Raw genomic sequence first — 111,083 nt, forward strand, 5'->3', positions numbered from 1 at the left:
ATGCCTTGCAACTTGCTGTTATTTGTGTATAATATAAACCGCTAAAGATTTAAAGCGCCGTATTAAGTTAAATTAACGTTTAACTAGATATAATTTCTAAGTCATAATGACTCCTGTTTTAAATACAAAAAATACCTTTATTTATATTTTTAATGAAGGCTGTACGCAGCGAACGATGCTGGCTGTATGTCGGTTTGGCTTGGTACGCGAAATGAAACCGACGCGCTATATTTCGCTAATATTTTCGGTTTGTGGTTGATTATTAACAATTTAAAATGATCAGTTTAACTTTGAAAGCAGAGCAATACTTTATTTATATCCTTGATAAAATAGCCTTTTGCCACCAAATCTAGAAAGCGGCCTTCGAAACTTTCATACAGTTGATTAACAGCAAGAATGGTCAGTTATTTCTGAGACCGTATTCAACAGCCTGTTTTTTTTCCTTGCAAGTTTGATGAAAGTCGTTGTATGCAACGCTTATGGTTCGCGTTACATAGGTAGGTACAACGATTCGTATTTTGATGGAGCAACAGCTTCATTATTGCGCTCTCTTACAGCTTGCGCGCCTAATACCGCCTCGACTGTAAAATACCGAACTCGTTACATAATATACTATTATTTGGGGAATGTCTACAAATTTCATAAAAGCGCAAGTGTACCTACCTAACAAATTATTGATTCGACATTCTTTCACACTGCAAGTTATTAATTTAATAATAATTTCATTATGATCAAAGTTCTAATTAAACATGCAGGGCCTAACGTTGGAATTGATAAGCAGTGCTTAAGTTTTGTCTCATTCTAACTGACAGCATCTATCAAATGTGAGATCGTGAAAAAACACTGCTAACGTACTGCCACGGTTATAAGGTTTAAAGAAAAGATCTAACAAATAAATCATGTAACACTTGTTTGGGACCTGTCTATGGGGCCTGAATTATATTAATAACATTAGTAGGGAACAAGCAGCAAATTAAAAAAAAGAGTAACATCACACGCGAATAGTTCACGTGAGCTTCGGATCAATAATGTAGCTGCAATATTTTCGGTAGCGTCACCTGAGAGCGGCGACAATTCAAATGTATTGGGCGAATTCAACTTCACCAACTTAATTTTAGATACGAAGTAGAAGCCTCGTTAAAATTTATTTACGAACTTAAGAACTATAATAAATCTTCGAAATCTAATTATTACAAAATTCTTAATGCCAAAAAAATCGGGGCCTTGTTTTTTCAGAGAGTTGGAATGGCATTGGTCTTACCACAAAATCCATTTCGTTACGTAAATTTCGACGTATTGTAACCTTATATGGCATATACAAGTGATAGGTACTATTAGTATTTAATCAACAATGTGGGCGGGCAGTGGGTAAACAATTAAATAACAAAACAAGACAGGCTCCCGGGCTAAACGCACTCGTGCCTTACCCATCCCCTCATCGAATAACACGATTCATGGTGTTTCCAATACCCATACCACACAGGGGACGGATGAATGGCACGGGAAACACGTGTAGACGGGTCGAAACCCCGGGCCCACTCCGTCCTACCCCTAGTCCAGTCGCCATCGCGCATGCTTCAACCCCCCGCGCAAGATGTCCGCGCAGCCCACCATACATCCAAAACTGTATTTCAGACGCGACCAAGTAATAAAACGTAATGAAAACCCTCTATCATAACGATAAACAGGTAATATTCCTCATATTATTCAATACTAACTTGTTTAAAACCAGTTCTGTGGTCTAAAAGTGTGATTTTCGTTCGATGGTGTGAGAGCCCGGTTAAAAATAAGTTAAGAAATGTGATATTGGGGTATGGGTTAGGCAGAATGGCGGGGGTTGAGTGAAGCGCCCGGCCCTACGGGGCCGCACCCTTTTGATCGCGTTACCTAGTAGCGGCGATCGCGGAATCCCGCCATGGAATAAGGGACTTTGCAAGTCTGCAATCCAATCTTTGTCGTTCGAACCAGTATTCCGTCGTGGTATTAAATGCATAGCATGGCCGGCCGTGTCGAGGTTTTTGTGCGAGAGCTTTGTAACAAGGAGATAAAAGATATCGACACACGTTCGTAACGATAACATCCGCGGTAGACTCAGTCCTTGACCTTTGTGATGTGTTAAAGTAGTGATCATATTACGTCTAGCACGAACCTTGACATCGCCTTTGGTAGAGCTAATTCACGCGTTGGTTCAAGACTGTTATTATCACGAACACAACCGTATTATCAAGAAATCATTGAAGCTAGAAATAGATAACTTTAAAATAAGAGGGAGATAAAGCGGAACTGCGTAGTGCCTACGATGAAAACGTTTAAAATGTTTCCAGAATTGAGTCACGATGAACTTCACACCTTTCACGGGGCATATCCCGACAGCAACGGCGATCCCAACAATCCACCAGTTCGCCGCAAAATTCGGATACGAAGGCTCCGGTACAGGCAGCGTTGTTCAAGAGACGAGATACCAGGCTTCGGGCAGTGGCGTGCAGTTTGCGGTAGCGCCAGCTACTGGGCTGACGGTGGATGGAGTGAAGTTCCGACAGGCTGAGAGTGTGGTTGTTGTTAGCAATGCTCAACCGGGGACGGTTACGCTAACTGGACTTGCTCCTATTCATACAGGTGAGGGTACATTCGTAGGACACCATGTTTATTTACTTCTGCCGCTAAGCAGCATTGTTGAAAATACAGTTTTCGGGTATGCAGAGTATAGTTTCATTTATATTCTTGCTTGGCGCAGGCCTCTTCTTTTATAGGAAAGAGAAACTACATAAGTCGGACTTATCTGCTTCTATTCTGGTCTAACGTGGGCTTAGGAAACACTTCGGTTCTTATATCATCGGGATAAGTTTATTAATATTCCATGCTTGGCGCAGGCCTCTTCTTTTATAGGAAAGAGGAATATCAGAAGTCGGACTTACCTGCTTCTATTCTGGTCTAAGGTGGGCTTAGGAAACAGTACGGTTCTTATATCTTCAGAATAAGTTTATTATTATTCCATGCTTGGCGCAGGCCTCTTCTCTTGTAGAAAAGGGGGATATCAGAGGTTGGACTTACCTGCTTCTATTCTGGTCTTTTGTGGGTGGTTATGTAATCTACATGAGATTACATAGAATATAAGAATCTCAAGTACGAGTTATTATATAACTTAAGGGCAGGCATTGTAAGAGCTATAAAAAGCCTACCTAAGTTTTTACAACACATACTGGATTAATATAACTCATTTTATATCATCTGCCTACCTTCTATGCACGCTCCTGCTTATATCCCTATGACAAGAACCGAAGCTTTCCTAAGCCCACCTAAGACCAAAATAGAAGTAGGTAAGTCCAACCTCTGATATCCCTCTTTTCTATATACCCTCTATGCACGCCACTGGATATAAATATATCACTGCTTGTAGAAAATAGTTATATCAGTCTGACTTACCACCTTCAATTCAGGCCTTAGGTATAAGGTGGGCTTAGGAAACACTCCGGTTCTTAAATAACGATTATTATTAGGTGTTGTGGTCAACGCAGGTCATAGCGTATCTACTCTACGAAGCATGAAGGAATGGTAGAGGCCAAATTTGGTAACTAATTACGTTAATCAACGTATAAGGAAAGAAGGAAATAGCAATGCCTAAAATAAGTAGCGCCTAATCTAAGGAGATAAAGCGTTCACCAATAGTTGAGGGTTTTTTTTCGTTCAATAGACATCGCGAAAATCATTAGGCATTCAATTTAGGTGATACCTAGGTTTAGTGAAAACGGTCATAAGCTAATAATGTTAGGCTTGTATAACCCGAGTTGTTATTTCCAGTGAACGCAGGTGTGAAATACCAAAGCATTACAGCTACATCATCGACGGTGAATGTTGGTAACATCGCGTATGGGGGCACGGGGCAAGTTGGATATGTGCAGGAAACTGTCCTTAAAGGAGAGCAGAGAGATAAGCGCGAGTATCGGGAGGAGTTGCACCATGACCTGATGGCTTCTATGATGCAGCAGCATCAAGGTAAGTTCGTTAACCATTTTAGGATGGGGTAGAGCTTTAACATTGAAGTTGTTGAAAAATTGTTAATTAAATTTGTAATTATTGAAATAATAAGTTAAATTCAAATGATGATAATAATAGAAGAAAAAAACAAAGAATTACAGGTCATTAAGTAAATCCTAAAAATGGGTACGAAATTTTCATCTTACCTAATCAGGTACTTCTGAATAGGTGTAGAAAATCTCGATAGATCTTTTTTTGAGCGTGATAATAACTTCTTCGATAAGAATAAGTAGGTAATTTCCATTTAAAACTCTACTCCTAGTTCTCCCAGGTAAAATGTCTTCATGCATGAGTGAGATTATTATTGGTTGATCGTTCGCAGCTGTTCGAAAAATTGTTTACACGGCCCTCTATAATCGATTCTGCTTTTTTTTCTCGTTGCATTTTTTTACCATACATTTTTCAAGAGAGTTCATACATTATCTGCGAGATTTCCACGGGCGGGCAGCTGCCCTCCTTTGCACCCCATGGTTGCGCAAATGCCACCGGCTAAAGTTGCAGGGATTTTAATGAAATATCACTTCAACAGTAACCCAAGCACCACTGCAGCAAGGCACCCAGCAATTGCTGGTAGTACTACACGAACCAAAAGAGGGAGCGACCCTGGCGAGGGCTATCAAGCAGGAAGGCCGTATTCATAGGGATGGCACCAGCGTGCCAGCAGAATTTATTAGTGAGTAGAAATCTTATTAGGATTTCACCCTGATGCCCTAATTGATTTGACGGCCGACTGGCGCAGTGGGCACCGACCCTGCTTTCTGAGTCCAAGGCCGTGGGTTCGATTCCCACAACTGGAAAATGTTTGTGTGATGAACACAAATATTTTTCAGTGTCTTGGTGTATATCTGTATATGATAAGTATATATGTATATTATTCATAATATTCATTAGTCATCTTAGTACCCATAACACAAGCTACGCTTACTTTAAGGCTAGATGGCGATGTGTGTATTGTCGGAAATTTATTTATTTATTTAATTGATCTGACTTCTACAACGTGTAATTGAAAACCGAAATAATACTTCACAGGATTTGGAGGTACATTACGTACTCTCTCTGAGACTTATCTGTGAAACCGAATACCTGATAGTTTTTCAGTAAACCACGCAGAAACAGAAACCACCAAAACCAGACAGAAATTAGATACAGCCCAAAAAATTAAAATTATGTGTCTCCTGCCACTTTATTATGTACGCGTCGCGTAGCGTAGGTAGGTACTATGCATGTGTCGGTCTTTTGCTCTTCAACAAGGGTATAATAAGTAAACTTTTACGAATGTTTTGAATCCGTTTGTACTTATGCATCCTTCAACATTATTTCATAATTCGGTTACACGTTGTAGATTCGGAGACATATAATTCTCCATGTTACTTTTTTGAAATTTGTATATTTTTTTATTGCAACCACAAGTTAACCCTTGATTGCAATCTCACCTGGTGGTAAATTATGACACAGTCACAAATGGTAGCGGGCTTATATGTTAGGGATTATGGCAGCTATAATAAACCCATACTCCTAATCGGTTTCTACACAACATCGTATCGGAACGCTAAATCGCATGGCGGCACGTTTGTCGGTAGGGTGGTAGCTGCCACGGCGTCATAAATTATAAATTGCCAAATAGACCCTGCCGGGAATCGAACCCGGGACCTCAAATTTGAAACCGAAGCGCTCACCACTGCGCCAGGGTGGACGTAAATATACCTACTAACTATACCTAATAGGTACTAAATAAATGAACTGTCACAAGACAACCAATGGCGTGCATAGAGGGTATGCACGGGGTATGCAGATGATACAAAATTAAGAAAATCTCCAGTACGAGTTATAAAAAACTTATGGATAGGCTTTGTAAGAGTTATAAAAAGTCTACCCTGCAGTATTTATATGTATTTTCTTCATTTTATATCATCTGCATACCCTGTGCATACCCTCTATGCACGCCACTGAAGACAACTAATTTTGACTTAAATTTTGCTCTAAGGTATCGGCGACGTCACAGACAGCACAACATGGCAGACCCTGGGCGGCGGCGTGGCCGACTACCTGTCAGCATTACCCCTTCCCTTACATCATCTCCTGAAGTACTCCACTTCAGCTGTGGACAGCAAACGAGAGGAACCTACCATACTTACCGTAGCGACGAACGCTTTGCCACCTATGTCTACTTTGACTCCGGTAAGGCTTCGGCTAGCGAAGACCCACCAAGCGTCAAGAAATATATACTTTCAAAGCTGTTTTATCAAACTTATTTCAGATCCTTCAAAAATAAGTTTAATAAAACCGCTTAGAACTCGATCGCTATTCTTGTATTCGATATTCAGTTATCTAGTCTTCATAGTACACCTGTAGTTGGCGCTACGGCCGGTTGGCGCAGTTTGCAGCGACCCTGCTTTCTGAGTCCAAGGCCGTGGGTTCGATTCCCACTACTAGAAAATGTTTATGTGATGAGCATGAATGTTTTTCAGTGCCTGGGTGTTTATAGGTATATTCTAAGTATTTCTTTATATTATTCATAAAAATATTCTTCAGTCATCTTAGTACTCATATCACAAGCTACGCTGACTTTGGGGCTAGATGGCGATGTGTGCATTGTCGTAGTAGGTATATATATCATCATCATCACATCAACCGATAGACGTCCACTGCTGGACATAGGTCTTTTGTAGGGAGTTCCAAGTTCCACGATTCTGAGCCGCTTGGATCCAACGGCTACCTGCGACGCGCTTAATGTCGTCTGTCCACCTCGTTGGGGGTCGACCAACGCTGCGCTTACCAGTACGGGGCTGCCATTCCAGCACCTTGGGACCCCAACGTCCATCCTTTCTCCGAACTATGTGCCCGGCCCATTGCCACTTAAGCTTCGCGACTCGTTGAGCTATGTCGGTAACTTTGGTTCTTCTACGAATCTCCACATTTCTGATTCGATCGCGTAGAGATACTCCGAGCATAGCTCTCTCCATCGCCCGCTGAGTGACTCTAAGCCTTCTTATGAGGCCCATAGTTAACGACCATGTTTCAGAGCCATAGGTCATCACTGGCAACACGCACTGTTCGAAGACTTTCGTCTTCAGGCACTGAGGGATTTCTGACGAAAAGATGGCACGGAGTTTCCCGAACGCTGCCCATCCGAGTTGGATTCGGCGGTTCACCTCCTTCTCGAAATTGGACCTACCTAACTGGATCGTGTGTCCTAGGTATACGTATTCGTCAACAATTTCGAGTGCAGTGTTCTCAACGATTACTGGTTGAAGCGGAACATGAGCATTAGACATAATCTTCGTCTTGCTCATGTTCATTCGTAGGCCAACCTGTTGAGAAGCTCTGCTGAGGCCATCGAGCATCGTATTTAGGTCTCCCAGAGTCTCTGCCATTATGACTACATCGTCGGCAAACCGAAGTTGAGTGATGTACTCGCCGTTAATGTTGATGCCAAGTCCGTTCCATTCCAGAAGCTTAAAGACGTCCTCCAACGCAGCGGTAAATAGTTTCGGGGAGATAACATCTCCCTGTCGCACGCCTCGCTGCAATTGGATTGGTCTCGTAGTCTGATCCTGTATACGAACTGACATAGTGGCGTTTTTGTACAAACACTGCAACACTTGGATATACCGGTAGTCAATTCGGCATCTCTGCAGTGACCTAAACACAGCCCAAGTTTCCACCGAATCAAAGGCTTTTTCATAGTCCACAAACGCTAAGCAAAGTGGCCGGTTATACTCTTCAGTCTTCTGTATAACCTGCCGCAGCGTATGAATGTGGTCTATGGTACTAAAGCCCTTACGGAAACCGGCTTGTTCGGGAGGCTGGAAGTCATCAAACCTACGAGCGAGACGATTCGTAATGACTCTCGAAAACAGCTTGTAGATATGACTCAGCAGCGAGATGGGTCTGTAATTCTTCAACAAGGTATTAACACCTTTTTTGAAGAACAGAACCACCACACTCCTGTGCCATGCCTCTGGCGTTGTGCCTTGGTGAATAACGGAATCAAACAATCGCTGAAGGACTTTCAGTATCGGTTTTCCACCTGCCTTCAGGAGTTCTGCCGTTATTCCGTCATCACCCGGCGCCTTTCCATTTTTAAGCTGCTTGAGAGCCACACTAATCTCGTATAGGCTGACGTCTGGGATATCTTCGGTATAATGTCGAGTTAATTTGGCTCTAGGATCCTTAGCCAAATCTTCAACAGGCGTCTGTACTGTGGTGTACAACTGTCCATAAAAGTTCTCAACCTCACCCAAGATCTCAGGTTTGGAAGAGACAAGACTACCATTATTGGTCTTCAGTCGCATCAACTGGCTCTGACCGATAGACAGATCTCTAGCGAACACTTTAGAGCCTCTGTTTTGCTCGATGGCATTTTTAATACGCTCTGTATTGAAGTGCCGCATATCACGAGTCTGTGATTTAGAGATCTGCCTATGAATCCGCCGGTAAGCGGACGCGTCTGCTATAGACTGTAGTCTCATCTCTTGCCTCTCCGTCATAAGCTTGAGTGTATTGGTTGAGAACCTATTGGCCTTGTTTCTACGGTGGGCCTTGTAGAATTTGGACCCGACTGTTTGGACAGTTTCCACCAGCCTGTTGTTCAAATCGTCCACAGTGTCGCAATCTGCTAGGCAACCGAACCGGTTCTGTAGTTCTAGTTGAAAGCTCTCGGGGTTTTGAATATGGGCACGAGTAGGCCGGAGTGTAGACTTCACCAGTCTGACTCTTTCAAGTTGAACGTTTATACTCAATGTGCCTCTTACCATACGGTGATCACTTCCGGTTTTAACCCTGTTGATCACAGAGACATCATTGAATACATGCCGTTTGGTCGACATGATGAAGTCGATCTCGTTTCTCGTGGAACCATCGGGGCTTATCCAGGTCCATTTCCTGTGTGGCCGCTTCTTGAAGAAGGAGTTCATCATATAAAGGCCCTCCTTCTCCATGAAGTCAGCCAACATTTGACCCCTGTGGTTCCGTTGCCCATACCCAAATTGCCCCACCCTCAACTCTGAACCAGTTCGCTCGCCAAGCTTCGCGTTGAAATCCCCCATCACAATATTGTAGTAGGTGTTCGAGGCATGTATGGCTTTTGAAATGTCCTCATACAAAACCTCTACATCCTCGTCTGGGTGTGCCGAAGTCGGCGCGTATACCTGTATGACCTTCAACGAATACCGTTTGGTAATTCTGAGTATAAGGTATGCTACCCTGCTCGACACACTTTCGACTTTTACAACATTGTTGACGAGAGACTTGTGGACGATAAACCCGACACCACCCTGTGACTGTTGGTCACCCTCCCGGTAGTAAAACAAGTTGCCGGATTCCAAGATTATCGAGTCCTCCCCCTCTCGCCGGACTTCAGACAATCCTATAATATCCCAGCGCAACTTGCTCACCACTTCTTCCAGCTCAATCACCTTTCCATCGGTCCTCAACGTGCGTGCGTTGTATGTTGCCAGGTCAAGTCGTCGGGGTTGGCAGCGGAATCTCTGCCGGAGATTCTTAACACCCCTTGCCCCGCCGTTACCATAACCGCTGCCAGAGCCAGGAATAGCGGGGCCGCCGGGAACTAGGGGCTGTGGTTTTTTTCTCCTTCCCATTAAAGATATGCCCGATAATGACCACGCTGGGCAGGCGGGTTGGTCATCGCAGGGCTAGACTGATCGCCCCGGCGTCGCTGCTGCCCGACACCGGTCTGTGCCATTTGTTCAGCCTAGCCAATTCGAAGTGGTTATACCGCCACTTGTCGGTCGCCAGAGCCTCGTCGGTTAAACGGCAGGGTGCACCACGTGCAGGTGAGGTTGGCAATTTGGGAGGCTGACTGGTACTAGCCACACCCACTTACACCCCCAATATATATATATATATATTTATATATTTATTTATTTATAGGTATATATATATATTTATTTATTTATTTATTTAATGCTTTACGATATCAGGTATTGAATAGAATTACATTAGGACTGCATAACAACCATGCAGCTTGTTTGTTTGCAGTTTATGGAACTGCATACCAACTGCAAGCGGACTGCGGATTCGGTTTGCAGTTTTGATGCAGTTATGCATCGAAAACTACATCGAAACCTCAGTTTTGCAGCTGGCGTAGAGTTTTAATACAGTCTGTTGTGTAGAGTGTTACAGATTGGCTGGATGTAACGCTTCTTTGGCATTTAGAATAATAAAACAAAACTAAAATGCGGGTTACGATTCTATCAGCAGGCGCCAGCGAATGTTGTCAACAGCGTGGTGGTACAAACAGCAACAATAGTGAACCCGGTCTCGAACAACGTAATAAATACGAATGCAAACGTAAACTCCATTGCCATTGTCAAGAAGAAAAAGAAAAAGAAAGCACTTAAAGAGAAGAAACCAAGACCAAAACCTGGGGAGATTAGACTCACGACTGCATTAGGTGAGAATACATTTTAGCCTTTGTACAGTTCTGTATTTTGGGGTGCACATATCAAGACACATCTCACACGATAGTATGTCAGCCAAGATCCAGCCAAGAATAAGGATTAATATTCAGCAAAACGATTTTAAGGGATTGTGAATGGAGCCTAAAAAGCTAGGATAAGCACATAATATATTCGATCAAAATTATGTAATTGTAGATTTAATTGACATATTGAAATTTTAATTACCCAAATTTTTAGATTTATTTTAAAATAATAAATTTACTAAAAGCCATTTAGCTATCTATGTCTTCCTTCAAGAATAAATCTAAGAAGATAATTAAGAAAAATGTCTGCCCAAACTGAACATTTTCCAAATATGTTACGGAGACAATCAAAGATTTCAACCCGTATCAAAGAAAGAGGAGTTAAGAAAACTTTTGATTGCAGATGGAAGCACACTCTACTGTTGTCCTGAGTGTCACATGGCGTATCCGGAGCGTGGTCTATTGGATCAACATCTCGTAGGACATACTATGGAAAGAAGGTAAGCTAAGAATACAAGTATATATTTCGGAGGAGTCTTACTAGAATATAGCTTTATTTTTCTGTTTACTTGAAAGTCCGTCTTCCGAAACTTCTTTATTTCTTTTCTACTATGTCGGGATCTTCTCAACATTGTTTCGCCGTAGCTATGATAATGAACATCTTGAGAAAGTTACTGGTAGCAAGAATTTATTAATTTAGAATTCCAGGTTTTTACTTAAATTCTCTACTACTTTATCCATTAAGAGAAATTATACTTAGTAATAGATTTTTTCTATCTTATCATAGGCTCGTCTAAATAAACCAACATTAAGCTTAGTACAGCTCATCAAGTATCTAAAGTTCAATCTAGAACCATTTGAAATACTTAATCAACAAGATAGCAGGAGGTGGTGGTGTTGACAACTGTATTTTGATCTGAACTCAAAAAACGGAACTTTTATTTTAAAATAAGAACTTTTATACGGTTCTAGATTTTTTACAACAAAATGACATTATTTGCATGATGCTTAAATTTTGCACGCCATGTATGGCTATACACTGTAACCTAAAACCTTCTTTAATATGTAACAGCTTTAAAACGTGCATTTTGCATAAATAAAGATACAAGATACTATCCTTATTCTTGCTAATATTATAAATGCGAAATTGATTGTTTGCCTTTCCTTTACGCCCAAACTAAGCAACCAATCAACTTTATTTATGGTTTGGAGTTATTTAAAAGGATGAAACCGTTCGTTTTCCTGGAATAAAAAGTGGCCTATGGGCTACGGTTCTTTCATTGCGGATGCTCTAGAAAACCGTTATTAACTCGCGCGAAAAACGCGGGCAACAGGAACCTATAATGTTTGAACTCTTTAAAACACTTCCAGGTTTATTTGCGACATCTGCAACGCGGCACTTAAGCGCAAAGACCATCTAACACGCCACAAGCAGTCGCACAACCCGGAGCGGCCGCACGTTTGCTCTGTGTGTCTTAAGGCCTTCAAGCGCAAGGAACAGCTCACCCTGCACTTCATTATACACTCGGGTGAAAAGCGGCACGTGTGCAACGAGTGTGGGAAAGGTTGGTTTGGGGTCCATACTATCCATACTTCCATACATATATGATAAATGCGTAAATGAGTTTTTTTGCCCTTCCATAACGCCCTGTCACAACAACCAATCGACTTGATTTTGGGCATAAAGCAAGTTGAAAGGACGGAGAGTAGCATACTTTTGATCCTAACTAACTAACTAACAAATATATTCACAAGCTCGAAAACACACACATAACACATAAAACACACTGAATTCAGTGGAACATTTGCATAATTATTGTACTATGACACGGATGTGGGTGGTGGTACGAGATGCAGCACATATTTTACTGTTACAGTAAAGATTTTTATAATTATTATAATAATAAAACATTGAAAATCAAGCTACCTAGTATGTCTGAATCTGGAAATCAGAATCCTACGAATCACGAACACCAATGTACACTGCAGATACACCATATTAAATATTAAATGTACATCATATTAAATATTTGAACGGACGAACTACATAAAAAAATTTCCTATTTCTGATGGTGAATTAAAACAAACAATTAAAGAAAAATAACAATTACTACTTTTGTTTAATCAGTAAACGAAGTAGAAGAAATAATAGGCCACCGAGGTAGCGCACATCACATATTATCTGATGTCAATAATTTTAAACGAGTTTATTTAAGAAACTTCTTCTTGCAGGCTTCTACCGCAAGGATCATTTGCGGAAGCACACGCGATCGCACATCGCGCGGCGAGTCAAAGCTGAAATGTCTCAACAGTCTAACACCCCACCTTTGTCACAGGTATTTTTCTTCTCTTTAAATTAAGAGCTAAGCTGTTGTCAGTGTAGCTCTCTCCAACCTTCTCTATCCATGGCCCTCTCCTTCACTACCTCATAAGTCGCCACGCGAAGCTTTCGTTTTATTTCTACTAATACTAATACTCTTTCTTTCTTCTTCTCTTCCCTCAATTGTATTCATGAAAAATTTATCATGTTAGAAAAGGGGACCAATCATTTCCCTCTTCCGATTTCTATAGTATAGCTTTATTATCTTGGAGGTTTTCCTTTTGGCATATTTTCTTAGGTTTACCTAAAATCTCAACCGACGAAAGTTATTCATAGTGTGTTAAATTTATTTTTGTAGCAGTCTGTACCGGCCCCACAGCTAGAGCCATCTTGACCGGACGAAAAGAACGACTTGCTGACCCTCATCGCCGCATCCAAAGACGCTTTTTGACAATAGGCCTTCCTTTAAAGGATTGGACGGTTCATTTTGTTACACAGCCGTAGACTACCATTGAGTTATATATATATAGAAGCGCTTTTCTAAACAAATTTTTGTATCGAGTAAAATAGTGAGTCCACTCGGCCGGGCCACCTGACAGGGCACAGCTATACCTTCTTACGTGTCGATACTCTCAATGAGTACCGTTAATAAGAAGTTGACTCACTATAATAGAAGTTATGAGTGGCGTCTTCTCTTTTAATAGAACTCAATGTTTGCTACATACATTAATTTATAGAAAGATGGTTTAAATATAAATTTTGCAAACAAGTTTAATTTTCCAGAATATGCCAAATACATTTACATGGATTGTTCAGAAGTGAGATGCAAAATTTTTATTCAAAACATTATCAATATTGTTTATTTAAATGTTTCACGCACACAAATAAATATAAATAGTGCGCAGACTACAAATCACACGCACATTTCTGTAAATAACTATTTTTTGTAGCGTTTGCTCCAAATATATCTTTTAGACAAGTATAGTGAGAATGGAAAATGATCTTTTAAAAATTTCGGAATATTTATTTTTAAGACAATTCTTAATTCGTTAGATCGTGTTTTATACTTTCCAGTTTTTATTATTAGGAAAGTACTTTTTATCATATTTGACATAAGTATGTAGTGCTGGTTAAAATCTATTTAATTACCTGCTGGTAGATAATCTTGAAAAACTTTTTAGTAGAAATATTAAATCGCTTACTTAGTGTTAAAAGGTTTTTTATGGACGATATTTTCACTAGAATACATAAAGAGAATATTTCAGACTAATTTCAACCATAGCCCGGCTTTCGCTTTGCATTCCTATAAGACCCAGAATGCCTCTATCCTACATTGGCTAAAGTGCCAACATGGCTAATAAAAAAGGTTAATTCAATTAAGATTAAGCGTGGCAGAAATTCAATACTATAAATATAATTGCAAAACAGTCTTTTTGTTTTTTGGGCTACATTTCAAGACTATACTTACCTTACAGATGTTTTGTTTTGTATATCGTCAGTTAGCTAACAATATCGCGTAAGTGAAATTACCTAAGTTTTCAGAACACAAAACATATTTAACAAAAATAAAATACTTAGGTAATAACCATCGGCGTTTCTAACAAAAATGTTTATTTTAATCATTATGTACGGATTTCTCGCGCATTTATTGTATTGAATGATAAGAGAACTTTTTATAACTATTTCTCTTTAAAATTATGCTAATTTTACTTGCGCTGGATTTTTTGCGACGATATTATATCTGACTTTGCTGGCAACACTATTACAGGCATATTTTCAGTGGAAATAAGGCCCGTAGAAATTTAAAAAAAAACGCTTTTGTAAATATTCTGCCATCGTTGGCAAAAGTATAAATTTATTAAAACTTTAAATTGTGATAATGTTAAAGTACTTTAATAAAAAGTTTTTATTGTTTTTGACATTCAGTATTTTCTGTGATGGATTTCTTCTAAGATATTACTGTAAAAATTTAATTAGAGTTTTACTCACATGTTGACGTTTGTTATAAAGTGTTTTTAGAAAATATTTTCATTTTTTTTTTTTATTGTTTCTTAAGTAATATTTAGCGATCAATAATTAGTTTGTTTTTTTATAGTTAAAAATATATTACGAAAAAGTACAAATGTTTAGAGTACTTTGTTTATACACAAAATTATTTTTAAGGAAAACTTAAACCACAATTCAATTGTGTAAAATGTTATTAAATATGAATGGTAGGTACTTACATAAGTAGTTTGTTTTTCGTATAAGGTGTTAAGAATATTTCTAGATTAAACTGTTATGAAAATAATCTTATAAACAGCCTATATTGGTGCTTATTCAGGTTTACACATAAATTCTAAACTTTGTCAGCGATAAAAAAACAAAATTCATTTATTTCGAACAGGCCTTCTGCACTTTTGAATCAAGAATAAGGTAGTAAGGTAAGAGTCTATTACGAATAAATATAAATATAAAATTTGATGTGGAAACCGGTAGCAATATTTCAAGAGTTGTCGATTGGGCTTAGAGATGTGTTAATCGAATAAGCAAAAATATTTACGGAGGTTTTACAATCATGTGACGGTTTCAAAAGTATATTTTATTCTAAGCTAAGATCTGTATTTAAACCCATATTCACATTAATAAAATTGAATTGAGTTGATTAAAAGACATAAAAGTATCATGTCTAAGCAAAAACTAACATTTTCTTTATTTTAACTACTAATACTTTTTTTTTTGTTGCATTCTAACAAAATATATTAGTAAAATATGATCATCAAATTTATTTCGACAGTTAGGTAGTTATTATATTTTCCAATATCTAAAGTTTTGTTATGGTAGAATAAAAATATATTTTTATTACAATTCTAATATATTTCTATGCAAAAAAGTACTTATATTTCATCTCATATAAAATGCTTTTTTACATACTTAGTAATTTTTATTATAATAAAAATGTAGTCCATAGAAACACATCTGATATCTTATTAGTAACATTCGGTTATAATTTCAGATTAAGATGGTGTTTTACTTTGGTGATCAATCACTCTTTTTGCGTGTAAAGTTATATTTTGACATTATATTTCACTGTATCCGTTGATCTGTTAAACATAAGCCATTTTTTTTTATCATAAACATTGAAACCTGGACCTCGCAATTTTGAAAGATGACACGTATTATGACGGCCGACTGGTGCACTGGGCAGGGACCCTGCTTTCTGAGTCCAAGGCCGTGGGTTCGATTCCGAAAACTGGAAAATGTTTGTGTGATGAACATAAATGTTTTTAAGTGTCTGTGTGTTTATCTGTACATAAGTATTTATGTAAATTATTCATAAAAATATTCATCAGCTATCTAATATCTCAGTACCCATAACACAAGCCACGCTTACTTTGGGGCTAGATGGCGAATGTGTCTATTGCCGTAATATTTTTATATATTTATTTTATTATGCATATTATAATATTTATAGTTCGAGAACTGCTGGTATTTTTTTCTTAATAATTGGGTCGTTATAACATAAAGTTAAAAGTTGTTGTAGTAAATCGCTTATTAAATTCATTAACATTATAGTCGGAGAACTGGTGGTAGTTTTTTGGCAAGTATTTATTATGCGATGTTTTAAAAAACCGCTCAACTCATTTAGTAACGTTCCATTATTATAGCTGCGTCTATCATAGGGTTGCAGTATTTTTATTTATTGATTTGATGATTACATAGCTCAAGTCAATGATATTTAATGCAAATTAAGCCTAATTCATTATAATCCATGATGCAATCCAAATACTAAGCATTCTTAAGAAATGTTGCGTAAAATGGCACTTGGAATAGTGCGTTCTAAAAAAAAGATTCCGACGAATTGATAATCTCCTTTCTTTTTGAACACACGCCTGAGAAATTCGCAAATTATAGCAAACTTATCTAACTTTATTATGTGAACGTCAGATCATATCATGTCAGATTTCAAGAAATATTTAATTATAAATAATTTCATTTAATATATAATTAACACAGAATATCAACACAACAGTTAAAAAAAAATAGGATACAACACAAAAAGCAAATTAATTTCAAATTAATTGATATTTGCCTCTTATTGATATTCTGTGGATCCCACACTAGGCAACCTGTATCGTGGTCTGTATATATATTTGGTTTGTTTATTATTAACCACGGTTATTGGGCTAATGTTTTTATTTTTTAATATAACGCGGATGAAACCGCATGAATGTTTAGCAGTGGATGTTTGGAATGTTATTGATGTAGCTAACCTAACAAGGCAAAATTTTTAAGAAAATAATCTGTCAGGGTTTATGTAAAAATTGCGTGGTCCAATTAATACACCGTTTTCAATACTTTTGTATGACACAATTTTGTATCCAATAGAAAAACTAGGTGCTTCCTTACTTTAAGCTTCCGTATTTAAGAGATTTGAGATAAATAAAACATTTCAGAAAATTGGTGCAAAATATTTTTATTTTGTACTTTATGTTACACTTTTGAACTTACAAATAAAATCACAAGATATTTCGCGTGGAGACAAGAGGAACTTCGAAGGTAAAACAGATAAAATTTTTGGTACAATTGCATGGCACCGTAAGGGTCAGTTCAGACATAGCAGGGTCAGAATTATTTCAGAATTCGGTCCGCCGAGTGCCAAAAACTTTAAAAAGGTTTTACAGAGTCTTGAGACGGGTTTTTTGATCGCTTTACCAATACAGGTTTGTGATTCTGTTAGTATTGTAAGGAATACATGCTCATAGCATAGCAGGCAAATCTGACATTAATGTCCAGTGCATTCGTTACGTATTTATTTCGGTATTACTGAATGTTGACAATATACATGTTTGCATACACCACTGAAAATCGTATAAGAAAAAAGGTTTTGCTAAGTAACAATATGTCAACGTACTGTGTGAGACAACTGTCAGAACATGAAACGGACAAGAATGAAATGCAAGAAAATGCTCTCTGACCCTGATATGTTTGGAAAGACCATAATAGATAAAATTACTTACAAAGAGATTTGAGGCAGTGTTTCACGATTTCTTCTATTTATTATGATTGTCATACTCATATAACCTTATGTACAATTCCAGTTTCCATTTGATATAATTTTGACAGTGGCGTGCACAATGTTTTTGACTGGAGTAGGCATAAAGTATGAAGACAGCATCAAATGGGTAAATCCTCCACCTATACAAGCTATCTAAATATTTGTGAAAAGATAATTAATTTCGGGACTAAAAAATGGCAAGACAAAGATTTTCAATATCTTAAAAATAATTGTGAATAATAAATAATAAATAATTGAGAAATAGTGAAACACGCCTCACCAAATTTAATTAACTACGATAAAATCGTTGACATTATTATATAAAGTAATGAGATATATTTTAGTGATAACCGTAGAATCTTATATGTTAAAACCTTAACGCCTTCGTCCTAAGATATGTACAATTTGGAAATTTATTTATTAATTCAAAAAACCTAGGAGATCGTATTAAATGTAACTATTCATTTGATTTGGCCCCAGAAATTGGCCCCATTGCGGACTGTTGACAAGTCGCCGTGAACTATTATGGCACGTGCATATATATGATACATGTATGATAAATCAAAATCATTTATTTCAAGTAGGCCTAATATAAGCACTTTTGAAACGTCAAGTCTGTCTGTGCGTAGTGACTCTACCACCGGTTCGGAAGGCAGATTCTACAGAGAAGAAACCGGCAAGAAACTCAGCAGGTTCTCTTTTCTAACATCAACAATTTACATTTTAAAGTTTAACATTAACTTTTCTCTATCTATCTAGTGAGAGATGCAATCGGAGCTGGATGCATCCAAGCAACCTTGTCATTGACATACTATGTAATAGTAGGGAAAATTTACATAAAATAAAACCGCTACATACAATAAAACCGCTCTACCGCTTACTAATATTATCAATGCGACTTTTTGTTTGTCCTTCCTTCACGCCCTAACTAAACAAGAAAACGTCTTTATTTGTTGGTATAAAGTTATTTCAAAAGACGGAAAAGTAACATTGGCTACTTTTTATTCCGGGAAAACGAATGGCTACTTTTTATTCCGGGAAAATAAATTGTTCACACGGGATTTTTCAAAATCCGTAATAAACTGGGAATTCTGGGAAGGAGACATGGTCAGATCAAGAAACAGGTTATGATCGCTGCACACGCAACGGAATTAGGATGTTGACTGTACAAAGTGTAATAAAAACACTGGATGGGTTACGTACGGGATGTATAAATTGCAATACATATATAACGCAACAGTAATGTCAAATTAACCAAAACTTTCAGCAGCTTGTTGGTCTCTGCTAAATTGTATGTTTTCTGTTAATCGGTCTGTTGCGTATATAAGCGGCTAAATTCAAAGAAAAATTGAATGGGTGTTGTATTTTACTACTGAATTTGGTAATTACCGAAGCATATGCAGCAAAAACACGGATGTAAGTCTTAAGTACAGGGCGTGCTTAAAATCGGCACCAATGATATTTTTCCCATCTCGTGCCTAAAACGTGTTCGGTTTGTCTCGCGCATCAATGTCGCCACTTTTGTAAATACTATATTTCAACGATGGAATAAAAAAAACAATCCGAGCCGGATGGACCGATTTGAATGAATTTTTTGGTATGCGTTTGGGTGGCACCCTGGATGGTTAAGATTCACAAATCAGCCCGACAGATGGCGCTGGGGTCCGCTAGTATAGCATAAATAAACCAAGAAAACGATCGCGTCATAAGCATGCAAGAAATGCATTTTGTGACATGAATTTTAAACATCTCGGCATACACGTCTTTTTACGAAATCATGAGAAACATTTAGAGGCAGATTGGCTGTATTTTATGTCAAGGATAAAACCCATCTTAAGTCAGGTTATCTGAGAAGTGGGACAAGAACCCAACCTAAAAAACCACATGTCATGGTGATTATAATTTAAATTAACATATATATTTGAACAGTTCATATAAAAGTTATCTTAAAAGTGATAGAACCTAAAATTATTTAGTAAAATTGTGTTTGCGTAAGTTAGTATCTAGGGCCTTCATCTTTTATGTTTCACCGTATCAATAGTTATCCGTAAATCCATTTGACCTTGAATGTGAGCACAGCTGATGTTATGGTTGTCACTGCGTAATTTTTATAAAATCTTTGTACAGTTAATTCTCTCGGTGGAAAGAGTTGTGGAATAAAAGTTCTTTATCATCTTCATCATCATCATCAGTACTATAATACCCCATCGGCCTTTATCCCCTTTCCAAGAGCCCTTGTGATGAGAAGTCAACGTATTTGCCTAGTAGTAGTAGATACACCTAATTACTGTATGGTTTCCTGTTGATGGCCAGTTTGCGGGTCGATTGTGACGGTTTTCTCGCCGCTGTCCATTGACATCACCATCTGGTAAGGTACCTTTATCTGCAGCGGGACACGTAACTTCGCGTTGGACGGTGCCTGGACATAAACAATTGAAAGGTAAGATTCTATAACGTCACTTGAAGCCTTTTATATAATTGCCTCTAAGAACCAAAAAAATGGTTGTGGTAAAAATTCATAAGCAAATTCTGGTGACGTAGTTAGAGAAGAAATGAATTTGTTTTAGAAGTCTGAATTCATAATAGGCAACGAATTACCAAAACTTTGCTAAAACTAGGGTAAAAGTAGCGTATTTTTGAGAGAAGAAAATTTCTTATTCTTTAGGTAAGAGAGTAGAATTACAAAATTATCAAAACCATTTTAAAATTTATTACTTTTCAAATAAAAATTAATGAAGAACAAGGATGCCTTTGGCATATCACTAAGGTTCTGTCAGATTTACGAGAAACTAAGATCCTTTATTTAAGTTATAAAATAAAATAACTAGTCAATTACAATTTTGGACGTTTTGCTGAGAATAAATATTCGACCACTGGATAACATCGGTAGTTTAGTAGAGAAATTAAAACAGGTTTTTAATCGAAGATCAGTGCAATGAAAATCACCACAGTATCGGCAGGAACAAATAATTGTACATATTTAAAGGCGACGAATAATGTAAACTTCTTGTTTATTTTATAATTCAATCGATTTTTGTAACATATTTACTGGGTGCAACATTGTACCTACGCTTTGAAAAATACATAATCTATGAGCTACATATTTTTTAAGTAAATAAACTTATTCTGATTCGAGAGTTAACTTACTCGTATTGTGATCTCCGGCTTAACCTCTTTCCTGGCCATCATATTAATCGGGAAGAGGTCTGGTATCTCCTTTCGTGGTCGTGGCCGCGTCTTGAACTTCGCGTGCACTATCATGTGCTTTTGTAGATGGTCTTTGCGGTAGAAACCTAGAAACAGAATGGTTAGCGTGGTTTTTTTAAACCAATGATTAAAAATTATTAAAACTTTAAACGTTTTTTGTTTTAAATCTTTTAATTAGGCTCACTGTTATGGGTGCTGACCACTCTATTATATAGACGCGAGATATCAGTTTCAAATACACCAACCTTCTTTGTTTCTTCGCTTTCTCTTGGTACGCGAGTAAAATATGTAATCAGGATTAGATCAGACCATACAGATCTCATATAATCCAGCTTAAGTATTCCAAAAAGCTGAGTTACAGTCTACTTATAAACAAAATTATACCAATATAAGAAATGGGGTTGCGCAAGGAGTATTTGTTTCCCTCGTTTTATTCCTGCTCTACATTAATGAGTTTCCGAATGATCTGCATTATAACAAAGCACTAACCTTTCCCGCAATCGGGACAGAAGCAGGACTTGATGCCAGTGTGTACATGTAGATGTATCTTGTAGTGGTCTTTCCGCTTGAAGGGCTTGGAACAGAACTTGCAGACGAATACACGCCGCGGTGTCGGCAAGTGAGCTTCGGATTCCACTGATATGTCTGATGATGGTTCATCCACTACCACCTTAAAAAGAGAAACTAACCTCAAAAAGGCGATTTGCATTAACAATATGTATAAAAACTAGAGGCCAGTAACATTGATTTTAATCAAAATACAGGGAACGATGATAATTTGATTACACTCTACGCTCGTTGGAATTGTTTAGCACTCATTTTGCAGTTACATTAATTGTTTGATGCTGTTGGTAGTACTTGTTAAATGTGTTTTGTAAGATTCTTTAAGAATGTCATTACAGGATCTAAAGATTGAAGATGGATTTATTTATGTAATAAGGGAGGGACTATTCATGATACACGAAAAGAACAAACGTGGCCTTATTGCTAAAGCAATATCTTTAAAACGAGTGAAATTGCAATTATTATATGTAGATAATTTGAATATATATGTTATTAATAAACAAATATGCTTACCTCAACTAATTCCATGGGATTATTTTCTTTCTTAGCTTCCAGAGGTAGACTCTCTTGCGCCGATTCGAATTCTCCGTTTTCACCGTTCTCACTGAGATCATAGTTTAACCATTGGCAATTATGTATCCCAAATTGCTCATTAGTAGTAAAACCTGGAAAGAAATATATAACGTACTGTCATTGATAGTACTTTAGCGAGTAACATTGTTTAATAAATACTGTTAATAATCCATTCACGAGCCCCTTAAATATTTATTGTTTTTCAGTATTTGTTGTTATGATGTCGAGAGAAATACATCTATTGTGAAAATTTCATCCGTCTAACCTGGTAACAGATGATCACACAGACAGACAGGCAGACAAACGGACGGACAGTGGAGTGTTCGTAATAGGGTCCCGTTTGGGAACAGAAGTCACTGATTTGTCGCCGCTTAACCGAATTCACACTGACTCCGGGATACACTGAAGGTATGATTTCGTACTCATCAACTAGGGCCACAGAAGACCAAGTGCAGTACGTACCTTCATTACATCTGGAGCACCAGATAGCATGCGGCTGTTTAAGGTGGACGTTGGCGTGCACTTTAAGATGCTGTTTCCTCTTGAACTTGCGGTGGCATATCGGACATTCGTGAGGTCTGTACTCGTCTGAATCACTCCTTCTCTGCACTAATAGTTGGGACGGTTTCTGTGGATTTTAATCTCTGCTTTAAAACCTCATCAAAACATAATAATGTATACAATGTAATAAGTACGTTTTGACGACCTCGACCCCGGTCCAGTGGCGAGGTCTTACGAAGGAGGTCCCAAGATCACAATGCCTGGCATATATTGGAATTTATGATTTATGCCTGTGGGAGTCTTCCAACATCGCCATCTAACGAAAGTAAGCGTAGCTTGTGTTATGGGTACTAAGATGACTGATGAATATTTTAATGAATAATATACATAAACACTTATAATTTACACCCAGACACTGAAAAACATAAATGTGCATCACACAAACATTTTCCAGTTGTGAGAATCGAACCCACGATTTTCGACTCTGAAAGTAGGGTCGCTGCTTACTGCGCCAAACGGACGTCATACCTATGGGTTAAATATACCCCTGACAAGAGCACGCTGCCGTCTTAGACTGCATCTGCACTAACTGCCAGAAAACGATAACTTACAATAACTTCAACGTCGATCTGGTCGCCCAACATAGCTTTGAGCTGCGATATGCCACCGCCACCCTCGTGCGATCGGATGTGGACCAAATTCACGTGCACCATCATTTGGTCCTCCGTGTGAAATGCTGAAAAAAAGACAACTTAAAAAATGCCTACTAGACGGACAAAAAATGAGAAAAAAATAATTAATAAATTCACTTTGTCAACAAGACCTTTTTACTCTAATAGGCCTGGTGCGGCATATTGCAAAGGCTTTTATACCATCTTAAAACCTGTGTAATACAAACATCGCAAAACATACCTATTTTTTTTTATTTCACTACAAGTCAGTCAGCATTTTAATGCAATCTTACCTGCCGGTAAGCGATGATGGATGGATATGGTAACAGGCTAACATGTGTCAGTTGATACTAGCACCATGCCCCTATACGGCTTATACCCGACACCGTACCGGAACGCTACATCGCTTAGCGACACGTCTTTGTCGGTAGGGTGGTAACAAGCCACGGCCGAACCTCCCACAAGACAGAAAATAATAAATAAAAATTACAACTTTATTACACTTTTGTAATTTAAAAAAAAACCTTTCCAATAGCTAAAAAAACCAGCCACAAAGTTATACGTCTCCCACAATGAGAAGGGATTACGGCCGTAGTCCACCACGCTAGCCTAGTGCGGATTGGTGGACTTGTACTTTACTCTAATACGTAATAAATAATACGCATACCAATCGGTAGGTTCGCTTAGTAGGTTGAGCTTTATCGAAAAATAAATATACTAAATATACTACAACAATACACACATCGCCATCTAGCCCCAAAATAAGCGTAGCTTGTGTTATGGGTACTAAGATGACTGATCAATATTTTTATGAATAATGTACATAAATACTTATAATTTACATATAAACATCCAGACACTGATAAACATTTATGTTCATCACACAAACATTTTCAAGCTGTGGGAATCGAACCCGTGGTGGGATCGATTTAGACCTAGAAAGCAGGGTCGCTGCCCACTGCGCCAATCGGCCGTCGATGATGGCACAGTTACACGGACATATATATGTATATATATCTGGAGTTTTTGTGAGCACATGTATTTAAATGTTATCATGAAATATAGTTACTCTATTCTCTTCCCATATACTACTTGAAACGTGGAACTAATTGCCTAAATAAGGGTGCCTTTCCACCAGAGCGGTTCTATGTAGCTAAGCTAACTGAGTGTTAAACGCTACAAAAGTATGCGATCGTAGACACAAAGCTAGCTTATTGCTTAATGCTGTGACGTTTCCACATCCGCGTAAAAAAACATAGCTTTGCTATACTCCTCTCTACAAGAGCTAAGCTATAAATTTCAAGAGATCCTATTGGTAGCTTTTGGTAACATCCATAGAGCAACTAGCATAATATAGGAGACAGAAATTATATCCCCTGAAAAGGGATAAAATTAACGCGTCCACCTGCCAAAGCACGGCAACAGGGAATAGGAGAAGTTTACGGGAAACGGGGAAAAACTTCTCGGTGTAATAACACCGCCGCAGTGGCAAGCATAGAGGGTATGCACAGGGTATGCAGATGATATAAAATGAAGGAAATCTCCAGTACCAGTTATGAAAACTTATGGGTAGGCTTTTTTTAACTCTTACAATGCCTAATCCTTAACTTTTTTATGAGTCATACTGGATTATTTATGCACGCCACTGATAACGCGTATACTATTTCGATATAATTTACACACGAGCGAAAATGCTCGGAGAGTGTATAAAACTGTGAGAGAAAATTGGCTCATGCCGATCCTAGCCGTGCAAATTAGCACCGTAACTCATCCATATGGAAAATCAGCTTAAGACGTTTACAGATATCTAGGGTGGATATGAAGGAAGGGGGGCGCGTACATAAGCCATAGGGGTCGCAGTGCATCCGGTTATTCGGGCCACTAAACATGGTTGGTATCCCAACTACGTATAATTTGAGTACCTTCAAGGCTAGAGTGAATAGGCAAGCGTGCTCCAACCTTGATCTCATCATTGCTTTCGTCGAGCCCTAACCTATCGTTATTAAAAAAAAAAAAAAGTATTTTTTTACAGTAATAGCTACTAGCGAGCTAGCTGTAACCCGCGTATATCTTCGTCTACGTCTAAAATTTAACAAATCCCGTGGAAACCGTTTGTTTTCCTAATATAAAAAGTAGTCGATGTTACTCTCCGTCCATTCAACTAACTCTATGTCAAAAATCAAGTTGAATGGTTGATTAGTTAGGGCGAAAAGGACGGACAGACAACCAAACACACTTTCGCATTTACTTGTTATTGCCCGCGTTCTTCGTCCGTGTTTATCAATCAATCAATCAATCAATCATGCAAAAATACTTTGTTGCGCACAAGAACAAAACAGAAATTAATAAAAAACAAAGGCTGCTTTATCTCTACACATAGTGATTTCTTCCAGGCAGCCATTATGAGGAATTGACTCACATATGTTAGCAAATCTGCCTCTGTATTATTTTGTTTAAAAATAATAACGTAATTCGTTCAGACTGGTCAAAATTATGCATAATCTGTGGTCTGTATAAGTTGGAGTAGAAAATCAAAATGACAGGAGCCCAGATCAAAAAGGAAGGTCATATAAAATGGCGGGAAAAATAGAGGTACAGAAGGAGAGACAGAAGTGTCATGGGAAGATTGAAGAAGTTATCTCTTTGTAGTTAATTAACAGTGGGATACAAGTTCAGATAGATGGATGTTTGAGTTTATAATGTGCCATGGTGTAATTAGATACTTAAACGATTAAACGTTGTAAGATATGAATATGGGGTTTCTTTTACATATGAATCCTTATAGCGGTGCGCAAAGCTCTAAAAGTATACATACATATTAATAATTACAAAAACAGTACTTATATAAAATAAATAACGGTTTTTTACAAAATCCGAAGGGAGCAATTTTGTTATGCTGGGATAAAAAGTAGCCAAGGTTACTTTACGACAATCAAGTCGATTTGTTGCTTAGTTACGGCGAAAAGTGAGGACGAACAAACAAACACACTAGCAAAATTATGGTACTAGTTAGGATAATTTAGGATTGGCGGACCCAGCACCACCTGGCTGGGTCCACCTACGTGATGGTAATCGGAAAACCATTGCCTATCAGCAGAGCAATGGCCATGCCAGCTGAATTCGTCCATCAAAATGAGGCGTAGGTGTTGGTCCAACGACAACGCACACACCTAATGACATCGGAATCCACGCCCTTCAAACCGGAACACCGCAATGCTGCTTAGCGGCAGAAATAAAAAAAACACAAGGAGAACAGTAATAGTACGTAGTACTAGGGTGCAAAGGCGGCCTTATCACTAAAAGTGATCTTTTAAAGGCAACCTGAGCGTATGAACTTATGAAGCCGATAAAAAAGTGGAAAGCATGGCAATGGCTTCCCCAGACGAGCTCTGTGACAAGAAGCTCTTCTTCTACTAAGTCACTCGTTGTTCAGGGGATAGTGGAACGCCAACGGTCACGCGGTCGATCACCCGTTGGACAGATATGATAAAAGCTGCAACACAAACCTCCATAGTCCAATGTTCCCGAAACGCGGCTTCATTGGCGTCAGTGGCGTGCACTTCATACATGCAAAAAAGCACTGCCTACCATTGAATTGATATATAATAGCTCGGATATGCGGGGGATTTCTGCCATTTTATGCAATTTTCCTGCTGTATGCATACCCTGGTAAGAAACTCAGTGCACGCCACTGTCTGTTGTCAACGAATATGTATCATCGTCAACCACGACCTGAGTGGTCAAAGAGTGAACGACTAAGGAGGAGGACCTCTAAGTTTTTAAAGAAAGAGACGGCAATAATGCAAGCGGGCATCGATGCGAAAAACACAAACTATGATTTTTTTAATAATAAACTAAACCTATAATGTAGACTACGGCCTTAACCCCTTCTCATTGTTGGAGGAGACCCGTGCCCTGTGGTGGGCCGGTAATGGGTTGATCTGATAAGTAAAAAAATAAATAAGGTAATAGAATCGAACCTAGGAACACTATTACTTTAACAATGCCCATCACAAGTCATCTGCGCCAATGAGATCGTATTAAGAACCTCTTCTTTAGGAGTCATTTAAAACTTACGAATAGACAAGTAATGGAATAAGCCCTGTCTTAAGTAAACAGTCATTCCCAAAGATGTAATTCATAAAAAATCAAGTGCGTTAGATAGTTAAACGCGGGAACACGACGACTACTCTGGCTCAGTGGTGAGCGCTTTGGTATTATGAGTAGAAGGTTCCGGGATCGATCCGAAGCAGACACAATTTATGAATTTATAATTTCAGATTTTTTTTTTCTGTTCTAGTTTTAAGCTGCGGCTTTAGTAATGGGATTATATTAATTATATTTACTACTTACTACTTTGTACTAGGGTGCAAAGGCGGCCTTATCACTAAAAGTGATCTTTTAAAGGCAACCTGAGCGTATGAAGCCGATAAAAAAGTGGAAAGCATGGCAATGGCTTCCCCAGACGAGCTCTGTGACAAGAAGCTCTTCTTCTACTAAGTCACTCGTTGTTCAGGGGATAGTGGAACGCCAACGGTCACGCGGTCGATCACCCGTTGGACAGATATGATAAAAGCTGCAACACAAACCTCCATAGTCCAATGTTCCCGAAACGCGGCTTCATTGGCGTCAGTGGCGTGCACTTCATACATGCAAAAAAGCACTGCCTACCATTGAATTGATATATAATAGCTCGGATATGCGGGGGATTTCTGCCATTTTATGCAATTTTCCTGCTGTATGCATACCCTGGTAAGAAACTCAGTGCACGCCACTGTCTGTTGTCAACGAATATGTATCATCGTCAACCACGACCTGAGTGGTCAAAGAGTGAACGACTAAGGAGGAGGACCTCTAAGTTTTTAAAGAAAGAGACGGCAATAATGCAAGCGGGCATCGATGCGAAAAACACAAACTATGATTTTTTTAATAATAAACTAAACCTATAATGTAGACTACGGCCTTAACCCCTTCTCATTGTTGGAGGAGACGCGTGCCCTGTGGTGGGCCGGTAATGGGTTGATCTGATAAGTAAAAAAATAAATAAGGTAATAGAATCGAACCTAGGAACACTATTACTTTAACAATGCCCATCACAAGTCATCTGCGCCAATGAGATCGTATTAAGAACCTCTTCTTTAGGAGTCATTTAAAACTTACGAATAGACAAGTAATGGAATAAGCCCTGTCTTAAGTAAACAGTCATTCCCAAAGATGTAATTCATAAAAAATCAAGTGCGTTAGATAGTTAAACGCGGGAACACGACGACTACTCTGGCTCAGTGGTGAGCGCTTTGTTATTATGAGTAGAAGGTTCCGGGATCGATCCGAAGCAGACACAATTTATGAATTTATAATTTCAGATTTTTTTTTTCTGTTCTAGTTTTAAGCTGCGGCTTTAGTAATGGGATTATATTAATTATATTAATCCCATACTTCTAAGAGGTTAGCCAGCTACCATATTTGACTGCATATCACTTAATTTGGGTGAAACTGCCTCACTTTGATTGGAATTAACAAAATACTATTTTTTTCACCCATTGATGAATTTCCACCTACGAACATTTTTCAACAATTTTAGGTTCGTTTCTAGACTTTAGACTGCCCACAGTAAATATTATTGACAATATAATTCTTTTTATCCATACCTTCTTCCTCTTTCAGGCACACACAAGCACTAATATTGCCAATATGCAGAATATTGTCAATGATATTGACGTGTGTGCGAGCAGCCTTAGTAAAAATGTGACATTAAAAAACATGGTTCACACCTACGGAACATAAATCCTTACGTAATGAAAGTGTTTGTTTTTTTTATTTGTCCTTCACGCCCTAACTAAGCAAGTTTATTTTTGGCATAGGCTACTTTTTATCCCACGAAAATAAACGGTACCGCGAACGAAGAACGCGGTCAACAGCTAGTGTTTAAATAATTTGCCACGTGTTCGCCAAAACTTTGAGAGCCGCTGCTTTAAACCAACTCCACTAAAGGCTGGAATATAATTCACGTAGCGACAAAGCTACCCTAAGCTCACATTCGTGTACCAGGGGGGGCGTACAATGGGGGGTGGATAATATGCCAAGACCCTTTCGACCGTGGTTCGACCCTTTTACGGTTTAGCTATTGTAGAACATGTGTAGAACTTGCGAGCGTTCAATTATCGACTACCAAGAAGGGCTCTTGTAAGTAATACAAATTATTTTTAAAATACCAACTTCAAGTCTCAAGTCAATATTATTTTTTTTTTTTTTTTGGTGTTCGAGCATTTTGAAGTCGAACGATCGTTAATTCCGCTGTTTCTCATGCCTGCCCAACTTCTAAATAATTTTTAAAATTAATGTCTCTCATTTTTGTAGTAGTATTTTATCACGCAGGTAATACATAAATATACTAAAACATACTTCCCAAAAAACTATCACCGGTTCTCTTAATAAAATCTTAATGAATTTAATAAGCGATTTACTACATCAACATATTGTGTTAAATGACCCAATTATGACGAAAAAAAAACCAGAAGTTCTTGAACTATTATTATTAAAATATGTATAATAAAATAAATAAATAAAAATATTACGGCAATACACACATCGCCATCTAGCTCCAAAGTAGGCGTAGCTTGTTTTATGGGTAGATGACTGATGAATATTTTTTTGAATAATATAATTAAATACTGAGAATAAGCATATAAACACCCAGACACTGATAACATTCATGCTCATCACACAAACATTTTCCAGTGTGGGAATCGAACCCACGGCCTTGGATTCAGAAAGAAGGGTCCCACTACCCACTGCGCCAGTCGAACGTCAAATATAAATAATTTTCAAAATACCGACTCTCTTACCGACCGTACTATACGTATTTCATTTCGTATTGGAAACCCATGTAAAGAACACCTATAGTAACAGCCTACTTAAAGAAGTATTATTTTATTTTTGTTATAAAAATTATGTTGTGTGTGTGTGTGTGTGTGTGTGTGTGTGTGTGTGTGTGTGTGTGTGAGTGTGTGTGGTAAATGTAAAATATCTAAAGAAGTTCGTGTGACTCGGCAGTCTGCTCTGAGAGCAAAGTGAGGGCCTAAAAGTTTTTTTATTCCACTGCAAAAGAGGTCTTGACTGCAATATCACCTGATTATGTAGTCTAGGATGGAAACGGGTTAGGTTAGGGGCTATGGCAGTTATATTAAACCCATACCATTAGTCGGTTTCCACGCGATATCGTACCAGAACCCAAAATTGCTTTGCGACACGTCTTTGTAGAAAGGTAACTAGTCGGTAGCCACGGCCAAAGCAGAGGAAACTCAGAAATTTTTAATTGACGAATTGCCCCAACCGGGAATCGAATCTGGGTACTCCCGCCTCACCGCTGCGCTCAGGAGGAGAACTACGATTGACCTGCGATGATTAGTAACGTGTTTTGGATATTAGCACTGAAGAGCTGATAGTAAGACTAATCTCACTAGTCGTGTTTTAATTCTAAATCCTCGAACCCCAGCCTGTAGCAATAATAATTACAAAATGAAAAAAGAAGTACTCTCCATCGATATAGGGGACGTGGGAACTTTAAACGGATTCTGGCGAAGACCCCAACGGCGTTTTTTATGTCGAGCGGCAAAAGGGGGGAACAATCGGAAAGGTCGCAAGCAACTCTTACCCCTTGGGCTATTGTCGTAGGTACACATCTGTAGCGAATGTTCACAACGACTAATATAGGCACTAGTGCAGGCGATGAGGCTGGGGCATAAAAGGATTTAAAAAAAAACAACTACCGTATTATACGGTTTCAAAGCGGGATGCTAGCATGCATCTGTCATCATCCGCATCCTATTAATGTCACAATTTCAAGTACGGGGGGCTTTCTGGCATCGCTTAAAGCAGCGTTATTTAAAAGGAGATTTTTTTGACATACCTTGACGTCATTGAAATAAAGATTATAATTCGAAAACGAAACATCAGTAATGTTTATAATAATGCTGCTTTAAGCGATTTGATGGCCGACTGGCGCAGGGTACGATTTCCACAACTGTAAATATTTGTGTGTTAAACATGATTGTTTATCACTGATAAACAATCATGTTTAACACACAAATATGTCTGGGTGGTGTTTATCTGTATAATATAAGTATTTATGTGTATTATATTCTTTGTTACCACAAGCGTGTGTATGTGTTAGCACAAGCTATGCTTTCTTTGGGGCTAGATGGCTATGTGTGTATTGTCGTAGTATATTCATTTATTAATTTTATTTAATAGTAACATAACCATTTTTGGTCCATCATCATTATCAGCCCTGTACCTCGGGATCTTAAGTACACCACACAAAAGAGACAGTTCCCAAAGGTCCCAATGCTGGGCTTAGGCCATCTCTTACATGGGATGGTTGTTTACAGATAGGAGTTGCCATACGACCCGTATATACGGGATTGTCACAGTATTTGAACATCCCGTCCAGTTTTTACTATATGTCCCGTTTTTGTCCCGTATTTCGACAAAATACAACTTTAAAAAATGACTGGGCGAAATACTGAATTAATAATAAATAAATAAAAAAAAAACTTTAGATTCAATAATTTTTATTTTTTTATTTTTATACTTATACTTTTGTTACGGTTAAGATCACTAATGCATGCAATGGATATATGGTGTAGTTGAAAAGCCGCAGGTCGGGTTTTGGGAACCGGAAGAGAAAACATCCCGTATTGGCCTCAAAGTTATGGCAACCTTACTTATAGAGCATAGACCTACCACGCTAACTAAATGCGAGTTGGTGGGATTTAACGATATTATCATTAGCGGCAATAACTGGGACATATTTTCTTTCAAGGTACGGTACTTACGGCGAGTGCATTTCCAGTTACAGTTTAAAATGATTATTCATCACTGTACTAAGTATACCTTGATTACCTAGTGTCCATACTACTAATTTTAATACAATTTATTTGTTTCTGATTTTTTTTTTGTAAAGAATTAATTCAAATCCGTTCATAATTTGGCCTTTCTTGCCCACTCTTTCCCATTTTCGATTCGAAAGCGTCGTTTCTGGGAACTTCGATTTAAGAACCACTCCACTTTTTTTTCCGTAACCGCCACCTCAGATCAGGTAATTTTTTTTTCGTTACATTTTAAATTGTACTTACGGATTGGAGGGTGGGTTTTGTATCCCTTTCGTATGTGGCCATAAAGCAAATTTTTAACCGACTTTAAAAAGAGAGGGAGGTGTTTAAAGTTACTGCGTATGTTTTGACCTCTTACGCATGAGGGTGTTTAATTATGCCATCGTAGCAGTTAAACTAAATTTGATAGATATGGATTGGTTCTTTCCTTCAGTAGATTGCTGTCTTAAATTAATGAACTAAAATGCAGTTATTAGACCAAGGGCAGTTACTATACCAATATGCAGTAACTTACCCAAGGTGGAGTAGCTAGAACCAAAAGCAGTTACTGGACTAAAATGCAGCTACTAGACTTACTAAGATACAGTTAGTAGACCAAGGGCAGTTATTATACCAATATTTAGTTACTAAGACCAATATGCAGTAACCAAGGTGCAGTAGCTAGACCAAAAAGCATTTACTGGACTAAAATGCAGCTACTACACTTACTAAGATACACTTAGTAGACCAAGGGCAGTTACTATACCAATATGTAGTTACTAAGACCAATATGCAGTAACCAAGGTGCAGAAGCTAGACCAACAAGCATTTACTAAACTAAAATGCAGCTACTAGACTTACTAAGATACACTTAGTAGACCAAGGGCAGTTACTATACCAATATGTAGTTACTAAGACCAAGATGCAGTAACTCAACCAAGGTGCAGTAGCTAGACCAACAAGCATTTCCTGGACTAAAACGCAGCTACTAGACTTACTAAGATACAGTTAGTAGACCAATATGTAGTAACTAAGACGAATATGCAGTAACTTACCCAAGGTGCAGTAGCTAGACCAAAAATCAGTTACTAGACTAAAATTCAACTTTTAGACTTACTAAGATTCAAAATGCATTTTATGTCGATTAGGACGTATTAAAAGGGCTTATAAGTTTATAAGTCAAGTCTGTTTGTAGTGACTCTTAACTCCGGTTCGAAAGGCAGATTATACCGATAAGAGCCGGCAAGAAACTCAGAAGCTATCATAGAATATCATTTTATTGTTTACAATCTTTAGGATTTCTTATAATCTTGTGAGATGAGAGCGGAGCGGCCTGCTTCGAAGCAGTCTTGTCAGTTTGAGACATGTTTAACCGCCGATAAAATAACCCAAACTTTTTAATACAAACATTTATATACCCCGATTATATCCTATAACAAGGGATACAATTTAATTGTCCACCTGCCAAAGAACGGCAACGGAGCAAAGGTGTTCAGTACGCCACATCAAAACTGTGGGAGAACATTTTTTTTTACTCTCCGTGCGGAGAAAATTCCTCATGTCCATACTATACGTGCTGATGAGTAGTCAAGGGCTAACTTCCAGTGGAATAATAAAAAACTACGGGTAATGGCCAGCACACAACGGGGAGGCAATTGTATCGACACTCAACAGAAATTCATACGTAACTGGTCGTAATAAGATACAAATTCCAGCGTTAAGAGATCTGACTCAAAGCATCAAAGGGTATATATCCCGGGTCGATCTCTAAATATTGGAATATGTATCTTGTTACGACTGGTTATGTATCAATTTACATTGGGTTAAAATAAAAATGCTCTGCCGCGTAGACCGGTATGCAGTAAAGTTGAAACTAATTGAATGTTACTCTCACCGGCAGATAGAAATATACGCAGGAAGATCTAGGTTACTCTAATATCATTACCCCTATCGGAATACAGAAATTAAAGCAAGTCGAGGACCGAGTCTTGCAAAAACTAAAAACTGTAACAATTAATAAGCACGGTCTGCAGTGAAGTTAAAACGTATTTTAAGTCATTAAATAAGTATATTACTTTACAATTAAAAAAAAACAGAGGCAGTCACAAAGACTATCCTGTCGACAGAAGAGAATACTCAAAACAATGTAATGACAATAATAGAACCAGTCGGTGTCGCGAAATCATAAGTCACCCATCCAAAAAGTCAAACACGCATAATACGATACCTACAGTCGAATATACACAATGTATTAGTGTGTTAAAAAAATACCAGAACAGACGAAAACGCGGGCAGCAGCTAGTTCTCCAATAAATCTCTCATAAACATAATCGACATAAAATATCATACCCGTATTTTGCTCGTCAGCTCGAATATCTAGCGAGTTGCGACCTTCGTAAGCCCTCCCCTACTTCGTGGCGATCCCCATGGGTCAAAGCGAGGGGGGAAATGGAGGGGGCTTGGGATCGAATTTATTTTTATATAAGGGGGATTTCAAGTAGACGGTTACTAGGTAGGCGAGTTTTTTGGGGACGATGTATGGGAAGCTTCTTCTTTTTAATTTTTTTCGTGGCCTGTTATTACTGTGCAAAAGTTTGGTTTTGTTTCTAGCTCAATATGTATATCAATATATATATATACATAATGAGGAATATATATTCTTCTTCATGTCCTTAGGTGGGTTGCCTGGTAGAGAAAGCATTTAAGGAACAAGGCCCAATATTGTACCATTTGTCGAAATACCAAAATTAAAGCGGACGAAGTCGCGGGCACCAGCTAGGTAAGCATATAAATGGTGAATTTCAAAATGACAAGGTGCTTAGACGCATTCCTCATCACTCTGACATAATAGAGCTACGTTGCAAAAGATCGTAAATCTTTAGCTCGATATCTTGATACAAATAATTAATTAGCTCTAGGCTAGTCAACAAGTTCAAAAACGTATTAATTCTTGATAAAGCTCCCTTAAATATGAGCGACAGCTCATTAGCTTCGGAATGTCTTCTAAAAAAATGTATGGAAGGTATACAAAAAATAGCTATTTGTTAAAAACTATTGAAGGAATTTTGAAAAAAGATCCTTAAAGAGAAGGAAATTTCTAGTAAACAAATCCCGGCTTTCGGTATTATATCTCTTTATTATTTTTATAATTTTTATTCAGCGCCCAAAATACGACTCGGCGCGCGTGGTCTTTACGGTATGACGGCAACGCCGCTTGAAACAGTAGTATAGGTATACCAAAAAAAAACATTTGTTCATAGTATTAAATATTAATTTAAACATTTGAAAAAAATATCAGAACACTTGAACGAATGAAGCTGCGTTGGAAAATAAATGTACATTTTCAAAAGTTATACGTTTTCTTCTAATCTCTGTTGTTAGTCGATATAAAAGTTTAAATAAATAATTGATCTTGGCTACGTGGAGCTCTTCTTATTCATAAACATAACAAGATAACGTGATAAGGGTTTATTAAAGTTTTATATTTAGTTTGCAAGGCATCCAGGTTTCCTCACGATGTTTTTGCTTCACCTTTAATAGTGATACATAAATTGCTAAATTTAAGAACGCAAATAATTCCGAAAAGTTAGAAGTGCGTGCCGGGAATATATCTTGATCCCACCGAAGGGGAGGCCGAAGCCGTAACCACTAGGCTATCATAGCTTCGAGTATATAATATACCAAGCTTATATACCCGGGAGGTCTAGCTAGTTATAAACAGCCGGCGTAGGTGTGCAGGTCGATATCTAGGCCGGAGCGAGGGGATGGGCCCGGCCTTATAGCCTTAGTGCCCTTTCATAAATGCTATATTTTTAAATCACCCGGTAACGTTAACCTCGTGTTGTTTGGGATAAAAAAATGTCCATCTTTACATAGCAATCTGCTATCATCATCATCATATCAACCCATTACAGGGCACGAGTCTCCTCCCAGAATGAGAAGGGATTAAGGCCGTAGTCCACCACGCTGGCCCAGTGCGGATTGGTGGACTCCACAAACCTTTGAGAACATTATGTAGAACTCTCAGGCATTCAGGTTTGCTCACGATGTTTTCCTTCACCGTTAAAGCAAGTGATATTTTAAATTACTTAAAACGCACATAACTTAGAAAAGTTAGATGGGCGTGCTGTAATTCAAACTCGGCTCCCCGAAAGTGAAGTCGAGCTCCTACCCACTGGGCTATCACAGCTCCAGTTGCAAGCTATATACCTGTATGTGTCAAATTTTGTTGACATTGGTGGAGTAGTTGAGCGCAAAGATACCTTCATTAAGAAAGAAACAAACAAATACGAAAAGTAATTTTTACGCACTTATAATAATTAGTACGAGTTTTAAAATATGTTTTTTTTAGTAGTCTAAAAGTTGGTTCTTTTAATTTCATACAATATAGTTTTGTACAACGTCCAACCTTTGAATGTGAAAGGATGCTACATACCTTTAGAAACCTCCGCACGGCCGGTAAGTAAAGGTATTCTGAAATGTCATCCCTCGGGAGATCAAAGGATAAGGGGGGGGTAAGGGGAGGCCTTGGAATTTGTGTAAGTAGGTCTTCTTCACCCAAGCGTTACACTACGCCTGTATTTATCGAGGGTCCTCAAGGACTAAACCAGATAATGTTTAATAACTGAAATCTCAGCATTGTCGTCTAGTAATCATTAATTGTACCTATATAATGATCATAAAAATAATCAAACTTGACGTCTCAAAAGTGCTTATAAATTAATTAGGGCTACTTGAAATAAATGAATTTTGAATTTGAATGCGAAGGGTTCAGGCAGAAGTTCACCAAGCTGGCTAAGTCCGCTATGGTAGTTCCTTTTTATTCAACTACAAATTTGTCCTTTATCGTAAGCTTGCTTGGTGTTAATTGATGATGCAGTCAAAAAAGACCAACCTGTTAGGAACGCTTAATCCCCTGGCCGTACGTCTTTGTCGTTAGTGCTATCCTTATCTGTAGGGAAGACTAGGAGAAGGACAGAACTACCACACCAGCAGGGCTAGCACAGGCAATAGACAAAAGTTACGAGGCGACTAAGGAAATATAACGGGCAGCAGTTTCCTCTGTGTGATTACTACCTATATATTTTTGTTTCAAAGGTGAATTAGTCGAGTGTGTTCTTAACTATGTAATGTCTATGTGTAAAATCGGTCCAAGATGGCTGCCATCACAAAATGGAGACAAACATTTTCTTTTTACAAATCCGTCAATATGGGTATCTAACGAAAGACCTTGAACAGTAGAAGACTATACACTATGCCAAATTTCAAATCTAAGATGGCCTCCACCACAAAATTGCGAGTTACATTTTTCTTTCACAACTCCCTCAATATGGCTATCAAATGAAAGGTCTTGGACTAAGTAAAATATTTATTAAAACATGGCGAATTATATTGTTTCAATTTATTCAGCACAATACATAATGTTACATTTATAATACGATATTTAAAATAAATTTAGTTATATAATGTAACGTATGTACACCAAGTTTGTGCGCAGCGATCTTTTAAAATTAAATAATTCTATGAATTTAAAAAAAAAAAAGTAAGACCGATGTCTTACTTATGTTTTATAGTAGGGAAACCGATTTAATTGCGATTGCTCAAAATCAAAGAAATCATTTATGGCATGGCTCTATGAGGTATTTTTTTATATTTTATTAAATTCATTTTCATTTTCAGTGTTCCTAATAAAATCTGGCAGATGGTTAAATATTTTTATGGTTACCATTGCGTATGAACTTTGCTTGTGGACCGTGCTTGCTATTTCATTACGTCTCGGTTATCATTATTAATTTATTTGTAGTTATCTGTGATATTATTTTTCCGTGGTGTACAATGAAATTATATTCATTCATTAATTAAATACACAAGTGACATTTCGCCGTTACCCAAAGTTACTCAACTGATCCCAGTTGCGCAACGCGACTCGGCCTTGCTTATATGTCGCTTATTCGAATACTGGTTAGTAATGCAACCTTTAAGCAATAATGTATACTAAGTACTGGAGATGATACCGCTAGCTTTTGCACTATGATTTATGTTACACTATATTACGTATACTATATTATATATTACTATATATACGTATGTAGGAGACAAAAAATATATTCTCTGGCAAGGGAAAAAATTAACGTGTCGACCTGCCAAAGCGAAGAAACAGGGAGTAGGAGAAGTTAACCCCCGTTTATTTACTACTTATTACACGTATATTATTTGGACAAAATGTCCACTCTAAAGTCTAAAAATTTTCAGTTCAAAATTCATTTATTTCAAGTACGCCTCGTTTTATAAGCACTTTGGAAACGTCAAGTCAGTCTGTTTGTAGTGACTCTACTACCGGTTCGGGGGATTCCACCGAGAAGAGCTGGCAAGAGACATCATTAAAATTTTCTTTCTTGTAAGAGATGAGAGCAGAGCCTGCTTCCAAGTAGCCTTGTCGTTAATAAATTAATCAATTGTACGAGTACAGTAAATGTGTTTTAACTCCTTGTTTAAACTTATGCATTGGCAGGTCCGAAACTATTTTGGGAATCATATTATAAAAGCATATACTTTCGCAGACGATGTGCAGCTGTCACTAGCTGATGTCCATTATACTTTGCGTTTATAAAAAGAATGGTTTGTCTTACAAATTCTATATCGTCATAAATATGTTATAAAGCTACAATAAGTATACCTATATCTTTACATTTTTCACGCAGGGATTCGCGTGATTAAAGTTTATATACGGATCTTGCGCCGACATTCTTGTGCGCCAATGCTCGATGAGTTAATTGAATAAAGCTTTGGGAGAAGATCAAGACATTTTATCCTTTCCCCTGGTAGAAAAAGGTCTCTTGCCCATGCTAGCCGGCCTGGGCTACAAAGTGAAGTACGTGAGTTGAAAAGTCTCCCTGGTGCGGCGGTGTGTGTTATGGTTTTATGTGGGAGGCTCCGTGTTTGATCCCCGGCAGGGTAAATTTGGGACTTTGAAATTCTGAATTTTCTCTGGCCTGGTGTGATGGGAGGCATCGGGCTTAGCTAGTTACCACCTTACCAAAAGATTAAGCGTTCCGGTAGAAACCGTAAAATTGTAACAGGTTAACACGTTGCACCTTAACTGTATTATAACTTTTCAATAGGCGAGATTGCAGTCAAGGACTAAATTTCACAAAGCACAACACAAATAAATAATAATAATAATAATTAATATACTACGACAATACACACATCGCCATCTAGCCCCAAAGTAAGCGTAGCTTGTGTTATGGTTACTAAGACGACTGATGAATATTTTTATGAATAATATACATAAATCTATCTATCTTGTAATGAGGCCCGATGTTCAGCGGATGCACTTCGACCCTCCAGGATCTTTTGTGCTCAATAAATTCAATCACATGGATCAAAATATACATAAATACTTAGAGTATATATATAAACACCCAGACACTGAAAAACATTCATGCTCATGACACAAACATTTTCCACTAGTGGGAATCGAACCCTTGGACCTTGGACTCAGAAAGCAAACTGCGCCATTCGGCCAAATGAATGAATGAATACACTTTTAATGTACACCAAAGAATATAAACATAGAGCATAGGGCCTTATCGCTACATAGCGTGCGATGATAGTAGTAGCACGGGGGACGCTGCTGTCCGTTCTCCGATATTAACCAACGTAATCATTTTGAATAAGCATGGCATAGCATCTGTTACATAGAGATAAGATACCCGAGTCTTGCTCAGAGCTAAGCTTATCGTTTCCCGTTATACCTACCCGCCCTTACGTAGTTCGTCCTTCACTTTACTCGTGGATATCACAAAAAAATCTCCCTTCCCCAACAAAGGGGCAGGATCCCGCCTCAAGACATTTCTGGGAGAGGCCGACAAAAAAGTTTGTCTCAGAAATTCCCGACAAAAAAGGTTGCTTACAAAAAATAAACTCGCACCAGAATTAGATTTTCATTTATAACTCAGCATATATGCGACATTGCTCGAAAAATACTATGATTTGTGAGTATCTAAAATAATAGTCAGAAGATTGAGTTTAGTTGACCTTTTTGTTTCAGTGAAAAGACTAGCGCTGGGCTGTTATTAACCTGATTGTACTGGAGTACCATCTAATATGATTTTTGTTTTTTTTTCTTCGGCTACAAGTTAGCCCTTACCAATCGCACATGGTGTCTAAGACGGTAGCAGGCTAACCTGTTAGTGAGTAGGTATGGTAGGTAAGGTATATATTAAACCTTTACCCCTAATCAGTTTTCACGCGACATATCGAAACGCTAAATCGCTCAGCGGCACGTCTTTGTCGGTTGGATGGTAACTAGCCCCGGCCGAAGCCCCTCACCAGACGGTGGGAGGCTTTCTCTTGATGGAGGCTTGACGAAGATGCAACCTTCACTCATCCAATTAAAATAAAAAGTATTTTTTAGGAATGCCTTCTGCAAGTACCTATATCATATCTGTTTAAAGCTAAATACAAAAATACTATAGGATAAACAAAATTTAATACCATAGGTATGTTAGTTCGGAGGAGCCATAAACGTTAGTCTTTGCCATTCCTGCCTTATGTCAAGCCGCTTTGCAGCAGCGTGGTGGGTCTTTGCGCCAAAGCCCTATCTTATATGAAAGAGCCTGTGCCCAGCAGTGGGACCAAAATATGCTGTGGACGGTAATAAAAAATTGAGTCACATTGGCCTATTTAAAAATTAATAGCAAAACGTTTGCGACCTTGTTCGCAAGCCTTACATAGCGAGTCTGAATACCGGTTTGCGCAACGCTGCCTCTCGCCGTAATGGGGGGGAAGGGTCAGCCAGGCCGGCGAGGTGAGCTTACATACGTACGACCGTAATATCGCGAATAAACGTATTACTTTGAGACAACTACATTTCCACTGCAAAGCAGTATAACCAAATGTTACCCCACTAAGGTAAAGTCACATAAACAAAAATAATTTGATTGAGATTAAAATAAGTAATTTTCGCATATGAAAAGTATCATAATAAATAGTATAGAATAATTTATTTATTTCTTTATTTCTTTATTAATTAGCTTTTCAAGTGAAACAAACAGTACTATTACACGTTAGAGTAAATATAAACATATACTAAATATATGTACTACATTACACATCGCCATCTAGCCCCAAAGTAAGCGTAGCTTGTGTTATGGGTACTAAGATGACGGATGAATATTTTTATGAATAATATACATAAATACATATAATATACAAATAAACACGACTCAGAAACTGAAAAATATTCATGTTCATCACACAAATATTTTCCAGTTTTGGGAATCGAACCCACGGCCTTGACTCAGAAGGCAGGGTCACTGCCCACTGGTGCAGTGGGCAGTGACGAAGCCGTTGCCCATCAGTTGGATGGGCAACGGGTCTCTCATATGAGTGGCTTAGTGGTGAATGGTTTCAAAGTTGCTCGAATCCGGTATGATGGGCTCATATGTTATTGATAATAGCCGACAGCTTAACGTGATCTCCGAGAAACGTGGGTGGAGAGCTCCAACTCTGGACCTACCAAGATCTTTGAATAGAAAAGTTCAATCAAAGAAAAGTTCAAATTCTTTGCCCGACCTGACAATCGCACAAAAGACCTCGCGATCCATAGTTCTACATGCTACTCGTAAACACTAGACCATCGAGGCAGTGAGTAGTATGAAATGATTAGAAAAAAAATTATAAAATTAAAGCCTACATTTTATGTTACTTTTATAAAAAAAAAAATCCAGCTTTATGCCTACCCTGGTCAATAATCTTGTGCACGCCACTGCTTATGTCCAGCAGTGAGCGTAAAGAAGTCGCGTAAAGCTATTGCTACAATAAATATCGGACAAATACAAAATAGTATAGATGAACGCTAAAAAGAGTTTCTGATAGGCATATTTGAATAAAGAAATGTTGTTTTTTAATGCTAGTTGCCAAACTAATTATGGTAATTTTATTTTTTATATTGGTAGTTAAATATTGTATTTGGTTACAAGTATTATAATATATTTATTTAAGCAATTAATAAATTGCTTAAATAAATACCACCTACCTATTTTCTGTATTTGTTTTTTTTCACCATTGTTTGCCTTGATATCGCTATAAAGCAATAAGGCCGACATATTGTATATCTTGTTTTGTTAACTTATCTTTTTATATGTACTTGTAGTCTATATATATATAATGAAAATGGTCTTCGTTTGAGGCTCAATCACGCCTAAACCACTGATCGTATCGACATGAAACTACCACCATTCGATGCGAAATTTTTCCTAGATGGTTTATGGCTATCTATTTTTTGAATTCCAACATTCCTTCATTTTTTTATTGCTGTTTTACTTTTATGAACATTTATCCCGCTAATAAAAACAAAAGATAAGCATTTTCTCTTGATTCTTTTGTTTTCATGGATTTCAACAGAGTGTATTAAACGGATTATGGTTTTTTACATTCAGCTAAGAATCTACTCACGGTAGTGGAGAACGGCTGGACCAATTGGGCTTTTTTTTATCTTTAGAATTGTCAGGAGAAAGTTTTGTATGTAAGAAAATTTTAGAAAAGCCCCATAAAAAGTTAAAAATTTCGATGATAATCGAAGAATTCCCATCTATATAGTCACTCACCACGAAATCTCGGGAACCATAAGACTTAGAAACGTGAAACTTGGTAGGAATATTACTTTTGCTATGTAGAGGTCAGCTATGAATAGATTTTAAGAAATTCATTCCCCAAAGGGGATTGCGGGGGCGTTAATAATGAACAATTCCCGTTTTTAAACTATAGCTCCTATAGACTTAAAATTTGGTAGGAATCTTCTGTAAGAGGTGTAGAAATAGGCTATGAACGAATTTTACGATAGCTCACCCCACAGGGGGTTGCGGGGGTGGGTATTAACAATTAATATTTTTAATTTTCCAGCTAAAGCTCCTACAAGCTCCAAATTTTGTAGGAATTTTCTATAAGTGATGTAAAAATGATTTATGAACAAATTTTACGATATCCCACCCCAAAGAAGATTGCGGGGGCGTTAACAATGAAAATTTTCAATTTCCAAGCGATAGCTCCTATAGACTCCAAATTTAGTGAGAGTGTTCTATATGTAATATAAAAATGATCGAGCGGATGTTACAATGAATCACCTCCAATAAGGTTCGCGGGGGTGGGTGTTAACAATAAAAAATTTCAATTTCGAAATTTAGCTTCTAAAAATTCTAAATATGGTAGGAATCTTTTATTATTCACATAAAGAACATCTCAAAATGGATTTCAATAAAGTCTACTTCCGACAGGAATTGCGGGGGTGGGTGTTAAAATCTAAAATTTTTATTTCTAACCTGTAACTTCTACAGACTCCAAATTTGGTAGGGATCTTTGTGTATGTAGGGATATTCGTGTATTTCCTTACAACAATCGTCTTTTTGGCAGCGGAGAAAAAGTCATTGAGAGGTTTCAAAAACTTAACTTTACATGTAGCTATCCAATCAACGGACTAAGAATTTTACATTCATTTTACTTTTGCAGACTACATAACCGACGAATTCTTTTATTGCGGGATCGCGGAAATGTAACAGATTAAAATGAATGCATTTTCCAAGCACATGAGATGTGGAAAAGAAATTTAGTTACTTATTCCAATAGAATTCATAAAAAACATGCACAATTAATTTTCTATAAAAAATTGATGTCACGGAGAAAATTTTAGTTAACAGAAAATTCGTCGCACTTGAACCTTTTCAAAGATTTCAACTTCACATATGAGACTTGCAATGACTTTAACTTAAACTTTCAATGCTCATTTCAAATTTTTTTCTTCATGTCAATTATTATTAATTTTTGGAAGAAAGGCACGGAAATGTTATAATGATTGCACATTGAAAGTTACAATAAATATTAGTGAGAAAAATCACCTGGATGAAAGATACAGGCTAAATCGATGGAATTTGGAATTTGAGTAAGTCTAAACAATATCGATGCTTACAGTTCTATCCGCGGGGCCTATTTATGTTCATACAAAAATTAAAAAAAAGGAGAATAATAAAAATATGAAAAAAATAAATAAAAATGAAACATAAAATGTAATTTATTTCCTTTTTCAATTCGCCCAGCGAAGCGGGCTGGAAACGGCTAGTGTGCAATAAAAGTGTTTTCATTCATACATTCATTCTTTATTTCGCCAGATTACATACAAGCATCAATAGCCTAGCCTATAACGGTCCACTGCTGGAGTATCGGGCTCTCCTAAAAAAATAGGACGTTTACCCATCATCACCACGCTGGGCAAGACGGGATGGTGATCGCAGAAGACGTTAGTAGTAGCACAAGTAGTAACTGACTTTATTCAAATTCAAAATTCTTATTTCAAGTAGGCCTAGTTTATAATCACTTTTGAAACGTCCAGTCAGTCTGTTTGTAGTGTCTCTACCACCGGTTCGGGAGGCAGATTCCACTGAGAAGAGCCGGCAAGAATCTTAGCAGATTGCTCTTTTCCAACGCTTTTTAAGTTGAAGTCTATTTTGTCCGCAACGTCCAGTTAGCGCACGCACACGCACCAAAACTGCATAGATTATACCTGCTCAGCGCCAGGTTGAATGACTTGCCTGTCGGGGATAAAAATAAGAATCAACAAACAAACTCACCTTTTCCGCACTGCCTGCATAACACTTCCTTCTTCTTGTGAGTCCAGCTGTGGATCTTTAGGTGATCTTTTCTCTTGTAACTCTTTCCACATTCCGTGCACAGATGCGGTCGTGTGATGTCGTACATCCCCACGTCTTTGGGAAAGTCCTGGCAGTAATCCGTCGAGGAGTCATTTTTGTCATCCATCTGGAAGAAAAGTAGTTTTCGAACGACTTGCAAACGACATTTTATTTACTTTCCGTTTTACTTATTTAGAGAGATGTGCCACACGGAACATTCCTTTAAAATGTCCAAACTATTACCTTAGCCAAGGAATTAGCTTGGTCATTTTATTTATTTTCCGTTTTATCTGTTTATCATCTCTTTTCTCTGTGTGATATTGCCGGTATTAAATTTGAATGTTTGTTTTGTTAGCATGTAGATTATTATTTTAATTAGTTGGTCGTTGTCATTTCTAGAAGATTTCAATCTCCTGAAAAACAGTCTTCCACCGTTGTTATTCAAATGAAAGTGACATTGATTGCCAACAGTTTGAAGATCCAATAAAAAAAAATAAAAAAAGCTCACTGTAATTAAATATTTGAAAAAAAACAAGGCTGCTAATTTTCACATTTAAAAATAGAGTCATACAGCCATTGTTTTTTTTATTCGCTAATATACACTCGGGATGATAGAATTCAGCCCGAGCATTTAATAGAATAAAGATTCAAGGATCTACTTGAACTGGTGTTCAGAATCAGTGTGTTAAAATGGGTCAAATTAGTTATAATAACCGGTACTGTCGACTTAGCGTGCTCACCGAGGCAAGGAGGGGGAAAGCATCTGGGGGAGAATAACGTACCTACCTACCGTCTACCTACTCATAATACGAATAATTTAGTTCCGTTGAGCGGGGTAATACTTAAATGAGCCCTTATCTCGGCCGATTGGCGCAGTGGGCAGCGACCCCGCTTTCCGAGACAAAGGCTGTGGGTTTGAATCCCACAACTGGAAAATGTTTGTGTGATGAACATATGAATGTTTTTCAGTGTCTGGGTGTTTATCTGATATATTATATGAGATATAATATAAGTATTAATGTAAATTATTCATCAGTTATCTTAGTGCCCATAACAGATAATAAGATATTACTTTACTCTTCTAATGTTGTTATTTAAATGATAATGACATAGATTGATTTCCCATGTGGTTCCATTTTCACCCGGTCAGGATTTGTTGAAGGGATCTTGGTGAAATTGAGGAACTCCTCAAATATTATAGGGACACCTATAGCAATTTGAGTATTTGTTATAGTAACTTGAGCATTTGCTAAAGAAAAGCAATATTTGGTCAAGTGAAATGATGATGGCTAACGGAACAACACAATAATAACTATTACTCTGGTTGCGTTTCGATTATGGTATATAGTAGGAAAGCAATTTATGCTAGTCACAATGAAAAGTTGATGGTGAAGTTCCGGGAGAACTCCTCAAGAATTAACCGCCCCGGTTTCGGGAAAAACAATACTTTGTAGATGGTTATGAGCAGTTGTCAGTCGGCTATTATAACTTACGATATGATTGCAAAACTACTCTTTAAGAAGCGTGAAAAAAAAATTACCAAAAAGAACCGACTTTGTTAAGAACTGAAAATCAAGAAATAATGTACTCTCGAATGACGAATCACCTTAAAATTTATAATTAATTTAACAATTGTTTAAAATTTTGGTCGAACATAATAATGAGGTCTATTAAAACAGACCGGAAGGTTGGATCACCTATTTACGCGCTGCATTCAAGAAGAATAACTGATTAAATAATTGACTTCTGCATTACTGCAGCAACACGTCATGTGAGCAACGACGCGAAAAGAGCAAAAGCAACCGGCTAAATTATTTGCAGAGCTCCCAATGAGTACCGGATGGAGTGAGCGTTGGATATAATTTTTTTCACATGTTCATAACGTCACGTCATTCATGTTGGCCTAACATTAGACGAAGCATTGGTCGACGCCCGTCGCCCAACGAGGTGGATGCGAGTCGTTGGCCCAAAACTTTGGACTTTGGAACTCCCTACAAAAGTCTTTGGAATTCCTTACCTTACAAAAGACTTTTGAACTCCCTACAAACTGTCCAGCCGTCAATCGGTTGATTTGATTATGATGGAATGGCATAAAAAAATCAGCCAATCTTCTTGCTCGTGCTCTCCAAGGCATAGCGGTTGATACCGCCAACCAACTAAGGGTTGGTAAAAAAACACAATACCTAACAATTTTTGGCCTTACCCGGGATTCGAACTCAGGACCTCGTGAACCGTAGTAAACATGCTAACCACTAGACCAAGGAGGCAGTCTTCAGATGTGGTATTTTAAATTACTTAAATTAAAAACGCACACAACTCTGAAAAGTTTGCGGTTCGCGGCTGGGATCAAAGTTGATCAACCCGTAAAAGAAGCTAAAACTCTACTTAAAACACTAGATGTTGTGAAGATGTGAAAGGTCTAGTTGAACGTAATAAAAAAATATTGTCAATGTTTGCAAATGCACTTGTAATTGAAGTGCATATCAGTCCATATTTTTGTGTGTGTTATATTTAAAAATTGTTTTGAATTTTGAATTTTGAGTATTTTTGTACAAAATTTCACTCATCATATTGTAGTTCATTGGAAGGAGGGGAACTCCTTCCGATGAGATACAATTTTGAAACTTTGCACCAATGAGTCTCTATCTAGCACGAGCAATGAGAAAAATCCGGATACCAATGATTTCAATTCCCGCTATGAATTATGCCAAAACGGGGTCAACATTTCAAAGTATGGTAACTAGGTCAAGTGGGGTATCATATTGAAGGGGTTTATTTGTGGATTTCAAAAAGGTATTCATTTACTATTTAGTCACACAGTTTGACATTTCATATATTTCTCTACTTCGACGGACCAAGAGAGTCAACAAAGTGACAGTTCGCACGGCATGTCAGGGTTACATCCAACACGAAACGCCCTCTCTCCACCAACCTAAGGCGTAGGTGTAAAGCCTCATATGCCTCAATCACACCGGCAACCACGCCCTTTAGAACGGCACACAGTCATACTGCTTGACGGCAGAAATAAGCCTTACGGTAGTACTTCCCCGGACGAGAAAAAATAATGAAAACAAAAAAAGACATTTCCTCCCCACTATCTCGAAGCTTGTGTAACGTTATGATATACAAAGCTTTTATAATTTTTATCAGTGTTTTTACCTACACTCGGAGGTATTATCAATTTTATAAATTTCAAATGCATATAAAAGAATTTATGTCCTGTCAGTTTCGAAATTTTTTATATACATTTTAAATTTATAAAATAGCAAAGTTTTAGAAAAAAATTAAAAAAAGCAAATAGCAAATTTATAAAATTGATAATTCCTCCAAGTGTAGGTAAAAACACTGATAAAAATTATAAAAGCTTTGCTAGTTAGTGACTAGTTTTTCTATTATATCATTACGTTATGCAAGCTCCGAGATAATGGGGAGTTAATGTCTCTTTTGTTTTCATTACCATTTTAGCTGTTTACATTTATAATTTCGGAACTGACAGGACATAAATTTTTTTATATGCATTTTAAATTTATAAAATTGATAATTCCTCCAAGTGTAGGTTTAGTTAGAAAAATGCAATAATGATTTACAATAACAGAGAAGTGCGGTGGATTCATGCCTGCGCTCAGGATTGAGAAATAAAGTGATAACTCATAACACGGCACACGCCACCTTCAAAAAAACTTGGTTATCCTGTCATAAAAAAAAATTTAGTTCTTTTCATTGTAATCTTTCTTAAAAAACTAAGTTATCCTGTCCAAATAAAAGAAATTTTATGTTTTTTTTTTTCATTTTAATGTAACATATTAAATGGTCTGATGGATGGATACGATGGCTTTGACTGACATCTAAAAGTGGTAGTTTGCATTCAGGGCATTCGAATGTTATCGGAACTAATTTTAACACCCGACGTAAAAACGAAGGAGTGTTATAAATTTGGTATGTGTCTGTGTGGTGTCTGTGGCGCCTTATTTCTCGATCGGATGAACCGATTTTGTGTTTGTGTTTTATATTCGTAAAGTGAATTAGTCGGGAGTGATCTTAGCTATGTTTGATGAAAATCGGTCGAAGATGGCGGCCGCAACCAAACGGCGGATTATATATTTTCCACAACTCGCTCAATATGGGTATCAAATAAAACGGCTTAGCTAGTAGAATAATATAATATATATATATATATAATAATACTACACACTATGACAAATTTCAAATTCAAGATGGCCGCCTCTACAATATGGCAACTATTTAATTTTTTCGACAACGGTCTCAATAAGGGTATCAAATGAAAGGGATTGACTAGTAGAATAATGTACACTATATTAAAAGTCGGGTGTTTTTAAATTTTTAGTTTATGTTAACAAATATCTAGTTATCAGTTGCGGGCAACAGCTAGAATAGTAATTAAATAGGACTATTCTATATACCATAGTACCGGTAAGGTATTCTATATAAACTTGTGTAACTATGTCAGTAGGTTTCTCTAGCTGGGGGGGAATTGACGGGTGGCTTAACCCCCCCTACACCCTACGGAACCATTTTAGTCCGGCCGGTTGGCGGGTTGAATTCTGCACATATCCAGTCGAATCAGAATAAAAAGGTAAAGAAAAAGCCTTAGGGAGGCTAAAATAGGGAAGGTACGGTTGCTTTTTTAAAAAAATTACGCTTCGCATACCTGTATTACGTAAAATTAATTTAATTTTTATTTTCATAACAACCTTTCACGAAAGAATTCTTTCGTTTTGGCCCTTATTAATCATGTTAACTTATTTTTACTGAACTAGGATTGCAAATTAAAGGAAAAATTAATAACAATTTTTAACGAACTCTTGTGAGTTTCAGGATTTAAAACATCTTAATTTTTAATCTATGAACAAAGAGTAAAAATAAACAGACTTCCCGTGTTTTACTTGACACCTGCTTATAAATGTGACAGCCTCAGGGAGTAGTGACACAGACGCCCTTTTGAACACAGCATTGCACAATGCTGCTTAGCGGCAGAAATAAGCATGGCAATAGTACTTCCCCGGACAAGTTCTGTCACAAAAAGCTCCACCGCTACTACAAATTCATGATTATGAAGATTCACCAGGTAGCTGGGCTACACGTCATATACTTTGGGACATGGAAAATAAATAAATATACTACGACAATACACACATCGCCATCTAGTCCCAAAGTAAGCGTAGCTTGTGTTATGGGTTATAAATATTAGAAGCAAAAATAAACTCGTTGTGCAGTTTACTAGGCTACACAAAATTGCAAATACATTCAAGGGCAATTGTATATTATTTTATAACAAATTACCAAATGAGACATCTCAAATGTCTCTCAATAAGTTCAAAGTTTATATAAAACGAAAGCTTACAGAAAAATCCTATTATAATATTAAGGATTACTTAAACGATAAAAAAGCTTGGGTGTGAATTGCTCTAGCTTTATAGCTAAATATATTTACTGTGAGATTGTAATAACAGAAAAAAATATTAACCGGCTAAGTTTGTTGTGGGCTCTTCTTCTTAGACCACGGCGCGTTTGGAACCCTCGTAGTTTTAGGTTAAAGTTGGCGAACGAAGTTATCACATATAACCCAGACACTGAAAAACATTCATGTTCATCACACAAACATTTTCCAGTTGTGGGAATCGAACCCACGGCAAAAAGCAGGGTCGCTACCCACTGCGCCAATCGGCCGTCGAATTACGAGTGACTTGGGGTATTTTTTGCTATGTAACCGTCATGGTTTAATGCTTCGATGCGCGATAGCGTCTCTACGTCTTACGTTTGCAAATGATATACTAGGGGCAATATCCTTACCGGTGACCTACAATCCCGAAGTTTGGCACGAAGGTAGCCAGCTAGATCTTTTGGCACAAGTTGAGAGAAAAATTTGAAAATTATTGATTTAAATTCCCGTGTTGAATTATTGCCAAAAATGGGAAATACTTTTATTAAAGTAATCTACTTACTAGGTTATGTGGAATATCTCATATGAAAGGGCTTTTGCGTAAATATTGTAAATGCAAAAGTGTGTTTGTTTGTTTGTCTTTATCTCACGCCCAAACTAAGCAACCAATCGAATTGACTATTGGCATAGAGTTAATTGAAAGGACGGAGGCGTAGGCGTACCTTTTATATCAGGAAAACAAAGGAAGAACACAGGCAGCCGCTAGTGTCACATAATTTAAATAATGCGTTTTACGCTTGAAACAAAAATATATAATTAAGAATACAGGCAAAACTTTTCGTCATTTTTGAATAATTTTGTGATCGAGACCATCTCAGTTAGATAGGATATATCCTACGACCTAGTGATTATCTAACGCTAGGTTGGGTATATTTATAAATATAGTATTTTATAGTATATTTATATATATAGCATTTTATAGTATATTTATATGTATAGTATTTTATAGTATATTTATATATATAGTATTTTATAGTATATTTATATTTTTTTTTTTCAAAAATTACAACTCTGCGATAATTGTTATCGTGGTGTTTCGTAACTCGTGTGACCATGCAGAGTCAGAATGACAAATAACATACTCTAAGGCACGGTATTAAGGTGCAATGTACATTGAGAGCACGTGTTTAGGCCATATACAAGGTTAGCATTCTCAAAGATCAAAGGAGTGCAACGTCTGTACGCAGGTATCTATTCTGTGACTGTTGCAGCCTAGTACACGACAATTACAGCCAAAAGGCCATGACATTGTTTGAGATAATGAAAGTCACTTTCAAATATCCTTCATGATAAGCTAGTTTTAATAAGTAATTCATCAGACACCCAGACACTAAAAACATTCATGTTCATCACATAAATATTTTCCAGTTGTGGGAATCGAACCCACAGCCTTGATCAGAAAGCAGTGTCACTGCCCACTGCGCCGTATTTTTATTATCATATAAGCCAATGAAGTTTCCACAACTTAGTTATGCATGTACATATTAACACCCAGATACTTGAAAACATTTTGCAGTTGTGGGAATCGAACCCACGGTCTTGGACTCAGAAAGCTGGGTCGCTGTTCACTGCGCCAATCGGCAGTTTAAAAAAGCGGAAAGATTGGTTTATTGCGAAGGGTTACACATTTTTTTTATGCAGGTAAAACAGCAGGGGCACAGCTGTGGTATGATAAAAAAAAACATTGCAAATGACAAAAGTGAGTTCGACGACAAAATTGCTGCTTGCCGCCCCCCTAAATGCCGCCAGCGCGGGGCAAGCCCCTCCCAATGCCCCTGAGTAAGGTTACTTACCTCCAATGATGTGTCGCACTCAGCAATGCTTTGAACGCTCGTTATTATTGGATGGATGTCATCAAAGTCTTCCACTTCCTCCTTGATGTCCAGCTCCGGCTCAGTCAATGAAATATTGTTCTGATCCATGTACTGTAGAATGTACTTGTTGTGTGTTTGGAGGTGCTTCTGGAGGTGGTCCTTGCGGTAAAAAGCTGATTGGGAAATAATGGGGTCCTTTAAATGTATGAATTACTATGCTAAACGCTTGACTCTTGATCATACATGCAGTATAAAATTTACGCACATTGGGTTGACGATAGTGACTCTTGATTCTACATGTAGCCCTGGTATAAAATTTACGCGCATTGTTTTTGTGTTGGTGTTTTTTATCTCTCTCTTTAAAAACAGGTGTTTTCTTGCTCGACGTTTTCGATCAAGAAAACACCTGTTTTTAAATAGAGTTATCAAATACAGAGATTCGAGTTTCTTGCCGGCTCTACTCAGTGGAATCTGCCTTCCGAACCGGTGGTAGAGTCACTCCAAACAGACTGACTTGACGTTTCAAAAGTGCTTATAAACTAGGCCTACTTGAAAAAAATGGTATTTTGAATTTGAATTTGTCTATATAAAAAAAAAAGCGCCGTGGACTACGGCCTGTACCCTTCTCATTGTGGGAGGAGACCCGTGCCCTGTAGTGGGCCTGCAATAGGTTCATATAAAGATGATGATGGATAAAAAAGGCTGGCAGCCCATTATTACATAGTTAATGGTGATGCAGTATAAGGTTAGAGTACGCTTGCCTAGATGCCTCATCCTCATCATCGTCTACCCATTACCGGTCCACTACAGAGCACGTGTCTTTTCTCAAAATGTGAAGTGTTTAGGCCATAGTCTACCACGCTGGCCAAGTGCGGTGAGAACTCCTAGATGCCTATTAACTCTTAATTCAAATCAGCCCATATTAGAGACTAGCGTACCCAGCCCGCTTCGCCGGGCTAGATTTTGCTTTATTTTATTTAAACAATAAACTTATATCATTAAATTTTTAATTTAAGTCTCATAATATATTCTTCTCGAGCGGGTGAAGATCATTATCTACACCCATGTACACCCAACAATAGAATATCATCATAGTAAATAAAAACTGTATTTGACAGTTTAACAGTTCAAAAATAGGAGTGCTCCGATCGTCACCAAACTTTGGATTACTCGCCAGGTCAATCCGGAGATTCCGTGAAAGTTTCATTGAAATCGGTCCAGCCGTTTCGGAGCCTATACGGAACATACCCACACACTTTCTCTTTTATATATATAGATAGATAGATAATTGCGGGGAAAGGAAGCCGGAAGAGATTCCAGATCTTTGAGGTGCAATTGGAAACAAAGAAGTAAAATGTACGAGTTAGTTCGAAAGGTTTTTTTTATTCAGCTACAAGTTAACCCTCGACTGCAATCTCACCTGACTGACTGGTGGTGATTGACCTAGAGAGTAGAGTCTAAGATGTTAGCGGGCTAACCTGTTAGGGTAGGGAGTATGGTAGTCATAATCACTGCCTAAAATGAACCGCTACCTCACGAATTAAGTCGAAAGGATATCAACATAACGGATGGGACACTTTCGATTTCTAGCGGTATGTATACTGTTTTTAACGTCAAAATAATGCCTGAGTTCAGGGTCGCAATTTCTGTACCACAGATTTTTATTTTATAAACGATTCGAATCGAGTGTTGACTGTAGAAGTTTAAATGAACTTGAGCTTTTAGATAAGCTACTTAAGTTTCAATTTACTTTGACCTTACTGTGTTTCGATACTCGAAACGATTTATACGACCGTACAAATCGTATAGTAAGTAAGAATACTAATATCGTTGCTTGGCTGCCAGCACACACGTCAACATTATCTTATCTATACTTATAATAAAACTGTAACTGGGAGATTTCTGTACATTAAATATGTTTTGAAAATTTTGACCCGGGGATGCTTTGTAATCGATACTAAGTCCAAAAAATATTTTTATTTTATTTTTGTCTGTCTGTCTGTCTGTCCGGGCATCATGTGAAAACTACTGAACGGATTCAAATAAAATTTGGTATAGTGGTAGCTGACATTCCGGCTCAACTAGCGGGTCTGCTAGGCCACAATATTCTGCATATTAGTAAACATATTTTTCGTATTTATAATGTCAACAATATTGACTGTGTGCGGACAGTCTTACGACTAAAATTGCTGATTTTTTATGAAACAAGTTCTGAAAGCATCAAATTTAACTTATAAGACATTGGAAAACTGGTTCTTAGTACCTAAACTACAGTGCTAATAGAAGTTTCACCCTTAAAAAATAAACTTACATTTATCACAAAGAGTGCAGGAGAGTGCCTTGTCTCCTTTATGTATTGAGCTGTGTATGTTTAGGTGCTCCTTCCTCTTGAAGGCCTTCCCGCAGTCCGGGCAGATATGCGGACGGTATTCGGTGTGTTCCTGCATGTGTCTGTCTAGGTGCTCTTTGCGTTTTAAACTAGAACAAAGATCCTTAATTATGTATCATTATTCTCGTCTATGGAAGCGGTGGTAGCCCAATGGGTAGGATTTTTACTCTTTCGCCCAGTGACGTGCATAGAGGCTATGCACAGTAGGCTTTGTATAACTCTTACAATGTTTACCCTTTAGTTTTTAATAAATCGCACGCCATTGACTTTCGGGGGGCCAGTGGCGTGCATAGAGGGTATGCACAGTAGGTTTTTTATAACTCTTACAATGTCTACCCTTTAGTTTTTTATAAATCGCACGCCACTGACTTTCAGGGGCCAGTGGCGTGCATAGAGGGTACGCACAGGGTATGCAGATGAAATAAAATGAGTTGTATTAATCCAATACGAGTTATAAAAACTTAAGGGTAGGCTTTTTATAACTTTTACTATTTTATTTATTTTAAACTCGTACTTTTGACGAGTGGTTTCTACTCGTACTCGGAGAATTTCTTCATTTTGTATCATCTGCATACTTGTGCATATCTTCTATGTACGCCACTGCGGGGGGCCGAGGGGCCTAACTTCTCTAACGGTTGGGGCGAGTTCGAATCCCAGCACCTCTAACTTCTCTAGGTTATGTGCATTTTAAACAATTAAAATATCACTAGCTTCAACGGCGAAGGAAAACATCGTGAGGAAAGCTACATGCCTAAGTGACCATAATGTTCTCAAAGGTGTGTACGGCCTTAACCCCTTCTCATTGTGGGAGCAGACCTGTGCCCTATAAAGGGGCCGATAATAGGTTAATATGATGATGATGATTGCCTTCTATAAGCAGACCTCCACTGGATGTCTCCATCATGAAGGGAATCAGTACAGTAAGCAATAATAACAGGGTGAGGACTTATGAAGAAAAGTTCCTGAACACAGGTCCAGAGCGCTTAATCCAATTATAAAGTGTTATGAACAGCGGAGATATTTTTTATGAATAGCACAAACAATTCCTCAGAATGAGGTAGATAAAACCATGAGGATGTACGTTAGTGCGTAGTAGTTAACAGTGCCTAGTGGTAATAGATCATTAGAGTAGTTCTTTGTCTGGTTGAAGGCTTCGGCCATGGCTAGTTACCACCCTACAGATAAAGACGTGCCACTAAGCAAACACTTTTCTAAATTGTGATTTAGCTTTCTGGTATCACGTTGAGAATAAACTTGGATTTAGACTGGATAGTGCTAAGATTTTATTTAATCAAATACCTAATACAATTTATGGTCAAACTAGGGATTAAAATCCAGAAACTCTGAATATGTATTTGTTGCTTATCACTAGACCATTGATATGCAGTTGGTATTTTTATGTATCATACACTAGAACTCGCTAGTAACATGGAAGTTAAATTCTTAATATATAAAAATATGACATTCGCGTAGCTGGAAATTATTCTTAGGGTGCTAAGGAGAATGCATATCAAGCCTAAATGTAGCTGCTTCATTAGCATTAATATACTATACTCTAACTGGGCACAAACATTTAGTTAGCATAGACCGGAGACAAAAATTATATCCCCCGATTATGACCCCAACAAGGGATAAAATTTACATGTTCATTTACTAAAGCATGCAGAAGTTTACCCCGTTTATTATTTGCTTTGCAAATCATTAAATGCATGCATCAATGCTTAGAGAGTTGATAAAAGTGTTAGAGAATATAGAAATTTGTGGCATTTTTGTGGAGATAAATATCCCCTGTGGAGATAAATATCTCCTGCCCATGCTGTATGGAGCTGTGGTTTTTGAACATAGAACCACACCACAAAGTTATGTCTACACATTATCTTGTCAATCCCTATAGAAAAAATACTACTAACAAGTATAGATAATTATCTTGTCTTGCGCATCCTAATGTGCGGCTAAGATTGTAGTGGGATAACCTATTACTGGGTGTTATTAAAACTATACAACAACAACTGCTGGTTCAATGTGTATTCTTGACTGTATACATACATCTAGCTGTATTTAAAAGCATAAGTGTGCAAAGTTTGATTAAAGTCAGTTGATTAGAAGCTGAAATACAGTTTACACAGGCATAAAGCTGTGAATATTATCAGGTATTTAGCTTAAGCAACGTATAATATCTAAATTTTTCACTAGTTAGGTCACATTAGTACATTTTATTGTAAGGCAAACACATTATATGCGTTACTATCACTATGTAGTTTCAAATTATTACATATATTTTGAAACTGTACATGGTACATACATTATTTACTCATATTAAGGCATTAAATAGTAATTACAGAAATCCTACTTAAACATATAATTGTAGAGAAGACATATTATATGCAAAAGTGTTCCCATCACCACTATGTAGAGTTTGAAAAGTTTGTAGATATTTGGAAATGTAGAGCATAGAGGTACTTTGAAATATTAAGAAATTATTAATTCTTACTAAATTCCTACTTATACCTCCATAAAATTGTAGAGATGAATCATATTATATGCCAGCACCCGTCAAGAGTTTGAAAATATTACAGATGTTTTAAAACTCTACATCGCTGTATTAACTTATATTAAGAAAATATTAAATAGTTCTCACCCAGTTCCACAGACAGGGCACAAGTATCTATATGCATGATAATGCGAGAATAGATGCAACTCTATCTTCTCCTTGGCATCATATTGAGCTGAACATTGCATGCATGTGAACTGTGTTACTCCTTTCTCAGTGGTTATTGTTGCTAACTTGCCTTTTGCTATTAAAGCCTTTTTTAACATCAACTCCATGGAGTCCGGATCTGGTTTAAATTTAAATCGGTTTTTATATTGAAATTAATAAAATGTTATTATGTAAATATTGATAATAAATTTAAGAAAACATTAATTATGTTGTTTATTTTCCTTTATTTCACTCTCAAAATAATTATTGTATTCAAACTTCTATAAGTTACAGTAATCACTATAGATAGTAGTATTTTACAGTACAGTAAAAATGTTTGCAATAATATTTCCCATGATATTTTTCACTTTTACAATTCCTGAAATTAATTTAAATTTTCTTCCACTCATAATATTTGTAACGAAATTTAACTACTCGCAAAACTAATTACCTTCGAATAATTGATCTTCCAGAGACATTGGGAACACTTTTAAAACTTTCTCAGACCAAAAACAAAAATTCACGAGGTCACAAAGTTCCCCACACTTGCGAGGCGCGTTAAAAAAGAACTTGAAATAGTAAATTCCTTCCCCTACCGCTCGCAACCGCCAAAGGCTCCCCTCCGAATAGGGTGACTACCCTTTGTCTGCCCTTACTTCCCCTACGGAGGGCGGGGGACCCCACTTTAGTCGGTTTAGGAGGGTGGGCTAAATTTCGCCTCGACATCGATTCAAATCTACCTGAATTCTAAACGAACTACTGGCGGAAACATTTTAGCACTAACCAAAAAGTTTTACATCCAATATATAGAGATATTAATTTTTTAGATAATTTGTCTCACTTTTTTAGGCGCGAAAAAGTTCACTGTGTCTACTCAACGTATATAAATGTCTTGCACTCACTTTTTATACCACGATTACAGATACATAGTAAAGTCCACAATAATATTTTTAATCACAATATAGTATCAAACAAAACAAAAACGAAAACACAAGCTGAAGCTTGACACACTAGGTATACAGTATGTATACAGGTTATGAAAACGTCATCCACCCTCCTCCGCGAACCATTTGAAAATGATTTTGGTTGAATGAATGATGACAAATGACAGTTCATATTTTCATTCATTTGCGTAGGAGACAACTTCATTCGAGTTAATATAATGGTCCTCTCATACGTTCCGATTGTACCGCGCGGCCCGTATTGCCCACTGGGCGTTTACTTTAGGCAATTCATTTTACAGGTGTACCTAAACTAAATTACATAAAAAGTGATTTTGTTTATGTTTTCGTACATCATTAATGTATTACCGCAATGATAAGTATGCTAATTCTTGAAATAAAGACTTAGAAAAGAAAAGAAGATAAACCCGGGGAACAAAACTTTGAAAACCGTTAGTCTATCTAATAATTTGCTATTTAAAAGCTTCATTAAGTGCTAGCGTACTACCGTATATTATTAGCCAATTCATTTGAATTGTTAAAATTAAAATTAATTTGCTCATCTTAATAATAATTCATTCTTCTTTTTTCTATAACGCAACTGAAAGTTGGTGATTTTAGAGTTATTAAATTTCTGAAAATGGATAGTGGCACAGTGACCTACTGCAGAGCAAAAAACTAAAGCTCTGTTTACTAAACTAAACTAAAGCACCGTGTGTATAATAAACATAACATAAACATTTAGTATATTAACAACCATGCACTATAAATATTTATTATTATGTACCTACCTAACGTTTCCAAACGAAACTATTCATTCAGAAATCCTATCTGTCATTCTCACTAGACATTTCTGTCAAATTTTAAATTTGAACTTTTCGGGTGTTTTTGAGGTTATCTTATGGGCGTATTGCATACCTATTGAATTTATTCCCGGTTCGTTAGTAAAACAACAGTGATATTCAATTAAATCATATTATCAATTAAAATGGATATAAATCATAAATTAGAAGAGTTAGCTTTGAGTTTGTACCATATAGATGCGGTGAAGTTTGGAGACTTCGTGACGAAAAGTGGGATAAAAACACCAGTTTACTTCGACTTGAGGGTTATTGTCAGCTACCCGGGTGTCATGGTAAAGTTTTTACTAATACTATAAATGTGAAACTGTCAAGTTTGTGGGACACTGCAACGATCTTGATGACCAATTAACTATACCATTACCTCCTATTCAGTTTTTATGTACTAATTAATGTATTAAGTGGCTGTGCAGCATGATCTGTATATATTACATTACTATATATTTAGCTGTGGATTTTGCAATCATCCTGAGTTCCTGACTAGATCAGAGCCAATTCAGATGTTATCAATTCCCATACTGACCCCTGGCATGATTAAATCTTTATATATTATGTATATACAGATTTAATAACAGTCAAAGGCCAACTAGTAGAAGAATAAAATAAAAAAATATATATAATGCATGCATTCTAAGTGGATTTTATACATGGATTGCAAACCTATTATCTCTATTAAGTGTACAGTGAGTTCTTTTGAGAAATGAATATCTTTATAAACCAAAAACCTTTCACCTACCTGTTATAGTTCTATATGTTCCTAGTACCTACTTTACTGTATCACATAATTATCAAATAATCTGGTGTTTCATCATGATCATCACATCAACTTATTACCGGCCCACCATCCTGCCCAAGTGCGGATTGGTGGACTCAGCACACTTTTGAGTACATTATGTAGAACTCTCAGGCATGCAGGTTTCCTCATGATGTTTTCCTTCACTGTTGAAGCAAATGATAATTTAGTTACTTAAAACACACATAACTTAAAAAAGTTAGAGATTTGTGCTGGGATTGAAGTTCAAAGTCAAACTCCTATAATGCCGAGTAAGTCAAACTCCTATAATGCGTTATCACCGCTTCTATCTGGTTTTTGTTCATAGTAATTTGTTTTACAGGAATTGATATCTCTCTTGCTATATGATAATGCAATCAAAGACAGTAAATTTGACCATGTTTGTGGTGTGCCTTACACTGCATTGCCTATTGCAACACTGTTGAGCGTTAAAACCAAGAAATCTATGTTGATGCGTCGTAAAGAAACTAAATCTTATGGAACTAAGAAATCCATAGAAGGTCATTATAAACAAGGAGAAACATGCCTTATTATTGAAGATGTTATTACCTCTGGATCAAGTGTTATGGAAACAGTTACTGACTTAAAAAAGGAAGGTTTAAAAGTTGAAGAAGCTGTAATAATATTAGATAGAGAGCAGGGCGGGAAAACAAATCTCGAGGCAAATAATATACAGATTAAATCACTGTTCACAATGACGGAATTGATTAATATACTTGTGAAGAATAACAAAATTAGTAAACAGATGGGTTCTGATGTAATAAATTATTTGAAGAATGTTCAAGCACCCGTAACTAGTAAGTATTAATGGCAGACATAATTTTGTGGGTACTCTTTCATACTGAATATAATCTGGACAGTTAAAGGAAGCTGTCACTTAATATTTTAGATTGCCTTTTTTGTCTCATGATTATAAAAGATTTTATTGCTGTATTAGCTTCAAGCCCCCCTTTGAAACTTCTTCAAGAAGATGAAGAAGATTTACCTTCCATACATATATATTTTATTATTAAAAATAGGTGGTAAATTATAAACAAATAAAAAATGTGATTTATTAATAATAGATGGTAATTTTATTTCAACTTAACATTCAAAAACTATTGTAGACTTCTATTGTCAATAAACTACAGAATTCCACTATTACAATGCTAAGCTTTTTTAATATTATATTTCAAATATCATGTGGTCTATTTACACATTTCAGTTGCTGAAACAGACCGAACATTGCTACCCTATGAAAAAAGAGCAGAATTGACTTCAAACCAAATTGCAAAACAACTCTTCACTATAATGGCTACAAAGAAAACAAACCTATGTTTATCTGTAGATCTTACGCTGTCTACTAAAATACTGGATTTATTACAAAAAGTTGGTGAACATGTGTGCTTAGTGAAAACTCATATTGATATAATTGAAGATTATACTGATAATTTTATAGTGCAGTTAAAACAGTTGGCACAAAAATTTAACTTCTTATTATTAGAGGATAGAAAGTATGCAGATATTGGGCATACAGTGTCTTTGCAATATTCAAAAGGTTTGTATAAAGTAGCAGATTGGGCAGATTGCGTCACTGTGCATTCTTTACCTGGCGAAGGTATATTAAAGGCACTGAACGGTTCAGTAAATAATGAAAGTAAAGGAGTATTTTTGTTGGCTGAAATGAGTAGTGAGGTACGGTTATTGTTTGATATTATTATTATTATATAATAGACTAAGCAGCTTTTGCTGTTGCGTCTTTATCATTTCTTGCGCTCTTTGTCTTTTTGATGTTTATCCAGTCTATTCTTAAACTGATTCAGTGATTCAGCAGTCACTACATCTTCTGGCAAGGCATTCCACATTTGTGTAACTCTATTGCTGATAAAGTGCTTGGAAGGATTTGACAATGCCTGCTGATATTCAAGTTTGAGACCATAGCCCCTTAATCTGAAGTTGCTGTTTTTTGAAAATATTTCCTCAAAATGTGTGTTGTGTTGTAAATGTAATACTTATTTAATATTTTATAAGTTTAAAGGTCACCTCTTTCTCGCCTACTTTTGAGGGTGCTTAGTCCCAGGTTTGCAAGCCTTTGCTCATATGAAAGATTTCTCAATTCTCTTGGCAGCTTAGTGGCTCGTCTCTGAACCTTTTCAAGCAATTCCATATAAGCGTACTCCAATAAAGGTCTTACATATGTCTTATATATCTGTATGAAGGTGTTCTTATTTATATTAAAAATGCTTTCCTAATTGTGTAAAGGATAGAGTTGACCTTACTGACAATAGCCACAATGTGCGCTTCCCATTTTAGATCTTTGCTTATGATCACGCCTATATATCATATACAATTGTAATTTGCTTACTGTCATCTATGTTATATAAAAGGAGATTACCAGCATTGCTTTAAGCAGTATTATTTTAAAAATGTTGTTTTTTAGGATCTATATAAAATGTCATTCTGTCATTATGTAAAAGCATGATGGTAATAAGCCTCTGATTTATTTATAGTAATTAAAATAATAGCGCCTTATGGCTAATTTGATGTGATTTTGGCGCTAAAACAACTAGTGTCAAAAGACTGATTAACGTTAATGCAATATTCAGGAAACATCATTGTCAACTTATTAATGTCCACTACTGGATGCAGGCCTCTTCTCTTATTGGAGAGAGGGAATTTGAGAACTGAAACACCATACTGCGCCAATGCACGGTTTTATGGCTACCAACGCAATAAAGTGTGGCATGTGGATAGAAATTATCAAACAGAAAAAACAGCTCAACACCTTGGGCTATGACATAAATTTGCCTAACCTGGGATTCAAAACCAGGAACTTTCCGTCCATAGTTATAAATGCCTAGATCAAACAGCCAGTTAATCAATAAACGAGAAAGTTTAGAGAATCCCAACATTATATTCTTTTCAACCCAACATTACCAGCTTTAATTAAATGTGTGCTGATAATTCTAGTTGAATAATAATAATAAAATTTTATTTATCCTCAGGGCAATCTTATAACACCAGACTATACAGAAGCAACAGTAAAAATGGCGGCCAAATACCCTGAACTAATAACAGGATTTGTTTGCCAAAAGAAAGCCACATTCAAAGATCCCGGCCAAATCCAATTTACACCTGGAGTTCAACTAGAGAGTTCTAAAGACGAATTGGGCCAAGTCTATAATACTCCCGAGAAGGTGGTTTTAGAAAATGGTGCTGATATCATAGTTGTGGGAAGGGGCATTGTTGCAGCTAAGAACCCAGAAATACAAGCTGTTGTATATAAAGACACTCTGTGGAAATGTTATACAAAAAGGGTATCAGGAAAAATGGAATGACTAATAAATTATCTGTCTATACATGGGATTTTTGGTCTGGAACAACTCATAGTTCGTATGAATGTAATTTTGAGGAAGATTGTGTAACTATAATTATAGGTAAACTTATGCAGACAAGTTATGCCAGATATGTAAAAATATCTTGTACCTTTTTTAACCTTAAGTTTTAATATTTGAAAAAAAAAAATAGTGTGAAAGTAGGGAAAATATACAACGTTTTTTTTTCATCTATAAATCTTGATAAGAAATTTTTAATAATGTAATAAAATAACAAAATAAAAATAGCAATTCCTTGTGATACATTCAATAAGGGTTTTGAAATTATCATTAAGTGTGAAGTGTGAAGATTTAGTTTTAGTGTAATTAATTATTTTGGGACCCATTTGAAATTCACAATAGATTGTGAAGTTTTATGAAGTGCTAAGCACAAAATAATTAACAAAGAATAGACCAAGCCACTGCCTTCTACTATATAAATAAGTATTAACTGTTATCTTTGTACATTGTTACATTTATACATTCCTGTTTCACATTTTTATAAATATATAAATATATTTTTATTATTGAATTTAAAAAAACATTTTCATTTCGTAAATACCTACCAATGAAATTTCTAGGAAAAGTGAAGTATAAGTTTTGTCAAATTGTATTTATTTACACATAGGTGCCAAATCTGTTGTTCACAAATCTCTACACTAAATTGACATAATCCTTGAGATCAGGTGAAAATCTGATATTGCAAACTGCATGGTGCATGATTCACACTAGCGAAATCCCTCGTAATTTTTGCAGAGTGGTCAAAGATGTGCAGTCTCGCGTAGTAAACATCTTTCATTCAATATATCTACTAAGAACGTTTAGTATAATTAATTATTTAAAACACACAGTACTTGTTTGTACATCTCAGAAGCTCAGAACTGATAGTTTTGTCCAGCTTAAATACTCATAATGAACCTAAAGACCATTGAGACAGTACGATTTTAAAGGAAAACAAAGTGTAATTATTGTTTATAAAACCACCTTCCTACGAGGTATGATGTATTGCTAACTACGGGTTGAGTATAATCAAGGGTATTAAACCTCTTTTTTATGACAGGCTAAAAAGCTAGAACTCAATAATTAGAAAAAAAAACATGTAGAGATGCTAGCTTAAAGGAAACATCAGAAATTTAGGGTAACAATCTAATACCTTGTTCATTATATACAGAATCCCTCAAACTATTATACGTCTTATAAAAGTTAGGCTGCACATTTTACTGAGAAGAAGCTGCCAAAAATCTTAGTAGTTCTTCTTTATAAAACACCAGCTAATTTCAAATTTGATGATCCCTATCCACTAGTAAGGATACTTATGCTACTAGATTACCGTATGAAGCACAAGAACTAGTGCGTTGGCTGCTGATTGCAACAAGAACAAGCTATGTCATATGTGTAGTATTATGGGATAATTTATTTTTGAAACTTGACAACACTAGGAAATCGATCTGTCAGTTCTGTCAATAAAAATGTCAAATCTAAAAAAGTAACCTCGACTCTAAGAATAAAACAAAACAAAGAAATCAAAACGAGAAATGGATAAAATATCAAAAGAATTAAATATAAACAGTAAAAATATTTTTGTCACGTCGTCACCAACGGTGTTTGCGGTCGTTGTCCACAATACTTGGCTAAGGAAGTGGTTGAAAAACGTAGAAATTGATAACTGTGTAAACAATTTAGATTTTACCTTGCAACCTGGTGAAAGTGTACCTTACCCGTGGAAAAAGATATTTATTAGGGTACGAGAGAATCTCAACAGTATTCTATTACATAGTTTTTACAATTATTAGAACTTATTTAAAGTCCTATTTATTTTAGGTATTAGACAAAAAGACATCGAAAGTTTTACCTTTGCCGCGGTACAAAGTCAATGAAACGAATGCAGAGACGCCGCTCACATTCTCTCAATTGCTCCAATATGTCTCACAAAGTAACCAGAGAAATTTATGGAAGGAATCATATAAAAAATACTGTCAAAATGATAGCTGCAAGGAAAGTACCATAGTGAATCTCTTGGAACACGATCAACTATTAACAGAAATAATAATAAGATTGTATAGCTGTAATATAATTAGGATAAGGCCAGAAGCCAAATTTACTGAGTACAAAGACATAACTGGCAAGCAAGTATCAAAGTCGTATGATACACATGCCAACTTATTAGCAGCTATGTACGTTTTAGAAAGTGACAATAACTATTTTGTAGTGTATAGGGGACATTACGAGAATAATTTACTAGATTGCCTTAACTTCAGTCCACATTTAATAGATAAGTCATATTCTAGAGGTCTGCTTATTGTTTATCAATTGTTGAATGTTTCAAAAGCTTTGTGTGATAGGGGGCTTAGTTTAGGGACTCTTAGTTTGCGGGACATTTATCTAACTGAGGATTTATGGCTTCAAATAATACCACCGATAGTGAACAACATCCATTGCCTTGACCCATCGTTGATATGTGAACAGAATCGTAATAAACAGAGTACAAATCAAAATCAACCAATAAATAACCAGATAACACCTAAGAGGGGAGAGGACTGGTATTGGCGGAGTGATGTGGTACAACTGGAGAAGTTATGTATGTTATGGGTCAGAGGAAGGATCTCAAACTTGGATTATTTGCTACATTTGAATATCCTAGCTGGAAGATCAGCCAATGACCCTCAGTCTCATTTTATGGTTCCTTGGGTGACTGACTTCAGTTCTAGATGTGGTAAGATTTTTATTAGTATAATATCCTAAATAGTTATAATGCAAAAATGAGTTTGTTTTTTGTTTGTCCTTCTCCCTTTGTCTTTACCCCTTTCGAAGCAACCAATCATATTATCATATTTTATAACAAATCACAGAATGAAATCTTTGAGATTTCTCTCAATAAGTTCAAAACTTATGTAAAATGTAAGCTTTACAGAAAAATCCTATTGTAATATTAAGGATTACTTAGACGATAAAAAAGCTTGGGTGTGAATTGCTCTAACTTCATAGCTTAATATAAATTTACCGTGAGATGGTGATAACAAAAAAAAAAAATACCCGGCTAAGTTTGTTGTGGGCTCTTCTTAGACCAGAGTACGTTTGGAACTCTCGTAGCTTTAGGTTGGCGAACAAACATCACCATACCCCTACAATTATGTAAACATATATGTATGAACGCTTCATAAGTGCCTGTGCTAGGCCTACATGAATAAAAAAATTTTGATTTTGAATTTTGAATTTGAAATATCTTCAATAGTCTATAATAGTCTGGACTATTATACTATACTATACATTATTGATTATTATTATAGGATTATTGGCCTTTCCCAATTGGAGGGTTTGCACACAGTGCCACTGTTGATTGCAGTAGACAGTATCAGTAGTACAGAGGTTGCTGATGCTCCTTCTCTTATATTCTCTCTCTCTCTGTTACAATTGTATTCTGATATATATATAAAACTATCTGACCCCAGCGCCATCTGTCGGGTTGATTTGTGAATCTAAACCATCCAGGGAGCCAACCGAACCGAACATTTATTCAAATCGGTCCAGCCGTCTAGGAGGAGTTCAGTTACATAAATACATACACATGCACACAAGAAATATATATATAAAGATATGGATATTAATTCCGATTTTTAATTGCAGGTCGTAATTGGCGTGATTTGACAAAGTCGAAATACAGACTCAACAAAGGCGATCGTCAGCTGGACATGACTTATGACGTCACAAGTTGTAATGGACAGATACCCCATCACGTTACGGACGCATTGTCAGATATTACCTGTTATGTTTACTTAGCACGCAGGTCAGGATACGATTTTTTGACTTACAAAACCCTTTAGAGTTGTACACAAAGCTAACTAGATTAGATATGTTGGTATCTTAATAGATGGAGATTGTAATACACATAAACACATGTGTTTTATATGAGATATGATTATTATGCAGAAAGAATGTAACTAAGATAAAATTTTAGGTATTTTTGAATGATTTTTTTTGCATTTATATTATTTTTCTGTTTAGATATAGTATTTATAGGTTTAATTTAATATTTAAGAGGAATGTGCAATCCCCAGACAATTCGGCAGAGCTAAGGGTGCCCAAAATCTATATGTTATATAATTTTTTATATGACCGAAAAGATGAATGAATGAATGAATGAATGAATAGAATACACTTTTATTGTACACCACATAAACATATCAAATTAAAAGTAAAAATTTAACAAAAAGTATAAAATTTGGCGGCCTTATGGCGCTACATAGCGATCTCTTCCAGGCAACCAAAGGTGTTAAAAACAATAAGATATATAAAACTCAGATTTTTAAATGTATCATAAATTGTAGGACTCCTAAAGATACCCTGTGTAAATACGTACGCAATAAATGGGTGCCGGCAGAGTACCCCGCTTCGATACAACGCATGCAAGAATGGACCCCTGACGAGTGCATACCAGAATTCTACACAGACCCTATTGTGTTCAAAAGTATACATGAAGATTTACCTGTAAGTACTATTCCGATATATAAACGAAACCGATAATTTTTATTTTTTAATAGTTGCTCTAAAAGCGATACTTTTTGAACGTAGGAGTATGGTACGGAAAGTTGGATTTTTCGCACTTGTGCTTTTTACAATTTTAAAGCTATGCAAACATCTTCAGGTAAGATACGAGTTCATAATCCCCGCACGGTTCCTATAACATGTCGCTACTTATAGCCAATATTTATGTTTAAAACACAAAATATTACTATCCAATTACTTACTTTTAAAGGCGGCTAAATAATTCGTCGCATTCAACGAAGTCAGTCTATCGAAACGGTGGTTTCGGTAACGGTGGAATTCGCATAAGTATTTACCCGTAATTTCATAGTTAACTGTTCTGGTTTACTATAAAATTAATTTTATATATCTAATCATCTAAGGGTGAGTATTGACAGAGTGTTTAGTACCCACATGTCATGTGACCATTTACTATTTGCACGATACACCAGTGTGCATACCGGCCAAACTATTTTTGACCTATCCACTGGCTACATTGAAAACAACCTCTATTTGTTGTTTTTAACTTTTTAACACAGATTATAAACATATAGAAATCGTGTACACGACTAATATTGAAGCATCAAAAACCACTCCACTTTAGTAGTGTTTCTCGAACAAACGTTAGTCACTGCATAGCATTTAACAGTTGACAGTAATTATTTTACCTGTAATGTTCTAAACGTTTAGTATAAAATAAGAAAATGGGAATTTTTTTTGTGAGCTAGCAACATTCCGCGTGTGTAAAGTGAGAAGTGCGCGGGGCGCTTTCACTGTTTTTGGGCACAATGCACTGCATATGTATATTCTTAATTCTGTGCTTTTTAGCCACATCACAGGACATTCCAAATTTGTTATTTTATTTTATAGGAATGATTCGCAGTTTCAGATCCTGTCGGTTCCGAAACTTTTCTATGCATTACATTTTTTTTAAGTTAATAAAAAAAACCATAGGCAAACCATATCACTACATTGTTAACTAATTTTATAAATTTTTATAAATCGAACTATACGCTCTTTTACGTGACACGATGTCTACCATCGAGTTAGGAATTCAATATCCCCTAGTTCATTAGTAGGGCTTCAGTGCGAGCATAAACTTTTGACTGCGTAAAGTTTTACGGAAGTTTTTTTAAGTAGGGAAGTCCTTAAAGGCGTGTGAAGTCAACCGAACCGCACTGGGCCATCGGGGTAGACAGAGGTCGAACACTGTGCGGAGGAGACCCGTGCGCTGTATAGAGCCGGTAATGGGTCGATATATATAAGTTTTATTATAATTAGGCCGACTTTAAATAAGGATATTTCGTATTTAGAAACAAAACTTTTGTTTTTTGTTCTCTCTAATTATTACAAGTTTCTATTCAATACAGTAAGCTTATAGAAAAATCCTGCTATAATATTAAGGATAACATAAATAATAAAAAAGCTTGGGTATGAATTGCTCCAACTATGAGTTTTCTTTTTTTATTATTTCAGTAGCCCTTGTCTGCGATCTCACCTTGTAATGATGCAGACTAAGATGGTAACGGGCTAACGTTTTAAGGGTATATGGCAGTCATATTAAATCCATAACCCTAATCGTTCGTACCGGAACGCTAAATCGCATGGCGGCACGTGTTTGTCGGTAGGGTACCACCCTCCACCGAGGCGTACCGCCAGAGCAATTAGAGATGTGATACAAAGAAAAATTTCCCTACTAAGTTTGTTATAGGCTAAGTAAACCAGGGCGCGTTTGGAGACCTCCTAGCTTTAGTTTTAAGTTGACGACTGTGTGAATAAAACTTTTTTTTTTTTTTTTTGGTGACGGGGGGAAATCTTCTTAAAAGATACCCGATTCTCTGCAGGTGAATTCGGGTTATGTGGCGATTTATACCCACTAAAACCCCCTCGGTAGCCAGCCGCAGTACATATTTGGAGGCTCCGGGATCTCCAAGGAACGCACCGGTGCCTCCCTTGCACAACGCTAGTAGCTCGTCCCGGGAAGAATGATTCCCGACCTCATGTAGGTACGTCGCTGTGAGGTTGCTTTGCTTTAGCATTTAGCAAGCGGCTGTCTTCCCAGGGTCGAAGGTAGACCCTGATGTCCCTTCGTCTGGCACTATTGAGCAGGTGAATGAGCGTGGTTAGCACCAGCTCTCCGGCGCCGTCTTCTCCGAGCGGGATTGGCTCACTCTCGATCTCGCTCGGCAGCCTCCTTCTTGACTAATTCGTGTGAACAAACCGAGATGAATAAAGATTTTTTTGAATTTTGAATTCGAATACCTGCAATCTATTTCAGGACTTAGGTATTCCGTCCTGGGCAACTTGTGTGGAAGACTTTATAACTAAGCACAGAGAGGCTCTAGAAAGTACTTATGTTTCTGAGAATCTTCACCACTGGATAGATATCACTTTTGGATACAAGTAAGTTAATATGTGTTTAAAAAGCTTTTACTCAAAGGACGTTGATGGATATCACAACTTGGCTCATCAATAATTAATATGAAACTGATTGTTATCAGCTATTAGCTAATTACTGTCATTTTTATGATTAACTAGCTGCTGCCCGCGACTTCGTCCGCTTTTGTTTTTCGGAAGACATGTGCCTCATAAATATGGCAGCACTTTATGTATATCCTATATTACTTCTAATACCTTCAGGAATACGTGTACAAAGTTTCGGGATGATCGGTTAGTAGTTTTTGCGTGAAAGCGTAACAAACAAACTTACATTCACATTTATAATATTAGTAGGGATGAGTAAATAATTTGTGGATAACCTACGTTTTTCATATACTTAGTTTATTTCTCAGTTTTTTTTTTGAGTAGCATTACATACAAGTTTAGTAGTAGTCTTAAAGCTTTTTGTGACAGAGCTCGTTCGGGGACGCGTGGTTGCCGCTCTAATTACAGGCACATGAGGCTTAACACCTACGCCTCAAGATGATGGACATAGGACGGCACTTTGTTGGACGTGTTCTCTCTCTCTCTCTCTCTGTTAATAGCCAATAGTTATCCAGCTTCCATTAAATGGGCCAACTGGACAACGATTCGTCAATTAGTTCTATAAAAGAAAAATAGAATAACCGAAAACCGTTTTTTAGACTATCTGGAACAGCGGCGGTGAAAGCAAAAAACGTTTGCTTGTCGCTAGTGGACGGCCACACATACACAAGAAGGGGGGCGACCGTACAGTTGTTGACCGCGCCTCACCCGCCGAGGCGACTGAGATTACCACCCCCCGCGCCTCCGAGACTTAGATGGACTGCCCCAAGAGATTCCAGTAAGATATACATGAAAATACGTATGATAAAATCATCATATGTTCTTTTACAGAATAAAATGATAGAGGAAGGGTTAAATTACCATTTTAGTTTTTTCTTGAAGACAATTTTTGTAATTTTGATCTCATCATCATGTCAACCAATGGACGTTCACTGCTGGATATAAGTCTGTTGTAGGGAGTTCCGAATACCTAGTGCCGCTTCAGTCCTGCAGCTCGCTTGATGTGATCAGTTGACCTTGTCGGAGGTCTATCAACGCTGCTTTTACCGGTGCAAGGTCCCCCTTCGAGCACCTTGGGAATTTGGATAAAAAACCCTTTATTTTACGATCAATTTAAAAATCTTTAGCAACATAACTAGAAATTTAAATTTTTGGAGTAGCTAAAATGTGATCGTTTTGAATTTACAGAGAAATTCGTTCGTGATAGTTCAGATGAAATATCTGATGAAGAAGAAGAGTCCAGCAGTCTTCCTCAACACGTATCTCGATTAAACGTCCCGCCCCAAAGAACGCGAAGACATAAAAGTAGTAACAGAGCTCGTTCCTTATGTAAGGGTCAGGAGGAAGATGTTGTTAGCACCGAAAGTAGAGCATCTTCCCATTCTAGGCACTATAGGGTACAACGTTCAGAACTCGGCAAAGGTGTGATATATTTACCCAAAGAATACAATCCAGCAGCCACAATACAAGCATTAGAAACTTTGGACAACTTCCGAACCAAATGCTTCTTTAGTGGCGCTGAAGATAATGCAAAACATAAAGAACATGCAACGCTAAATTTGTGCACCGTCCAACAAGAGCCGAAGGAAAATGCTAACACCGGGTCTAGTGAAGTGGTTGAAGAGACTGCTTTTACAAATCACATGTTTTTAGCGTCCTACGATCAGGGTTACTTAAAGAAAATCAGCCAGGATAACAATTTAGAAAGTGTCCTTAAAGAACGAAAAAACAGAATGTTCAGTCCTCGATACACGACAGACGCGGCCATTTATAAACAGTTCGTCACAGAGAGTCGACGACAGGATATGCTTGTAATTGGGTGCCTTATAGTTGAAATATTCCTGCATACCTACATGCGTCCATTAAGATTAACTAACGAGAATTTTGTAGAAAGATACAATAGTTGTCGCACAATTCTTAAGTATAACTACAATTCGATGCCAAAATGTGCGAGCTATATTGCGTGCCTTCTTTTACAAGTTAATCCACCCAGTTTGAGCTTCAACAATGAACTGAAGCTTAGTGCTGAAGATTCCAGAAAAAGAATTATTGTCACGGACAAAGGCTTACCGCCACCTACTCCATCCCAGTTATTACAACCACTAATAATGCAACATTTGATACCTTTCCCTCAAAGTTTTAACCTTCTATACAATCTTCTAAGCACTTTACATGAGTACGATCTTACTGGCGATGAGTTACATATATTGTACACATATGAATGTGACGGCACTCAATGTGAAAAATATCAAAATGTTGATAAAACCAAGCTATATTTTTCACAGAAAATAGCTGAAGGAAAGATCCAAGCATGCATCACTCATTTGGGGGTACTTTTAAATCAAGTCACTAACGATAATCAATTTAACGTACTTGATATTTTCCTGCAACATTATATCCAGCTTTTGGAAAATAAAAATACATCCGTCCTTGCCGCTTGGCATTTGTTTGATACTATTAGCAAGGTTTTAGGGCCTGCGGACACAAATAGTAAGCTTTTGCGGCACATTTTAAATCTTTACGAAGACGACGAATATGTTTACGACAAATCAGATCATAAGTTGACCGATGTCGATGCAATAACGAACGCAGGACTAGCTAATAAACAAAAGTATGTGAAACTCTACCACCATATATTCCTACTTCAACTTATGGTGCGATTGGGACTACAATGTTTTTTAGACAATTTCACTCAACATTTGGTAGAAGCTGTTGGTGGTTACAAGGATGTGACTTCTGACAGTGGATCTCCTGGTCACTTGTGTCACAACCGCGCAACATTGAACAAGAAACCAAGATATTCTGATGATAATCTGAAAAATGCCTTAACTTCTACATCCGATATTTTCTCACCGGACACGTCTTATGGTTCCGAACACGTTGTAACGCCAAACATCGATAAAAGTATGTCAGAAGTGAATGAAGTAATGAAAGACCAAGATAGCAGAAGTGAAAGTGAATTGTTTCATTTCGAAAATGATAAAGATAGAAACCCCAGTTGCAGTAGTAGAAGCAAATCACCATCAGGTTCCGTTGATTCAAATACTGTGATTAGGGACTCGAATACTTTGCAAACACCTTCACCAGCTGCAGATTATATTTCTCCGGGAAATTCGAGATTTTTCACCAACTACTCTTCACCAAATTCCAAAGACACTAATGTCATCGTGATAAAAGACGAAATTCAAGACGTAGTACCTGATTCTAATAAAGCGATGTCACCAACTATCGACATACCTAAACCTATGTTTACTAGCTACTTGCATTTCGCTCATGAAGTGTCAAATTCAGAAGGCAATATCATTGAGTCAAAGAATGGAGAAGGAAGTATAGGTGTGCGACAAATTAAAAGTTTAGAGCTAGTAAGAAATGCTGAAAATAAAACAGTGGAGTTCCAAATAAAGGAGGAAGATATAGATCAAAATTGCGATGATAAAACTAGTTATAAGATATCAGATATGAGTTCCGAAAGTCTTATTTGGTTAGCTCATAGATTGGGCCCGGTGCTAACGTGTAGATACATCACGAGGAATTTGTTAAAGATGCTCACTTTATGTTATATCGGGAAGGAAAATCTGGCATCTTGGGACGGAGATGAAAAGGATGAATTTGATGAAATATCTATAGTCAACAGTAAGGTTGTGGGAGACAAAAACGCTATGAAGGTTATCAAATGCCTCACTTCTATTGTAGGTAAGTTATTTATTCATGAGTTGCCACCTGAAATTTGTTTTTGTAGTTTTCATTTTTTATACCACAATTGATTTGACCTTGAGTCTTACACAATTTAAATTAAATAATTTAAATTATCTAAGACCTTTTAATTAATGAACGTATACAATATACAGTATACGTATTCAAGCAGCGGTGATAGTCTAGGTGTTGACTTAAGCATCCCTTTTGGAGGAAACGAGTTCGATCTTTTTGAAGTTATGTGAAAACATCATGAGAGATCCGCATGCTTCAGAGTTCTACATTACGTTCTCACAGCCGTGCGAAGTACGAGTCCGGATTTGACCGACGTGGTGGACTACGGCCTAAACCCTGCTCATTTTAAAAGGAGACCCGGGAAGGTAACGGGTCTATGATGTTTGAAAGCGTTAACTAAATTTTTTTGGTTTTTAGCTATGTACGGAGAGCAGCTAATAATATTCCAATATCTGCCTCACATGGGTGAGTTGATAGCGTCTTGTAGACGTCGCCTGTCTACACCGCTAGAGGGCGGTGTTGTAGCATGTTTGCAGCTCATTAAATACCTCTTGCCCTTCATGTCCGATGCCAAAGTTATGGAGCAGTTGCAGGTAAGTTATTTCTTCATCAGGAGTAACGTTATTTGAACTTCGTTATAGTCTGTTCGTTGAAATAATGTGTTACTTACACAATTAAATTTAAAATATTTATGACTTCAGAAAGGGCGAGTTCAATTCCTGGCACGCACTCTGAGCTATGCGCGCTTCAGGCGATATTTTTATTGTTTATTTTTATTATTAATTTCTGACAAATGATTGTGATTAAAATGTATATCAACATACATGTTTTAAGGGCTCTGTAGTCTGTACCTAAAGTGTAAAACGGGACCCTATTACTAAGACTCCGCTGTCCGTACGTCTGTCTCCAGGCTGTATTTCATGAACCGTGATAGTTAGACAGTTTGAAATGCTCACAGATAATGTTTTTTGTTGTTGCTAACAGCAAATACTAGAAAACAGAATTAAATAAATATTTAATGGCAGCACCCTTATATATTTATTTCATTCTGTTTTTTAGTATTTACAACATAGATACCGACATCACGCATGTGTGTGTGTGTGTGTCTCTGTCTGTCTGTTGCATCGTATTTCCCGAACGGATGAATCGGTTTTGATTGCGGTTTAATTGTAAGGTTTTTTTAAGGACACATTTCTAAAAACAATCCTGCAACCAGCGTTGCGCTTAGCGTCTACAACGCGGTGTGCGTACCCAAGCGGCGCGCCCGCTCGGTGTGCGCTCGCTCGTAAACTATTGGATGCTTTACATGTAGTTGCCGTGAGGATTGGGCCTGAAATGACGAGGAAACACTTGTGTGTGCCGGCTCTCCAAAGGTAAGAATCCTAAAGTTGTCAAACAAGAAATTTAAATCTATAATTTATAATTAAATATATAATCTATCAACACCAACAAAAATATTTGATTGAATCCTATTTTGGGTTGGTTCTAAAATGTTTCTTTCTTTCAGGTTTTTCCTAGCGTTCGACAAAGCGACAGGTAAAACGGATAACTGGCCAAAACAGGATGAAAATAATCTTGACAAGGTATTTATATTTTCAGAATATGGTAAAGAGTTCTTTATTAAATTTGAAATTGCTTCTTTCTCCACGGGTATATTATGTTATATGCAATATGAATAAAATATATAATGTAAAAAGTGTATATTGATTAAGAGGAAAGTTTTTATTAGAAATCCTTGTTCGGTCCTTGTACACGTTCTGACTTTATTTTTGTACTGAATAAATAGATATTTTAATTAATTTTGAAACTGCTCCCTTTTTTCCAGTCTTCCGAACAGGATTCAGCTGATTCAAAATTAGAAGGCTTTTTGGAGATCTGCCGTGACGGCAGCACAGCAGAATGGGCGATTAAGGACGGTCGAGTCGTGCGTGCTGATTTGCCCGAACTAGCGTGCACGCCTCCGTCCTTCAACGACCGCTGTGACGTCACTACGCTAACCGTAAGTTAATTTTATTATATATATAATTAATTTAAATAAATAAATAGGAAATAAATTGTTCCTACCGAAATAATTGATACGGGTTCTATCCCCAGCAGGGGCAATTTAGGAATTCATAAATTCAGAATTTTGCGGCTGTGGCTATTTACCAGGGTGCTAACTACACTGATAAAGACGTACAAGCTATAAAGTATTCCGTTAAGTGACGTTATAAATATAATATAGCTATTAAATGACAGCCGTGTGATGACGGCATGTCAGAATACAGTTGATAATTATGGGCAAACCCCTCCCATTAGGCTCTGCCTTTAATCCAGCAGTGGACTGTTACAGGCTATTGATGATTAAATAGTCCACCCGTTAAAGGTTAGCCCTCTATCTTCTCAGACAGTATCACCACTTACCACAGAGGAAGCGTGCTCTGGAACATTGTATTAAAAATTAATATCTTCCAAGAGTCATGTTTTGTTCTTATTCCAAATCCGCAAAACCTAGCACGTAACAATATAACGTAATCGAATGTAATGAGAGGGCTAGATTGGGAGTTTCCCTGACAGAATTAGAAACAAAGAGATCCGCCGGAGTACCAAAGTCACTGACATTAGTGGCGTGCATAAAGGGTATGCACAGGGTATGCAGTTGATATAAAATTAAGAAAGTCTTCAATACGTGTTATGAATACTTAAGGGTAGACTTTTTATAAATCTTACAATGCCTATCCTTAAGTTTTTTTTTCTTTTTTTGTTTTCTGAGTCCAAGGCCGTGGGCTCGATTCCAATAACTGGAAAATGTTTGAGTGATGAACATGATTGTTTTTCAGCGTCTAGGTGTTTATCTGTATATAATAAGTATTTATATGTATTATATTGATAAAAATATTCATTGCCCATCTAAGTACCCATAACACAAGCTACGCTTACTTCGGGGCTAGTTGGCTTTGTGTATTGTCATAGAATAAAAAAGAAAAAAAAAAATCTGAGTATTATAAGCATTGTTGAGCGAAAATTATTTTTAGTATAAAGTTGTTGACAGGCGCAAGAGGAACTGCTTATGGTATTCGATGAGGAGCTCGCCTACCAATCTTATACGAGGTTCACTAAATTCGTCGGGACAGATACCGTGGAGAGATGTTTGAAGAACAGTGAAACTATACGATCGCTTTGCTCCAAGTATAGGCAAGCTCATATGATCAGGTAAGAAAATCAAAGACGTTCCGCCATTATTTAGTGTTCGGGTACGATGCCGTAGGATTCACTTTAAGTAGAATAGATTTAACACTTGAATAGATTTAGAATCACTGAACTGATTGCGATAAATATGCAAAAAAAGACATATTGTATGAGGCAAAGGCAAAGGACCAAAAATTATTTTAGCAGTTGAAAACAAATGATTCCCACGGGATTTAAAAATACCGTAACAAACGCGGACGAAGTCGAGACATTTCTAGTTCCAAATTCAACAATTATTACTTTTAAAATCAGGACAATTTTCGAATAAACTAAAGGTCGCTGCCGCCCACGTTTGACAATCGGCGACCGATTTTATTTTAACCGGAACTGGAACAAACTGATTGCAATATTGAAACGCACACGTCCGACAAAAAGTCGGTCAAAAACAAGTCAGAAATATTTCACAGCTAGGTAGGGTCCGATTATGGAACCTACAAAAAACTGATGTGGATGGAAGCTTTTGATGTGTATGTCGTCAAACATAAAGAGCGCTTTGTTTCCAGCTCACCTCTACACATAACGCGTCAAGACAAACGTTTCCAATCTTCACTTAGTGACGAGCCGCTCCACCGAAGAACTATAGACATCGTACCATCTAAACCAGAACTTGTCGCTGACCATTTGTCAAATTCCAATAGCTTTGGATCCAATGTCACGTTAGTTGGCAACAGGATAGATGTGTCAAGTGACGCATGCGAGGGCAGTGGGGGACAGGTCGACGGGTTTGACGTCGTGGCGTATAAGATGGACGCTGGAAATAAGAGCGATCGGTAAGTGTACATAGTAGTTGTAGGGATTTTGTGCAGCATTATTGGAACGGTGTAATCCGGTCTGAAGGGCGTGGTTGCCGGTGTAATTACAGCCATATGGAACTTAGCACCCACGGACACGATTAGATGTAAGTAGTCACGTTTCTGGACGAGTTCCTAGCGTACCCTGCGAAGTGTGGCTGTTGTTTATGGTGGATAGTTTCTACTTACCATCAGGGGGGCCATCTGCTTAGTCTGTCAATTACTACTATAAAAAAAATGACGAAAGGAAATCGACAATTGTACGTCTTGTGACCAGACGATACCAGATATGGCACAGAAGTGTCGAGATGATATTGCTGGTTTTTGATAAAATTTAAGTGGTAAATTAAGAATGGTGCGGTTACGCAAGGTTACATCTTTAGCTCTTTTTATTGTTAATAATTGATTAATGGATTGAGCAGCATTTCACAGGGCATGCAAGAAACACATCCTGCAAAGTGTTGTCCTGTGTCCATTAACCGAGTGTTAGATTTAGAAGTTGAAAGATGATCAAAATGATAAAAAGTTAAGTCTCGAATGGATTTCAGTACGTGGAACCAATAAAATTGGGATATCAATTATTTATCTCTCTGAAAAAGGTATCGTGCGTGCAACTTGTTGCGAGGTATATCGGAATGCATATCCGCCCTGCGCACAGTTTCTTGAATATACCCCTCACAGTTAAATTTTTTTGTTGTTATATTTTGTAACTGTATCTATAGGTCTTCATAGGTCGAAGTAATATTGGCTTTGCGTTCACTGTTTGATATTTCCTGATACAATAGTAACCTGTAAATCATTTGCTCTATAGACATCTTCGAGGAGATTGGCTGATTTACTGGGAGCACGAGATCGGCCGCGCGGATAAAGACACTCGTTTCAACCTCAAACAGATCAAACTACAGACGTTCCTTGGACACACGCATTCCGTAAAATCAATACATTGTCTCGACAATGAGAACAGTTTTATGAGTGGTTCCAAGGATAAGACTGTGAAACTGTGGTCTTTGAGGAATCAGGTATTTTAATTTTTTTTTTTAGATAAGCAAAAACATTTTGTGTGTAAGAGTCTATTATACAACGCGTAACAGAATTAATATTGAATTAATAAACGAAATATTAAATCAAAAGCATATTTATTTTTCCATACAAACGATTTCAAAACATTCTGTTTATTTAGATACTTATCTCAATAATTTATTTCTTTATCTTTTCTTAGGGTGATGGGAATGCATCCACTCAGTGCAATTGGACGTACACGGGCCACAAGAAAGGTGTTCTGTCTCTGACGTTCTTAGAGTCCCTACGTTTGGCCGTTTCCACGGATTCTGTTGTGCATATCTGGGACCCTTTTATGGAGAGTGTTGTGTCTCAAGTAAGTATTATGGTATCTAAAATATTCAAAACAAGCATTTCAGAATTAATTTCATGTAGCTTGTTTCTGACTAAGAAGAAACCTCAAAATGTTGAAATTGAAACTTACACTTTGATAAAAATTATCGCGCTATAACGTTTTTCTCTTCCCGCCCTTTATCCTTACATCATCGGGACATGTCCTCATTGTAGCTAAAACTAGATTTTTCTGTACTTTAGATTTATAATTGACTAAGAAATAGTATTTTTTAGTTATTTCATCCTAGTCGCAAATGTATCATTTTAATTTAAATAGAAATCCATTTAACTACTTTGAACAAATTAACCATTTTCTAGGGTACGTTTTTTTTTTTGGGAAGTTATCTTGTCAAACTATTTAGTTTCACTAGAAAGTCTTGTATATATGAGGGGGATCGGACCTCTACTTATGGTGATGTTTCTTCAGAATTCGGTGACCTCGTCTTCGTCAGCAATGGTAGACATTATTCTTTCGTGGCACGCTTGCCAGCCCTACTGGTCGTAAAGGTGTTTAGATTCTCTAACTACTCTGCAGTGGCCAGTGTACAAACATATTAAAGGATTCGGTTCTTTTTTGTACAGTGTTAAAATTTTTTTTAGCTGGATAATATGAAAGCGCCGGTCAGCATAGTACGGACTTTGCCAGGTCCGTCTTGTGCCATCGTCGCCGCCACCACAGATGCTACGTTGAGGATTATAGATGCGCGGGCGCCGAATTATCCGCATGAGCTTAAGGTGAGGCTTAACTTGTGAATTTTTAAGATGTCATACCAATATGCTAGTGGCAATAATAAAAGAGCTGGGTGCCTTCATTTACGCGAGAAAAATTGTTCACTTGTGGATATTTTACAATTAGAATGAAAAAGTACTCGAATAAGGTTAATGCTAGTTTGGCAGTTCTTTAGATTTCTTTAAACTTTTGGATTTTTCTATGATAAATGTCCGTCTTCAGGATTCTTTGAAGTATACGTTACAAAAGGTATTTCTAAAAATCCTCCAGAATCGTTATCAACATGATTTTAAGTATGTGAATCTCCAGCATGCAAGTTATATATGTGCTTCATCAAGGTAGTGGAGTAGTAGGGCCAAATGAACATATAAAATACAAGTTTGCATACAGGAGGGTGGGGACAGTGGATAAGATTCGCAGAAAAGGTTTGCAAGACCGCTTTGGAGTTATATGCCTTCTATTAAAGAGGAAGCCTGTTTTACGATTAACTTACAAAAAAGAAGAGATTGAACTCTAAACACATGTTTGCTGATTATGGAGCAGATAAGAAAGCGACTGCATGCTACTAATAATAATCAGGTAGAAGGACTGATGAGTTCTGAAGCTTCTGGAGTACCAAATTTGTACCGGAAAACGTAGCGTTGCTAGATCTCCCACTAGATCGATATCCTGCATCAAAATAGTTGCTGGGAGTCACAAGCAGCAAAAGACAGTGAATTCCGTAAACCCATGCAAGGTCCATCCAGCATTTAACGTCTGTCGGTTGATATGATGATAAGATTTACCGGAATATCAACGTGTTGTGTTTAAATCGAATGGAATGTTTTTTCGTAATAGTCTAGGACTTTTTGACCGAGTTATATTATCCGGCACGCACCTCTAAGTTTTCGGTAAAATTAGTTTTTGAAGCAATAAAATGACACTCGTTCGAACCGTTAAGAAAAAAAAAAAGCATGCCAGAGAGTTCTACATAATGTTCTCAAAGGCTTGTGTAGCCAGCGTGGTGGTTCAAGACCAAAGCTCTTCTCATTCTTCAGGAGATCCGTGCTCTATAGTTGGTCGCCAAATAGTATACGTTGTTTTGTTATACTTTTCTTTTTTGTTCTATGTACTTTTTGTGGTGTGCAATAAAAGTATATTCATTCATTCATTCATTAGGTCAATAATGGGTGAATGAATTAGTATACTTTTGATAATGATATGCTATTAGGTGGTGAGCGGCGGTACGTCTTTCATTCGCTGCATGTGCGTAAGTCCGGGCGGTGCTTGGATTTGCGTAGGACTCTCAAGCGGTTTGCTGGCCGCCCTGGACACACGATCTGGCGCTCCAAAGGCTGTCTGGAAGGCACATGATGGAGAGGTAAATTGTCTTCTAGGTGGTTTAGGCCGTGACTAGTTACAAACCTACCGACTAGCCATTTAACTTTCAGATATTTAAAATGATAAAGTTATGCTAGCACATTCTCTTTTTCTATCTATTCTCGATTATGCGGATGCAAGCTTTCTTAATCTGACCGAGGATCAGCTTAATAAACTTGAGCGTCTTCAAAATCTGGCTATTCGGTTCATATTTGGCCTTCGCAAATATGACCATGTTTCCGTATTTCGACAAAAACTCAAGTGGCTTCCTATTCGTCGTCGCCGGGATATGCATGTACTTTCTCTTCTGTACTGTGTGTTATTTCATCTAAATACTCCCTCGTATTTAAAAGAGAAGTTCACTTTTCTTGGTGAGCAATCTGGTGTAAGATCGTGCCGTGCGCTGACGCTGTGTATGCCTTATCATAAGACAAAATTTTATAAGCGTTCGTTTAGCGTACGAGCTGTGGAATTGTGGAATGCGCTTCCATTGAGCATACGACGATCCAAATCACTGGCGATATTTAAAAGAGCAGTTAAGGCCCATTATATTGTTAACGACTTTTAATAGTATGTATATATGTACTTACTCATTTATTGTATGTTAAAGTATTTAATTATGTAAGTGTTGTTATTATATATATTAGTTTATTTTTATATTTATTTATTTATTATATTATTTACTTTTTATCTATTTGTGCACACTAGTTTATGTATTGGCATGTAGTTATTTGCATGTATGTATTTTAATATTTGTACCACCAGCAGTCTATTCTCCTCTTCTTTTTTTTTTTCCTAATTCTAAGGTTGCCTGGCAGAGATCGCTATTAAGCGATAAGGCCGCCTTTTGTATTACTACTTCTTTCGATGTTTCTGTTTTTGTTTTATTTTAAATGTTGTGGTATACAAATAAAGACTTTAATAAATAATAATAATAATATTTTGTTGCGTAGAAACCGATATACGAGTTCTCGTATATATGGTATGGGATATATTATAAATGCCATAGTACTATTAGGCTAGCTCGCTACAATCTCACATGATTTTTAAGTGGTTATCACTTAACAACTATATATATTTTATATATTTATATACATTATATATATTATTTATATATAAAAAAAATGCTCGTTTATCGTCATATATCTTTATATAAGATAATATATTTATTATTCAAAGAATTTTTTTTCTCAGGTACTACGCTTAGCTGCTGTGGATGACCATAGAGTTCTAAGCTCTGGCTTAGATCAGGTGACTGCACTTTGGAGCGTTGACGATGGAGAGTTGATAGCACATCTTAAGTGAGTTTCTTTAAATATATTTTATAACCTTCATGTTTCCTATCTTTTTCTTACTCAGTGTACTGTTTTGCGTAGTGAAGTACTTTTATATTTCATTCATTTTGTTTGCATTATCATTATGATTGTGTTGCATAAAAATATTAAAGACTTGTAATTCGATTTGGACATAATTGGTTAATTGTATTATACAACGTTTAAATGAAAACCGAAATAATACTTCAGAGGCTTTAGAGGTACATTATTTACTGTCTCTGAGACATCCTTGAAACCGAAACGCTAATAGTTTTTGAGTAAACCATTGCCATAGTTTATACTGAAAGGAATCAGATACAGCCCCTAACGCCACATGCAAAAGTAAAATCAAGTGACTCCTGTCACTTTATTAGGTACGCGTCGCGAAGTATAGGTACTATGCACGTGTCGTTCTTTAATCTTCAATAGGGTTGTCAATTATTGAGGATGTTTTAAATTAGTCTGTATGGAAAATTTAATATGCTTCTTTTCATTTAATATTTTACAGGGCGATTCCTTATGTAATATACTTATACGCCCTTCAACAGTATTTCGTAATTCCGTTACACGTTGTATACATACTATCAAATACATGTCCAATTATTCTATCGGTGAATAGTTATTCACAGAGATGGGCATAACAGCTTTAAATTAAGGAGAGCACTGTCGCCTGTAATACAGGTTTTTACCTAAATCAGGGACAGTAGATTTTAAATGGCACCATTACATACATTTCATTACATACACACCAATATAATTTGTGAGGCACGCATTTGTTTGTATTAATATTATAATAACTACTTTACATTTTAAAAACTGTATGTACCCTACATTCTTGTGAATAAAAATAAATAAAAAAAAACATGTCGATATAACCTTGTCATTAAATATTATAGAATGTCGCAATCGTCAGAAAAATGTATTAATAATTTATTTATTACAAAAGTAATATATAAACAAGTATATTCAGAGATTTTCCAAAAAACTTAGCAATTTAAATATATTTTTTTTAAACTGTTAAAAAAAAAAAAAAAAAATGATAAGCACACTTATTCGTTTAGCTTAATTTAAACAGTGACTCTACTCATTTGCTTATTAGCTTATTTAAATTTTTTGTTAAAAAACGTGAAGTTACGTATCACACATCACACATCATTGAATGTAGTTTACTAAACTTATATAATTAATAATTGTATTTGACTATATGAACAACGTCAATGTTCCTTTTTTACAAAAATTACCCGAATTAATTAAAAGTTTAAAAATTTTAAAGCAACTTGTATTGTTTTGAAGCATACTGGATATATTCGGATTATCAAAGCATAGAACAAGACCTAACAAATAAGAAAACAATTTATATTTTTTTTATGTGAAAAATAAACAAATAAATACACTACGACTATACGGTACAAAGATGATTGATAAATACTTATAACATGCATATAGGCACGGAAAAACATTATAAGTACTGCTTATACCATCTAGCCCCAAAGTAAGCGCAGCTTGAGTTATGGGCACTAAGATGACTGTTGAATATTTTAAAGAAAAATATATATAAATACTTATAATATACGCATAACCACCCAGACAGTGAAATAACATTCATGTTCATCACACAAACATTTTCCAGTTGTGGGAATCGAACCCACGGTCTTGGATTCAGAAAGCACGGTCGCTGACCACTGCCCTAATAACTTGTAATGTGTATGTAAAGTGAAGTGCTTTATTTAAACATCGTGCTTTTGTTCCTGAAATGAAAATAACTGCTCCATTAAATGCTTATCGTTCAAATGCCCATCTCTAGTCCTACTAATCCTACTAATATCGTAAAAGTGAAAGTGTCGATGTTTGTTCACACAAACACACAAAAAATGCTGGACGGATTTAGATGTAATTTGGCATTCGACATGGAACAGAACATAGGCTACCTTTTATCCTGCTTTCTTAAATAGTTCTCGTGGGAAAATTGAAAATTGTCTACGAGCCAAGTCGCGGGCAGCTTTGAAATTTGGTATTCATGTCACCATGGTGACATGTACTTTCATCTCACAAATAGTTCCCGTGGTAGGATTAAAAATTGCTAACGAGCGAAGCTTTAGACCAAATTTTGAAGTCCAAGCGAACGAAGTCGCGGGCAGAAGCTAGTTATTTATTAAGCAAATCACTTATTCATAAAGTACCTATATCGTATTACAGCGTCACACTAAGTGTCTTATATTTATTTTTTGTTAAATTTTGTATATGGGTCCCCGACCTGAAATAAAATGATTTTATTTTTATTATTTATTATTTTACTAACAGCGCCAAAATGGCGTCAATCAAATCAAGACAAAAGCTAAGTGACAAGTGTGTCTGACAGACAGACTATACAGATTAATAGACGCCAATGCTGTTTAACTCTCATATTTGTCTTTTTCGATACAGAGGCAGTACTGAACCCGTGCATTGTCTATCCGTGTATTACAACGAACTGATATCTGGAACTACGAACAATCGGATAGGCGTTCACACTTCACTGGACCAGGAAGCTTCGTTCTCCAGCACTAAGCTACGCTCAGACACGTTCAAAGGCGTGCTTACTTGTATGTCGGTATTGCCACTAAATAGGTTACTGCTATTGGGCAGTGATAATGGGACAATCAGTTTGCTGTGTTGAGGAATACAGTTTTTTTATTGGCTAATGTGTTGTAGAGTGATGATATAAGCATAGATAAACGCAGAATTTCCCATAAAAAGGTTATAAGCTGGTATCACACAGTCGGCATGCCTCTCTGAATTCATAATCTGTATGCATATTCGAAGCGATGGTAGCCCAGTAGCCAGGGACTAACTTTACAAATCCCAGGACGCACAGTTATGTGCGTTTTAAGCAAATAAAATATCACTTGATTCAACTGTGAACGAAAAATGGTGGACTGCGGCCTTTACCCGTTCTCATTGTGGGAGGAGACCCGTGCCTTGTAGTGCGTGTAGTGGTAACGGGTTGATATGATGATGATGATCATGATGTTGATATCATTATGATGATTGATCATCATCATAATGATATCAACATCGGAATCCGGATTCGGACGTTCAGAATATTTAAGATCATGATTTCATAGCGTGCGTATTCCCATACATTTGACCAGCGGGTAACATATACCGGAATCAGATCATGAATTATTTATTATGTAGAACCAAGAGTTATTAGTATTATTTCCTATTCCATAAAGACATTTGTCTGTGTTGGAAATCAAAAGACCACGTGTGATGCACGATGCCGGAGTTCAAGATTATGAATTCAGTGAGACATTCCGGCAGTGTAAAATCAGCTTTACCCATTGATATACAGGATGACCCAAAACATAGTATCATACTGAAGCCTAGCGAATGAGCACCCTGGAGGTATCTGAACGACCTCTTATAAATTTTGGATACCTACGTCACAAAAAAAAAACACAAAAAAACGCTTTTAGTGGCCAGTGCTCTAAAATGTGCTATCAACATTATTTTCGGCAACTTTTGTTAAAGCTTAAAAATAAAGGTACAATATGCATTCCATATAATATAGATAGAGCATAATTAAAATACATAGATTTATATATGTAGGGCATAATATTATTTAAGTGTATTATTTAAGAAATTACGTTTTTGAACAATGGTTTTATTGTATTATATAAGAAAGTTGATTGTGTACATTACATTATTATGCGTGCATAAAAAGTACAAACAAATCGTTACCAAAGACGAAAAGTTGTATTAATTTTCTTTATTCAATTAGATCTATTGATTTTTTTATTTATGTAAATATTATTAACCTTGGCAACTGAACGTGGTATAGCGTTGAAATAGTTTTCCCGTTTTTTGTCACACTTCATCTGAGAGCATCTTTCAAATGACAGAGCGTCATGTAATACTGAAAATATATTCCGACCGTATGTCATGTTCTTTTTGTAAAGCCTTAATTATAAAACGCTACATAGAGTCCCGTACCATTAGTACAAGATTTTGCGAGCGCTCGCAATCGAGGCGTCGTTTGATGCCTCAAAGAAGATTCAATCGGTCTTGCCGTTTTATAACCGAGAACCCATGCCCATTTTCCAGCTCCCGCAACAGATTAGCTATGGCATAATAATATTCACTGTCATCCGATTTCCTGCTTGCAAAATTGTAGCTCGAAACGGAAACCGTTAGTTTCCGAAAAGTTAGTTTTTAACTTGCAAGATTTGATTACAGACGTCTATCTGTCATCAAATCTTGCAAACAAAGACTGTTAATAAGATCTCGTAAAATATTTAATTGTGTCGCAAAATTTTTACATTTGTATTTCATTAAAATTATTAAAACATTATACTTTGTTTCAAACAAATAAAACTGTCCTGTTACAAAAATATCATTATAGATTATAAGTTGTGTTAATTTATCTCAATATCTGGATCGTCGATGTGAACGACCAAATATACGTTAAACACAAAATGATAACAACTATATTTACATTATTTAGTACAACCATATTGTTTGCAAATAAAGAATTATTAGTATTATATTATTGTTTATGTCTGAGAATGCCCGTAAATTTATGTGGCCACAGGCAGTCGTTCTAGCTTAGTGCGCACGGACCCTTACAATGATTGATAAAGACAAGTCAATTAGTATTTACACGATATGTTTTGCTTTAAAAAAAAAACATAAAAAAATATAGAACTCACAATTAAGTTAAGATTTTTCCGTTTAGTAAAAAACGCACGTTCCTTTAACAATTTAAGTTTACGCACTGATATTATAGGCGGGTTTACATTAAGACAGTGGTGTTATAGTATTCATATTCTATATCTCGGTCGAATTAGAATCAAATATTTTATAATTTACAATAGCAACATACTAATAATATATACAGAGATAGGAAGTCTCGCTTAACTTTATACGCCTTTGATATCGATGAATTCGTATGACGTAACATTTTATAGTTCTCGCAGATTTAAATTAAGTTCAACTGAGCTACAACATTCGTTAAAGCAACAAATTAAAAAAGCAAGTTTATTTTCGCTGGAAGGCAACCACGGCGTTTAGAGCAGGCTCTAACGCCAACCAGTCTTAAGCTAAACCTTATTTTGTTTAAGATTAAGTTACAGTAAAATCTGGCTAAGTTTGTGTAAGGAACATTCATGAGTATATTTTTGAACTATACAGGAGTGTTTCATATTGCACCTTGGTAATCATGTGCAAGTTCCAACTTGCACTTAGCCGGTCTTTATTTTAAAGCGGTGATAGCGGAGGTAGGAGCTTGACCTCACTTTCGGGGGGCCGAGTTCGAATACCAGAAAGCACTTTTAACTTTTCTTAGCTATGTGCGTTTTAAGTAATTCAAAAACACTTGCTTCAACGGTGAAGGAAAACATCGTGAGGAAACCTGCATGCCTGAGAGTTCGATATAATGTTCTCAAAGGTGTGTGGAGTCCACCGATCCGCACTGAGCCAGCGTGGTGGACTTAACCCTTTTCAGTGTGGGAGTGGGTGGTGCTCTGTAGTGGGTCGGTAATGGGTTGATGTGATGATGATGATGAAGTTTTATGTTCATTTATTTTTTTGAACCTCATAAGGTTCTGATCTTCAGATATAGAGGACAGAACTCCACAAATAACATCAGTACCGACTTTCTCGTATCATTTTAACCGATTCTGACTGTCGGATATACATTTTATAAACCTTGAGCCGTACTAAGAAACGTTGTATAGCTGGAGATTAGAATTATTTCTCCATATCAGTTCTCAATAACTTGATATTCGAAAGAAGAGAAAACATTGTGTAACTAATAACTATACCTACAACCTCTTTTTAACTGTTAATAGAAAGGGCTGAGGTTTTAGTGATTCAATTTGCACCCGTCAGTATTTTCAAAATGCAAATTCGAGTGTGTAGGACTACATATTTGCGTCTTTTGCAGACTTTCACAAAATAATAACAAAAAATAATTATTTAATTAAAATAAGTAATTGATACTACAAAATAAAGTCATAATTTTATTTTGTAGAACCTACTTCACTTCCTTGTTTGGATCAGGTCACCTTAAAAGAGATTACGATAATAATATTTAAACTAGGGATGAATATCTGTATAAATTAGTAATATAACAAATTAAAAACGAAGATAATACTCAGTAATATATCTATATATATAAAAGAAAGTCGTGTTAGTTACTTCACTTATAACTCAAGAACGGCTGAACCGATTTAGCTGAAAATTGGCAGGGAGGTAGTTTAGAGCCAGGAGAAGGACATAGGATACTTTTTATCCCGTTCGACATCATTCCCGTGTGACTTGACATGTAACGTCAGTCACTATAAAACGTGGTATAACAAAAAAGAATCAGACTTGGAATAACAAAATTGACGTATAATGACAGCTATGTAATGACGTATGGATGACTATTTGATATTTGTAAGAAATCAATAATATAACTATTTCTATTAAATAAATAATTAACATTATTGCCCAATTGCCCATTCGTATAAACAGTGAAGTGAACTATAAAACTCGGTATGGTTAAAAATTTAAGTTTTTAGGTGAAGTGAAGTTTAATTAATAATGCCGCGACCAAGACGATCGAATCTTTCCCGACAAAGCCGTGATGCAAGAAGAATACGAAATACTGCAAATGAAAGGACTGAAGAAGAACAAGAAATTGCACGTGAACAGCGCCGCGATAGTATGGCTCGACTTCGTGCTTCTCAATCACGAGAGCAAAGTGAAGCAGCCCGTGAAACAGCTCGGTTGGCAATGCAGAATCGTCGAGCGAACAACAGAGGTCAACAAATAGATAATTTGCGACGCAGAACAAGATATTTATCAAGTGCTGATTTGAATCGAGCAGCGTTTCAATACGATTGCAGCAATGATTACAGCTTGCATCCTAGCGTTTGCATTGGGCAAATGGACGTAGTTTGCGAGTATTGTGGTGCATTAAAGTTTTCCGGAGAAACGCCTGGATTATGCTGCCTTAATGGTAAAGTGAAATTGCCATTGTTGACTCCGCCACCTGAGCCATTGTATTCATTGCTTTGTGGCGAAACACAAGAATCACGCCACTTTCTTGCAAATACTCAAAAATACAATGGTTGTTTCCAGATGACGTCATTTGGGGCAGATATTATCGAAGAACGGGGATTTAATCCGACATTTAAGGTATTTATTTTTGTACTTATATAGAATGTAGTTAAAGAATAACTTACTTTATCTATTGGTACCTATGTAGTATATTTGCTAATTCTGAACTCTACTCTCCCACCGAAAAAAGTGTTTATAACCCAGTTAATACTGTCTGGTTTTTATTTTGTAGATACAAGGACAGATTCATCATCGAATTGGATCATTACTACCTTTCGAAGATACACAGAATAAATTTTTACAAATATATTTCATGGGCAACATGGAAGAACAACTTGATCGACGCCTAGAGATCAATGCAGGAATGAAGCGAGCAATTCTTCAAGACTTGCAGTGTCTGCTTCATGAACATCATGCGTTGGTCAGGTTGTTTAAGAGTGCTTTAGAGCGCATGCCAAGTGATGACTATAAAGTTGTTATCAAAGCAGATAAACGACCATCTGGAACACACGAAAGGACATTTAATGCTCCAACAGTAGACGAAGTTGCCATCCTGATTGTTGGTGAACAATTGGAAAAACGCGATATTGTGCTTACACGTCGCGATACTGGGCAACTGCAACAAATATCTGAAACTCATCGATCATATGACACATTGCAATACCCGCTGATGTTTTGGCAAGGAGAAGATGGATATTATTTTAATATTAAAATGAAAAATCCATTGAATGGTGAGTATCAGTATCATAATTTATTTCATTTATTTGTGAAAGACACTGATTTAAAATAATGCTTATTAAAAAAATGGTTAATGTCTGTATTGTTTGCCTTTAAAATTTGCCTTTGAAATGGTTAATTATCAAATTTTTAATTTCAGGTGAAGAAACTACAAAGAAAGTTAGCTCAATGAATTATTACGCATATCGTTTGATGATTCGTCAAAATGCTGACAACTATTTGCTGCGGTTTCGTCGATTGTTTCAGCAGTATTGCGTTGACATGTATGTAAAAATAGAAACGGAACGTTTAACATTCATTAGGTTGAACCAAGCCAAACTGCGTTCTGAGGAGTACATCCATTTACGTGATGCAGTTAATACTGAAGGAAATGCAGCTAATATTGGTCGATTAACTATTCTGCCGGCGACATACATTGGTAGTCCACGTCATATGCATGAATATGCACAAGATGCAATGACATATGTTCGTCATTACGGTCGGCCCGATCTCTTTATTACTTTTACCTGTAATCCAAAATGGATAGAAATTACTCAATTGCTGCTTCCCGGACAAACATCAAGTGATAGACACGACATCACAGCACGTATATTCAGGCAAAAAATTCGGTCCCTGATGAACTTTATTGTTAAACAACGCGTCTTTGGAGATACTCGATGCTGGATGTATTCAATCGAATGGCAAAAGCGAGGCCTGCCGCACGCACACATTCTTATTTGGTTAGTGGAAAGAATTCAGCCTGACCAAATAGATGATATCATATGTGCTGAGATTCCTGATTATGAAGTCGATCCAGACCTACATGATGTTGTTACTACTAATATGATTCATGGACCGTGTGGTGCCATCAATCCCCAATCACCTTGCATGGTCGATGGAAAGTGCTCTAAACGATATCCACGGAAATTAACGGCGGAGACTGTCACTGGCAATGATGGTTATCCGCTGTATCGGCGTCGATCACCAGATGACAACGGTCGAACTGTCACAACGAAAGTGAAAAGAATGGATTTCGTTGTCGACAACAGTTGGATTGTTCCATATTCGCCACTTATTTCTAAATCGTTCAAGACACATTGCAACGTTGAATACTGCAATTCAGTTAAGTCCATAAAATATATTTGCAAATATGTCACGAAAGGCAGTGATATGGCGGTTTTTGGATTGCAATCCTCGAATACCAACGATGAAATTTCACGCTATCAAGTTGGTCGTTATGTGAACTGTAATGAAGCGATTTGGCGTATATTCGCATTTCCCATTCACGAACGTCATCCTACTGTTACGCATTTGGCGGTGCATCTGGAGAATGGTCAACGAGTATATTTCACGGCTTCGAATGCTACGCAACGTGCTGAAACACCTCCAGCAACTACATTGACCAGTTTTTTTGCAATCTGCCAAAGCGATCAGTTTGCACGAACTTTGCTTTACTCGGAGATGCCACGTTATTATACTTGGAATGCTTCATCGAAGAATTTTCAAAGACGGAAGCAAGGCGATGCGGTTCCTGGGTATCCAGATGTGCGTTCTACTGATGCTCTTGGTCGTATGTATACAGTTCATCCAAAGAATAATGAATGTTTCTATTTGCGGTTGTTGCTGGTAAATGTGCGTGGGCCAACGTCATTTGAGTCACTACGAACTGTTAATGGTGTAATATTCCCAACATATCGTGCTGCATGTGAAGAATTGAAGTTATTAGAAAACGATAGTCATTGGGATACGACAATCGCTGAAGCCATTATCTGTGCATCTCCAAGTCAGATACGCACATTATTCGCTATCATAATTTCGACATGTTTTCCATCAAACCCATGTAACCTGTGGCACAAATACAAGGATAATATGTCAGAAGATATTTTACATCAAATTCGTGTCAGTTCCAGAAATCACGATATTGAGATGAATGAGGAGATACATAATCGTGCTTTACTCTTGATCGAAGATATGTGTTACCTCATGTGCGGTAATTTATTAATCAGGTTAGGAATGCCAGCACCATATCGTGAAATGAATGACGCATTTAATCGAGAATTGGAACGGGAACGTGAATATGATCACCAGGAATTAGATTTAGTAGTTCAAACGAATGTACCCCTGTTGAATTACCAACAAAAGAAAGTTTATGATACTTTAATGAAGGCAATCGATGATGAAAATGGTGGTTTATATTTCCTAGATGCCCCTGGTGGAACTGGCAAGACATTCCTCATGTCATTAGTTTTAGCAACTGTTCGGGCGAGATCTAACATAGCGGTTGCAGTTGCTTCTTCTGGAATAGCAGCCACATTGTTAGAAGGATGCCGTACGGCTCATTCAGCATTCAAATTACCGTTAAATCTTCAAACTATTGAAGAACCAACGTGTAATATTGCAAAACACTCAGCAATGGCCAAAGTTTTAGCGGTATCGAAAATCATCATCTGGGACGAATGCACAATGGCGCATAAACGTGCATTAGAAGCACTTAACCGAACATTAAAAGATTTACGCAATGACTCGAGATGTTTTGGAGGAGCAATGATTTTACTTTCTGGTGATTTCCGCCAAATACTGCCAGTAATTCCAAGATCTACGGCTGCCGACGAAATAAACGCTTGCCTCAAATCGTCAAATCTATGGCGCCATGTGAAGAAACTGCAACTGACAACAAACATGAGAGTTGCATTGCTTAATGATACATCTGCTGAAGATTTCTCGGAGCAATTGCTGACTATCGGTAATGGTCAAGTACCTGTCGATGAATCGAGCGGATTAATATCATTTCCAAATAATTTCTGTAATTTTGTCTCATCAAAAGACGAACTTATCAACAATGTATTTCCAGAAATTATTTCTAACTACAAAAATTATGAATGGATGAGTGAGCGAGCAATTTTAGCGGCTAAGAATAAAGATGTAGATGACCTAAACAACATAATTCAAAATAAGATCATTGGAACAATGCATTCATTCAAATCTATTGACTGCGTCACAAATGAAGATGAAGCCACCAACTATCCAATTGAATTTTTAAACTCTTTGGTCGTGCCTGGCTTACCACCGCACAATTTACGCCTAAAGGTTGGCTCCGTAGTAATCATGCTTCGAAACATAAACCAACCAAAACTGTGCAACGGTACGCGTTTGGTGGTTAGAAAATTGATGAACAATGTAATTTACGCTACGATAATGATAGGAAAATTCAAAGGTGAGCAAGTTCTCATTCCGAGGATACCGATGATCCCAACCGATATGCCGTTTGAATTTAAAAGACTTCAATTTCCGATACGTCTTGCATTTGCCATGACCATCAACAAATCACAAGGCCAATCCTTAAAAGTTTGTGGTTTAAATCTAGAACATTCATGTTTTTCCCATGGTCAATTATACGTGGCATGTTCACGGGTCGGAAGACCATCTGCGTTGTTTGTTTTTGCGCCTGATAATAAAACAAAAAATGTCGTGTATCACAAGGTACTTAAATGAAGAGCAACCTATGTACTAAAATACAGAAATAATTATGAATGATTGATGTAGAAATTTAATTTTTTTTGTATTTTTTCCAATAAAAAAAAAATCTGCTTATTTATTGACATTAAGGCGGAACAAAGTTCGCCGGGTCAGCTAGTTTATAATATAAATAGTATTTTTTATTATGTCATAAAATTTTAATTTTTGTTAGAGGTATCGTGTCATTTTTTTCTACTAAGAAAGCTTCCAGAATTTTTTATTGAATCATGTAAAATGGACTGCCATTAAAAAATGCTTATTGAGCAGCACTCAGCCCTTTAAAAAGTTTTACTACTATCAAGTACAATTTATTTTTATTACATTTTTAACTTATTATAACTTATTATTATATTTGAGTGCAAAGATTTTACTGTAAAAGTAGTTTTATAAATTTAAAATGCATATAAAAATTTTCGGAACCGACAGAATTTTAACCTGCGACTCTGGCAATTCTTCCAAATGTAGGTAAAAACACTAATAAAAATTATAAAAAAAAAAATATACAAGTAATACTTGTATAGTAAAATCTTTGAACTCAAATATCGGCGCCATACATCACTTAATGTAGCACCGGTGTTAAGTGTACATGTTTTGCTGTTACAAATTATTTGGCTTACTTAGTTGCGAACTGGAATGAGGTTACTGTCGATAAATCATTAAATACTGCGAATTCTATCACTCACATATACACTTTTACAATGTACCGTATATTTTTCCTTGTGATATTTAAGAACAAAGATTTTTATTTGCTTGTTCTAGCTTTAAATTTTTATTTTGTAAGCTTAGACGTAATTTAATGTTGGACAGTTGAAAAAATGACTCCTTGATAGACTGTTATTGAATGAACTTTTAAATAGCGTTGAGTTTACGACTAATTTATTTTTATTGTTTATTTTCTCTACTACTGAATGATTTAACGATAACAACTATTTCATTTGGTCAACTTAAAAAATAAAAATAATTTTGCACTAAATTATACTTCAAACAGTTTGTCATTCTCCAGACAGATTTTCCAACACACACACACACACTCATACACACGCACACTCACACACACAGAATTAAGAACATACAGAATCCGTGTATATGACTTATTTAATGGACAATCAACAGGTTACAATAACTCTTATAAAACTAAACAAAAAATGAAAAAGCATATAAATGTAGTATTGTAGACATATTTGTATTATATTGAAGCCTAACGTGTAACTCCTAAACGTGTACCATAAAATGAGGAAAATGGATTGAGTTGATGTTGAAAAAGAGCAAATGCCGGCTTCTTCTCGGTAGAATATTCCATCCGAACCGGTGTAGAGTCACTACAAACAGACGGACTTGACGTTTCAAAAGTGCTTATATTTGGCCTACTTGAAATAAATGAATTTAGTATTTTCAATTTTTGAATTTTGGGAACAGTTTGTGAGCTAGCAACATTTCGCGGGTGTGAATTGAGACGTGCTCGGAACGTCTTTGGACACAATGCATTGCATGCAATAATAGCTGAATGTGGATTCTGTATGTTCATAATTCTGTGCAGGACCTGTTCCTTGCTTGCCCTGCTCAGTGTTGCTCTGTTTATAGGTATATGTTGGGTCCGCCAATTAAAAAAAAAAAAAAGTTTGAAAAGAGAGCATCAAAGCCGAGCATTACTATATCAGGATTATACAATTATAAAACAATTATAGTATGATCATGATATTGTCATACCATTTGTTTCAATATTAAGTCGTAATGTATCTTGTATGTTTGTAAATGCGCTATTTCGATAAGTAGATATAGAAGTATTTGTTTTTGTAATAAAAGAATTTTAAGAAATTATTTTTGTGGTTTTATTTTGATGAGTAAGATATACTTTTTCTTTTTAACAGGCTAACTAATAAGGTGTTTGGCCATATATATTAAAATACGCGTATGCAAGATTCAAAATTCATTTATTTCAAGTAGGCCCAGTTTATAAGCACTTTTGAAACGTCAAGTCAGTCTGTTTGTAGTGACTACCACCGGTTCGGAAGGCATATTACACCGAGAAAGCGGTAAGGTAAAACGTCAGGTATTGGGATATTCTCATTAGGTTAGGCAAAGGGTAGGTTACCCTTTGCAGAACATTTTAAGAAGTCAGTTTTCTCATTTTTATATTATGAAAATAGTCATTAAAATCCGCCAACCCGTAATGGAGCAGTGTGGTGGGTTTATGCTTTATCACTCTCCTCTGTAAGTGGAGGCCTGTGTCCACAAGTGAGGCATCAATAAGCTGAGGGATTACTAGCTTTGGTTATCTAAGACAATGAATAACAAAAGAAACTAAGATAGAATTAAGTATAATACATACGGCAGCCTTATCGCTTAGAAGCGATTTGTGCCACGCAAAACAACCTTAGAATCAGGACAACACGAGTGGAAACAGAATGTAGGTGGTGTATAAGCAAACAAACACAATATTTTAATTAATCCAAGTGAGATGTTGTCACTTCTAGAGTGCGCGTTGTTGGATGAATGGTTGATAACCAACCTTATAAAGAGCTCTCAGGCATGCAGGTCTCCTTAAGATGTTTTTCTACAACGCTAAATCAAATTATATTAAACTAGTTGTTGCCCGCAATATTAACATAATATGGTCTAACATTTAAATAAATAAATAAAGTATCCAAACAAACTTATGTACTCTGTATGTAGTTTGTACCTACATCTTGTAAATCATCAGACAATCCGAGCTGAACTCGCATATCTACTTACTATCTTAATATATATAATTCTCCTGTACGTGTGCTGTCACCTAACTCGCCATAAACGACTGGACCGATTTGAATGAAATTTTGTGTATATATTTCAATGTATTCCTTAAAAACAAAATTTCTTCCGATAGTTTACATTACTACTACTAAGTATAAAACATTTTCCGTGACAGCCATACTTAGCCAAATTTCGCAATTTTGAACTTTATGAAAAAAGCCAAAAAAATGCCACATTAGTTCGGTGGTAGGTAGGAACTTCTACAAGACTGATTTTCGAAATACCGCCCGCTAAAATGCCATTCGAAGCCTTTCCCACACCTGATACTACGCCACTGGTCGGGGTTCTAGAGTGTGACATCTCCCTGACAAATCTCATGAATACTTACGCAGGTACCTGCAACCTAAATCGAAAGACAAGCGCAGATAGCTTCAGATTACCATGATATTTACCCAATAAGAATATCTCATAGGTTTATCTTCGCGCGGTAATATCGTAACTTGTCCTTCGCGAAATAGGTACCTTAGGGCAGAATATGTAACTACTGTTAGGATTTAAATTTAACTAGCATTATAATTTCCACATTTTTAATTTAATCTTATTTTTGAACGAGATGATCGGTTGTCATTCTCCGATTGGTTAACGCCGGTAGATGCATAACGGCGGGAACCAATCAAATTGCTTAGATCCTGGACGGCTATGAGTTGTAAAACAATAAGTTCATATTGTCATAGTTTATAAAGTAAATTAATAAAATGATATTTGTATGGTATGTTTATTTGCGTCTTTTCGTGGCCTCATCGCTATCAATACTACAGTTCTAATATTACGAGTACTCGTAAGTGGGTTAATAAGTTTGAACCAGGTCTTCATTTGTATTTGACAACCTCCGTGGCACAGTGGTCTTATGCATGGAGGGGGAGGTCCCGGGTTCAATCAGGAGAGGGGTAATTTGGGAATTTATAATTTCAAAATTTTATCTCGTCTGAATGCGGCCGTGGCTATCACCCTTTACTTTTTTTTGCGTGGTGGAAAAGCTTTATTACTACCTCCGACCCTTTGAAAGGACGGAGGTTATGTGGGACACCCCCTCTAAAGGGGGTATACCCAAACTAAAGACCACCATGGCATGTCTCTCTGGCTTTGTTAGATGCCCGGGGAAAACCGTTGTATACCTCCCGGACGTCTACCAACAACCCCAACCGATTGTTGGGGCTCCCGCGCTATTGAGGAGGGGATCAGGACAGCTTGAACCCCCCCCCCCCTCAGAAGCTTGCGTAGTGACGGGTAGCTATCCCAATAGCTACCCGCCGCCTTCCAAGAAAAGCTGGCGAGGACTCGTTATCACCCTACTGACAAATTCGTGCTGCGATTCGATGCGGCAATCGAAAGAAATCGATTAGGGGTTTGCATTCGTTTATAGCCGATGGTTTTCCAATTACCATCAGGTATCCTACATACTTGTTCTGCCAAGGTAAAAAAATAAAGGTATGAAAAAAGCAACTTCTTTGTCCAACTTACCGTGTTTACTACGTGGAGGAGAAAATTGGGAACCTACGCCCAGCAAGAATGTTAAATCTGTTTTAATTTTGAAGATTCCTATTAGAAGCAAGTATGTTAGGGTAAGAGAGCTGCCAAACATGAAAACTATCTATAGCTTCCGCACGTTCGCAAAACTCGGCGGATTGGTATAATTTTTTTACACATATTTTCTATTTTTAATAGGAGTGTTTCTAACTCGTGTTTGTGAATCGTTATTTCCACGGGCACGGGAAATAATAAACAGTGGGTTTTGGTATCGTAAAACATCGGCAGCACCTTTAATCTATCAGAAAAGTGATAAAGATCAGCTATTTCCAAATATATCAATGTAGAAATTATTGCACTTAGAAATTCGGAGCACCTGTCAATTTAAATACCGATTTGAATTTTTTATATGTTGCATAAAACGGCCGCACCGCGCTACTCGTTATAGGATTCTTCTTATGCACAAAACTATTAATTTAATTTACTTAATATTTTTCTATTAATTTAAATATTTTCTTTACCAACAAATAGCAGACATAGGATAGATAAACTGGATCGCTGTTGTGCCTACGGGAAAGAATGCACTGTGTATAAGACTTATCCATAGAGAAAAGTTGCCGGGTACTGTTAGTTCATTTATAAATTGCCGGTATCGACTCCAAGTGCACAGTTAATTCGACTTACCTATACTAGGTATCGTCATTACCACATAACGAATGGAACTTTATTCGTTCAAATTATATACTCAACACATAGACGGGCGCGGCCGATATGAAATTTAAACTAGTTCGCACACATGGTATGGCAACTATACCTATATCGAAAGTAGGAGTGACTTCACACATATTCTGTATGCGTCAATCGATCATTTTTTTTAAACAATCGAACGCATTTTTTATAATAATCGAACAATAATTTTGTCGACCTCCGTGGCGTTGCGATGAGCGCTGTGGTTCTAAGTGGAAGGTCCCGGGTACGCACTGCCGGGCCAATTTATATTGTCAAAATTTTTTCCGATATAGTCTGGTGGGTGGCTTTAGCAGTGGCCAGTTACAACCCTACTTGCGTTTCGGTACGATGTCACGTAGAACCCAATTAGGGATATGGGTTTTAATAAGACTGGGATGGTAACCTGTAAGGGGGTATCCAGGTTACATCCCGTTACAATCTTAGACTGGATTATTTACCCACCACCGTCAATTCAAGCCATCCCCAGTCAAGGGATAACTTGTAGTGGAACAAAAAGAACACAGTAACTGATAGGACCTATCAAATGTCATAGCGCGAAAGAAACTGCATAACTTTTCCGACAAAAACAAAATGCAAAAGAAGAACAAGAACTATTCAGACTTTAGAGTGGTCCAGAGATCGCCTTGGCTGGCTGACTGCAAACTTGCGAGTTGGCGCTCTTAAATAGAAAAAAATTGTATCTACTGCACCTATTAACTGCATGTGTAATCAAATAAAAAAAAGGAATTAAAATACAATTAACAGTGGACCTGTGAAAAGGCCTTACCAAAATTAAGCTAAAACAAAGATTGAATTAAGGATTACTTATGCGGGATAAGGTCCACGAACTTTATAGCTTAGGTATAAGTGCAGACTGTGGCCTATTAACAAAAAGTACCGCGATCGTGTCGCGACTTGTGTTACTATTATATTTCCTGCTAGTATGCACATATTGACTACTGATGTTGATATTGTAACGAGTAAAATGGATGCGACGCGAATATGTGTAGACGCTCCCTAACAAAACCTAGGTATTTAATGTGACCTACATTTGCGTTCCCTCTGTCTTAACGCGACGCATGCAACCTGCCCTAGCGTTGCGTACCTACGCTTGATAAGAACTATTTTATTTATTCATAGTACGAGTAGGTATACATGTTGAGGAACTAGCATAACTGAGAGTTCCCCATAATGTTCCCAAAGGTGCGTGAAGTCTTCCAATTCGCACTTGACCAGCGGGGTGGACTACGCTATAGCAATGTGCAGGGCAGGGCTAGCACATACAGGAGAAAAAATTTATATCACCCGACCCTAAGGTCCCCAAGGTTTACAAGGGATATAATGAATGTGTCCACGTGCTAAAGCACGGGAACATGGACTATTTATAAGTTACAGTTAATATAATAAATCTACCTTCAACATATTAGCAGAACCCTACATTACTTCAGATAATAACAAGACACGTGATTGAGTTGTTATGTGATATACCTATCTGGACAGAACCCTTTCGCCAGGTGCATGGAATACTGCTAGAAAGTTGACAGTTCCTTCCGTTCATTGTTAACTATGTTGCTATTCATTAAAACATAACATAACTGTCACCAGTGGCGTGCACTTCATAGATGCACAAAAGTACTGACTACCCTAAAATATTTGTATAACTCATAAAGGATTTTTCCATTTTTTGCCATTTTCCTTCTTTATGCATACCCTGGTCAAAAACCCTGTGCACGCCACTGTCACTTGCTTCGATATTAGCAAATCCTTAGCTTTTCATTCTAATTAAGGCGGGTTTTTAAAATTTTAAATCCTTCCGCATAATGGTATTTTGTCATTTATTTTGTGCTTACTTAAGAAAAAATATGTGGCGGGTTTTTTAAATTTTGAGACCCGCATATGGGTATTTCGTCTTTTATTTTTTGGTTAATTAAAAAAAATACGTTTGCCTATTTGCGTTATCTATGTACCTTATTTGGGTGTGCTTTCGGGCGTTCTGAGAAAAGTCGTAGCAATGTTAGGATTAATAATATGCATTGTCACCCATCCACTCGGGTGAATGTTACTTAACCAGTGCAACCATAATTTGACCTCATAGAGGTAGGGAATGTGGTCCCTAAACAGAATTAATATTTATACTGTTTATTTGTACACCACTCAGAAAAACGAGAAAAAAAAGAACAAACACATGAAGAATGAACACGTTTCCACGCCACCTATGAGGTAGTGCACTTAACGAACTTTTATAACTTTTTGAATAGTTATATCTCAGAAACGGAGGCTCGTAGGAAGAAAAGTATTGATACATTTTTATTGATAATTTTATGATCTACAATTTTTGTCTCAGTTACTTTTATGCTAAAACTTACAAGTTTTGCTGAAAATCGTGAAACTCATCTAGATCTTTGACCTTGAATAAAAAAAATCCATACACGGGAATGTTGGAAAACTTTTAAAAATTATTTATAATTATGTTTTGAACAATTCAATACGAGTGATATAAAATAATTTGGGTATGCAGTGCTTTTGTGCATGTATGAAGTGCACGCCACTGCTACCAAGTACTAAAACGTACGTCTACGTAGCCTGCATTATGCATGTTTACCACGTTTACAAAAGGCACCAGTTTTATTAAAATTCAAAAATTCAAAATTCATAATTCATTTATTGAAATAAATGAATTATGAATTTAGGTAGGCCTAATATAAACAATTTTGAAATGTCAAGTCTGTCTGTTTGTAGTGACTCTACCACGGGTTCGGAAGGCAGATTCTACATTACCATTTTATCATCCCCACTCTTAAGTAGTATGTAAATTTTTGGTTAGGATATCTCTACGGGCTACTAAGTTTACAAATAGATCGCCATACGTTGCACTAACTACCAATTTATTACATGAAAAAAGGATACATGTCACTTCTAACACCTTCGAATCGTGTCCTAACGGATACGAATTTATTTGGCTAAGCTCTCTTTGCACTACATTAGTCCTAGATAGGTTTATAAGGCCTAATTGGCCTGTCAAACATTCGTCACCTTGGACTAGTGTAATATCCTGTAGTTTAACTTATCTAGATTGCCTATATTAGTGTATATATCTATATAAATCAATTAAATTGAAGAGTTTACCGCTGATTTCGAAATAACTGTAGTTTATTTAGCTCATGACTACTGTAAACTGTGTACTGTTGGGTGTTTATGCGAAATAAGACCGCATTACTCTTTGGACAGAATACAGATATAGACAGCATACAGAAACCGTGTACACTTATAATATTGAAGCATCAAAAACCATTTTACTTTAGTAGTGTTTCTCGAACAAGTGGTCACTCACTTCATTCCAATAACCAGTTGACAGTAATTTTATTTTACCTCTAATGTTCTAAACGTTCCCCGTAAAATAGGTAAAATGGGTGAAACAGGAAAAGTCTGTGAGCAACAATCCGCGGGTTTGAAGTGAGACGTGCACGCTGCGTTTTTACTGTTTTCGGACACAATGCACTGCATGCAATAATGGCTGAATAAGGGTTCTGTATGTTCTAAATTCTTTGAACTCTTTGATAGTTTGGTTTCGTCTGGCTCAAGCATATGATACTTATTAATATTGTAAATGCGTAATTGTGCTTGTTTGTATGTCTTACGCCCTAACTAAGCAATTGATCAACTTCGTTTTTGGCATAGAAGTTGTTGAAAAGACGGAGAGAAACATAGGCTACTTTTTATGTCTGGATAACAAATGGTTCCCACGGGATTTGTAAAAAAAACTGTTATATAACAACGCAGACAACAGCTAGTATTAAAAAAACTTAACTAATATGTCCAACTGTGGATCATGATGTCTTGAGTTTGTGGTCAGGTCAGGATATAAATTGTTAGGTTTTCTGTTAGAAATGATAATAAATAAATAAATAAATTTACTACGACAATACACACATCGCCATCTAGCCCCAAAGTAAGCGTAGCTTGTGTTATGGGTACTAAGATAGCTGCTGTTAATATTTTTATGAATATAATACATCAATACTTATAAAAAAAAATATACTACGACAATACACACATCGCCATCTTGCCCCAAAGTAAGCGTAGCTTGTGTTATGGGTACTGAGATCGCTGATGAATATTTTTTAATGAATATTATACACATAAATACTTATAATATACAGATAAACACCCAGACACTGAAAAACATTCATGTTCATCACACAAACACTATCCAGTTGTGGGAATCGAACCCACGGCCTTGGACTCAGAAAGCAGAGTCGCTGCCCACTGCGCCACTCGGCCGTCATACCAGCGACCACTCGGGATTTGCGCAATTTTGTTTTATCAACTCTGTCCCTCGAAGAGTACGTTAACATCGTGATGAACATCGTTAACATTCTACCTACCTGTGGCAGAACAGAATACAGTTGTCAACACCTCTCCTCCCGCGGGTGTCGTACGAGGAGACTACGGGAATATCACGGAGAACGGGCATCAGCATCCTCTATGCTCCTACTACCTTCTACTGTGGTCACCAACCCGTCTGCCCAGCGTGGTGATTATGAGGAAACCCTGTTATTGGGTGAGGGTTAGGCTATTTATTGATTATAAATGTTCTATTTCAGAGCAGCATTACGTTCAGGTGACGAGAAACTTCTCTGAAGATATGTCAGGATGCTCAGGGAGGCTGACAGACTTGGATATTTAAAAGGGATTTCAATCTTACCATATTGAATTGGCAGGTTTGCGTCGGCCTTAGTGACGTTAGTAATTAAAAAAATAGCGTCAAATAACCAATTCTATGTTTAACTTATTGCACTCGATTACTGACCTATATTAGATTTCAACGCGCGCATTACTTAAGCTATTTTTTTTTATAATAATGTGTTATTAGAGATTATTGAGCAAAAATCGAAAATATTAATAGACTTTGCTTAGAATAGACCAATTAGAACCATGGATTCATAAAGTAGTTAGGATTTTTCATAAGCAAGGCCTCTTAGTACTATTTCCTTTACACATAAGGACACCAACGGATACAATATAATAATAATAATAATAATAAATATATTACGACAATACACACATCGCCATCTAGCCCCAAAGTAAGCGTAGCTTGTGTTATGGGTACTAAAATGACTGTTGAATATTTTTATAAATAAAATACATAAATACTTAGAATATACATATAAACACCCAGACACTGAAAAACATTCATGCTCATCACACGAACATTTTCCAGTTGTGGGAATCGAACCCACGGCCTTGGACTCAGAAAGCAGGATCGCTGCAAACTGCGCCAATCGGCCGTCAAAATATAAAAATAAAATGGTGATATGGCAGAAGCGGCGATTGCCTAGTGGTTAGGACTTCACTTTCGGGGGGTCGAGTTGGAATCCCAGCGCTCACCTCTAACTTTTCTAACGCACTTAGCGTATTAAGCAATTAAAATATCACTTGGTTTAACGGTAAAGGAAAACATCGTTAGGAAACCCGCATGCAAATTGTACTCTCTTGCTCTATGTTTAAATCTCTGTAACTACTTTTTTTCTTTGGTGTACAATAGTAAAGTGAATTCATCATTCATGCCTGAGAGTTCTCCATAATGTTCTCAAAGGCGTGTGAAGCCCACCGATCAGCACTGGGTCAGAGTGGTTGACGGCCTAACCCTTCTCATGGTGGTCGGAGATCCGTGCCCTATAGGCCGATAATAGTTTGTTAAGATGATGAGATTGCGCAAAATTCGCAAATATTAATCCTTATGTATCTCTTTAATATTTAGATAAGACCCACTAGGACTATAGATTCATAAGGTAGCTAAGAATTTTCATAAGCAAGGCGTCTCAATACTATTTCCTATATATGTAAAGACAAGAACTGGCACAATATTACAAAATGCACCCCTAATCCATATATTACTTTCATGCGAGGGCCGCGCACTCAGCGCAGGGCCAGTGCGCGTATCCTTGGTTGCGAAATTGTATCAAATGTCCACTCCCGCGCAGATATATACCTGCCGAGGGCCTAAGATGCCATAGTGTTTCAGACCTACGACCGCACGCGACAGACATGTACGCCAAGGTATCGGTATCACTATTTTTAATCATAATAATATTTTTAAAGAAAATAATTCCATTTTCATTTAATACCTTTCGTAGTAGACCGAAGTGATATATTGTTTTATTGTTTTAGTTAATAACCATTTCATTGGCATATACTTATAATAATATAACAAAAGTATTACTTTTTTCTTAAATAAAAAAATACTGCAAAATGAAATACTTTTTCTATAATACGATACGAAGTATTACAGTCCCGTAAACCTTAATATAAAAAAAAATCAAAGTTCTTTACGATATTTTATATTCCAAATTTAAAGCCAGTTAAGCTAATTTTAGTTGTGTTAACAAGATAGTCTGCAGGTAGCTGGGGTCACCAGGTACTGGAATCACGATTCCACAACGGAAAACGCATAGTTGATAGACTCCTAACTCGGTGGTCAGACGGCATCAAAAAATCGCAAAAACCGCATGACATAGCCCAGCACAGTGAAATTTGGAAATCCCTACGAATGTCCAGCAATACACGTCCCTCTGACGAAATGATACCTAATATGAACAGGATAGTTATCCGCTACACCGATGAATATGTCTTTGTCAACTTATGGTCTTTAAAAAACTGCGAGGGGCTCTACGAAACTGCAATTTTTATGATCATTTTAGCGTATTGGGTACCTTAATTTTACCTACAAATATTACTGTATTTACTGCAGTCGTCATATATTGCCATATATAATGTACTTATTCTCCTTTCATCCTCTCCAACTCTCGCTGCCTAGGGTCGCTGGAATAGATCTCTTATATAGATAATAGATTCCTTGTCCACCTCTAACATGTTAACGATTATTATGGTAAAACACTTTTATGGTAATAAAATTTCCATGGTCTAGTTATTCATTGTATGCTGCGCGTGCGCCGCGGCGGCGGCGGCACCTGGCCTGCTGGACTACGGCTACTCGGCCCCGATCTCACACTCGGTGGTCTCGGCACCAGTGGCTGTTGCCGCGCCCGTGTACAAAACCTACGCAGCGCCTGTAGTCAAGACCATCGCTGCTCCAGTAAGTGACCCCCAACTTACTTCTTTGGTAAAATAATTAAACAATAAAGTTGAGTTTCTTAAAGTATGGTATGTATGGTATGGTATGGTACCAGTTTGGAATGGTACGTCACACAAGCAACTGAAAAAAACTAATATGTTTGTAAAGTTTTTGGTCAGTAAAGCATCTCGCAACCAGAACAACCATACAATACTATTGTGAAGTCAGTGGCGTGCACAGGGTTTTTGACCAGGGTATGCATAAAGAAGGAAAATGGCATAAAATGGAAAAATCCTTCCCCTTTCTGAGTAATAATTTTTTTTCAGGGTATGCAGTGCTTTCGTGCATGTATGGAGTGCACGCCACTGTGTGAAGTTGATTTTGGAACGCATCCTATATTTTTTTGAACGCATGCGCAATGTGTTGTCTCTGGGGAATTCGTTTGAAAAATATTCTAAGAATAAGTCTTCATTTTTTGAGGTTTTTTTAATCAATCTCATATCCACCGATACCAAGTTTTTCTAAGCTTGAAAAAATCGTTGATCTAGGACTGCTTAAAATTACATCAATACTTAGTTATCTGTCTGATATTTCGTACACAGGTAGTACACGCTGAACCTATCGACCCCAACCCTGCGTACAGCTACGCCTACGGGGTACAGGACCCCCACACTGGTGACCACAAGGACGCCCAAGAGACTTTACAGAACGGAGTAGTCCACGGCTCATACAGCTTAGTGGAGCCCGACGGCCACCTGAGGAAGGTCACATACACCGCTGACAAGATCAACGGTTTCAACGCTGTTGTTGAAAGGACTGGTGGCACTCACGCGGTAAGTGTGACAGTTTCTTGTAAGCCTAATTAAGGATGCTGTGTGAAACAAAAGAGCATCGTTGTTGAAGAAAGTAGCCCTTATTTAAGGCCAAACTCTCTCGAATTGTAGTACAATGCTCTAATTCGAGATTCAAATTATCTGCTATTCTCTCACAAGAGAAAGAAAAAAAATCCAAAAATCCTCGTTGGTTGTTGTATATTGTTGACTACTTATCACGATTTCATTCCTTCTTTTGTATTGACTGCTGAACCGAGCCATAAATTAAGTTAAAACTTGACCTGGCTTAGGATGGGTATAGTTCGATTCAAGCTTTATGTCGTCGCGGAAGATAGCTACGAGTTTAGTTTCGCGCAGGTAGTCTATTGTACTATCCCGCTGATTGGCTGATACCGAATATTGACTCCTGCGCATCGAAAAGCACGAAGTTTGAAAATAGTATCTATTGAACGAAGGTATTTTTACAGGCTCCCGTAGCGATAGCGCCTGCCCACGTGGTAGCTGCGCCCGCGCCCATCGCCATCGCAGCCCACGCGCCGCTATCCTTCGGCCACGGCTGGCACTAGTCACATCCTCTAACTCACTTCACTTGATGCACCGCTGACGGAGAAACGGCTGGACGGCAACCTTCACTTCGCGCGAACTGCAGACAAACGCTAGTTGAGTTAGCAAATGATAACTTGCATCAATTGTTGGCCACTTCTGGCAAAGGACTTTAGTGCAGCGAAGCAGAAGTATCCCGGCTGATAAGATACCCATGAGTTTTATATGGAAGAAAGCTTACAAAAAGCGTCGCTCCTAGTATTATTAATTTATGTTGCTGAATGAAGCGTTACTATATTGATATGGGATGTTCTATCAGCCGTTCGAAGAGGAAAAGCTATCGGAATGTATGTATTAGTTTCTGCAACCGTTTTCTGCTGTGTAGAAAAGGTTGGAAAGACGACGGTATTTCACTTTGGATTATTAATGGAAGGGATGTTTTTATTAGATGATGGTGTTTGGATTTTTGTGTTTTACGGTATGTGTTTGCCCAGTCAGCGATGCAACAAGGTTGATGACCTCGCCCGTGTGCCGAATGAATATGTCCTATTGTTTATTTATTTAGTTCTCCTTTGACTGTTGCTACGGACTTGATCTTGACGCGTTGTATTGCATACATGTAAATATAATGTGTACTTAGGTTTAAAAATAAAAAGCCATTTTTTACGATGACATTCGTTTCATTAATTTTTATTTCTAACATGGTCTTGTTAACTTATATTATTAATTACTATTCTTTAGCTTAAATTATATATAAATCGTTACAATCCAAACAATTACAAACTCTTATCTTTTGTTGGTAAAAATCGGTTGCTTTTGTTCTCGATTTGTAAGATCATTGTTTTAGGACCATGCACGTTGTCAATGTCACGTTGATATCCTAGTGTGTAGGACTTCGACTTCACTTTCCTGGGGGAGTTCGAATCCCAGCACGCACCTCCAACTTTTCTAAGTTGTGTGCGTTTAAGTAATTAAAATATCACTAGCTTCCACGGTGAAGGAAAACATCGTGAGGAAACCTACCTAAGAGTTCTCCATAAAGTTCTCAAAGGTGTGTAAAGTCCATCAATCCGCATTGGGCACCCCTTCTCATTGTGGGAGGAGGGAATGGGTTCATATGATGATGATGCACGTTGTAATAAATAATGTCACAATGTCTAATTTTGTGTCAACATAAGTGATATATAGACGATAACAATTTTATATTGACTCCAACGAACTAAAAGTTTGCGTGAATTGAGTAACAAACATCCACACTTTTCGGATATAATATTTGTAGGAAAAATATCTGATATTAACCAAATTCTAGTATAACTAGGAGCCAAGAGCAGTTAAATTTAAATAGTTTTTTAATAATTTAAATAGTTTTTTAATATCAGAACACTAACGATTGATTATTGTAGTTCAGTCAAACTGCTATATGCAAGTGGCATATATTACATTTAATCACATAATTGTCTATCGAATCAACTTGTATTTATAAACGCACCATTAAAGGAAAAATTGTCGCTCTTAAATAAAAGTAAGGTGGACATATTTGCACCCGAAGAATTAGGTTACTGCTTACCAATGCCTTAAAAAATGTGCACAAGTATTTTTATGCTTGTTGAGCAATATCTTAAATTCGTATGGATCTATAAATTCTAGAAATATCTACACGATATTTGGCGTGTTTGGACCATGATACATTGCTGCTCAATGTTAAGAAAAACTGGCTCGCCATTCGATATGTGACCTTAAATGGTGTTGGTAAAAGAATTAGGACATAGGTTAGTATCTACTTGTCGGACTCGTTAAATTGGACCAAGCCTAATTGTGCTATTTTTTGTTGTTGTTGTTTATAATTTTCTCTTGACGGTACTGATTAGTTTCAAATGCAAAACTTAGTTATGAGCGTGTCACAATAAAATAAAAATGTAACGAAACACAAATTATTTACAAATGCCCATATATGCCTATTTGTATTATGTATTTTCAAACAATATCTGTATACATCATGTAATACTTCATAATATCATAAATTTTTGTATTTGCCACACCCACACTCGTTTTTTCTCGCACGTCCGAAGGTTGGCTGGTAGAAAATGCTTTAAGTCCGCCTTTGTAAACCATATTCTTTTTGGTGTGCAATAAAGAGTTAAAAAAATATTCCGGCCGGTTTTTGACAGGATTTTTTTGTTTCACTACAAGTTATACCTTGGCAAAAAGCTTACCAATGGTGAGAATGATGCAGTATATGATGGTAGCAGGTTAGCCTGTAACGGGTACGGCAGTTGTTTTAAATTTGTACCGCTAACAGGTTTCCACGCGACATAAAAATTCAAAAAATTCTAAATTTCCCAAATGTTTTATTCATGTAGACCTTATTACAGGTACTTATGAAGCGTTCATAGGCCTCGGCCTCCCACCAAGCTGGACCAGAAGAAAATCAGAAATTATAACTTTCAAATCCTGCCATCGAAACCGGGACCTCCCACTCACCTTCTAACTTTACCGATTCGACAAAAATCCTATCGATAAAGACGTTTGCGGCACGTCTTTATCGATAGCGATTTAGCGTTCTGGTACGATGTCGCGTATCAAACTGATTAGGAGTATGCCACTCATAAGCCCTGCCAGGTTAGCCCGTTGCCATGAAAGCGGCAGGTGGGTGATATTGCAGTCAAGGGATAAAAGAAAATTAATGTGCACTCGAAATTAGGTCTCGTTCGGAAACCTACAACGCAATTGGTGCATTTTACTAGTATTTAGTTTAATTATCTTTAATTAATTCTATCATTGGGCAATGAACGTTGAAAATATCCACTTTTAAAGGAACTTGCAATCGGAATCTAATCGATGGTCCTATCGGCATAGACCGGTCGATCCAGTGCAAAATTTTTGTACCCACGGTATACGCATGTGCATTTAATTCTAACTTGTTTCCGATTTCGCGGTATAACACACATAATTACGAACATGCAGGATCCTCATTCAGCCATTATTGTCATTCTATTGCAGTGCATTGTGTCCAAAAACAGTGTAGAAGCCCTGTGCACATCTCATTTCACACCCGCAGAAAGTTGCTAGCTAACAAACTTTTCCCATTTTCTACATTTTATGTTTAGAACATTACGGCCGATTGGCGCAGTGAGCGACCCTGCTATCTGAGTCCAAGTCCGCGGGATCGATTCCCACATTTAGAAAATGTTTGTGTGATGAACATTAATGTTTTTTAGTGTCTGGGTATTTATTTGTATTGTATAAGTAATGTATATTATTCATAAAAAATATTTATTAGTTTTCTTAGTACCCATATCACAAGCTACGCATACTTTAGTGCTAGATGGCTATGTGTGTGTTGGCGTAGTTTATTCATTTATTTATTTATTTACTAGAGGTAAAATAATTACTTTCAGCTGCTAAATGAAGTGACTAACCGGCTATTCGTGACATACTACTAAAGTGGAGTGATTTTTAATGTTTCAATATTGGTCGTGTACACGGTTTTTGTACGTTATAACATTATGTTGATACTTGTAGTTTAACCTTCTGGTTTAAGCGTTGGTTAAAATGACAATTTATTTGTCAGACCTTATA

The 111,083-nt window shown here is 36.9% G+C and overlaps 5 protein-coding genes across 8 annotated transcripts; 4 read left to right on the forward strand and 1 right to left on the reverse strand.

The window, feature by feature from the left end:
- The first annotated feature begins 2,336 nt into the window (after positions 1 to 2,336).
- LOC120629407 (chorion transcription factor Cf2-like) lies at positions 2,337 to 13,470 on the forward strand. The gene is made up of 9 exons (XM_039898345.1): positions 2,337 to 2,616; positions 3,799 to 3,993; positions 4,565 to 4,708; positions 6,020 to 6,213; positions 10,258 to 10,450; positions 10,884 to 10,980; positions 11,852 to 12,045; positions 12,713 to 12,816; positions 13,159 to 13,470. The coding sequence occupies exons 1-9, from the start codon at positions 2,337 to 2,339 to the stop codon at positions 13,192 to 13,194; spliced, it is 1,437 nt and encodes a 478-aa protein (XP_039754279.1). The 3' UTR covers positions 13,195 to 13,470.
- Positions 13,471 to 17,238: 3,768 nt separating this feature from the next.
- LOC120629272 (gastrula zinc finger protein XlCGF57.1-like) lies at positions 17,239 to 58,324 on the reverse strand. Of its 3 annotated transcripts, none has more exons than XM_039898164.1 (11): positions 58,178 to 58,324; positions 57,216 to 57,414; positions 54,500 to 54,666; positions 52,168 to 52,361; positions 44,854 to 45,040; positions 23,295 to 23,419; positions 22,645 to 22,810; positions 22,123 to 22,274; positions 21,535 to 21,715; positions 20,986 to 21,131; positions 17,239 to 20,257 (listed from the first exon to the last, which is right to left on the reverse strand). In XM_039898164.1, the coding sequence occupies exons 2-11, from the start codon at positions 57,401 to 57,403 to the stop codon at positions 20,123 to 20,125; spliced, it is 1,641 nt and encodes a 546-aa protein (XP_039754098.1). In that variant the 5' UTR covers positions 57,404 to 57,414; positions 58,178 to 58,324; the 3' UTR covers positions 17,239 to 20,122. The 3 variants fall into 3 exon arrangements, with proteins under 3 accessions (XP_039754098.1, XP_039754097.1, XP_039754096.1); XM_039898163.1 differs by having other exon boundaries at positions 58,060 to 58,324; XM_039898162.1 differs by having other exon boundaries at positions 57,727 to 58,324.
- Positions 58,325 to 59,079: 755 nt separating this feature from the next.
- On the forward strand, positions 59,080 to 63,710 carry LOC120629562 (uridine 5'-monophosphate synthase). Of its 2 annotated transcripts, none has more exons than XM_039898522.1 (4): positions 59,080 to 59,351; positions 60,192 to 60,666; positions 61,074 to 61,543; positions 62,854 to 63,710. In XM_039898522.1, exons 1-4 carry the CDS (start codon positions 59,205 to 59,207, stop codon positions 63,184 to 63,186), a joined length of 1,425 nt encoding a protein of 474 aa, XP_039754456.1. In that variant the 5' UTR covers positions 59,080 to 59,204; the 3' UTR covers positions 63,187 to 63,710. The 2 variants fall into 2 exon arrangements, with proteins under 2 accessions (XP_039754456.1, XP_039754458.1); XM_039898524.1 differs by having other exon boundaries at positions 61,074 to 61,406; positions 62,854 to 63,047.
- Positions 63,711 to 64,757: 1,047 nt separating this feature from the next.
- On the forward strand, positions 64,758 to 85,664 carry LOC120629288 (WD repeat-containing protein 81). The gene is made up of 19 exons (XM_039898187.1): positions 64,758 to 64,964; positions 65,044 to 65,935; positions 66,847 to 67,006; positions 67,548 to 67,707; positions 70,022 to 70,146; positions 70,827 to 71,005; positions 71,416 to 73,920; positions 74,353 to 74,528; positions 75,121 to 75,308; positions 75,443 to 75,518; positions 75,761 to 75,934; positions 76,967 to 77,127; positions 77,667 to 77,933; positions 78,766 to 78,973; positions 79,174 to 79,329; positions 79,947 to 80,081; positions 81,287 to 81,436; positions 82,630 to 82,736; positions 85,173 to 85,664. The coding sequence occupies exons 1-19, from the start codon at positions 64,758 to 64,760 to the stop codon at positions 85,402 to 85,404; spliced, it is 6,258 nt and encodes a 2,085-aa protein (XP_039754121.1). The 3' UTR covers positions 85,405 to 85,664.
- Positions 85,665 to 105,084: 19,420 nt separating this feature from the next.
- LOC120629490 (cuticle protein 7) lies at positions 105,085 to 108,029 on the forward strand. Its single transcript, XM_039898431.1, has 4 exons — positions 105,085 to 105,113; positions 105,982 to 106,149; positions 106,731 to 106,961; positions 107,429 to 108,029. Exons 1-4 carry the CDS (start codon positions 105,102 to 105,104, stop codon positions 107,525 to 107,527), a joined length of 510 nt encoding a protein of 169 aa, XP_039754365.1. The 5' UTR covers positions 105,085 to 105,101; the 3' UTR covers positions 107,528 to 108,029.
- The last annotated feature ends 3,054 nt before the right edge of the window (positions 108,030 to 111,083 follow it).

Source organism: Pararge aegeria, chromosome 14 (assembly GCF_905163445.1).
Source record: "Pararge aegeria chromosome 14, ilParAegt1.1, whole genome shotgun sequence".
Lineage (NCBI taxonomy): Eukaryota > Metazoa > Arthropoda > Insecta > Lepidoptera > Nymphalidae > Pararge > Pararge aegeria.

Coding starts and splice junctions, on each gene's coding strand:
- LOC120629490 (XM_039898431.1), top strand. Junction 106,150..106,730: donor TCAAGACCATCGCTGCTCCA/GTAAGTGACCCC, acceptor TTTCGTACACAG/GTAGTACACGCTGAACCTAT. Junction 106,962..107,428: donor GGACTGGTGGCACTCACGCG/GTAAGTGTGACA, acceptor GTATTTTTACAG/GCTCCCGTAGCGATAGCGCC.
- LOC120629288 (XM_039898187.1), top strand. CDS start 64,758: ATGGATAAAATATCAAAAGAATTAAATATAAACAGTAAAAATATTTTT. Junction 64,965..65,043: donor GGAAAAAGATATTTATTAGG/GTACGAGAGAAT, acceptor TATTTATTTTAG/GTATTAGACAAAAAGACATC. Junction 79,330..79,946: donor TGGAGAGTGTTGTGTCTCAA/GTAAGTATTATG, acceptor AATTTTTTTTAG/CTGGATAATATGAAAGCGCC.
- LOC120629272 (XM_039898162.1), bottom strand. CDS start 57,754: ATGTCTCTGGAAGATCAATTATTCGAAG. Junction 57,415..57,726: donor GGAAGATCAATTATTCGAAG/GTAATTAGTTTT, acceptor AATTTAAACCAG/ATCCGGACTCCATGGAGTTG. Junction 21,132..21,534: donor CTGTCCCGATTGCGGGAAAG/GTTAGTGCTTTG, acceptor TTCTGTTTCTAG/GTTTCTACCGCAAAGACCAT.
- LOC120629407 (XM_039898345.1), top strand. CDS start 2,337: ATGAACTTCACACCTTTCACGGGGCATATCCCGACAGCAACGGCGATC. Junction 3,994..4,564: donor TATGATGCAGCAGCATCAAG/GTAAGTTCGTTA, acceptor TCACTTCAACAG/TAACCCAAGCACCACTGCAG. Junction 4,709..6,019: donor CGTGCCAGCAGAATTTATTA/GTGAGTAGAAAT, acceptor TTTTGCTCTAAG/GTATCGGCGACGTCACAGAC.
- LOC120629562 (XM_039898522.1), top strand. CDS start 59,205: ATGGATATAAATCATAAATTAGAAGAGTTAGCTTTGAGTTTGTACCAT. Junction 60,667..61,073: donor TGTTCAAGCACCCGTAACTA/GTAAGTATTAAT, acceptor TACACATTTCAG/TTGCTGAAACAGACCGAACA. Junction 61,544..62,853: donor TGGCTGAAATGAGTAGTGAG/GTACGGTTATTG, acceptor ATTTATCCTCAG/GGCAATCTTATAACACCAGA.